Below are 144,179 nucleotides of genomic sequence, written 5' to 3' on the forward strand. Positions count from 1 at the left end.
AGCAACAATCAGTGTCAGGCTTCGTTTGAGCCCACACAGGTGATTGTCACTTGTGACATCAGTCTAAAAGTGACAACAACAAACACTGTCTTCTTCTATGATACAGTGGTAGTGAGACACATCTAAGTAAGGGATAATGTACAGTCAGAAAGCCATTATCACAAAATAAAGCTTGGGGTTGACTCTTTTTTTTCTGCCTACTGTTAACATCCTGTGCATAGTCGAGCATTCCAGCCTTTTTACCTGACCTGCAGAGGATGAAGTTGTGTCAACTTTGTACTCTTATAGTCTATCTCAAATTGTACAAATGCTAGAGTCTGACTAGAAATGGGCATACCGAGGTTATGGGGCTTGTTTTGGAAACCACCAATAATAGTTTGAAATATGTTTTATTTTACACATTGATTCAAAACATTATATACCTTTATGCAACTTTTAAAAAAAGAAACAGAAATATCAGAGGATCAAAAAAAAAATTTTTTCATGCACATAGGCTATTTGTTTTGATGAGGCATTGCACTTTTCTACCAGTGCATCTGCACTCACCATTTGAAATTGAAATGCCTGCAATAATTCTTGTGTCACACCTTTTTCTATAACATTGTTGTGTGCAACATACCAAAGCTTCGAATCATTGTCCCAGAAGAAATCCTTGAAGCTGCCTATCCATATTTCTTTTACGTTGCATTCACACAGGGCGTCAGCGCTAACGCTTCTCATTTACTTTGAATGGGTTGCGTTGCTGAACTGAATTGTGGGTTCCGTAGCGTTGCTTCACTCGCGTTGCTTCACTCGCGTTGCTTGCAGCAGAAGTTGAAGATTTCTCAACTCTTCGAGTGCCAACGCAGGCGTCAGCCAATCAGATCACAGACGCTAGCCAATTGCGTTCATGCAACACCGGAGAGTAATGTGATGTTGTACTATGACGGTCACGTCAGTGCAAGCTTCAGACACGCCCTCCGTCAAGCGTTGACGCCGACGCCCCGTGTGAATGCAGCGTTACCTCCTTTCATATCTTTTTTTTTTATGATTCCATCTCCACATTACACCTGTTGTTTTTTCTTCTTCAGCTAGTTCTCAAAAACAATGCCCTAACAACTGTAAATTGTTGCCACCTAGTGGACCCACCAGGGGTGTATACCAGAAAGGAGGTTCAACAAACTCTGAGTTAAAATTTGAACTCTGAGTTGACTTACCCTAAGATGGGAAATTCTGAGATTTCCATTTCAGAACAGCTAAATTGAGTTAGTTTAATCAACTCTGAATAGGTTGAGTTAAGCGCGTGCACCACGACTATGAAAAGCTATGATCAATGCAGCTCCGATATTACGATTCACCATGGCAACAGCACCCAACAAAAAGACGAAAAAAAAAAACATTAACAGGATGCAATAATAACATAGAGTGTAAATGATTAAATGTATTAAAATTATTATAAAATTTTTATAATATTATAATAATGATAATAATTTTATCATTATTAAACACTCGTTAGGCACTTCCACTTTTAGAACATTTTCTTAATTTTTACTGAAAATAAATGTTTTTCTGATGTGACATGTGATGAGAAAAGAGAGAAGAGCGAGCTCAGCAAAGGACTCAGACCCAGATCAATCGCGTCACAAGTTAGTTCTACGCACCTTATGCGTATCTTTTTTAACCTTGTGTTTTAACTTTTGATGTAAAAAGCATACTAACATTATAAGTGCCCAGGAAACATTATAAAACAATAAAACAATGCAGTTCATGACCCCTTTACGAATAAGGCAGCTCACTGGACTTTGGAAAAGAGTCCAGTTGTGAAGTAGTTTATCTCCTGTGCTCCCCACTCCTATTAGCTACCTTTTGGTTCTGTTACTGTAATCCATGTAAGCATTTACTGGGGTTGCCAAGAGATTGTTTTAGAACTGAAGACACTGGATAGAGGTGAGGGGGAGAGGTCAGAAACATTATAGTACGAGAAAAAGATAGAAAGAGAGATTTAGAAGGAGGCCAGGACTCGAGGCCCCTGTGAAGGACAGCTAATCCTGTGCAGGTGTGCTTGAGTGTATGTTACTGCAAGAAGAAAGAGCAAGCATGCACGTGTGTGTATGTGTTCATGTTTGTGTCTGAATGTGAGCGTGTGCTGAACACATCTGTTTATTATTCCAGTGTGTGCTCTGTATGTAAAGAACACCTCTTGCTAAGCGCTGTCAGTCAGCTCTCTCAACTCCCCTGAAGACAGCAGGAGAATCAACATGTCAGTCACTCTCTAACTCTCTAACCATCACACTTCTGGGGATATACCACACTTAAACACAGATTTACATGCATTTTTTGTTTGTTTGTTTGTTTGTTTGTTTAATAGAGGACTGCAGCAAAGATATAAAGTTTTTATATAGCCATTCCTGATACAGCTAGTATGTCCCAAACAAAGAAAAAAAAAATTAACAGCCAATACATGACATACAATAGAATATAAACTAGTATAAAAATCATAATTCAGTTTTCTCCTGGGTCAGACTCAAAAGTCAGGGTATAAAAATGAGACTTTAGAGTTAATTTAAAAGCATTCAGGGCAGGGGCAGATTGAATACTCAGTGGTAAATTATTCCATAACCTGGGTTCGACTACTGAAAAATGGCGGTCACCTCTTTGCTGGGTGGTGTAAGATAAGCAGGTCTGATAAATAGGGGCACAGTTAAAGCTTTAAAAATTAATAAGACCTTAAAATGAATCATATAACTGACTGGTAGTCAATGAAGGGAGGCCAGAATGGAAGTAAATCTATCCTTCTTTTTGGTGCCAAATTGAAACTACAACCTCTGCTCGAAAACTCATCAATGAGGTCTATCAAATGTGGAAAGCATTTTATACCTGAACACACAGCTACTATTCAGAGAAATGTTTTGGTTAGCTTTTTCTTAGTTAGTTCTGCAATGTTTTAGGTCAGTGGATAGATACATGGATCATCGTAAGCTACTGATGTTAGTGAGCTTTTGTATTGATTATGAAAAAAATCTGGAATCTAATCCACTCTAGTACAAGTTTTAATAAAGCTAAATTGTAGTTGAATGTCAGTGTATGTATTTCAGGAGTGGTTCACCTGATTTCACTGAACAGTGTGGCTGTTTTCCATGACCAGCTAGTAATAACTACTCTGTAATGAAATGAAAACTGCTCAAGAACTGAAGATGCTCCATTTGTACTATATACATTCTTACCACAATTTCAAGTTACTGCCCAACACTGAATGTGATATGAAAGGGTTAGTTCACCCAAAACTAACTAAAACAGCAGCTCAGTATTGGCCGGCTCCTGCGTCAGCATCACACGCATGCGTCATGCTGCTCACGTGAACAGCCTCGGCCAATACTGAGCCGGCATTCTGACGTAAACACGGAAGCGCTGAATTGTGTTTACTCCGTCAACTGCATAGAGACTGACAGGGTAGAGAAGAATTTGTTGAATAAAGTTATTTTTGTTTTGTTTTTGCACACAAAAAGTATTCTTGTCGCTTAATAACATTAAGGTTGAACCACTGCAGTCATGCTGACTATTTTAACAATGTCTTTAGTACTTTCCCGGACCTTATAACGGTAACGGTAATTACGTTGCTTTCTATTGGTGATTAAAAAAAAAAAAAAAACTCTTGTAAACTTGCACATATATAATAAAATTATTTTGTTCAAGTCATTTTGTTCACATAAGGTAAAATGGTAACACTTTGGAATACTGATCCTTCATTAATGAATAACTACACAGGAACAAATGAGTAATGCATTATTAACACTCTAGTAACTACTATTAACTATCAAGAAACTCTGATAATACTCTCTAGTAACTACTGAAGTCTTTGTAAACTTGGTTTTTGTAAAGTATTGGATAGTAATAACTCAAGAGTTACTACATAATTCTAAAGGAACTACTACTTATTTGGATCACTTTAGAAAAAGTGAAGATCATTGTAACCCACTAGTAATTATTTAAGTGTTACCAAATACATCAGAAGGAATTACTGTACAAAACTGTACAAAAACCTCAAAAGTTTACAATGACTTCAGTAGTTACTAGAGAGTTATCATGTTTTTCACTTTAGAATACTGATCCAAATTTGGTAATACTTCAGTCATTACTAGTGGGTTACCATGACCTTTTCTTTAGAATTAATTATACATTATGCATTATTCATGTTAATTATGAGCCTGTATATAGTAGATCTTAGTAGTTATCTGGGAGGTATGAAAAAACAATAGTTACTGATTAGCTAATAGTGAACTACCACATTCAACTGAGCACTATTACTTACTAATTCATTAATCAGAGTTTCTTGTTAGTTAATAGTAGTTACTAGAGTGTTAATAATGCATTACTCATTTGGTCCTGTGTAGTTATTCATTAATGAAGGATCGGTATTCTAAAGTGTTACCGGTAAAATATTATATTTTCAGTGGCTAAGTTCTCCAAACAATATATCCATTTATGCAATATTTGCTCATGTTCCAAATTAGGAATTTGCATAGGAATAATTGCGAGATATAAACTTGCGATTGGAAGAAAAAAAATCAGAATTATGAGATATAAACTCTCAATTCTGTGAAAAAAAATGTCAGAATTGATATATAAACTTGCAATTATGAGATTTTTTTAATTTTTGGACTGACTTTTTTTTCTTGCAATTTGAAGTCAGAATTGTATAAACTTGCAATTATGAGACTTTTTACTTTTTTGACTGACTTTTTTTCTTGCAATTTGAAAAAAGTCAGAAATGTGAGAAAAAAGTCAAAATGAACTTTATTTTTTTTAATAATTCCATGGTGGAAATATAAAGTCTTCTACTCAGAGTTTGAAAATGTTTAACAAATTACTCTTTTCATCACTGCTGCCCTGGGACTCACTGTGCATTGCATCCTGTTTTAGAATATTTTTTAGTGTGACACGATTTCTAATCTAGTGGGGGGCAGATGGGGGAGCCAAGCTTGCTTAGTATGGATTGTATGCACATTGGGATGGAACCATTCAGTGAAGACAAGAGAACATCGGTTAAATTGGATAGAGGATTTCAGTGTAACTTTCAGTGAAACTTTCAGGTTTAAAATAGAACACAGAACATGTTCTCAACATTTACTCAACTTCCTTTCAAGGTTCCATTCGCACAGATGAACATTATAATTTGGCTCTAACTAGTTCTCTTTTCATCCTCATGCTTTCATCTGCTGGTCTAAAGGAAAACAGTCCGTTGTGTGGGCCCTGCGGGAGAGAAGAGTTTTAGACTGAAATCCCAGCGCTCCTCAGGCAGAGTAATGAGATGCTGGTCAAAAAAAGTCTTTCAGCTTATGCCCCCTGTGGGCTCCTTTGAGATCCTCAGGGGTGCCGGTGCTCCGCGACCCAAGTTTTAATGAATCAATCACACTTGTTGATTGGACACTGGAACTGATCACCTGATCTAGAGTTGTCAATCAAGAGTTGTTTCAAAGACCCCCTGGCAACTTGTTGACCCCCTGGGTTGTGTACACTTTCCATTTACTTCACTTTCTTTCCATCTACAACCTCCATATACCATCTTTCTTTTCTTTTCTTCTCCCACTCACTTTCTCTTGGTCTCAGTGTGAATAATGATTCAAAGCGGTAAAGTCGTCAGATACAAAACATCTCTCATCTGGCTGTCAGATCATAATTAAGTCTTCAAAGGCAGAGATAGCTTTGAAAACGATTACCTTACACTGATATAAGATATATTCAAACATTATCTCCACCTCTTCCTTAATCCCATTCTTTTCATCCTATGATTGTATCACAATATGACTGTGTTTGTTTTATCATAATCATTTTACTTGACTCTGCTGCTGAGAACATTCTGATCAGAGCATGTAAATGGGGCGAAAGAGTGGAAGTCTAAAACACTTTTTTTGATTCAAGATTCAAAGAACTTTATCCCACATTGCCAAATCATTCATAACATGATGGCTCTAATCCAAAACTGACTGTACTGCCAATGTGGGCATTACATATTAGGTTCACTCTTCTGAAATGTGTAGAATACCTTGTTTTGTCTCATTTCAGGAAAGCATCACATATATCATAGAGAAAGCAATCCCATAATCCATTATGACAAACTCAGCAAAAAAAAATAAAAATAAATAAAGCATTCATTCAATGACAACAAACATAAATTAAAATGTGTAAAAAAAATTTAAATGTCTATTTTACCCAATATTTGTGTGTTGAATATGAATTGTGCTTATCAAAGATTTGCATCAGCTTAGCAATATGCTAATGAAATACAATTGTGTGTCCAGTTTTTTGTCTACAGGACTCCAAAACAGTCATTTATGATGTTGGTTCAGGTTTTTATAATTATCTATGTATTTTGATGTGTGACCCTGAGCATTCTCCAATTCAACCAGTTTGAAGATGTGTAGTGTTAGGGGGCCTCCAGGAACAGGGTTGGGAAACACTGGACCAGAGAATTTTGTTTTTTTAAAGTCTGAGAGTCTTTTAGGTGCTTCTTTCTTTCCTTCTTTCTTTCTTTCTTTCTTTCTTTCCTTCTTTTTTGAAAATGGTTACACTTTATTTTAAGGTGACGTAGTTACATTGTAATTACTCAAATAAGTACTGAGTAACATTAATTAACTACATGTACTTACTATATAGAGTTACTATACAGTTAGGGTTAGGGTTTGATTTAGGGTTAGTTACTTGTAATTATGTATAATTTACTGTTATTACTATAGTAAGTACATGTAGTAACGTGTAACTACATCACCTTAAAAAAAGTGTTACCTTGAAAATTCCAAGTGACCTTCATGTGTCTTCACCGAGGAGAGGCTTCTGTCTGGCCATTCTGCCATAAAGCCCAGATCAGTGGATTCTTGCAGTGATGGTTTTCCTTCTCTAAGTTTTTCCCATCTCCACATATAATCTCTGGAGCTTATCCAGAGTGACCTTTGGGTTCTTGGTCACCTCTCTTACCAAGATCCTTCTTCCCTAATTGGCTTGGCAGCCAGCTCTAGGAAGAGTCTTTATTGATCCAGACTTCTTCTATTAACAATTATGGAGCCCACTATGCTCTTGTGTACATTCAATGCAGCATAAACATTTTTGTAGCCTTCCCCAGATCTGTGCCTTGACACAATTCTGTCTCTGCTCTACAGGCAGTTCTTTTGACCTCATGGCATGGATTCAGTTGGTAGACCTTATATAGACAAAGGTAGACCTTTCCAAATCACATCCAGTCAATTGATTTTCTCACAGATTTAATCCAATCAAAGTGAATTACATATATTTTACATATATATTACACATATATGTGTAAATTTTCACTCTTTGTTGCTCTCTTTCTTGGAGTTTTACTAAAATAGGGGAGGCAAATAGAAAAGGTTTGTTGGTGAATAGCTGCACTGTGCTGGGCAGCTCATTTCATGTGGAGGAGCCATGCTGAGCATGCAGCTTTCTCCTGAGGCTGAGCCAGTCAAACTCACACCACTCCCTCTCTAAAGACCTCTGGGGGTGTGGGAGGCAGCGCTGTAACCCAGAAACCCCTTCACTCTCCATTTGTTCCATGGGAACTTGCAATGTGCAATCTAATCCCACTTCAGTGGGAGAGCAGCTATTGAAAACAGCTTTTACATACTCCACTCCACAAGTGGCTTCTGGCTGCTTCAGTGACTTTGAGTCTGGTCTACTGAACACTCACTGACTCCTGCGTGTGGTAATCAACATGGGAGAATGGAAGTAGTGTCTGAATGTACACAAAACTACAGGGGCTGTCATGTTGTTTGAGCTTCTATGTTAGTGTTCTTATGCAGCCAGACTTTTGAATATAAGAAAAAGTCTAGCCCACACTGCAGCTTATTCTTGCCTAGAACAGCCTAGAACAAAAATGAAGATTTCAGTCATTCTTTGCATAATGCCCACCTGTCGTCTTCATTGACTGCCCACGAACAATGTCTACCTTGACCCGTCCTCAAACACTGTAGTTGTAGCTGAGGCCTGGAAGAGGCCTTTGATTTGTGTTGTTGACATGTTGAGAAGAGGCTGTCACAGCCACAGATGCCATACCAACCTGCCCTGTCCCAGCCACAGACTCCATCTCAGGATCCATCCCTGTCTGCCCAGAGGTCATCCTAAAGTCTGCTCCAGAGCCACCCACCTTGCCTGCCAGCCTTGTTATGCCACCAGAATCCACCTTTACCAGCCGCATGATTTTCTTTCCCAAACCAGTTCAGCGCAAATCCAGCCAAATTTCTTTGGTTAAGGATAGGATGTAAGGTAGGGTTAGGGGTTAGTATTTGTTGTAGTACTGAGTAAGAAGTCAGCACTGTGATTGACATGACCAATAAAATCTTCAGAATCGGTTGCAGGGAATTGATATGGTAAAACTAACACCATTGTTACTGTTCGTATCACTGTGTATCAAGTGCTGAGGAAGATCCAGACCTGAAATTCAGATCTGGTAATGGTTGTTTCATTTCAGATACGTTCTGTAAGTGGTAGACCAATCACATCAGACTGGGCCATCTGACCAATCAGAGCAGAGTAGACCAATCACAACAGAATGGGCCACCTGTCCAAACAGAGAAAAGGAGACTCCCGGAAACGAGGGGTTTAGAGAGACTGAATCCTTGTTCAAACTGTTTCTGACATTGTCTGACACTGTGATGCTGCAGTGTATATGAGAAAGATTTTATTTTTATTTTTTACCTTGGATGCATGTAAGCCTATTGAAGGAGACCACCAAAACAAAACTAGGAACCTTTAAAGTAGCATTATAGGGGCACATTAAAGACACCAGGATCACACATATGATGCCTTGACATTCTTGCTAGTTAGCTCATTAGGATGAAGAACAGAGATTGTCTACAACAAAACTCTGAAGCACTCATTGTAGAAGCTAGGGAACATTGTCTGGTGTAAACTGGGAAGTTACTGATTTTCTAGACCAAAACCAGTGTACTCAACTCTTGGAAATCATTTTGGAACTTGCTGTTTGCTGCAGAAAGCTTGTGCTATTTTTGTGTTTAATATACATCTGATGGTTGGTGAATGATGTACCATCTAAAGTTGAGACCATTAACAAGTGTAATAAAGAAGCTAACCAGAACAAAAGCTTCAGAAAGTAGTGAGAGACTATATCCTGCCTCCATTTCTCCTCTTTTTTTGCTGGGGCCCATCACAAGACATGAGAAAGTGTCATCTCTTTCTGGAAACAGCAAAGTGCCTGTCAAGACATCAGCTCATTAGACACAACAGCAGACAGAAGCTCATGATGTGTGGCACAATGTTGACCAGCATCCAAACTGTGTGTTTGCATTCAAAGCTGGACTGTTTTCGTCCTGTTTGGTGGGAGAGTGAGGGTGGTCCTTGACTGAAGACCCCACACTCTGATTGCATACTCTGTTTGACCCCTGAAACACACACAGCACTGCTCACACACTGTGAGCCTTCCAGTGGGCTTGTCACTTAAAACCCACAACTGAAACAAAGAGAAAAAAGATGCCTGTGAAAGATGCAAACTCCAGACAATCACAAACAGAAGCTTCTCTCTCACCTCTCTTTCTCACAATCACTCTCCCTTTTACAGCTCCACATCCATCTACCTTCAATTTGAATTGAGCTAGCAAACAAAATGTAGAATTATAATTCAAATATGAATTTCAGGAAGTACAATGAAGACTGAAACTGAAATTTTCATATGACTACTGTAAGCGTATTTTAATAATACATTTAATTTTTATAGCACAAACTGCCTTTTAACCTGTCATCATACAAATAGACAGAAACAGTTATAGAAGTTACAGAAACATTATATATTAGATATTAAATAATTAGACACTAGAGGGGGGTTGGGTAATTAACATAAAATTATTTCTTTTTTCTTCATTTTTATTAAACAGTGGTTAATTGAACCAATTTTTGTCTTTCTCTTTAAATAAATGTAATTATAATGAACATTTTCTTAAGTGTTCTCTTAAAGGTTACAATAAACTTACATAGCCCAAACTATTACATTCAGTTGCTATTTATTTTTAGATATGATAATCAACACTCAAATAAATAAATAAATAAACATGTAAATTGCACATAAGGAAGGTTTTGCATAAACTTAACTTTGCATTTTATAATTAAATCTAATTACAAAATCATTTTTCAATTATTTTTCTACTGTAATTCATCTTTTAATTATAATCATTTACACAGTTACTGTGATAACCTGACATGACAAATTTATTTAAACATAATTAAGACATTACTAACAGGTAAAGTAAATATAATGTAATAATAATGTAATGTAAATAGAAGCTAATACAGCACAAATATTTAGTGAAATGCTCCCCTCTAGAGTTAATTTCTCTAGTGAACTAACATGCTGTGGACACTAAATGACTTGCCTGAGGTAACTGTAATGCTACATGAGATATTATTCTCAAGCTGTTTTATTGATGTCTTTCTGCAGTTGAAACACTGGTTGAGAGATTACATGTAAACAGATCTATGCATTGATCATCTGTTCATCTTCTTCTGTGTTTTTTCCTGATGTGGAAACAATGTTTCATTAATGCACGCGCCCCCTTCTGGATTGAAGTGTGGAGTGAGCCTGTGACTGACTGTACTCATCGTCTGACTGCATGAACCGAAATGTGACGTCCGTACAGTTGACGGTTCAGAATGAATACATGTACCGTTACACCCCTAGTATATTGACGAACACTTCATTTACTTCTCTAATTTAAGCCAACTGACTGCGAAATACATATCAGTCCATGGACCCCATCTTCTGTCCTCGTAGCTTTTGCATTATGAAGTCATATTGGACTATTGATGGTCTATAGCAGTGGTTTACAATCCTGGTCCTGGCGAACACTGCTCTGCACATTTTTTATGTCTCTCTTATTTGACACTTTCGATGCAGTTCATGAAGCTCTCTCCTAACGAGCTGATGATCTGAATCAGGTGTGTTTAATAAAAGAGGCAAAATATGATCCCCAGGACCAGGATTGAAAACCACTGGTCTAAGGTCAGGGTTCAAAATAAACTTTACCTTACCTAGTGTTTAATTTGAGCCGGATCCTGTTCTGGAAATGGTCAGATTTTGGATTTTTTTTTTTTTTGCGTTGCGGCATTTGTTTTTAAATGAACCAGCATTAACAAGTACATTATGCTACCTTCACGTGCTCTCTGAAATTTGATAATTCCCACTTCTGAAGTCGTGGTTACGAGCTCATTGCATTCAAGTTTAAAAATGGGAGGGCATTCATGTGCAATATTTACCTAGGAAACTCATAATTATGATCATTCCGAGAGCATGTGAAGGCAGCATTAGCCTGCATGGTGACAGTGCGTGCGCACATGTGAGAGAGACAGAGGGAGTGCAGGTTTAGGCAGATGAATTTTTGTAGATCTTTGTTGTCCTTTAGTGGTATTATTTATCTGTTTGACTTTATACTGTTCATAGCAAATATAAAAGGAATTTTTATATGCATTTGCAGTTCTTTAAAACTAATCCTACAAAAAATGTGAAGACAGAATTATTGAGAAAAATTTGCGACGATTCTAACAAAAGTCCATCTAAAAGCTGTTAGAAGATGTGTAGTAGTCACATAGCTTGACCTTGGCCACTCTGCGGCAACTCAACTTTTCTTGAGTAGAGGGTTTGAATGTCTTTTATTTTAACAGTGTGTGTGGCTTACATCAGCGAGAGTCTGACTTTTGTTTTAATAATTCAATTTAAAGCACTTGCATACTTGATACCCCTGTGATAATATTTGATCCAAAATGCATGCGCAATGTCATCATTTGTGGGCGGGGCCCCTCTCATGGTTTATAGGGCCTCCAAGATTTGCAATATGCCACTGATTTAAACCATGTTGCAGTTGCAGTAACCGGCCGATATTTCAGTTTTATGTACTCGCCACAAACGATTTGTATTTGAATTTGGTGTTTGGACCTTGTCCTTGGGTGTGCCATCTAAGGCTGACACTAAGGATGAATCTTTAACACTGTTAAAAAAGCTTTATGTTGTCCGTTCAAACTATGTGTGATGAAAACTACTTTTTAGAAAACAGTTAATTTAGAACGGACAACATAAAGCTTTTAACACTAGAAAAACATAGCTTTATACATGCTGCACGTTTTCATTTCCATCTGGAAAACATGAGGAAAGAGAGTTAGAGAGAACATGACCTCATCGGCTAGCAGCTCCTTTTCATATTCATCCTTGCTGTGCACATCAAAGACTTTCAAAGGCAACCAAGAAAAATATTCCTTCACAGCGCACCTGATCTGAGCAGGAAAGATTTGGATTATGATATGCAAATGGGGCTTTGTTATCTGAGCTGACATTCATTATGAAAGCAAGCTTTCTCTCGCGCTGACTTTGTCTCTCTCTCTTTGCACGTCGGCCACCCCTGTGCTCTTATTTAAGATCAAAAGGTTACAAACAACAAAGCGAGGCCTTGTTGAAAAACCTTGAGCTCTGAAGCGTTCGGCCCTGTGTGTGTGAGTGTTGAGCGGTCAGCTGACAGCCTGCCATAAAGGAAACATCAAGTTGGTAGAGCTTTATGGTATAGTTTCACAAAACGCAAAATCAAAAGTATTTAATTTTAAAGTATTTAAGTAATATTTTTCTTATTACGACCACTGCCATTGTTTGCAACAATAACACATTTACATACACACATTTACCTACCAATTCTTATTATACCATAAAATAAAAGTTTTTTTTTTTTGTCTACATTATTTACATTTATATATATATATATATATATATATATATATATGTGTGTGTGTGTGTGTGTGTATAAGTAATTTTATTCTTATAAGTACTTAGACTATAGACTTTATGTGCCAGAGAAACAAGCAGTGCTGTAATTAGTGCAGCGCATTACAAGTAACTTAAATTACATAAACAGATTACTTTTTCAAGTAACTACTAAAATGAAGCAATGCGTTACTTTTTCAATTTACAACAAAATATCTAAGTTATTTTTTCAAATAAGTTTCAATATCTAGTGATGGCCGATTTCAAAACACTGCTTCAAAGCTTTACAAATCTTTTGTTTCGAATCAGTGGTTCGGAGCGCATATCAAACTGCCAAAGTCACGTGAACTATTGAAATTCTGAAACAATTATGATGTAATGAAGCCTCGTTTACTGAAATCACGTGACTTTGATACACACTTCGAACCACTGATTCAAAACAAAAGATTCATAAAGCTTTATAGCAGTGTTTGGAAATCGTCCATCACTAGATATTATGGAATTTTTTTTTTTTTTTTGGCGCACAAAAAGTATTCTTGTCGCTTTATAATATTAAAGTTGAACAACTGTACTCACATGAAATGTTTTAAATATGTCTTTAGTAGCTTTCTGGGCAAGTGTTAATTATCTTGCTGGCAATAGAGGCCTCACTGAGCCATCGGATTTCATCAAAAATATCTTAATTTGTGTTCCGAAGATGAAAGAAAGTCTTACGGGTGAAGAACGACATTCTTGGGTGAACTAACCCTTTAATCCAGAATTGCAGCACAGCTGAAAGGTTTGTTTGAGCTGTCTCCTCTACTGTACAGGCGTAAATATGCCTTCATATTAGAAATATTTCCTTCAGCCTGAGGCTTATTCGTTTCACTTTTGGTGTGAAAGGGCCTTAACATTTGCCAAAAAATAGACCTTGTTGTTGTTATAAAACAAACAGGCAAGCCCAGCCCAGGTGAGAAAAAGTAAATCAAAAGTAATGTAACACATTTCATAAAAAGTAACTATGTAATGCTAAGTAATTAGTTACTTTTTTGGGAGTAATGCAATATTGTAATGCATTACTTTTAAAAGTAACTTTCCCCAACACTGGAAACAAGTGCACAGCCATCTTTAGAATTTTGTGTTTGAACTACCATATTTGCGGTTTATAAATTTTCTCTGTGTTGTCAAAGAGTAATTAGCTGGTGAAGTGGATTTACTTATTGTAGAGTTAACGAAAGTTATCATAAGCATTGAAATGTTTGAAGCGGATGTCACAACAAATGTTAGTAAACCGGGAAAATTTTAAAAATGAACGGTTCATTCATAAATCCGTAAGATCTTACCTTCATCCTGAGGAATTACAAACCGGAAGACAGAAGACAACGAGCGCAGCACTGAAAAGAGTGGGGGGCTACATAAGGTCCATGTGTCAATGTATTATTTGTTGTATAGCTACCTATAATGCTGATTTTAATTGAAAAATCATTGTCACAGTATTTTTTTCATTATTGTAATTTAGAGAAGAAAAATGTGTGTAATATACCATGACCCTTAAGAGAATCTTTTGGTAATCTGGAATGTGAAATATGAAAATTCTGTTTATATTTGTTCATCATAAAGATATTTTGAAGAATGTTGGTTACCAAACCGTTTTACCTTTCATTATAGCCTATGAAGAAAGAGAGAAAAAACTTTGCTCATTTTTCAAAAGATCTTCTTTCATGTTCCACAGAAAAAAAGCCATAAAAATGTAATGAAAATGCTGTCATACTATGCAAAATAAATAAATAAATAATAATAAATCTTAATGGTCCTAAGAAAGGCTTTCTTTTCTCATTTAAAATATATTTTCTTTATTTTTATTGTTATTGTCTCATATGACTGAACATTTCTTCGTAAGATTCCTCATGATATCTGCCATGAAAACAGAGCTTTTATGCGTCCTCCATACACACAAAAAGACAGTTGAGTTGAAAGCAGGTAAATAGAGGTGGCTCTCTTCTTTTGAGTTATTAGTTCACAGAGCAGTTTGTGCTCAGCAGTGTGACTGAGGTGTGCAGTTTATTAACTTCATAAAAGGGCTGCTATTAGGGCGAGAGGAAGGCGATCAGTAGTTCCTCCTTTCAGCCTAGCAGCAGGAGTCTTTGCGGCTTTGATCTCGATCACGGCTAAATGTCTTCTGTGAGACAGAGAGCTGCTGGGAACAGGACTGCATCAATTATTAACTCCCTCTCTCTCCTGTATGCGAGCAAATGACAGCAGGTTTGTTTGCTCTCTCAGTTCTTTCTTAATGAACACTCCTAAAATGGCATCTATAGCAGAGTACGCAAGTCACATGATTTGATTTCATCACCTGTGTTGGGGAAAGTTACTTTTAAAAGTAATGCATTACAATATTGCGTTATTCCCTAAAAAAGTAACTAATTGCATTACTTTTTATGGAAAGTAACGCTTTACATTACTTTTGCGTTACTTTTTCTCACCGGGGCTGTGCTTGCTTGTTTGTTTCTTAATAACAACAAAAAAGTTCTATTTTTGGCAAATGTAAAGGCACTTGCACACCAAAAGTGAAATAAATAAGCTTCAGGCTGATCACAAATGTGATGTTTATCTAAACATTTTTGCTTATTAGTATGGTTGAATTGGCTCATCGAAGGTCAGCAGCAAAGACATTGGTTAATAAAGTGAGATTAATACATGAAGTATATTTGTTTAATTTAATATATTTAATTTTTGCAGGTTTGTGCAATATTCTGAGATTGCATTTCACTGTTTTTATTCATTTTGAGGAATACTGACTCTGTTTTTGTGCAAGTAAGATGAGTAAATGCTCATATTTAGTCTAGAACAATAACCATCATGATCTCACAGCGCACAAAACACCTTTGCACTTACTCACGACTTCTCTCAACATGGGGACAGGAGAGATGTCAGTCAATACATGGGAGAACAATGTAACTTGCGTTACTTATTTGAAAAAGTAACTCAGATATTTTGTTGTAAATTTAAAAGTAATGCGTTACTTTACTAGTTACTTGAAAAAAGTAATCTGATTACGTAACTCAATTTACTTGTAATGCGTAACCCCCAACACATATTTCATCACAGTGAAATATGAAATACTATCTAATATATATATATATATATATATATATATATATATATATATATGGTAACTTGAAAATATATCAAATTAGTATTTTGACAAACAATTGTAATTATTAAATAATAATACAAAACATGATGTGAAATGCTCCATTTGAGTCTGTATTTGAGATTAGTGAAATAAACATCTGAATTAAATGCAGGAGGTTCTCTGTAAAATATCCTACATCCATTGACTGGAGAATGAATCAAAAGCATTGCTTCACAAATAATATTAACTCCTTTTATCGTTAGTTTAGTTGTAATTCATTTCAGCTTTACTGAAGAAATTCTGTATCATCAGTGACCACTAGATGGAGCTGCTTCATTTCAAACTGCAGTCATGAGTCTTGAGAACGTTTGATCAAATCAGCTGGTCTTTACCTCCTTGAAATAAGCAAACTGCTGGATACATGAATTACTCGTCTCATCTTAATCTTATCATTTTAAACGTTGATGTGATAGATATATAGCATCTGTTGTGATGCGTTCAGTATGTTTTAATAAAACATAAACTCAACAATCTCAGCTCTCCAAAGATTGCATGTCATAAGTATTCAGTCCCTGTGTTGAAGTTTTAAATGCTAGGAAATGTGGATGTCAAGTGGGCACCGTTGGTTCAATAAGAGATAAAGCTACAACAAACCATCCCAACACTGATAAGAAAGTTTAACATTTTCCTGCTCACATAAAGAGACGTGTGAAATAATTAAAAGAGGATGATGAGAGAGTTTAAAGGCAAGATTGTAAACTGGACTGGAATTAGAGAGCTTGTGCTCTATTTGTGCATGATTTGAATGCATTTAAACCACTGCATGGACAAGGAATTAACATTCATAGACAATGAGCATAGTCTATAATATAATATAATATAATAAATATAATATAATATAATATAATAAATACATCCAGCAGGGGGCGCCTCTGCCCTACAGATTCGTCCAGCTCATAAAAACAAACACACGCCCTTCCAGCAGACATTTTAATCCAGCACAGAGCGTGTGAACGTAGACGTGTATCTCCATTTCCCGCGGATTATCGTTTGATTGCTGTCGTCTGGGGGTCTGTATGGTTTATTTTCGCTCCGCTTCCCTGATGTGTTGCTGTCACTGGATTATAAACACAGACATGATCGCATCTACGGGCGGGATCGATTGTGGACGCACATGCGAATATATAACGTGTTGGATGAGATTGTGTGTGTAGTTTCGGCAGGATAATGAAGAAGTGTAATGGTAAGATCGCTCACACGCCCATCATCATCTGTGTGTCGTTGCTATAAGCCGCATCCTTGTCTCGAGACAGACGAGTATCATAGCAACCGCAAATCTTTTCATCATCTGTTGATGCTTAATAATCTGTTGTGAAACCTGATGGCGTCGCGTGCGATTGATATGCTGCGGAAAGTGACAGACAGCTGTTAGATGAGTTACAAAGAGTACAGTGACGGTATCAGCAGGTAATACCGTGGTATGGGGTGATTACCGTGTTCATAAACTGTAATATTTATATCATACTTCAAAGAACAGAAGGTACTTGTCCTACTACTTTGCCATTACCATGTTACATGTGCAGAAACGTGGTATTAGCATGTTAGATGTCCAGAATATTTTATCATCATGGTACCATGTACAAAGCAATGACAGTATGGTACTTTAATAGTAATTTCATAATAATACCATTTGGCAAAGTAAATCATACTCAGGATTTCAGATTATTGACTGACCCGTACGTTAGCCAAATAGAAACCACAGTGATTGTTACAGTAAAATTGTGGTAACTCACTCTCAGCCATCCATTATCATCAAAAACAGCATTGACAAAGAAAGATTTTCAAGTTTCTTCCATAATATCTGACTATCTAAAACAATAAGCAGAGTAACAAACAAAAGGCCAGAGAGATTTTCTGTGTTCACGCTTAGTTGTGTTGGATAAATCATCCAAAATTGTAATTCTCACTGCTCTAAAAATAGAAAAATATCTATTTTGCATTGCAAACACAGATTTAAGGCCAGGATGATTGGCTAATAACCTGTTTCAACTGATGATTATGTATGCTTTTTACATTTGTTGATAAGTAATTTTTATTTCTATATCACCTTTCTAGAGCAAAGTGCTTTACATCCAAATATAAAAAGGAAATCAAAATAAGAGTGACAGACATCAGATAAAAACAGAGTAATAAAGAACAATTTACACAAAAGTAAGTTTAAACAAGTGGGTTTTTAGCTACTTTTTAAAAGTGTCCACAGATCTCAAATCCAAAGGGAGAACATTCCACAATTTGGGGGCAACACCCTCAAGGGCACAGTCACAGATTTAGTCTTCAGTCTAGAGCGAGGGACGGCTAACAAGACCTGTTGAGAGGATCTCAGATTCCTGCTGGAATTAGAAGGTTGCAACAACTCTTATATAAACAGGAGCTTGGCCATGCAATGCTTTAAACACAATCACAAGAATTTTAAACTGAATTCTACATTTAACTAGGAGCCAATTTAAAGAAATTAAAATTGGTGTTACATGTGATCTCTCAGATGATGTAGATGACTGTAAAAAGAGAATTACAATAATCAAGTTGAGTGGAAATGAAAGCAATAAAGATGCTCTTAGTCAAGTTTTAGATTATTTTATTGAGTCAGGGGTACTTTCTGTCCTTTACATATATGATTCATTCAAATACAAAGTTCAGTCATGAAACTCTAGATGGTGCAGGCTAATAGGTCCTCAACTCAATCTTTTTGTAATCACATCATTCTCTATAGGGCACAGCTAATTGGTTCCGGCTGTATCAGTAGCCAATGAGCTTGCTGCTCAACCTTCAAATACTTTAGCTTTTGCTGTAGCAATTTACAGCTTGTTTCAGAAACCCCTTCCCCAGCTCCACCTGTATAGATCTGCTGGGGGATAATACCTGCTATTTTGTACAGCAGCAGCATATCTTACTTGCTCACAGCAGCGTGTCGTGTATTGGCAGTAGCAAGTCCCATACTACAGCAATAATAGCAGCAGCAGCAATAACAACAGCAGCAGCAATAATAGCAGCAACAATAATAGCAGCAACAATAATAGCAGCAGCAATAATAACAGCAGAATAACAGCAAGAACAGCAGCAATAAAAGCAGCAGCAGCAATAACGGCAGCATCAGCAGCAGCGTCACAGATCTATTCCGTCAATGCCAAATATATCAACATTGTCATACCCATTACCATGCCAAACACTCCGAGACTTGTCATAACAGATTATATATTTATTCTTAAAAGAAGCTCAGTGTTTAGGGATAGCCTTCATCATTATTACTTTACTACTATCATTACTGACATGTGCCATCCATGTTTCAATCTTGAATTAGAAAGAGCTTTTTTAGCTCTTGTAATATAATGTACCACACCACTGATATACAATAAGTAGTTGTAAATTCATATTCCCAGGTTTTGTTTTTTGTTTTGTTTTTTGTAGCTGAGCTACATACAAAAATGTGAAGGAAAAAAGTAAAGAAAACATTTTTCTTTACTGAAGCAATATAATTTAAAGGGACAATTTGCCCAAAAATTAGAATTTTGTCATCATTTACACACCCTCAGGTCGTTCCAAACACAAAAGACTTTGGCTAATCTCTGAAACACAAATTAAGGTATTTTAATGAAACCTGAGCAGTTTCTGTCCCTCAATTGAAAGGTCAGGTAACCAAAACTTAAAAGATCCAAAAAGGTTATAAAGGCTATTGTATAGCAATATGATGAACATATTTATTTTAGGCTTTTATTTACATCTACAATGATCAAAACACATACATAGACTAAGAGCACATCACATTTGGTAAACACTGAAGCTGTGCTTTTGTGTTTACCACGTTTAATTAAAAATATCTTAATTTGTGTTTCAAAAATTGTCCAAAGTCTTATGGGTTTGGAACAACATGAGGGTGAGTGTATGATGAAAGAATTTTCAAATTTTGGGTGAATTATCCCTTTAAGAGTCCATATATTATATTGTCCTGTTTACGATAACACAGATACACAGAGAGGATGTATTGCTAAATTCACAGTTCACAATACTTGTTGCTTTTAAAATCAGTTACTGTCAGCGTCGATACCCTCGTGGGCAATGTGCCGACATATAAGCGCTGTTGCGCTTCGGGAAACCCGAGTTCGAGCTCGTGGACCTTTCCCATACCCCCGTCCCCCTCTCACTTACTTTCTCTCTCTCTCTCTCTCTCTCTCTCTCACTTCGCTTACTGTCCTATTGTAATAAAGGCAAAAACTCAGTTACTAGTAAAGAAAATGAAACAGATGTTCACATTACTATATCATGTGTGTCATGACTACATTGATCAACCAGAATCCTGGACCAGAACTATTACGAAACCTCTCTTACCTCTCTATCTTTCCCATTCAGTTCAGGTTCAATTCAAAATAGATTAAAATGGAACAATAGTGTTGATAAAGCTAAGAATGCATTTCAACATAGAACAACCAGCAGCTCATTTCTTTGAACATGTGAATACTGACGTCTGCTGTGTGGGATAAAGACTTATGGATAAAGACTATGCTGTCTCACACACATTCAGAAGTGCACCTTTATTTGCTGTGTGCAAAAGTGTGTCTCACACACGCACAGAGCTCATTAAAGTTGCATGAGTGTTGTCAGTATGTTTGTTTGTGTTGAGTGACAGGACTAAAGCAGAGCTCTCTGCAGCCAGTGCACACGTTAACCTGCTTTGTGTAACACGTCAGAACAAACAGCCCGAGCTGCACTGAGTAGTGTGCATCTGAACAGACTGAAGGACGCCTTGAACACTGAGCGCTTGTTGACCGTCTTCCTGCTGCTCACAGCTCGCTCTTTTATTGCTCAGGATACTTCTTAGTCATTGAGGCAATTTAATTTTTGACATACAGAGAGTAATACAGTGGGTCAGATCATTTGTTCTTGGGAGAATTTGATAAGACATGTTTGAGTTTGTATTGAGATGTCTGACTTTTGATTGCAGACAAATCTGAGCACAGTTCTGAACCTCTAGAGGAGACACCTGAGATCACTGCAGTCTTTTTCTAACAGTGCAAAAGGAAAACCTGTAGACTTAATAGGACAGTTCAACCTCCCACAAATGAAAATTCTGTCATCATTTACTCACCGGTGTGTCGTTCCAATCCTGTATGACGTTCTTTCCTCTGCAAAAAAGAGAAGATGATATTCACACAGTGAAGAGTGTTTCAGCTGGTTTTGTCCCTATTATAAAAGTCAAAGGGATTCAACGCTTTTAAGCTCCAAAAAGGACATAAATGTATGAAATTAATCCATATCACTCGACTCATGTAGTCCAAATCTTCTGAAGCAACACATTTTCTGATGAGCAGTTCGATATTTTATGCCTTCATTTACTCTCAAATCAATGCATTAATCAATGCATGCATACCCAAACTACATCACATATAGTGACACAAACCTCAAATGCCATGATTTGGTCACATGACATGCAAGAACCAATGTGGTTTGCTGTTAGATGATGTTAGACATTGTGAGCTTCAACTTTCATAATGTGAACTTCTTTTATGTTTCGCAGAAAAGTGATGACAGAGTAAGTGATGACAGAATTTACATTTTTGGGTGAACTATTTAACTCCATTGCTGTCTAAGAGAAACAATTGAGATGTTAAACTGCCCCTATTATGTATTTTAAGGATTTCTAATGTCTCCTACAATATAGGTGATTGGTCTACTCTGCTCTGATTGATCAGATGGCCCAGTCTGTTTTGATTGGTCTACCACTTACAGCGCGTGTCTGAAATGAAACGACCATTACCAGATCTGAATTTCAGGACTGGATCTTCCTTAGCACTTGCTACACAGTAATATGAGCAGTAACAATGGCGTCAGTTTTACCATATCATTTCTAGCGCGAGTCCTCATTTTTTTGAAGCAAATGTAAAGTGGATTCACAGTGCAGAAAACGGCGTCCTCTCGACATGTCAACAACATGAACCAAACTCTTCCAGTCTCAGCTACAACTACAGTGTTTGAAGGTCAAAGTAGACATTGTTCACAGGCATCCAATGAAGACCATTGGCTGGCTTTATGCATAATTGTAACATTGTTACGTAGGAATCATTCTTTTTGGAGACAATAACTACCTTTATCTGCACTTTGATCTTTGAAACTTTGCAAACCTTTTACATTCACAAACAGCCTTATTACAAACTACATGAAAGGTAACATTCGAAAAAGTGTAATAGGGCACTTCAAAGAGAATTCATTTGTTGTTGTTTTTTTTTTTTGTTGTTTTTTTTTTTGGTGTGTGTGTGATTTTTCTGTTGCGATGTCGTATTTATAATGGAGTATGAACAAGCATTTACCATGTTCTGAACCATGGCAATTGGCAATTGTAAAGTGTGTCTGTTTGGTGATGCACTGAATTGTCTGTGATTATCAGTAACGATGATATAAATATGAAACAGTAATGTAGTGTTGTGTGTCTGTGCCATCCGCAGGCTATTGAAGTGTGATCCATGACACCATATTCTGACACAGTTGCAGGTGGAGACTGAATGTGGCCGAGGTCTCGACGTAAGTGCTAAAACTGTGATTGTGAACTTGTATTGATTTCAGGCACCTTTTAGGGAACTGATCCACTGACCGGCTCCTGTCTTTACACTCATGACGCTCTGCTCTGATGCATTTTCACACCATATGTGTGTGCACAGGGGATAGTGTCAGAGAGGGCCAGGCACTTACAGAGCTCACTGCATCTGTGAAACTAGTGTCATAAAAAACTCAGTAGTTCTATCCTCCTCCAGAGTTTCTTGTTTGTTTTTTCACACTTTTCTACGCAGTTGAAAGCAGCAGGGTTAACAGAGTAGTTCATACTCTTCTTTCATACAGTATGCTTTGAGGTTGAATGTGGATGCACAAAAACCTGTAATTTCTAGGAATGATCTAAGCGATCAACCACTGATTGGAACTAGCTGAAAATCACCTGCTTTGATTTGATACGTGGTCTCTCAACTTGCTTTTGACATAAACAGATCAAATTTTGTTGACACAAAACATGCGAGAGTGCTCACACGTGAAAGGTATGGTGAACATGAAAAGCTCAGCGGTGGCAGCAGTGTCTCAGTCTCCACCAGGCTAGAGTAAAATAAACTGTAGGTTCTGTATCACTCCCTTTTGACTAATGTGGTGGGTACAGTCACAAAAGTCGGTACTTGTGGTGTTTTTACACCATGTCAGAATTACCATAATTACGAGTTTCCTTGTAAAAACGGTTCAACTCGTAATTACAACTCGTAATTTTATGAGAGCTTCGACATGTACCATGTGACTGCATAATTACGGCATGGCGTGAATGCAGCAATATGTTGTTTTCATCAAGCCAAACTACTTTCAAAATGACATTTAGCTCTGCCCAACAGGATGTTGGCTGTTTTGGATTTAATGTGAAATTTTGGAAAATTGCAGGATCTGAATTTTTAAATAGTCCTCCAAGTGGATTCATGTGACATAATGCAAAGACATTGGAGATTTTTGATTTCTTGAATGGTGTTGCCGTGGCTAAGGATTAAATTAATGGTAAAAAAAAAAAAAGGCTACAGGAAGAGTATCATATTGTGCATTGTCAGATTTAGAATAGATTTGATTGGTCCTGTATGTTTGGTCATGGCAGCTGATCACATGGATGTGGCTATTGTGGGTCACAGTCATAGCACCAACAGCTGGCTTTACTGTGTGCATGTTTGAGGTCATTGCATGTTGAAACGGAAGCTCATGAAATGCATCAGTAGTGTTCCTCTTTCTGTTCGTTTTCGTTTGTCTTCATCTCGTTGGAGTGACAGAGGGGTTTTATTACTAAATAGATATAATGGAGCAACCCTTTAGTGAGGACATGATCTGATACAGGATAGGAAGCTCTTTAGTCAACTGTAATATAACGCATATCAATGTCTAAATTATCTCTATGTGTGTGTGTGAGAGAGAGTGAGCAATGTGTCTGTCTGACTCAGCAGTTACTGTGTATTAAAGGGATAGTTCACCCAAAAATGAAAATAATGTCATTTATTACTCACCCTCATGTCATTCCACACCCGTAAGACCTTCATTCATCTTCGGATGAATGAGAGAGGATCTTGAGAGAGGAAATGTCATTACTTTGAATGCAGGCCTCACTGAGCCATCGGATTTAATCAAAAATATCTTAATTTGTGCTCCGAAGATGAATGAAGGCCTTACGGGTGTAGAACGACATGAGGGTGAGTAATTAATGACATTATTTTCATTTTTGGGTGAACTAACCCTTTAATGTGCTTACAGTTAAAGGAAAATTCCTGGTTTTTAACTTAATGTCTAGTGTGGTGTAACAGATGGCATTCTGTCAGTTACGATAACATCAGCTTGTTCCTCAGTTTATGGAAAACGTGTTCAAAGCAATGCACTTACTATGGGGCATTTTTTGCCGTGTTCAATTGGAACAATTTTAGTTATACAAACGCCTTTTGGGGGACTAAATTACTCCTACTTCAGAGTAGGGTCTAACCTAGCACAATAGGAACTTCTGTTGATGCAGGTGTATGTTGTTTGGCCGAACACATGCCATACGAAACACAGGCACCTGCTATTTTAAAAAAGCTCTGTAAACACACAGTTTATGTATACTTACTCCTTGAACTAACTCCATGAACATGGAAAACAGCGAGATGGACCGACGCAAAGTCCAGGCACTTCTTAACTGATCACGGCGTCCTCCATTTTGCAGTTGTTGATGTTGTTGAATGTTGATGTTGCCACACTTAAATGGTGCTGCAGTTGGCCGGTTTACATCTATTCAAAGTATCTACTGGCAGTTTGAATGCAACCAGGAAAATGGCCCTAGGGGAAAATTTAGTTCTTGGGGGACCATCCTGGTGGCTAGTTTCTGTAGCTGAGTTCCTATAACTATCTGGTGTGAAAGCCCATATTGTTTATCACTGAAAATTGTATTGTATTTTGTCTACTCTTTAAACAGCATTATGGTAAAAACAGAACACTAATACTATGGCAACAGCTTTCTTACCTGTACCTGATTGCATTTTCCTTTGGGCGGAACTGAAAGAATAGCTGTTTCTTGCAGTTTTTCCCCTTCCGTTTTAGCTTTTCTCAGATTTTCCGTCACGGAATTCTCTCCATATTTATGATTCTTTGTGGCCTTTATCCACTGCCTACAACACGCTGGATCCTACCCTGGAAACTGAAAGTAACTCACTCCCGTGTTTACTCCTTGAATTCTTGCACCTGGGAACAATACAAGTCGACACCATGACTAAAATTTTGCTAAGAAGTATTTCCTACTAAATCAAGGTGGTATTTGACTCTGGTAACCATATCCATAGCAGACTCGTGGGAGTGGCCTTGGATAGCAACATGCCTAGTGCATTATGGGTGTTGAAGTTTTACTACCTATTTGACAAAAGGGCCTTTTCCTCTGGTTTCTCTAGTCAGGTCGCACCAATTTAAAAAAACAAAAAACAAAAAGAACTAGTGTTAAAGGTGGATGAGCTTCTTTTCTCTGTTTGTTCTATATAAACAGTGCTTCATGGATACTGTAGTAGTTATGTCATGTTTCTTTCTGGTTAAACTTGCAGGATACCAGAGCATGAGTCGGCAAACTAACCAGCGTTACTTTTTTGGCTTGTCATTTTTTTAAGTTAAAAGCATGGATATAACTTTAGACAAAGAGGGTTGGTATGTGATTTTATCACATTAATCTCATGATAAAATGTGAAATGTTTAAGTGTTATTATAGTTGTGCTTTTGACAGTGTTATAGTTGCATATTTGTTTGTTTGCCATGATTGCCTGATAGGCGTCCATTGTAAGTGTTTTCACCATAAACATGTTTCCCTGTTCACTGTTAAGGAGTGTTTAAACAATTTTTACAGCAGGTTAGCATGGGATCACTCTGTGGTTAATTCCCCTGAACTCATGGACTCATGAGGTTCGTCAGGTCTCTAGACATTTACACTCAATGAGCTCATTATATAGAGCTCACTCTTCTCTGTATCCATAGTTACTGCTGCTCTTTCCCATCCTCAATTCATAATTAACAAATATTCTTAGTAAATCAGGTCACATTCTCAGAGCTGCTTTTAGTTTTGCAGTATATTTGCAGTATTAAGTTCTTGTATAGTCAAGACAAGAATGAAGCTGAACAGTATTATCATACATGATTATAGAATATAGCACAAAATATCTATTGTCAATTACCAAAAAATTAGAAAATAAATGTGTTAAATTCATGGATTTAATAAAAAAAAATGGCACAATGTGACACTGGATTAACATCTAATCAGTACGGACACTATTTTCTTTCTGAATAAATATCCCTGTTCTTATTGTGTATGTTATTCTAGAGAAAACAAAATCTTTTTGTCATCTAATTTTTCCACCTCCACATTCTCCGCCTCTGAAACAACTTCTGGAATTATAGACACACAGTTAGCCAATTATGAGCTGTTGCTTACAGGCACAATGGCACTGTGTTTATTGAGGTCAGATGTATTTTCCAAACAACATCTCATGACCTTTGTACTCCATAACAAATGCAGTGAATTATAACATACTCTGGAAAACATACCCAGGCCATTTCACCCTAAAATCCAAAGATAAAAATAATGTGTGTGTTAACTGTAAACATATTTTAGGAGCATTTTTTTCCCTTTTAACATTATTTTCATGACAACTAACTACATTTGTCTGTAAACTTCTTAGTACTATAATAACTCAACTCACTTTTATTATCACTACAGCATTTACAAGCAAATGATGTGTGAAAAGCTTAGGTTCCTGGCCCAGATATTGCAGCTGTACATTTATACAATAAAGTTTAAATTAGGGCTGCATGCATGCTTTGTATTTGTCCTATTGTTTGTAATTTGCCTCTTTGTTCTTATTTTTAATAACAAAGATAAAGTAATATAACAAAAATAACTAATCATCCACCCCTGGTTTCAGAAGTTTCTGTTGGCCTGGATGTTCTTGGTGTTAAGTTTTCAGGTTGATATAACTATATTACTATATTATTATTAAAATTTATCATATATATTTAACATTGATGTTAAAATGACATTGCCACATTTGTGACCTTACTTTTTATGTAATGCTAAATCACTGCTGTTCACTTTCAGAAGTTGTAGTGATGTTTTCTTTTCCCAGAAAGAAAATATATAAATATTGGTTACATTGTAAAAAATTATTAAAAAACATTTTTTCTTTTGTCAAATCAACTTAGCTAATTAATGTGGTTCAGATAACATAATATTTTGAGTTTCTGTTGATTAAACCAATCGCCTTCATTGTATTAACTCAAATTTTCAATTTCTGTGAACTCAAAATTTTAAGGCAACCAGGTAACTTACTTTTTTAAGATAAACCAACAATTCTTTTTTACAGTGTATATCATTTTCAGTTTTTAAATACATTTAAATATAATTTAAATTTATTTTACACACCTAAAGCAATATTGTATCGCATTCGCATATTGAATATCACATTAACAAGTTATCGCATATTACATTTTTCTTCAATATCTTGCAGTCCTAGTTTAAATACACTTAATGCAGTACAATATACAGAGGAACAATGTATAATAACTATACAATATATACAAACAGTAAAAAGAGTATACAAAATATATAATATATCACAATAAACATTACATAAAGAGATTGACAATATCACAGTACAGCATAGTATAGATAGTGTGCAGTATTGTGTGACATGTACTGTCATGTGTGTGAGTGGTGTGGCCTGTGTTAGATCACTGTATTGTGGGGTATCAGTTGCAGTTCAGCAGTCTTATAACCTGAGGGAAGAAGTTGTACATAATATGTCTGGACGTTTTACTTTTGAGTTATTTTGTATTCTAATTATTTTAATACATTTATTTTTTTGTGTGAAATTTATTTAAATTAGCATACATTAAAGGCAGTACAACAAATACTGCAATGATGTATACATATGGTTTAAATAATATATCATTGTTTTGTCACATTATAATAATCACAGTGGGGGGTGCTTATTTGTCATAAAAAATAATATCACAATGCATTAATCTGTCTTAAAATACGCTTCATTGTCATTATTTAAAATATAATTTCCAGACAACATAAATGAAAGTCTCTAACTTTCCTGTCTTGACAGTGGAAGAGCTGTGAGGGTTTGGTTTTATAGACTGTGAGCTCATTTGCCTTTGTACAGGTACGTTAAGCCAAGCGGTCCATTTGGGTCTGCAGATTTGACTATATTTTGTAGTGAGGCCGCAGAGCATGTGGTGTTCTTAAGCATGCAAATGCAGATGGTTTTGTCTAACATACTGTTTTGTTTTTTCAGTTTTTTGGTACATATGAAGGGGTGTATTTGTGTACAGCATATGTATACATATGAAGGGTGTATATGTGTACAGTATGTTTTACTGCATAGTATGTGGTGTATATATTTCTGGCACTGTGCAGCAGAGCAGGTGCGTTTTATTGCATAATAAAAACATGTCATGTCAGAGCTAAAGTGGGCCGAGACCTAAGCGCTGATTGCACCTGGACACTCGCTCTGTATCTTTTTATCTCAGTTTCTGTTCTGCTCAGATTAGTCATCTGATTATGTTCACTCTTCAAATCCACTTATAGGTCTTTAGATCCCTGCATTGTGTGTTTGTCTGATTTAGTCATATTTTGTGTGATTTCATAGCAGTGATGTGTTCTAGTTCTGATAGCAGAGCAGTTATCCTGAGGGTGTTGATATCCTTTACGGTCACATCTACCGGCCCTCACTCTCAGAAACCTCTGACCACAGAATAGGGAGGAAGCTCTACTGATAAAAACCCTTTTTCTAAGCAGTGACTTCCTTCTATGAGAGTTCCATATTGATTTCAGATTGTTATTAGCTCCAGGATAATTTATATTCAATGCAGTTACTTTTTGAAGACAAAATAAATAAGAAATGAAAGGTAGAAGCTAAACTTAACATAACTTTTGGATTAAAAACCATGGGCAAGCACCTTTAGTGTCACTATTAAGAGGCTAAAGGTACCCATAGACATCGCTATATTTATGAACTAGGAGATTTATTGCTTTTTAATAAACCTTTGCAGTCGATACACAGACGTGAAGGGCATGGGAATTTTATCATCATTAAATTATATATTGAGGTATTATTTTGTCATTATGCTATATTTTTTAAAGTATGGTTCTCAATTTAAACGGCTACAATAATTTTATTTACGTTACATAATTTAGACATTTCTGAGCACCTAATGCAACTCCTAATTTGTCAATATAAAACAATATAGGATGTAACAGACATTATTCAGAAATTACAAATATCCCAAGTGTTCCAAAACCATACGATTGCTTTGTGTGGGAACAGACCCAAAGGTGAAAAGACCCACCATCCCCATCCACCGTAATGCTTAAATTGGTGTTAAAGGGTTAGTTCACCCAAAAATGAAAATAATGTCATTTATTACTCACCCTCATGCCGTTCCACACCCGTAAGACCTTTGTCAATCTTCAGAACGCAAATTAAGATATTTTTGTTGAAATCCGATGGCTCAGTGAGGCCTGCATAGCCAGCAATGACATTTCCTCTCTCAAGATCCATAAAGGTACTAAAAACATATTTAAATCAGTTCATGTGAGTACATTGGTTCAATATTAATATTTTAAAGCAACGAGAATATTTTTGGTGCACCAAAAAAACAAAATAACAACTTATATAGTGATGGCCGATTTCAAAACACTGCTTCAGAGCATTATGAATCAGCGTGCCGAATCAGCCATTTCAGTACCATGATTTTGCCATGCCTCAGAGACAACACTTTTCTGTCAGGTCGCTAACATGGCATAATCGGATACAGCTTTATTTGTAGTAACAGTAATACAGCATTTCTCCACCATACAATATATTCTAAAAATGAATAGCATGCCATTTAGTCATTCAGCTTTTATTAATATAATATCCTCCTAATATTGATCTAGCTTACTGCATTTAAAAGAAAAAAATTACTATATAGGATTTACTATTATGATTTTCACTGTTTTAGCTTTTGAGAGGTTTTTTTTATTTCTTACCAGTTTTCATAATATAGAGACTGTGTTAATTTATATGATAATATTATAAACGAGGGAACTAGATGAGTAGATAAAAAAAGAGAGTGTCTGTCTTGATTTGTGCAATAATTGTGATGACATGTAAAAAAAAAAAAATCTCAAATGACTCAAATGGCAGCAATCATGATCAAGATTACAAAATGAAGGAGCGTTACATCAGCTTTGATTGTGAAATGCTATTGGCTCTCGTGTGGTCTTGTGACCAATTGCATTATCGTTCCTCACATAATGACACTGTATGGCTTCAGAAGACTTTGAAAGCAACATGAGTTTGTAATACTTTTATTCTCTTTTTTTTAATTCACTTTTTGCAGTTAATACCTTTGACTACCTGTTACATGTTTTATATTTTTGAGAAGTGGTTAAGTTTAGGGTAGGGGTGGGGTTAGGTGCTTAAAAATATCTATGAAAGTAAAAATATAATAATAATTTCTACTTTTACAAATGCAAGAAATGACTCTTACAAACAATTGAAATCAATGGAGTTCCTAGTTCAACAATAATGCCTGTTGGTGTCTTGACCATGCTTCAGTTTTAGACGCATTGGGAATAAGAATGGGTTGAAAAATGTCATAGTGTTTGTTTGTTCCTTGTCATTTGTGTTTACAATAACATCTTGGCAACACAAGCATTTTGACCAGGAAGTGCATGTGACTCTTTTGAGTGCTTTTCACAGAGCATTCTCAGATTTACTACAGACCTTCTGTGTGTCTGGCAAGATGGCATTTTGTTTGGGCTCAATCTGCGGTTGCTAGGCTGTGGGTTGTCTGACATGGTACTTAGCATCTCCTCGCTAATCTGAGTCTAGCTGTTGCATGATACATCAGTGCTGGCTGTAAATCTTCAGCTTTTACTCGGAGCATCAGATGAGATTAATGGAAGGTGAGCAGGTGGAACTCATTCAGTTTCTGCTGTTCTCTCTCTTTTACTGAAGGTCTTGGATCTGAATCGTGAGTACTGAACATATCTACAGCTCATAGTCATAGATCTGTTGTGTTTCTTTAACCATTATAAGATACATTTTTCTGTAAGTAGAATAAAATATAAAGTTACTTATCAAACATTGATGGAGATGTATCTGATTAGGCTAAAGGAAAAAAATCAGTGTATATCTGCAGTCACACATTTGGTCTATGTTGACAAGTTGGTCATTTGTAATTTTAAATAATTGTTTATCCATCTTGATTATAATACTACTGAATTTTTTTTTTTTTTTGGGCTAAAATAGTGAAGTACTCCTTTTCTCTGTTTCAAGTGAGAATGCTATATCAACAGTTCATTTATGGCACACCTTTAAGCTATGTTTTTGTCACTGTATGGCCAACTGAGATGTCGGTATAGAGATATCAGTCCTTCTATATTTACAGTACTTAATTTCATACACATCCCTCATTCTTGTACTTGCTTTCATTTAGCTTTCAGTATCTCTTCTCTTATCTAGGGCCAGATTCACAAAAATCTTCTTAAGAAATGAGTAAAGAAATTTCTTAAGATATATTGTTAGAAGAATGTTTCTTAGAGCAGTTAAAAAATTCTTAGGAAGTTCTAAAATATTTTGGTAAGAACATCTGATTGTTTGGCGGTTCTTGTGAAAGACTCGCTGATCAACTGAATGAAAAACTCATGGCTGTCCTTTTGCACTGCCTGTAGATTGCCTAATAATTGTTCGTCACGACACATCTTTCTCGTGTGTGTGTGTGTGTGTGTGTGTGTGTGTGTGTGTATTTGCACTGCTAGAGTGAACATGTCCAGTGTATAGGTGCTCTCATATGTGCTGAATGCTGCCAAAAAAGATGTCATAATTGTACAGATAAAGGTTTGAATATTTTTTTTTTTTTTTTTTTTTTAAAGAGTTTTACCAAATTTCAAAATCAAAAAGTCATGTCACGCATAATCATAACCGCTTATTGTTTACATGACCTATTTTTGGTAATAATAGTGAAACATATTATATGTAGGATACATACATATTACTATTACTAGGGATGTGCGTAATGTAACCAATGTTATGTTGTAATGCTTAATATTTGAAACATCCTAATAAATTCATTAAACATTTTACCTTTAGGGATTTAAGACAAGTTGGAGGACATCCTAACTTGTTAGAGGTTATTTGCTATGATTTTTAAGAACATTCTTTTTAGGAATTAAAATTATTTTGATGTTTTTCTTTTTAAGTCTTTAAAGGGGACCTATAATGCCCCTTTTACAAGATGTAATATAAGTCTCTGGTGTCCCCAGAATGTGTTTGTGAAGTTTCAGCTCAAAATACCACACAGATCATTTATTATAGCTTGTCAAATTTGCCCCTATTTGGGCGTGAGCAAAAACACTATTTGTGTGTCCCTTTAAATTCAAATGAGCTGCAGCTCATTTTTAGAAGTGGCGGAGCTTTATCAGCTTGCGCTTCAGTTGCTCAACAACAACAAAGCTGGAGAATCTCACGCAGCCAAAATGGTGATTGTCAGTAATGGTGTTCAGCCTTACAATGTTCAAACCGGAGTCGGACACTAATGGAGAGACTCAGGAAGAAGGTACAACCTTTAGAATACATCTGGACATTTCTGAATGGTTAGAGGATAAATTTATGTAGTTGCTGTGGAGTTGATTCAACTCTTCGACTAGCATGTTAATCTTTTGTGCAAATCCAGCATTGAATTGACCCTCGTTTGTGAAGCAGTCCGGAGTAAAGTGACGGCATGGCAACAACACTCTACTACAACAACTCTTCCTCTTCTCTAAAGCAGCCCAACATGGCCTCACCCCCTTTGTTGCGTGTTCTCGGGGGCAGGGTTTATGTAAATTTTAAGTTTAGTGATGTCACTAACCCGGGAAGAAGCTCGATGTAGTCCCTACAAGCCGTTTGTTGTAGTCCTTAAAAAGTGATTTCTGTAAAAGAAAATATGTCCCTTTGCATTGAACTGCAGATGTTGTTTATGCTCTAACAGCAACATTACACACTAACTAAAGTTAAAAAAGTGAAATCATAATCAACCACCCCTTTAAAACAATCTTAAGAAAAAAGATAAGAACATTCTTGAGAAATGTTTACGGGAATACAAAGTATTCTTAACTTCAACATCAAATAACAAAACAACAGTTAAGAAGAATGTTATTGTTAAAAATGTTTTGTGAATCCTGCCTCTGTTCTCTCCTTCAGCAGTCAGATGTGGGATTTGCTGATTGATTGAGCTCTAGTCTTCTCCATTATAAAGATTGCTTTCCTAATCCCTCACTCTTTCATCCTGGGACACACCAACAGAAAGGTCTGTGAGTTCATGGTTAAAATCAGAATGTTCCCTCAGTCTGACAAATAAGACCACAGTCTATTTCTAGCATGATAGTGATATGATAACATGATGATGCTGTCACGAGATCGCAGATCTAGGGAAGATGGCATTATATGCTTTCTGAACAGCTAGGAGGATCTTGGAGGATCAGCTCTTCATCTAGTTCTGGTTGAATAGCACTATAGCACTAAGTCAGATTTGGTGGTTAAGTCCATCCATCCATCCATGCATTCTTCAAAGGGCTTGTCGTAGGATCATGAGGATGTTGGAGCCAATCCCATTGTCTTGGGCCAAAAGCAGGTGGTTAGGTCATTTTCCTCATATTTGAGTATCAGGTTAGTTTTAGTTCAGTGTGCATAAAGGCCTGTTCACACCAAGGACAATAACTATAGTGGTAACAAGAAAGAAATAGTTCTAAAAATCATTCTAAATGTAAAAGAACAGCAGAGTTCACACCACAGCTATAACGATAACGACACAAATTCATTGAAATTACTTTCAGAATGATTTTTTCCAGCTAATGAATGATAAAAAAAAAAAACATTGACAGCCAATCAGAAGCCATCCTGCTTAAAAGAGCTTGAGCATTTAAAGTGACAGATGACAAAACTGCAGTGTGTGCTTAAAATAAACAGAATGATATTGTGCATTGGTGTGGATGCTAATAAAGTTATCATTATAGTTATCTTTATAGTTATTGTTCTTGGTGTGAACGGGCCTTAACTGTGTGTCCTTTTTCACATTTCCGAAGAGACCATTTCAGCTGCTAAAACTGCCATGTTCCTATTATGTTTGGATAACTGTTTACCCCTCTTCACTCTCAGTTTGCCACACATCGTTTCATTCCATTTCATCCCTGGGTTTCTTCCTGTCAGTGTTGGCATATGTTGGCATGACAACTGATCGGATGGCAAATGCGTGTCAGCAGCTGAATCCTTTGGTTCTGGAGAAATGATGCACTCTTTATTACCTGTGATTGCTCTGTCTGTGGTCAATCTCTGTGCATGTCTGACAGAGGTGGTGTTGTTCTCATTTCCTGGGCAGGTGGCTTTGCGTGGGCTCACAGGAAATGAATGAGTGATAAGCAGGAAACATTGAAATCAGTATTAGTGAAGCACCTGAGTAAGATGATGACAGCTGAATGAGCTTATTTCATTTGTTTTTTATTATTATTATTTATTGATATTATATTTAACAATTTATTGTACTATTGGAATGTTGTATATTGAATGATTAAATATGGGTTATAAATATCCATATTTATAACTTTATAAACTATAATCACTGGTTTCCGCTAACGGCCATACTAGAGTCTAGTTCTGGTGGAAGAGTGACCTCTGACCTGAATGAATGATGTATCTCATCTTCTCTTATACCGACAAAAGAGAGATTCTCGTTTTAGACTTGTAATTCATGATCTGCATTTTGTTTTGCTCTGTCCTCTGTGCTTCCGCAATTCGTCAATTTTCACCTGAGCTTACGCTACGCCTACGTCATACGTCACCCTTCCACTGAAACTCGACTCTGTCATGAACGTGCAGACAGACGTTACTGGAAGCCAATGATTATAGTTTATAAAGTTATAAATATGGATATTTTTCTTAGAAAAATACATCGCTTCACTTCAGAAGGCCTCTATTAACCCACTGGAGCCGTATGGATTACTTTTATGATGGATGCACTTTTTGGATTATAAAGCTTGTAAGAGCCGGAATATAATTTAATATAACTCCAATTGTGACTGAAAGAAGAAAGTCATATATACCTAGGATGGCTTGATAATGAGTAAATTATGGGATAATTTTCATTTTTGGGTGAATTATTCCTTTAAGGCCTTAAAACCAGCTATTATGCACGTTTACATGCCCACCAATACACCAATAACTCACAAAAATCAGCTTATTGAAATAACCGGTTGTCCCAGATTACATGCAAACCAATAACCCAGAAGTGCAAGTAAACCACGTTTACAAGACTGTATTAATAAATCAGTTTATTTCCCAGTAGTGATGTCAAAAAGTAATCATACGTATGTAATCATATCTGACTCTCAAGAGATGAGAACTCTTTTTTTTTTTTTTATTTTTTTGGGTCAAGAAACAGTCGGACTTTGATATATTTCTTCCTCCCCCATATCAAAACACTCGCTCTGTCTGGATGCGTTTAAATCCACACCACAATAAAGGTGCTTTCCTGTCACATATCACGCATGTGCACTTCAATAAGCCGGCAGAACACAGGTTCATGCATTTACATGCCGGGAGAAAGGGGCAAAAATTTAGCTGTGTCGATCGGTTTATGCTTAAGCCATTTATGACTTTACTCTGATAAAGAAAAACGGGTTTATGTTTGCTTATTAAGCATAATCGGGGTAAGAACATGCATGTAAATGCACTCATTATTGATATTGCAGTTAGTAAGTGCACATTCTTTCTTTCTTTCTCATATTGAATCTAAGAAATGCTTCTTTCTTATCTCTAGAGCTTTACTTCTTTAACCGGTCTCTTCTGTTCTGTGGCATCTTGCCCATTGTGTATTCCATTCACATCTTGTATGAACAGCATGTGTTCTGTATCCTTTGTATTAATATGTATCTATTTTTGATCTGCTCTGTCTGGAGATTGAACACTCCCTGCAGAACTCAGATATTTTCAGTCCTTTCACAAGCGCATCCTGTGTCCCGTGGGCCGAATAAGGCCATCACCCACTGTCCTGCATCCTGTTCTTCACTCCACAGTGTGCAGACTACATTAGTGCTTCCTGACTGCTCAATTAGACAGTCTCAGGAACTCCCTCACACACATACGGTAGGCGTGGGAAGCTCTACCGGCAGCCTCCCATGAGACCCCTCATGCACTACACGCCCCACTAATTTCATTTATTACAACATCATGTCCTGAACAGTGTGTACTTACAGTTACTTAAATTTAATGGCAAAAAATTTATAAAGATTACAACAATAACAGCAAATATTGATATATAAGAAATGAAATGTTACCATTTATGATGCTTGGAAAAGCTCTGGAATAGGAAACTGACCTCAGCCTAGCTTCACGTTCTGGTCAGAAATTCTCACAAGTGGTTGCTGGCAGTGTTTTAGGAGGGGAGTAGTGATCCAGAATGCACTGCAAACTCACATTCAGCTCTGACTCCATTCTGATATGTAGTGGCCACTCAAATCACCATCCAATCAAATCCTGATAAATATAATCATGTTCAGCCCTACATTATTTTCTTGCTGGATATCTTGTTTCACTTAGAAATACATCATGGTATATCTATTATATCACGGAGGTGAAATGGATTGAGAATCCTATATCATGTTGACTTTAAGAGCATAAATCAGTGTGATGGGTTTGTGGGCTGAATTTCAGATGTCTTGGATGGAGGTTTACAATGCTGAGCTTTAGAGACGGGATCCAATTAAGAGCCATTCTCTTTTCTTTTGGAATAGAAATTTCTCTTATCTTTCATTCCCTTTAGTCACAGTCATGCTCACACATAGAATTTTCTCCTTATTCTGCTCTTCCTTCTGTCCTTTAACTTTTTTGCCTTCTGTTTTATTGCTCTGTTAGATGTCATTTAATCGGTGATAGGTCATTATTAAGTGATATCACACCGCTCATCTGATATTATGCCAAATTTAGATAATGTCTTTAACTATAGAAGGGTTGAAAGTTCATTCAAAATAGCAAAATTCTCTGGTCCAACACTCAGCTGACTGTAGTGTGTAAGAAACTATTCATATCGGTTATGCAAGATCTCCTCACCATCTGTGTTTGTTATTTAATTGACTATGAATCATGTACTTGTTTTGGTAATAATAACAGTCTCTTTATGAAAATTACTTGGCCATATGTATCTGATTTATTCAGCAATGGATATATTGCATGTTCACTAATTATGATCACTGGTGGCTTATGTATAAGATGACCATCAATTAGAAGATTGCATTTAAAATCAGCTGATGTTTAGATAGATGTTGTTTTCGGTCACTTATGTACTTTAGATATTTGCTAAGACAAGGTGTTTTACAGAATATACAAAATTGAAGTTTTACCACATTAGCATCTGTCTTTATGAGTGAGTTGGGATGCAGCACTTCTATGAGAGAATGAGCGTTTTCTTTCTCCAGTCTAGAATCTTAAGGCTTACACTAAGTGTTCAAGCCTTTGATCCAGTACAGTCCAGACTTGTGTGTGTTCCTGTGCTCTGGTAAATGTACGAACAAACAACACACAACAACACCAGGCATTTTTAAAAATGAAATAAACACAATAATGTCTCAATCAGAGACGTTCTTCTCCATCATGTCAGTGTTTATAACGGTGAGCCTGGTGTTTGGCTGCACTGTTCTGATGTCTCCTGAGATCGGCACATTAATTAAATGTGAGTGCTGAACCTATGCCAGTACTGCAAATCAGCACTGTACTGCTGAGGTAGACCCCCCCCCCCCCACACTCTGTGTGTGTGTGTGTGTGTCACTCTATCCTGTTTCACATCATTCTTTCATTCATGTCAAACACTGTGAATAATGCAACTTATGTCATTAAGTTTGACATAAGTCAAAAAAAAAAAAAAAAAAAAAAACTAAAATGTTGCTTTCGTGAGAAACATAAAGATGTAACATAAAAATAGGTTTCAAAGCCCAAAAGTTGTAGGGATGACCAGTAGCATGGAGTTAATTTGAAATCATGAAAATTACGGAGCTGCCTCTGGCTGTGTGCAGTTGAGCACTCCATCTCTGAGTTGAGGAAATACATTTGATGTGATGTCTCATTTCTTTGCTGCCGTTGTTTTAGTGCTTCACCCTTGACTGCTTTGATCAGCTTTAAATTCAGTGTTCTCTTTTGCTCCCTTTCTTTTCCTTGTTGTCAGAAAACTTCAAACGGCTCCATTCCCAGTGCAGCATTCACTCTCTTCAAAGACTGCCTTTAATATATAGGCTATTCTTAAGACAGTTTTAGTCAGCTCAGAGAGATCATTAGATATATGTAGGAAAATAACTTAAATTGCCAAGTGTAATTAGTGGAAATATGGGATGATTAATTACTATGGTTCTTAGATGTTGGGAGAAGCATTTCTTGGGTGTGGCCAACCATGACAGCAGGACATTGAGATGTGATTATGTAGGAGTGTTTTATTTTAGAAGCTGCATTGGCTTTCTTTTAGTAATCATTAAGCTCTCCTCCCTGTGGACCAGAGACCAGCTGTCCTTCGGGAAAACTGTTAACAGCAGTTTGTCTGCCTCTGTTGACTTAACAAATACATTTATTGTCTTCACCAGATGACTTGAATAGTTCTATTTGGAAAGAATTAATCACTCTTGGATGATTGGGGTGATTTTGTAGGTGAGTGAATACGCATAGAAAATAATGAACAAATTACAAGCATAGATAAATATAATAGAACAAAGATAAAAAAAAAATAAAATAGTGCTTTATATTTTACAGGTAAGTCTAACAGTATTCAGGTACAGGAATTGAATAATTAAATGTAAATTAGCACTGCATAGTCTCACTGTATAAATTAAACATAATATAATTAATCTGTGTTAAAACTACAAAAGTCTCTTTGTCTTTTGTTGTTTGATTAATATTTATGACACAGAAAGCAGCAGGGGCTTCTGTTACTTTAAGACCAAATGCGTGGTGTTGATCCAAAATACTGTTACACATCCGGTTTTCTTTCTCAATTGTTTCGTTCACCTAAGCCATAATCATTTGTGTTTACGAAGATAGTCAATCTTTTACGTGGATTTTTTTTTTTTTACTTTTTTGTTTTGCATGTATGTGTCTGTTTTTAGGTTTAAAATCTCTTGAATGTTTAAACTGACAGGACCTAAAACATGTTCAAATGATAAACTTTCATTACATGATGGTCAAACTTTGCAATTAATCAGAGAATCACGTGCGTTTTGAACTGTGGTGGCTGGTCCGTAGTCCATACGGATTAACGATCCCTAAACTAGGCATCGCACATCCTGCGATGTGACTATCGTGGATGCACACATCGCGATAGCGATGCTAAAACGATATATCGTGCAGCCCTATTCTGTACAATTACAGTGAAGGTTTGACATCTGTGATGCTGAAAACCAATTGTCATATGTGTCCCTGTAACAACCCTGTATATCTGTAGTAGGGCTGGGCGATAAAATGATAACGATAATTATCGCAATATCATTTCCCTCAATTATAACAAAAGTTTGCTATGTGTTTGATACAGTGTTTTTGCACCAAAAACGGAATGAATCAGTGCTCTAGGTGGGCATTCGTAAAAGGGTGTGATGTCACATGAAAACTGCACTGTCAGAAAAAAAAGTACGGTGCTTGTCACTGGGGCAGTACCCTAAGGCAATGGTTCTCAAACTTTTTAGAGTGGAGTACCCCCTGAGGGGATTACCATTCTTCTGCATACCCCCTCTCTTCCACTTAGACTGCAGTCACACCTTTTCCATTAGACAATATTGGACAATATTTGCCCCCTAAATTGATTTTCCAGTGCGTATTTTTACCTTTATGAATAACTTTATAAAACAAATAATGTTTTAAATAAAAAATGTTCAATAGAGAAATATGTAATAATGGTAAAACGAAGTGATACTTTTAAATATTAAACTAAAACCGCCAGTAGGTGGCAGCAAGTCACTGTTTTTATGAGTGAGTCATCGAGTCATTAATTTAGTAACGAAGCAAGTAACTGTGAATGAATCATTGAATCATTGACTTTCACGATTCGTTCAAAGCCGCAGCCACATTTGTGTGTTGTAGTTCTGCTGTGGTTTTCGTTAGAAATATTTTTTCAATGCAAAATAGAGTAAATACTGATAGTACTGTGTTTAAAATGTACGTTTTGTTTTTTGACCTGTTGTATAATAATGTCACGTTTGCAGTCGTGGATATTTGGGAACAATTGCATTATTGCTCGTTACAATGGTTAAGGGTATTTCACTTGACTAGTATTTTAATACTTAATTATTTTTGGATTTTACATTTGATTAATCGATTCATCCAAGAAATTAATCGATTATCAAACGGATGAATCGATTATCAAAATAATCATTAGTTGCAGCCCTACTTGGGTTGAGCCTCATAAGATGGTGTCAAAAATGTCAACACCGTATTTTGTTCCTGAATGAATCAGCATTTTTGAATGAATTGGCTAAATAAATGGTCTACTGACTCGATCATAAAGATAGTACTGACAGTATGACTACTGGCATAACAATGTAATCTGCACTGAAATCACTGTAAAATCCCCACCAATAATGCTGCCTTCACGTGCTATTGAAAATTTGATAATTCCTACTTCTTTTACGAACTCATTGCAATCAAGTTGAAATGGGAAGGCGTTCATGTGCAATTTTTTTACCTAGGAAACTCGTATTTACAATAATTCTGAGAGCACGTGAAGGCAGCATAATACACAGACAGACAGCCTGTCTAGAACTTCCCACAACAAGAATCCCAGGTGAAAATTGTTGTTAGAACATCAGTATTCTTGGAAGACCTCTCATCCAATCAGATTTGAGGACCAGAAGTCCGGCTCTAACTCTTGTATGCTGAAAATAAAATCTCTAACAAGATCAAATGAAAGTGTGTTTTGATCTCTTTAAAGAGTGGTGGAAGCAACAGTGATGACTGTAGATAATCTCACCTCATGTTGAGGACAGCAATAGCTAGTAAAACTGTTGACCTGCCATTTAGAAACATTAGACCTAAAATTATGACATACATTTTTAAATTAAATAAATCCAATTAAAAGAAATAAATACAAGTACTTACTGTTCCAGAGAGCAATACTCTTTTTGATCACGTTCTGTATATAATTAAATCACAATTTTAATAGCAGTTTTTCATGATACTAAATGGAACAATGTGCATATGACTGTGAACTCAGTGCTGATGCATAAACAGAAATAAACAGATAAAGAGATGGAATGCTGACTACATCATTTATGACAGTATGCACAGATAATGCCCTTTCACATCTAAAGAACTTCACAACATTTGTAAAACTTGGACTAACTTGGAAGTTTTGAGATCTGAAACTTGCAGTATGCTTTTATAGCACAATGACCTCTTATATGTCAAAAGAACAAGGAAAGTTTTATTTCTCAATTCATGACTCCTTTAACTGGTTTTAGATGAGCAATGCTAATATGTTGTCATGTTTGTTCTTGTTTTGATTCATGTCTTTTATTATGTCACGTCTTTTAATTTGAAGTTTTTTCCTGTTCATAGACCAGTCTTGTTCATTGTTTCCTGTCCCTCATCTTCCCCATTCCTGTCTTGATTGTGTTCAGGTGTTCCTTGTTTGCATCATTAGTTCTGTTGCGTATTCATAGCCCACATGTTTCCTTTGACTGGTGTGTATCTTTGGCTTTATTTAACCCTCTTCTTTGGTGAGTCTCTTGTTTTAGGATTCGTCAAGTTTAATTTATGTCAAGTCTATGCTTTGGTCTGTTGATTATTGCTTTTGTATATTTAAAAAAAATAATAATAAAATAAAATTTGAGTTTTCAACTTTGACTCACCTGAAAGTGATAATGTTACATATGTTTCTGAAACTGGTTAAGCTGGTATTGTTGCAGGTAAACTAGTATGACCTGTAAGGCATGATGGGTGACCAGCCAAAGCCAGCATGAATGTGTGTCAAACCCTTACATTACACTGACAACCAACAATAGTTTTAATTGGTCTATTGTAGGAATATAGTTCACCCAAAACTGTAAATTCTCTCATTGACTTTACAGATTTATATGATGTTCTTCAGATGAACACAAACAAAAAGTTTTAGAAAAATAATAAATCACTGCAAGTCCATAAGTGAATGGGTTCCCAAATTTTCATTTTAGCTTGATTTGACTGGTAATTGCCAAAGCAAATGTGGCAAACACAATGATTTTATGTCATTATGAGAAGTGTAAAAATATTCTGTGAGAAACTAATAAATTAATAGGAAACACTTAGCTGAACCAGCTTGGCTGGTTAAGGCTGTTTTTTTTTTTGTTTTTTTTTGTTTGTTTGTTTGTTTTGAGTATGGATGATGAACCAATTTGAAAAGTGTATTATATATCTATGAGTCCACAAGTGAATGAGTTCCCAAATGCAGACACTCCAAAAAGCACACATCCTTTGTGATGTGATCTATATGACCCCAGTGGATTAATAGATGTCTTCTCTTCTGAAGCGGAATGAGAATTTTGGTTTTTGGGTGAACTATCCCATTAAATTTGGTGTCAGTAGTTTCCCGTGGGATTTTGTGATTATGGTTGGTGGACCTCAGACCCTCCAAGGGGAAGAATTTGTATTTTTTTTTTTTTTTTAAATTAAATGCATAAATCTGGTGCACTTCGAGAGTAAAATTTAAGAGCTCCAACATCTTTAGTGTCCAAATTGAATAGAGTAAAAGGGGGGGAAAAAAAAAATGCATTTACTTGACTGGACTTTAAAGTGGACTCAAACCTCTTTTAAGATAGTATCTCAGTCCACATTACATTCACACTGTTTATTTTTAGGAAGACAAACGAGACAGAAATATATTACTATTGTAATACAACTGCACTGTAAAAAAATAATAATAATTTTACTTTACACAACAGTAGTAAAATTACAATTCTTACATCTCATGTATAGCATTAAATCCTCAAGTCAAGTACAATATACAATACATTGTTTTAAAGCAGCTTCCCAGTAATAGGAAAATAAGTGTTTATGTAAAAAATTTGATTCAGTTTATTTCATTAACAATATCAATGTTGCAAAGCTCAATTTAACTATAAAGCAGCTCTACAGAAGAAAAGAGTGTCGTTATTCAGCTCAATTCAGTCAGTTTAAGTTTTGTTCTCATCTGATAGTGACAAAACAATAGTATGATATTATTACTGAATATTAATTGTCTTTTATATCTCAAGCTTTTATTTTGGTAGAAAACTGCCAGGCAAGCCTTTATGTTTTTGTGGTAACAGGTTTATACATTTAGTAAAATGCTGAAAACTGTGAATAATGAATAGTGAATAATGTGAAAATAAAATTAACCTGGTCCATGTTGCATTCCCAGATGGAGTTTGCCACGTTTACTATGAACCCAGACACTGAAAACACCAGATCATGAGCTGCATATGCATAAATGAACACAGTGCTGCACTTTACTCTGAAACATGCAGGGCAACAAACTGTATAGTTTTGAAATAAAACCGCAGCAATTTTATTTTTGCACTGAGCCATATCACAATTTCAATTTTAGTTCGATTGACAGGTAATTGGCAAAGCAAATGCGCCAAACAATGTTAGAGATCTTTTATGTTATTATGAGAAGTGTAACAATACTCTGCCACAATCTAGGAAATTAATGGGAAGCACTGAGCTGAACAATCTTGGTTTTTTTTCAGTATGGATGATGAACTGATATGAAAAATGTATTACATGTAATCTTTCTCTTCTCTGTATCCACAGGCTGTGAGCTCTTTTGAGTGGTGCCATGACCAGTCAGGGTGGTGACCATGCAGACACACTAAGCCCCCCAACTTCCTCCTCTTCCTCTTCTCGGCCCGCAGCAGCCCGTAAGGTGCAGGTGCAGCGCTCGCTCTCCCGAGATACTATTACCATACACTTTTCTGCCAAAGGAAATGAGGAAGAGGAGGAGGAAGAGGAGCTCTACAGGCTAGCTGATTCACCTTCTGGCCTTGAAACTGAAGATCAGGGCGTAGTCACAGCTCAGGAGGCCAGTGAGGACCTTCTCTCTGAAGGGCTGGGAGTGGACATGGTTACAGGACCGTCATCCCAGACCCACAGTTCAGCCTTGGCTATCCAGCACCCCTCCATTAGCCTGGCTTGCACGTCCATTTCTAGTCTCGTTAGCTCCTCATGGCCCTCTGAACAAAAGTCGACTGCCCCGGTACCTTCCACCTATTCAGCTTCCTCCAACTCATCCCCAGCCAAGTCCTCTGCCCTACCCTCAAAGCCTTTCTTCAGCCTAGTCAAGTCCCTTTCCACAGATGTGGAATCTCGTGAGGCTCCCACTGTTGCTCCCCAGTCGATAAGGCACCGGCATTTGATGAAGACCCTGGTTAAGTCTTTGTCCACAGACACTGCTCGACCCGAACAGGAGGCTTCGTTGACTCATCGCCCCCCAGATTCCCGGCTCAATCTGCACCTTTTCAAGCCTTTCACCCAAACTCGTGTTCCTGCTGTCAGTGGAGACTCCAAAACTGCTCCCTCATCCCCCCTCACCTCACCAGATAGCCGCTCCTTCTTCAAAGTTCAGGAGGTGGAGGCACGTATTGAAGACACAAAGCGCCGTCTGTCGGAGGTAATGTATGAGCCCCTTCAGCTGCTCAGCAAAATAATTGGCGAGGAAACTGGTAGTGTCAGCACTTCCACATCCACAACTGCAGGAGTCTCCTACCGGTCCAGAAACCTTTCTTCCAGCGCCTCTGAACTCTCCAACCTGTCTGCCCTCAATGGCCACTCAGAAAGCAACAATAACTACTGCATCAAGGAAGAGGAAGACCTGGAGGGTGAAAGTCCTCTTGAGGCAACTGTTGAGTTGCCTCTGCACAGGTCACCCTCGCTGGGCTTGGACAGATGTTTTATGTCAACACTTGCTCGTCAGGAAGATGAAGAGTTCTGTGAGCTCTACCCCGAAGACTTTGAGCTCTGCAATGACACAGAGTTAGATGGAGAGGGACCTCATTCAGCTCAAGTCCGACGAGGGAGTACAGGGGGATGCAGTGAGGAACCAACTGAAGGAGGGGAGGAGGAGGAGGAAGAAGATGAGCCTCCAGGAGTACCCCACAACAGACTGATTCTTCTTATAGCTATAGTTTATGGTTGCTTTGTGTTGCCACTGCCTACCTATGTGTGTTGGGTGTTGACGGGAGTGGTGGCAGGTTTCATGCTGGCAATTCTGATGGTGTGGTTGTCAGCAAGAAGCAGACCTTCATGGGGCCGTCACAGCAGCTGGAGCAGAAGAGAGCAATGGAACAGGGTTCCTCTGGATATCCAAGAACCTGTCATCTACAAGGTGGGTCCCATCCTGCTGCCAAAGATGATTCTGTTGCAGTGGTTAAGGCTACAGTTTGAAGAGCTGGAAGTTTACCTGTCAGGTTGCAAATAATTTTCATTAATTCACTATGCATTTCACATGGTCTTATTGAGGTATTTGTTCATACCAGTGATATAAGTGCCTGGCATCTACAAATGCTAATTTAACCAAAAAATGCAGAATAATAGCAATAAAAACAAAAAGAATATTAAGTCTAGCAGTCTATCATCCATAGTAGTCCCTAGTACTCAGGTGGGGCGATATGAGTAATTTTATTTCACGATGACGATATATATCAAGATATAGTAATTTTTGCTTTTAAATAAGGTTTTTATAATAACAAAATTTGATACCATAGACATTTCATAATTCTTGTCACCAATGTCAATATCACAAAAAACTAATACTTACTGAAGACATAAACAGTCAGTGATAAAATAAGAACAAATAAACTAATTACAAGCAATAGGACAAAACAACTACAATAGAACAAAGACACAACTAAAATAGACCTATCTGAAAAACTTTAAGCGCTAACTAAGAAATCCTACATAAATTGTATAAAGGAATCAAATGTGTGTGTGTGTGTGTGTGTATATATATATATATATATATATATATATATATATATATATATATATATGAGTATATATACACATTATATTAAATATATATATATATATAAAAAAAATAAAATAAAAAAAAACACTGTGTGGTCTTCACTGTGTAATTTAAATTTACATTTGTTCTTATTAAAGTTGCAAAAAGTGATTTAGTCAAGAGCAGTGAGTGATTTTCTCTCTTTTGTTGTTTGATTAACATGAAAATTAGGCTGCTGTCACTTTAAGAGCTGCCCGGATCCAATATACTGTTACACATGCTTTTCCTTTCTTAACTGTTTGTTCACTTGAAGCATAAATATCTGAATTTACTAGAATACTTGCAAAGACTGCTCACTGAGCAGCGGCTTTATGTGTGTGCGTCTTTTTTTTTTTGTGTATCTTTAGGTTCGGTCTTAAAAATTACAGTGTGAACGCTAAGCAAACCAGGACTAAATATATAATTTTCTTTATTGATCTGGAACAAAAGAACCAAGAGAACTGAAGGACAAGTGTGAACACACCCTAAGAGAATAGCGGAGAGTACACAACAATTATAACGATAATGGCACAGAGGAATGATGTCATGGAATCACTTTCAGGCAGAGGTGGAAAGAGTATTGACAAGTAGAAGTACTAAAACTAAAATGACTCAAGTAAGTGTAAATAAGTAGTTTGCTGAATAACTATCCAAATATCTACATTACAAATTACTTCAGTTAAACTAAAAACAAGAAGACTATGAAGAAACTTTCATTAAAAAGTGTTATTAAACAAAGAACTGAACTACCAAATGTTTAAAATAACAGTATTTAGATTGAAAAGGCATTAACTCAGTATTTATATTGACATTATATACTGACACTTTTTAAAGGACACCAGATTTTCAACCAGCTTTGTATTGTTTGTAATATAAACAGAATGTGTCATCCAGTGGACTTTAGACAGCCATAAAAAGTTTTGTATCATGCGTCATCCAGTGGACTTTAGACAGTTGTAAAGACTTTTGTATCAACTGGCAGACTTTTGCATAAATACACTGGGACACCTGGATAGAAGTATCATGGGGAAAGAGTAGACACTGTTCATTTACTCGTACTACCTACATCGTAACAATACAAAACTGGTTGCAAATTGGCAAAATTACCCCTTAACCCCTATTTAGCCCTTTCCTTACAATCTTGTCACAGACTTACATTTATAGCATTTTTCTCAGTTAAGCTAATGATTTACATGGAAACATTACACTCATTTCAAATGTAGCCTACTTGTTTGATTCTAATGATAACAGTGGAGGATAGGCACTTGTTTAAACTAAGCTGGCTGTAGTTTATTAAGGTGCCTTTTCATGATAATGTCAACCTTTCCAAAACAAATTGAGTACTTTTAGACTGATGCAATTAGGGGCTAAAAGCTATACATGTTTAACCACATGCCCTGTCCCATTTTGTACTACACCTGCTAAGTGGAGCTAGGCGAGCATCGCATGTCATTTTTATTCAATTAATTAATTAAATAGCAGGGTTTGATATTTGCACCAGGTTGTGTTAAAGGGTTAGTTCACCCAAAAATGAAAATTCTCAGGCATTAATTACTCATCCATGTGCCGTTTTACACCCGTAAGACCTTCGTTGATCTTCGGAACACAAATTAAGATATTTTTGTTTAAATCCAATGGCTCCGTGAGGCCTACATAGGGAGCAATGACATTTCATCTCTCAAGATCCATAAAGGTACTAAAAACATATTTAAGTCCGTTCATGTGAGTACAGTGGTTTAATATTAATATTATAAAGCGACGAGAATATTTTTGGTGCACCAAAAAAAACAAAATAACGACTTTAGTGATGGCCGATTTCAAAACACTGCTTCAGGAAGCTTCGGAGCATAATGAATCAGCGTGTCGAATCATGATTCGGATCGCGTGTCAAACCGCCAAACTGCTGAAATCACGTGACTTTGGCACATTTTTGTGGCGCACCAAAAATATTCTCGTCGCTTTATAATATTAATATTGAACCACTGTACTAACATGAACTGATTTAAATATGTTTTTAGTACCTTTATGGATCTTGAGAGAGGAAATGTCATTGCTCCCTATGTAGGCCTCACGGAGCCATCGGATTTAAACAAAAATATCTCAATTTGCGTTCCGAAGATTAACGAAGGTCTTACGGGTCTGGAACGGCATGAGCGTGAGTAATAAATGACAGAATTTTCATTTTTGGGTGAACTAACCCTTTAAATGTTGCTGTTGTCATGTTTCAATGGAGGACAACCCCTGACAGAGCGTTTATGAGCAATCAACATGTACAAATTGATGAAATTAGTTTCATATTTTAAGCACTATTCATTGATAGCACAGCTTTTAAAAACTCACAGCGTACACTGCTATCTCCGGCTCATGGTGCCCCAGACCCCAATAATTTAAAGACTCAGAATCACTGTCTTAACAACTGAGATTTTGGTATGGAGATAGGATTTGGATTATGATTAGGTAAAGGAAAGGTTAGGATCATGATTATTCAGTAGTACTACAGCACATGCTGTATATTAGCACAGTTTAGAATTTAGCTTTTAGACTCTGAAGGAGTGCTTGGATCAGGAAATGGTTGACACATAATGTCAGAATTGACTGCCGGATAGTGCCATAAGATGCTGCCAGGAATGTTCATAATTATGCTCACTGTCATCATCATCACCAATCTGTTGTTCTCTGCTGACAGCCATTTCCTGAACTGAACTAAAGAAACTTGTCATTTTGCAAAGCTACACCTTATCATTGCCTAGCTTCTTGTCTGATTCATGAAAAGAAAAATCATAGACAAATTACAGTTTCATACTGCATAGATATAGAATATTCAAGGTGATTTTATGTTAAGATAAATTCTCTTAACCCAGTTTATTGTTCATTGACTACTATTATTATCAGTGTTGTGGAAGGTTACTTTTAAAAGTAATGCATTACAATATTGTGTTCCTTCCTAAAAAAAAAAAAAAAAAAACTAAGTAACTAATTGCATTACTTAGTTACTTTTTATGGAAAGTAATGGGTTAAATTACTTTTGCATTACTTTTTTTCACCGGGGCTGGGCTTGCTGGGCTTTTTATTTAAAAAAAAGTTATATTTTTGGCAAATGTAAAGGTCCTTCCACACCAAAAGTGAAATGAATAAGCCTCAGGCTGAAGGAAATGCAAATTCACGTCTGTACGGTAGAGGGCATAGCTCAAACAAACCTTTCAGCTGTGCTGACATTCTAGATTGCAGAAGAATAGGACGCAGGAGAAGAAAGTTAAACACACACATCAGCAATAAAAATAAACAAACAAACAAAAAAGAAACACAAATATTATGTTATCTTAAGTCTTTTATTTCTTAGTATGGTTGAATTGGATCATCGAAAGTCAGCAGCAAAGACGTTGCTTAATAAAGTGAGATTAAACTCAAAGTATATTTGTGTTAACATATTTTTGCAGGTTTGCATAATGTTCTGAGTTTGCATTTCACTGTTTTTATTCATTTTGATGAATACTGAATGTTTCTGTGCAAGTGAGATGAGTGTTACCATCTCAGTTCTTATTTAAAAAGTAACGTTATTTTGTTGGAAATTTAAAAGCAGTGTGTTACTTTACTATTTACTTGAAAAAGTAATCTGATTGCATAACTCTCATTACTTGTAATGCATTACCCACAACACTGATTAGTATGCCATTCATGGGTTTATCTCGCCCAACAGTGCAAACATTGAGCCCCCCAGGCACAATCAAAACATTGTGAGTGGTCCATTCAGATCCATCTCTTTCCAGCTCAACCTGTAGTGAGAGTTTGGGGTGTGGCTACTGTAGCAGGCTGAGCCAGAGGGTGTTTAGCCGCTGTGGGACCATGACTGACACGTTACATGGGGAAAAGACATTCAGTTACAGAAGTGCAAGACAAAATTCACGTGTCCAGCGTAGAAAGCCTCGAACAGTTGTGACGCATCATGTCAAAAAATGTGCAGATACGTTGTATGGGTTTATTATAAGCGAGACGCTCACATTCTCTTTAAACAGTGTTAGCTTACTTAATTGCTTACTCATGATACATAGCAACACAGCTAAAAGTATTTATATATGTTAGTCCTTTTATTGAAAGTAGATTTACCTGTTGAGACATGCAAGCAGGATGATATTTGAGTTGGGGGTGGCACAACGCGTGAAAGTGGCGTTTGCAAAATATGCTGTATTTCTGTAATTTTGGTAGGTGCCACTAGTGTCACAGAAACTACATAATTCACCCTTAAGTAAAAGTACTACAATTTAAATATACTCAAAGTAGAAAGTTTTCTTTTCTTTTTTTTTTTTTTTTTTTTTTTTTTAATATACTCAAGTACTGTCGGTTTTTAATTTGTTACTTTCCACCTCTGCTTTTAGAGTTAATTTTTTTCCAGCTGTTAAATGATAAAAGGATCAAAATCCATCCAACTTTAAAGCATGTGCTGCAGTTATATTGACAAACATGAATGTACATCTGACTGCCTATCCTTCAGTCAACAAAGCCAGCACAGTCCTCTCTCATATTTATTTATTTAACAGCGCTGTGATTAATTTTGTTCTTTTGGGTCTTATATTGTTTTTAATCACTGGTCCTGGTCAAGCAATGCTTTTCAGGGGTATTTTTCTCCATTTTGCTTTTTAGGGGCCAAGCACTGAATGTTTTTCCAGTTTTCACGAAATTATGGTCAGGTGGTAACATAAGAGTTATCAAATGATAATCCTTTATTTAGATTTTTCAGTTAAAGTGTTTGATTCAAACATGTCCAAAAAAGAACACTATAATTTTCTCGGAGGAAAAATGAATCACTTACTTGCCATTTATATTGAGAAAAAACTAACAACAGAAACATTTATATGGATTGTTCATAACTTTCAGTTTTTCCGCAATGTTTTAGTGTGTTGATTCTCCACTTGACTTATGTTTAATTTCTCAGAAGTGGAAGCTTCTTGGTCCCTTAATTACTACTACTTATTATTTTATTGTTCGAGTTGCCTATTTGTTTTGTTGTAAATGTTCTGTGCTTTTGTACTCAGGGTTGGATGAATGAGATCTACAGCTATGACCCTGAGACATATCACGCCACACTCACTCATTCAGTGTATGTGCGTCTGGAGGGCTCTGTCCTGCGACTGTCCAAACCTAACCGCAATATTCCCCGCCGGGCAACCTTCAGCGAGCTCAAACCTGATATCACCTACATTAGCCAGAAAATCTATGATCTCACTAACAGTAAGGTGGGTGTGCTTGACACTGTCCCTCTGTGCACAACCTGTTTTTTTGTTCTTATCCTAAAGTTATCAATGTCTGCAGTGAATTCAGCCCAGAGCACTTAATGTACGTCCCTTTTTAAACTTGGTTTTGTAGAGAATTTTTTTTTTTTTGCAAATGTAAATTTAAGTTTGAAAATCCAACTCTTATTGATGGAATGTTCAGTATTCTAAATGTTACTGGCAATAAGGATGCCATAGTAATATTTGCATAATGGGTGAAACCTTTTTTCCTTGCATCTAAGTGTCTCTGATGCAGCATTTCACATTTGCACTTACCTAAAAACATTGTTCTTTTAGACAAACTTTTGAAAAACAAAGCTCCTTAAACCCTTTAGTTTGAATACATACTATTTAAAAAAAAAAAAAAAAAAAAAAAAAGGTTAACTTTGAGTTATTGTATTACAGATCTACCTGGTGCCTCAGAGCCTGGCAAGGAAAAGGGTGTGGAATAAGAAGTATCCCATCTGCATTGAGCTGGCCAAGCAGGATGACTTCATGGCCAAAGCTCAGGAAGATAAGACCGAGGTGGTGGAGGAGAAGACCTCTGCACTAGGAGACAGGACTGAGACAGTAGGCACTAGTGAGGAACCTAAGAGAGCACACACACAACCTGTGCTCTACCTGTTTGGGAGGACAGGAAGAGACAAAGAGGAATGGTTCAGAAGGATGCTGTTTGCATCCAAACTGAAATTTGAAGCCAAGAAGCCCTCAGGCCTGCCTACAAGTAAGAGTGAAGTTCATATTTACAAGTGGCGCTTGATTCAAATCATCAGTTCTTTCATTAAAGGGGCTATAGGTAGAATTAAGAAACTTTTGTTATTAGCGACACCAGTGGCCGTTAAGTGAACTGCAGCCAGTAACTTACTGCTCGCACTCAACATACAAGAGACTGACCATGATTCACGGCCCAGATATACTCACGGTGAAGTTCTTTTTATTTTTCGTTCTTTGCTTAGAAATAAAAAGAAGTTAGAAATACCTTTGCAGTGATATACTGTTAACAAACATCCAGACGCTATCCACGCTGCTGAGAGCGACGTTTAAATGAATATGTAAATATGTGCTGCACGGTTTCCTCTCAATAACAAAATAAACACAACAAAAATGATAGTGGTGCAAAAGCAGCAGTTCAGAAAGCATTCGATCATGTGGATATGTTTGCACCAGCTCTGCAGTACACTGGCATCATGTTAAATGATGAAGTCATTAAAATTACACTAATGATAGTTTGATTATAAAGTATATTTGAGACTATAGACTATATAGATCTGGCTATGTGAGACTATAGTTTGAATTAATCCCTTTTCTTTGCATGACACATTGACATTACACTACAGGATGGCACTTTTGGCTTTATCCTGAACATTGTATAAGCATTCGTTTCATGTGTCATTGAATGGAAGAGAGGCTCTCGAGAGCGTAATCGTCACATCTTTTTGATTTTCCTGGCAGAAACGTCCTGAGTCCTACAGGCTTTCTTAGACAACCTAGGACAGGGGTGGCAAACTCCGGTCCTGGAGAGCCACAGTCCTGCAGAGTTCAGCTCCAACCCTGATTAAAAACTCACCTGCCTGTAGCTTCCTAGTAACCCTTCAAACCTTGATTAGCTTGTTCAGGTTTGTTTAATTAGGGTGGAAGCAGAACTCTGTGGCTCTCCAGGGCCGATGTTTGCCACCCCTGACCTAGGAAGTCAGGGAAGGTCTTGTTTTTGTAAGTTTTGTTACAAGCTGTTCACACATTGTCAATAAAAAAGTGATTAATACATGAAAATTAGTACATATAGCCTCTTTAAGAAAAAGTACTGTATATTTCTCATGAGTTTTTGGTCATGTTCAAATGAATGATTGCTTCTACTCTGATCAGGGTTTTCAGGTTATAGTAATGAAATGAATACTCTACAGATGAAGTATCTGTTGATGTTTACAGCTGTTCGTATTTTTAAAGAATAAGTAGCATTATTTCCATGATCTCTCTCAGCAGGTTGTCTGGCTCAGAGCCGCAGCAGCAGCCGTGGCAGTCTGGATGAAGTGCTCCAGTCTCATCCCAGACAAAAAGACCTTGGTGCCAGTGTCAAACAGAAAGTTCTGGAATACAATGTCTACATGGCCAAATATGTCAGCCAGTCCACTGGCAGCCCCGCCACAAGCCCTGTTCAGAGTGCTGGAAGCAGTCCGGGAACCGTTAAAAAGGTCCACAACATTTCACAATGTCCATTTTTCAGAAATCAGAAAACATCTTACATTTAAAAACCAAACATCAACTAAACCAACTCAACCTGTCAAATACTGAAACTTGTATGCCCATTCACTCTTTCATAAATAAGATTAGATGGTATAAATATTCCTAATCTTAATGGTGTACCATTGGATGAGCCATGTTTGAAACTATTCTAAGACCTGTAATCATACAAATGAATTCCATAGTATTTCAAAACTGTATTCTATGTAACATGCCTGTTGTTTGTTACATTTACTAGAAACTGGAAGCAGTGCTTAATCATGCTAACATCCTGTAACACCTAGCCTCTTGTGGTATACTTTGGTGAAACAGTAGGGGATCTTTTAGAAATATTATCAACACTTATAGTACAAAGCTTCCTCACTGCCAGAAAACAATGAAATTTAGTCTGTGATGATTCTTTAGTGTCTTCCAATGAAGAACTGTTTACTGTTCTGTTTGTCTCAGTTTCCAGAGAGTCGAGGACAGGAGGCAGAGTCTGAGGCCTGGGTCAATGCTCTTTTGGGTCGCATTTTCTGGGACTTTCTGGGAGAGAAATACTGGGCAGACGTGGTGTCCAAAAAGATCCAGAAAAAGCTGAGTAAGATCAGGGTGAGTACTGATAGGTATACATCTCAGAGCAGACTACCTGACTGTGTGTTTCATTTCAAACAGTAACTTAGTGTAATGATTATTACAGCTACCGTACTTCATGAATGAGCTGACCCTCACTGAGCTGGACATGGGAATATCCATTCCCAAGATCCTCAGCTCCTCCAAACCATCTGTAGATCACAGAGGTAAGGCCTGGTCTGTACTCCTGAATAAAATATAGTTAGTTATGGAAATTATATAATTAATTAGTTATGGAAAAAAATAACAAGTTAAAATATTTAACGCACCCGTCCCTGACCTACATAGTTCATCTTACATTTGATTGGTGATGAACATGAAGCAGGGCAACAACTCTGCGTGATGGAGCCTATAAAATGCAGTTATGCCCCGAAATTCAAGAAATTGCGGCAAAAATGCCATGTCTCATATTTATATCATATGATATAGTTAAGCAATATCATGAGCGCAATATCACACGAGTGCTGTTTTTGTCCTGAATAGCACAAGTGTAAATGTAATATTGATTTTATACAAAAGTTCAATAAAGTTAATGTTATTTCAGACACGTTATTGACTGTTTTTGCTCAATTTTGCCAGTGAAAATATTACCTATAAAGCCAGAGCAGAACTGTTGAGTGTCTCCAAGCAACACACAGCGGTGCTTTGTTTCTGAATGAATCCATGTTTTGAACAAATCAATTGGGAATCTGATCGATTTGGGAGATTCTTGACAGAATTGGTCTCAGACGTCAGACCAACACTCGTCCAGCAAAAGTTTACTGAGGACGTCTATAGACCATAGTAGGATATTACTCTCTTGGCCATAGGTACTGTAATAATATCCTAATACTGATCCAATGCCTTATAAGAGCATGTAGCAGTAATCAGCATGCACTGCACTTTTTTAGTCCATGATTTTGTCTTTTCTTCAACCATCAGAACACTTGTTTACATTTATGCATTTGGGCAGATGCTTTTATCCAAAGTGACTTAACATTGTATTAAAGGTATACATTTCATCAATTCATGCATTCCCTGGAAATCAAGCCCATGACCGTGGTGTTGCTAGTGCTGTGCTCTGCTGTTTGAGCTACAGGAAGGCTGTAATGCTAAAAACAGTTAGAAGTGTCTTGTGATCTTGTTCATTTCTTAACAAAAAAAAATGGCTATCCATATATTCAAATCATTTACCGAAACCATTAGATGTGCCTCACTGATGCAGTCAAGTTATATCCCTGCTGTAATGCACTGTAGCGATGGAGCAGCACCCCTGCAGTTACTGCTCCGGTGGATGTGTATGATTTGGTAAATGGCCAGACCCCTGCCAGCTTGTTAAACTTCTCGTTCGTCATCTAGGAAGCAGCCCGCTGAGCTCAGAGGATCAGTGTGTGTCTGAGCCAATCAGAGTGAAGCAAACTCAAGCACTGACCTTTCACTCGCTCAGGAGGAAGTGTGCGTCGTGACAGAATGGCTTTTAAGATTTCCAGGGGTTCACTAGTGACTCCTGCATCAGTTTAATCAGTGTATCCTCACGCTGGGTGTAGAGTCCAGCCAGATTCATTTGGGGGATGATGTTCAAATCAGGCAAATGTGAAGCAAAGCTTGTTGTTCAGCGGACAATGTGTGCATCTGAATTTATACAGACAACTGGTGGCTCATTGTGTCAGAATAGTAGAGAACCAAAGTAATCGTGTTTTGTGAGCTAGTGAAACTTAATGATAAATTGATGATGAAAAAGTATCAATAATATATCCTATAATTTAGAGCATATTGATTTCAAACATTGCAGTTGGATAATCACAATCCAGGAGACAGGACAGAATAAGGGATTATTCTCTGTGGAGAGTTTTGTTTTGTTTTGTTGTTTAATGCAGTGACATTCAGACATTAATTTTAAAGTGTGACCAAATATGTTTCGGCAATCTCCTTTTGTAGGCCTTTGGTTTGACTTGGAGATCTCGTACAACGGTTCCTTTCTTATGACTCTTGAAACCAAGATGAACCTGACCAGACTGGGAAAAGAGGGAGAAGGCTTAGGAGAACAGGGAAAAGAAGGGTAAGAAAATGGATGACATTTCTGTTGTCAGATTTTCCTCGTCACTGGTTCCAAATTTCTAGGCTGCTTTTTTTTTTTCTTTTTTCTTTTTTTTTTTTTGTGAGATGCAATGTTCTTTTGATGGGTTATTTTTCTGTTGGATGTATTTATCATTTACTCTTTTTGCTGTTTCCGCTGGACTCATTTCTTTGTGGATGTGATCCCTTATTGGTGAGTTGAATCAGGGCTTTTCTGAAATCTCTCATTATGTTCTACATGCTAAATGTTTTTGCTGCTTCTCAGATTTTCACTTCATTCCACATCCGCTATGGTCTGCATGCGCTTACAGAAGTTCTGTTCCAAGCTCTATAGCATCAGTGGGATTGCAATAAGTGATGCATGTGATTCTGCCTTTGTCTGAAACACACCGTACAATGCATTTTGGTTGATCGAATCACAAGTGGACGACACTAAATACAGGTGTAAAGAGGGTGTAAAACGTTTTGAGCAATTTCGACCACTTCCAGAGGTAGTCGAAAACGCATTCGACCGGATTGCTTTTGTAGTGTAGACGCTCATGTGGTCAAATGTGTTCAGACAGCCACAAAAGACCTCCTACTCTCTGCCTACTGACCTAATGAGTAAACATTATGGGAAGTGCGATAGCCTGACGGGATTTAAACTTTGTCGGCTGAAGACCCAAGTTTGGTTTAAAGACAAAAAACATACCAAGCACAATGTTCTCTCACCATTCCTGATTTCTAAAACACTCACCGTGTTTGGCCGGTCTTGCAGCTATCAGAGCAGAAATGAAAGCTGCTGCTCTCCATATGTTTTTCTGTCGTCTCCAGTCACGTTCATATGTAAATTGTGCAAGCTTATTTTGTCCATTAGATCGAAAGATTCAAAAAAAATATATATATATATTACTTTTACTCGCCCATAAACCCTCCCCTCAAAGAAATCAGTACAGAAGTGGTCGAAAGTGGACAAAAGAGATGGATTAAAACACCAGGCGTAAACGGGAATGTGTCTTCCTCGTCCACCTGTGATCTGATCAACCAAAATGCATCTTAATACCAGGTGGAAAAAGAGCCTAAAAGTGTTACAGCTCACTAGGGTTCGGAACAGTGCTTTAATCTTTATGAAGAATTTTTTTTTTTTTTTTTTTTTTTACTGTGTATCGCCATGTCAACTTAAGCACAGGTGTTTTTGCAAGAGCTTTGCACATTCCTTTGCTTTCAGAAAGCCAGTTATCATAGAAATATGCTGCATATGCTTTTGTCTGTTTGTGTGCATGCACTAGACCCAGACCACGCACTTACTTCTTGGCCGACAGTGATGAAGAATCATCGAGTGCAGGATCTTCTGATGAGGAAGATACTGCCGAAGTGCCTGAAATTACAGGAGTGGAAGGGTGAGATTGAGAAACTTTCCATTTACTTCTGTGTTTAAATCTGGATATGTTTAAGAGTCCAACACAGAGCTCTGAGACAGAATCTGTCTGTGTGTCAAAGATGGGCGAAATGTTTAAGAGTCAACCCTGAATCCAGTTTTATCTAAAGCAAACTTTTTAAATCTTATATAGGTATTAAAATTGCTCTTTTATAGTATTTCAACTTACCATGAAAATAGCCAAGGAAGCTGGCATGGCATGAAAACAACAACCAACTAATCAAAGATGGCCACACACCTGTAAAATATACTGCATGAATAACTCTTTTCTTCACAGTTATGTTGGGGGACACCGACCCAGCAAAATCATGCGCTTTGTGGACAAGATTGCCAAGTCCAAGTATTTCCAGAAAGCCACAGAGACTGAGTTCATTAAGAAGAAGATGGAGGAGGTGTCCAACACCCCACTGGTCCTGACGGTTGAGGTTCAGGAGTGTCAAGGAACACTAGCTGTCAACATTCCACCACCTCCAACAGACAGGATATGGTATAGTAGATTCTTTAATATCCTGTTCAAATGGCAACTGCACGGAATTATAGTCTATAGTGGCTGTGTCCAAAAGCTTAAAAATGCTGCCTTTCGAAGGATGCATTCCAGGGTAGGAAGACATCAAGGCACATCAGAATTCAATGTTAGCTTCACTTCCTGTCTCCTGAGATATCTTCGTCTGATCGATTTTTAAAGGCAGCATAGATGTTTCCTTCGCTTTGATATCCCACAATCCTGTGCGTTCCATTCTGTGACAGTTGAGCTAAAAAATAAAATAAAAAAAGTCTGAAAGTTGTGGTTGGTGGTCAGTTTGTGTGTAAATATACGTTTTTGACCAAAGTTTTCCACTTTTGGTGTAATTTCTAGCGAGAATTTACTATTGTACTTATTAAATATCAGGGTTTTTGCGGGTCTTAAAAAGTCTTAATTTGACCTTCCACAATTTAATGCCTTAAAAATGTCTTAAAATGGAGCAGAAAGTCTTAAAATTCAGTATTATGTTAGGGCCCTATGATTTCCGCAATGCGGAAAACGTGGACGGAATCCATTCATAAAAATGGAAATTTACTGTATAATGTGGAATGTCACGGAATATTTCAAATTTTGGATGAATAAATCAAAAGTAGGTCAGTGCACTTTAAAGGGTTAGTTCACCCAAAAATGAAAATTCTATCATCATTTATTTACCCTCATGTCATTCCAAGTCTCTTCAGAAAAAGTGTACTAAACCGCTTGATTCATATGGATTAGTTTTACGACCTCTTTATGAACTTTTGAAGCAAAAAAGTGGTAGTTGCATAGACTGTCAATGGAGGGACAGAAATCTCTAATATTTCATTGAAAATATCATAATTTGTGTTCTGAAGATGAACGAAAGTCTTACAGGTTTGGAACAACATTAGGGTGAGTAGTTAATGATAGAATTTTCATTTTTGGGTGAACTAACCCTTTAAATATGAATTCTGTGTACATGAATGGTGCAGACACGCGGTTTTGTCTTCTACACACATACCCTGCTCTGAGAGTTACTTCATGAGCATTTTTCATTTAAAAAAAAACTATCGTCATATATAAACACAGAAACTTAAAGGTCTTCATGACAACCTATCAAAATAAAATTTTAACTTGAAGAAATTGTGACAGGAATATATGACTATTGTACATTAGAATATACGTCTTAATGTAATAACACAATAGCACTTTACAATAAGGTTCCATTAGTTAAGGTTAGTTAATGCATTAACTAATATTAACTAACAGTGAGCAATACATTAATTACAGTACTTATTAATCTTTTAATTTCTTAACATTAATTAATAAAAATACAACAGTTCATTGTATTTCAGGTTAGTTCAGGTTCATTAAACTAATGTTAACAGATACAACTTTTGATTTTAATAATGTATTAATAAATGTTGAGATTAACTGAGATTTAATAAATGCTTTAGAAATATTTTTCATACGTTAACTGATGTAGTTAACTAATGAAACCTTATTGTAAAGTGTTATTAACAACACTAATAATAATAATAATAATAATAATAGTAATACAATTATTATTATTATTAAATCTATATTTTTAAAACGTATTTCATATGCATTTCATATTTCACATGTATTTTTGTATTTTAATATAGATGCTTTTTGATTAATACAATTTAATTTAAAAATTAAAACAGAATAAACTAATAAATAAATAAAATGGATTTCATAGGGCCCTTAGTTAAATTGTAAAATTAAATTGCATGCACTGCAAAAAATGAATATCTTCCTCAGGATTTTTGTTTTCCAGTACAAATATCTAAACATCCTTAAATCATGATTCATTTACTTGAGATGCAAAATGAAGAAATTAAGTCTTGTTATCTAAGACATTGAACAAAATTAAGTGAGTTTATGCTTAAAACAAGAACAAATATGTCAGTGGGTATGAAAATTACTTTTTCATCTGAATTAAGTTGATTTTTCTGAACCCGTTGGCAGATACTTGTTTTTGTTTTAATCATATCACTTACAAGACCAGATTTCTTATCTAATGTCATTTATGTAAAGTAAATGTATCTTGATTTAAGAATCTTTTAGATATTTGCACTGGAAAACAAGATAAAACTTCTGAAAAAGAAATAGAAATCAAAAAAGAAATAGAAAAAGAAATCACTTTTTGCAGTGTGATCAGAAGGTACAGTAAAAGCTATTTCCATATTCTAGTGTTTGGGAGCAGAGCTATTCAAAGATCTGTTGTACATTTTATTTTCAGACTTTGAAGTGTTGCTAATACAACTTGTGTGCTTCCTAGACATTTTCATTTAGAGAACTTATTGATGTGTAATGTTCCCTTCAAATTATTCCTTTAATTTTCTTTAATTGGTCTTAAAAAGCTCTTAAAAATGTCTTAAATTTACCTTTATAAAACCTGCAGAAATCCTGAAATATTAGCTTAGTTTTCACCAAAGCTTTCTCTATTTTGCTGTAGATCATCAAACCATTACACTACCTCAGAAGAAGTTATGCTACCTCAATTCTTTAAGATACCTTCATGCGCAAACGCTGCGTGCAAAGTCACTTCCTGATAGGGCATTGAGGCAACAAGTCAGCTGCCTAAGTTTTCGGACACAGCCAGTATCTTTGGGTATCCTAAATGTTGCTATCATGCCATCTGCTGGTCATAATTCAGTACATGTGTCAAGACATTTCATGCCTCTGTTCAACGATTGTATTTAAAATTAATTTAAAAGATTTCATTGTATGGATGAAGCTCACGAAACTTGTCAAAAACGGTCAAAATTTTAGCCAAAAATCTAAAGAAATAAGGAATTATATTTTACTCAAATACCAAGTGTCTTGAAGGACCATTAAGATTTATTTTAGACAGTTGAAGGGATAGTTCACCCAAAAATGAAAATTCTGTCATCATTTACTCACCCTCTTGTCGTTCCAAACCTGTAAGACTTGCGTTCATCTTGGGAACACAAATGATTTCTGTCCCTCCATTGAGAATCTATGCAACTACCACTTTGACGCTTAAAAAAAATTCATAAAGAGATCGTAAAACTAATCAATATGGATTCAAATTTGGATTAGTCCAAATTTTCTGAACAGACTCAATTACTTTATATGATGAATTGAATTTGTTTTTATTGGCTTTTTTTTAAATGCAAGGAATGGTGAAATTATGTTTTCAGAGTGAAGACATGCGGACATGTGCTTATGTGGATGTTTCTGTTTATTTCAGGTATGGTTTCAGAAAACCTCCTCGTCTTGAACTGAAAGCTCGGCCTAAACTGGGCGAGAGAGAGGTTACTTTTGCTCATGTGACAGACTGGATAGAAAAAAAACTAGATCAGGAGTTTCAGGTAAATTGATTGGTCTTCTCAAAGGTGTTATAGGATAAGGAGTGCCATTCGTTAGTGCAGGGGTTCTCAAATCTGGCCCTCGAGGTCCACTGCAGGCGAGTTTGACCAAGCTTGAAGCTAAACTCTACCGGACAGTGGACCTCGAGAGCCAGTGTTAGAAACCTCAACATTAGTGTTTTTCCCTCTGTAATTAAGAGCTGCAAACCCATCATTACCAGTTTGGAGTCAAATACATGCAAGTACCTTCGAATACACTATTTTAAGGTGTACTTGTTACAGTGTAAATACACAAATACTGTACTGTAAGTACTGAGTAATATTAATTATCAACACGTGTTTACTATAATTTACTGTTATTACTATAGTAAGTAGATGGAACGTGTAACAAGGACACTGTAAAAGTGTTACCGCACCTTCAAATTTGTGGTCAGAGATTTTGCAAATTTCTCAGATCAAAATTAATATATTAGTACATTGTATATGCACCAAACTATCCTTGCCCTATATTAGTTTGCTGATATTAGACAAGGCCTTTATGTTTGTATTGTCATTACTTTCTGTTCTTGCCCCCCTGACGCTTCCATTACCTTACACAGAAAATATTTGTAATGCCAAACATGGATGACGTCTGGCTGCCTATCATGCACTCTGCCATGGACACGCGTTCCAATGCCAATGCCTTGAAGGACGAAGAAACCTTGGACCATGAGGAATCCCTTGATGACATGTGAAGATATGTTGCTGTATAAATCAGAAGATTAATACTAAAGTCCCATGAGGGCAAGACTATACCTGACTTGAAAATTACAGGTGCCATATTGCCCATTGAATAGAGCTGTGAAAAATCTGAACACATCCATAACTAAAAGAAAGGACAATACTGCTTGCTTGCTTGCTTGCTTTTGATTTGATTGGGACAGTCCGAATGCACATGCTGTTGGCCCTCAAACAGGATCAAGAGATTGTGGTGATGCACTAAAATCCATAAAGGTGATGGATGTTAAACAATTAGTGAAGAGGCAGTAGAACAAGGAAAGTCTATATGTGATTAGGTAAAGTGTACACTACCTCTGTTTGATGCACGCTGACTTACCAAAAGTCCTGGGGTCGCATGGCACAACCTAAACTCTTTCCTGCAATAGCCTAAGGCCTGATCAGCAGATATGATTTACAATATGAGGGCTCTCACTGGACTTTTAGTATGACAGGGTGCCTGCAAACTACCTTGGAGGGTTCGATATTTGAAGGCCATGAATCCTTGAGTCACATGTTACAAACACCAGTAATGGATGCATCTGGTGATTTTAACAGAAAATATAAGCCAAAAGGGGGCAGATTTGCACACATTTATGATTTCCTCATGATTGTCATATGCTTCTAAGCAACAAATAATTTCTTAGACACAACAGACCTACTAGTACACCATTATCCTCTCCATTCACCGCTGCCTGAGCCCTCTGTGTGGCATCCGATTATGCAATTAGATCAATTTCACTGTGCTCAAGAGGGACACCAGCCAATAACCCTTAATTCCTAGGCGATCCCTACTAAAACAGCCTATTCTAGTGGATAGGGTTCAGGAGCTTTCTATGTGAGATATATCCAGTCAACCATTGCCCCTCTGGGTGTAGATCAGTGGTTCTCAAATGGTGGGTCGCAGGTCTGTTCTCATAGTACAGCAGGGGGAAAAACATGCTAACAATGCTAATGTGCATAGTTAGGATAGCTAAATAAACAGGCTAATCAACTTCATAAACACTTCCCCATATCTTTGTATAGTTTTAGTTCATCATCTGATCAAACCTAGTGTATTTTGGTGAAAATTCATGTCACAGAACCCAAAAAGATGTCAATTTGTAGGTTAACCTGGAAGGCTAATTGATCATGGCTTCCCTACTGGCTTTTAGAATAGTTTTTTTGGATTGTACGAGTAAAACGAGGTGTGGTAAACATTACTTAAAGAGGCTTTCACATTTTTACATAAATTATACATCAAATGTGAATTTGAAACTGCTGTTGTTCATAAATGTTAAGTTGCTAGATAAAGAGTACAACCTATAAACGAACATCCTTGTTGTATTTGTATATTCCTTTAGAACCACTATTCCTAAACCCCACGGGAAAGTCCCATGGATTGAAAAAGTAAATCTTACGAGGTTTTTGAATTGAAGCCTGAATGGCTCTATTTGGCAGATGCTGATTGGTTGTGTGATACGCCCTTACCTTCAAACCTCCCCACTTCATTATATATGGTTATTATTCACTTGAAATGATAATTTTGCGCTGACCACAGTGTTTTATGTGGTTAATTATTGGATTCTTGGGCTAAAAACAAGTGCTATTCTATTAACAACACCGATGAACTCGTATGTTGTGTACATGTGGAGAAGATTGTTGAATGTACAAAGCATTTTTGTTCACCTTGTTTGGCATATTTGATATTTTGTCAAGTGTTGATATCTGTGTTGTTCATTGTCAGGTAGACTTTTTTTTTTTTTCTTTTGTTTTACTGCGCTTGCAGGTCATGTGGTGTATTAAATCAGGTAGGAAGTTTCTGTTGGATTACAGTGGCAAGTGAACTTTGCCATCTAAAATATCATGAATGAATTTTGACATTCGTCCATTATCAGATACTCTACAGGTATTGACAGGTCTGAGAAAGTGTTTTATATCCAGCAAACATGACAAGGTCTGTATCTTAGCTGGTGCTAAGGTGTCAATGAACGTAAATTGTGGCTATTTCCACATACATTTTGGACTTAGGTCCAAATAATCAATACTAATTGTACTTTGATTTCAATGTGTTTACGTTGAATGACAGTTTGTGCTACAATATTGCCATTCACAATTGATCTTTTGTGCGTGCTCTGCCAACTGCTTATTCCTTTGCACAATATTTTGTTTATATTGTGTTCGGCCATATTGACAACATGATTGTGTGTGGAAATTGATAAACGGCTTTTGCAAAAATAATTCCAGTTTCCAGTATTTTTTCAAATGCACTTCAAACTTGTATAACTAACTCAAAATTTTGTGGATTGCTTTTAAAAGAGCAACTTGGGGGGAAACGCCAAGAGGCTCCAGTTATAACAAGCCTTTACTGTTGCACCATTGCTTGACCCGAGTGAGCCATGAAGGGGCTCCACAGGTTCAGTTACAGTGCCCTCTATAACACAGCAACAAATAACAGACACAGACAGGCAAAGACATCCATTTTGTTTTATTATGCACAGAAACTCAAACATACAGAATTTTGCTTAACCACAAAATGTATTTTTACCCTATAAAAATTATACATCTACCAAAATCACATGGCAAATAACTCAGATTTGTCTAGAATTAAACACATTGTCATTACAGATAACAGAGCACGGTGTGGAACATACAAACCTCAGCCTCTTCCAATTCATCTTCTCCACCTGTGTCAAAAGTAAAACCTCCATTAACATTAATTCCAGCTTTAATATCAAAGAGACATGTAGTCAAAATCCGGTCAGTGATTTGATTTTAGTTAACATCAGTGCTAATCAGCAGTCTAACGCGTTAAAGACATCATTCCAGACCATACAAACTGAATATGTTTCATCCAACCTTACCGAAAAATCACTGCCTCCAGAGTCCACTGCCATTGCAAATAATCCTAAATGGGGACAAATACAAATAATCTGTGTTAATGGTATAATCATATGAAAACAAGACTAAAGCTTGATTAAATAAACGCGAATGTAATTTCACTGTAAATGCGATCGGCCTTGCTGCAAACACGTGCTCAGGGGCCAGTTGCATTAACATCGCCATTATGCAACCGACTAGTATTCCCAACTAGCAGTTAGTTTAGTTATGGGTAATCAATCTTACTTTTCAGTATCAAATTAGACCAAAAGAGAAAAAATAAAATAAAATAAAAAATGCCTCATTAAGAAGACTAGCCAGATTTCTCTAAAAAAAAATAAAACACTAAGTTGTTCCAATTATTTTAAATGAATACACACTAAAGTCAACTTTATTGTTACTTTACCAGCAGATACACTCACCTTAATTTGTCGACACAAGAGCTCATTTGTTCCTCAGAATAAATGATAAACGAGGGGTTTTTTTTCTCAGTTTTATCACTGTTGAGTTTACCTTTCTCTCAAATTCCCTAAACTATGAAAGTAGAATAAAGACAACAAACGACCTACAATCTAAACATCTGCTCTACATATCAGCTCCACTCTCTCCGGCCTACAAATTACAATAAGGTTCTGATTCCTCTCCTTTCCCACTGTGTATGGCGGATCATAGAACTCGCAGCCAACGTGGTCGGATAACGTCTGAGTCTGAGAGATGTTCTTTTAATGGGGAGATACCAACCTCCGCGGCTCCCACATTGGACAAAGCGTAACTGTAAACGCATCACGTGTTCCTTGATAACCAATCACATTATAGCAAATGGCTTGTTGGCGCTTAGCAGACCGATCGCCGTATGACATCAAAGTACCGCGAGAAAAGCTTCATCACACTGTGTAGTATAATATGTTTACATTGGTATAATGAATGACGAATACACACTGGCTTGTTTCCAATTAAAAAACAAAAACACCACTGTTTGAGGACACTATAGAAATTTATGAGACGTACAATAAACCGATTCCTTCCCTAAATTAATAATAGTAGTTAATAGTCTGTTATTGGCCTGTTTAGCTGAGCCATCCATATAGCAAACAAAACAAGCCATGCAAATTGATAAAAGAACACATTTTATGCAGACACTTAATAATTAATGGTATTAGATGGTTAGTTAATTGCATTTGATAGATTATACTTTCAGTAAAACATTTGCAATGGGTTTGTAAAAGCTGTTTTTATGCATGTTTGACCTGAGTTTTTGCTGCATTTACATGTTTTGACCAGCAGGGGTCACCAGCGTGTGTGGCGTTCGAAACAGTGAATCATTTTTCGAAGCAAATGGTTCAATTGATTAATTAACTTAACTCAAAGTTAAAGTCAGGTTTGTTGTCATTGCTAACACAGTCAAGGGCAATGGAGAAAAACAAAACGTGGTTCCAAATACTACAGCAATTAGAGACAACAATAAAAAAAAGACAGACAAAAGGAACGTAAATATAGTGGAGCAAAAATGGAATAATGCCTATACAAAAAAAAAAAAAAAAAAAATGTTGCACCATTGAGGTCGGCCTAACGTGTATAACAGCTGTTATGATGTGCAATAGCTGTGTAGAGTAGGTTGTGCTGTATAGAGGACCATAGTGGGGACTCTTCATCTCAGATTTCTGGTTGTCCCCATTCCACCCCCTACTGGTCTGAATGATCCAATTGATTGCTTGAGGAATTGTCGTTATTTTAAATGACCAGTATCTGTCTTTTTTCAGTGCGGAAGTAAGCTATTTCCTGTGAATTTGTGAGACTTCTGATTCAGTAGCGTCTATAGCCTAGATAAATAACTTGAAGAACAACAAAGTAGTAAATGGTAAAACAAGCTATGCTACAAACCAGTGTGCTTATGATTACAATAATACATCAAAATAATATGATAACAAATACCAGTTGTCAACATCAAGGAACTTAACACACGGTTTTTCTACAGCTAAAATAACTGGACATTCAAGCTAAAAATGTCTGCCCAGTCCCTGCTCTTACCTTAAAAATAAGGTGGATACTGAGATGACTAATTTTTAAAAAATATGCAACTGGGGAGATGTTTTTTGACATTTGTATTTATGAATAAATTATTCGAACAATTAAATTATTTTAACATTATAAAGTATTTGTTTACTTATTTAAATTTATATTGAACAGCATGACGAAAAGACCAGTCGAGGAAAAAAGATAATAAATAATAAAAAGATTAATAATAATAATAATAATAAAAAGAATATATAATAAAAAGATTCAAAAAGAGGTATTCTTTGCAAAAAGAACTATTACAGTTCCTATTTTTTATTACCCACCTTTATCATTATTATTATTACTATTATTATTATTATTATTATTATTATTACTTGTTTAATTTACTCTTATGTAATTTGTATTTTATACGTTGACAACAAAAAATAAAAAATATGACTCCTCGTTTCCGGTCCAAGGTGAAGTGACGTCGTTTCACAGCTCCGCCTCCAGGGTGTTGTGCGCATGCGCAAGAGCAGTAAGAGGAAGTGAGTTGATAAACGCATTGAACCCGTCTGTTCAGTAGTAATCAGTACAATGACACCGTAAACTATCGTAAAACAAACCTATATCTGCCGTATACTCAGCAAGTCTGTGTGTTTATATGTGTGTATGATGGCGTGGGGAGTGTGTAGCAGGGCTCTGGTGTGGATTATAACTGCGATCATATGGTGGAGTCACAGCAGCCTGATGGTGAGTGTAAACATTATTGATCGATTACTCGCTCCTGAACTCGCTGATCACTGTAACACATGTCTTTAATAGTGTACTGCATTCATTACTGGAGTCAGACGAGTCATGATGAGTCTAAACACTGCTGATCGACTACAGTCCTCCTCCTTTGACCTGTGGCCCTGTATCAGCTTTTAGTTTATTAGTCTACTCATTGAATAGTTATAAGGCTGATCTTTGTTTGCCTGCTATTTGATCTGATTGTATGGACAATGAAGATATTTCAGTTATGTACATGCAAAAGTATATGCACGCTCTGATCTGAGCAGAAACATCAGTACACTAGCTTTATATGATAGAGTAGATACTGTATGTCTCTTAAAGTTTGTTAGTAAAATAATGTGGACGCTCACTAGTGTCAGAGAGAGGTATCTTGAGTTTTGTCAGGATTGGCCTGCAGGACATGAGTTTGTCCTATCCATGCTGTCCTGCCTTATCATGGTATGTCTGTGCAGTTCCTTCCTATCCTTTGCAGTAATTTTCTGGACTATAGTCTCCTTTTTTATTAATTGATTAGAGTGTTTGTCTTCAGTGTCAAGAACAGCATTAGATCTGAGACAGTATAAGTCTTTCCAGAACACACTTTACTTCCTAAATATCACACTAAAATTACAGTGGTTTAGTCACAGACTGGCAGTGGTGTTGCTTCACCTGGATCTGATGACTGATGCTGAGATGTGCAGACATCAGTGGGCTGCTCTGGAGTGACAGATAAAGATCTAGGCTGCCAAATGAAAGGTTTGCGGGGTTAATTCGCGAAATTTCACTATTTTTGCCTAATATGATCAAGATAATCCAGGAACATTGAATATCAATTCATTGCATTTTATATATACGCATTATGTACAACTGTAAGTTAAATGCCATATCTGCTCACTAGGAATGTAACGGTACATGTATTCGTCCCGAACCGTCACGGTAGGGATAGCACGTTTCGGTACATACAGTCAGATAATGAATACAGTCAGTCACAAGCTCACTCCACACTCTAATCCAGAAGGGGGTGCATGCGGTAAAGCAATGCTGCTTGCTAACTGCCACAACAGGAAAAAGAGCAGAAGAAGAGACGATCTATGCACCAACCCAAAACAAGAGTTCAGATGGCACGCAAGAGCTTGCTAGTAGCCTATATGCTGAGTTTCGATTAATTTTTTGTGATGCGCTCCACAAACTTCATGAAAGGAAACCGGGACAGCAGAAAATGGCATCCTGTTTGTTTTCTTTATTTTACAAAAGCACAATGTTTTGTTTTTATTGTGAGTGTACACAAATAAAAACAGACTCTTTTCAAATGTTGTCTTAATCTTAACTGTATGACAAAAATGACAAGGTATTTCAAGTTGTTTCTGCTGTTATAATGACACAAAATCATTTGGCATTGTGCCGATTTGTGTCGTGGAAGTCTCATTACAGTTTAGTGATGAAATATGCGTGTCCTGGAAATGGGAAGCCTCAGGTTTCGTTTCACTCTGTCTCCTTGTGGAAACATGAAGTAGTAGTAGTCGTCCTTCTCGCTCATCTTTCCGTGATTTCTTGAAAAAGCATAATATTGAACTTTGTGCAATATATCAATGAACTTTCACTAGCAAGAATATGACATTGTAGACCATACACAACATGTTACTTAAACCAATAAGTTTGAAAACACCCGTTGCATTTTGCTGCGCAGCATTGGTCAATTTAAAGGAGGCTGTACTGTACCAACTACCTCAGGGCGGACTAAATGCCGCTAGGTGGAACAAACTGTAATTTGCACTTTTCAAAATAAATGAAAAGAAACTTAGCATTGGGGATTTTCTGCTTTTTCCTGTTGTACCGAACTCGTACAGAACCGTGACCCCAAAAACCGAGGTACGTACTGAATCGTGACTTCTATGTACTGTTACACCCCTACTGTTCACATATCCCGTTATTAAGAAACCATATTGGTTCATAATTTTATAATTTTTTAGCACACTTTCCTCCGCATAGACCTTCCTCAGGGTTGCGCCATATTTGATTTTTTTTTTTTTTTTTTTTTTTTTTTTTTTTTACAGGAATGAAAACAAGACTCCATTAAACAAATTTGAAAGTTGTGAAAGCATGTGTGATTTTGGACCTTTATTTCAGAGGTCTTCAACCCTGCTCTTGGCAATTTATATCCAGCCTACTTCAGCTTATTTTCTGAGCGATCCTGAAGAGCTCGATTATCTGGTTCAGGTGTGTTTGGAGCTGAACTCTGCAGGAGCAAGGCTGAATACCTCTACTTTGTACATTACATGCCATTTTACAGACTGTAAGTCTATCTCATTTTCATCCATGTTAATTTCAACACAACGTCTACCCTGACTAAGGTCTATTGATTTTTTTTAACGTCTGGACTTGTAGCACACAGGAAATGAGTGACTCATGATTGCAGTAGGCCTGTGCAGAGAGCACATGGCCGCTGACAGATAGAGGTCTGTGTTCATCTCTTATCACAGTCTTGTGTGGCGAGAGCAGAACTGACATGTGATAGCCATAGTAGGCCATAGCGGAGGCCCAGCTCTTGTGTTTCTGACATAGCTGCGTCTCATTTCGGAGGCTGCATCTTCTGGAGGTCGCATTTGTCGGCCACATACATCTTCGAGCTGGTCTCATTTAAGAAAAGTAACTGTCATATTGCACAAATTCATTATTAAAGGTGCAGTATGTAATATTGATAGCTAGTGGTTGAAATGGGTACTGCAGTCCAAATTCAAAATTTGGAGATAGTTGTTTCTCCCGCCCTCCTACTCAGACTCGATGCTCACGTCGGGTTGCCGGATTGAGGACACGCAACAAGAGCAAAAACAATTTACAATGGAAGGCAACAAGCCTTACAGATGAGTTGATTTATCCGCGTTTTAATGTGATCCCATTCATAGAGCTTTTTAGATGGATGCTGAGGTTTTTTAGGTCGGGTAGAATCTGAGATCTCTGAACCCAGTTCGTTTGCTGGCTTCCATGGCTGCAATACGCTGTATTCTGCCGACTGGCAACCTGGGGTGTTGAAATACTATTGGGTAAGTTGGCAGTGGGCGGGATCACACAGCCCAAAACAGAAACAGACATTCAGACACAGAACTCACATTTCAAAGTAGAAAAACGTAGCATTGTTTTTTGGAGAATGTGAACTTAGCATGTTTCCTAAATTTCTGCAAACATATTATGGTGTTTTTATGCTTTAGTACAGTCAAAAAATGTACATAAACAAATTTACATTTACTAATTGTGCAGACACTTTGGTAACACTTTATTTTAGGGTCTTTTAACTAGTTGCTTATTAGCATGCATATTACTAGAATATTGGCTGTTTATTAGTAATTATTAAGCATATATTAATGCCTTATTCTGCATGACCATATTCTACATTCTTAATCCTACCCAATACCTAAACTTAACAACTAACTTAGTACCTATTAATAAGCAGTAAATTAAGAGTTTATTGAGTGAAAAGTTGTAGTTAACAGTGAATACATGTTCCCTATACTAAAGTGTTACTGACACTTTTATCCAATTGACTTGCAAATTACTTAAATGTGCTGTTCAGTACTAAAATGTTTTGAAGGTGCATTTATATTATAGAGATTTGTTTTCCTTTTTTTAGATGACTTAGCTTGAGATTCTTAGCTTTTAGGAACAGAAAGTCTTGAAATGGACTTTGCTATTGGCACTTTGGGTTTGTAATTTGCGTTAGCTGAATTTTTATGGATGTGGATTTTACAGCTCTTCATTTATTCTTCTGTACCTTAATGAGAGTGTTCATCTCATTACCATCTATGGCTTAAATAAACATCTGCTCTCATATCTATTGGTTCCCTGATATTTTGCTGGAAGACATTTTGGAGAAGAGTACATGAAGTTGGATAAAGTTTATAATGGATAACTTTCTTGTTGAGTACAGAAAGCAGTAGGCATTAAAAATATACAAATGTGCTATATTGTCACATATTGTGCTATATAGTCACAGCTAAATGGTGTGAAATGCAGCAGAAAGAAAATAGTTTTTAGGTTTTTAGAAAATAGTTACAACATATTACACAAATTAAGTAAATGAAGTTAAGTAAATAAATTAAATAAAGTTTAAATTGCAGCATACCAGCTATGATTAGCAGTATGTGTCAGTAGTCTTTAATGAATGCACATGTAGCAAGTGTCTATTAAAATAGTTTCTCATATTTCCCTTTTCTGCTGTGCAGTAGGCGAATGAGGATGTGGAAGGTTGGACCTGCGAATCACATGATTTATAAAGCCTCGCTCCAGCATCAGGCGCTGCTGTGTACAGCTGTGGACACACTGCTTGCGTAGAGTTCAAATTAATGTTTTGCACTGCACTAGCTAGGGTATTATTATGCAACGGGGTGATGCAATGTCTGCCTCGTTTTATTAAGCTTCATAGCAACTGCTTGTTTTTAAGCATTTTAATGTTCATTAAATTAATGAGTGCCCGCAGTTCAGTTATAATTTTAGATTAGGCAGAGTTTGACTTTTGGTGTTTTCGCTCTTGATTCCTCTTTAAAAGAACTCGGTAGACCAAAAATATAACAAGTGTAAAACAGCCCTTTCACTTTACACTCTATGGCCTTAAAATTATGCTCACATCCAATTTTAGTTCATTTCAGTTGTGACCAGGTCTAGAGACCATATGGGTGTTTGCAAACAGGTATGATGTGTTTTTTTTTTGTGGGAGGAGCCTACCCTGGTGGCAGAAAATTAAGGCCCCGATATATTTCACGCAAAATTGAAGAATGAACTGGTGTGATATCATTTTGAACAAAATCGGGCCAAAATGAAGTTCGTTTGGAGTTTGTTTCAGGAGTTTGTTTCGGGAGTTCGAAACAGCTTGCCAAAAATAACTTTCCACAAATGTTTGCCCTGGATGGTAAAAACCTTCGAACTACCATTGGTCAATGGCGATGATGTCTGATGTCTGCTCACTATATATGCACTTTCCATTAATGTTGTGGAAATGGAAAAAAAGAACTTTCCTCAGAATTAGGAGCATAAAAAAAATTGTCACATACACATAGATTGTGACAATATTTTTATATGGACCAATCTGCATTTTTCTGCATATTGGTTGCGGCACATGAATTTGTACAATTAGGTGGACAAAGTTTTTCAAATGAAGCAGTTTTGTTAAAATTGTTTTGTTTTGTTTTTCTAAGAAATGTGACCCTGTACCACAAAACCAGTCATAAGTCGCACGGGTATATTTGTAGCAATAGCCAACAATACATTGTATTTATTAATTTTTCTTTTATGCCAAAAATCATTAGGATAATCAGTAAAGATCATGTTCCATGAAGATATTTTGTAAATTTCCTACTGTAAATATATAAAAAATTAATTTTTGTTAGTGGATATTTATTGCTAAGGACTTCATTTGGACAACTTTAAAAGTGATTTTCTCAATATTTTGATTTTTGATTTTTTTTTTTTTTTTTTTGCACCCTAAGATTCCAGATTTCCAAATCTCGGCCAAATATTGTCCTATCATAACAAACCATACATCAATAGAAAGCTTATTTATGGATGTATATGTCTCACTTTCAAAAACTGACCCTTATGAAAATAAAAAATATAAAAAATTCCGTCATTGACCCATATACTTCCCATATTTTTATGTCCATAAAACTACAATAAGTGGTAAATCTGTGGTGTCGTTGTGAACCTCTAATGCCCAACAATATTTGGCATCACACAAATGTAGTCATAAAGTACATTATAAGTGGACAAGATGACACTGCGGATTGTAGCAGCCTCCCAAGATCTCTGGTCTCTGTTTGTTTTCATGTCGTCCTGAAGTAATCTCTCAGACCTCTGAAGGAGTGTTTGCAGTGTGATGACTGTGGTATCAGAGTTCAGAGAGGGCTGCGGCTACGGCTGTGGCTGTGGCTCCAGCAGATGTGCTGGATGTTTTCTGTTCTCTCCTGAAACCAAGAGCACGCTGCTGCTGTGTTTCGATGGTGATCGGGTCCATGTGAGGTCGTGAGAGATTGCACAGGTGTGTAATGTTTGCACTGACTCAGTTACGCTAACCATCAGATTCAAGCCACTAAATCTGCAAAAAACAAAACTGATTATCACTTCAGCACATCATCAGTAGAATGTGTAGTGTGTGTGTGTAAGTATATATGTATATTATATATCAAAAGTTTTAGATCAGTAAGATTTTTTTAATGTTTTTAAAAGAAGTCTCTTCTGCTCACCAAGGCTGCATTTATTTGATCTAAAAAAGAAAACAGCAAAAACAGTAATATTGTGAAATATTTTTACAATTTAAAATAACTGTTTTCTATTTGAATATATTCTAAACTGTAATTTATTCCTGGGTCATTCTGTGTCAAATCAACCAGAGGTCCCCGGCTTAAATTTTTGATTTTGTTAATATTTTTTCTGTAGAAAGACAAACATAAATAGTGATGAAAGCCAAAATATTAAATGTCACAGATGTAAATTTACTGAGTAATCTGCTATTTTGTAGAGGGAGGTCAAAATGACAATTTTTACCTGAGATTTGGAGCCAAATTAGAGGGGTGTAAAAATGACTTTAGAAAGATTATATTTTTGCACAGAGATTGGTAGTTCTATTAGTAAAATCTCTGGACTTTAGCAATCATTGTTTCATTATATGCCATCATATATAAATAATATAATAAAGTCTCATTGTTTATTGAACCTGCAGCCAAACTAGTTTCTCTAGGTGAGCAGGGTCGGGTTTATTTTGAGAAATGCGCTGTGAATTAATGTGGCTGAACAACAGTCTGTCTAGAGGTCAGGTTTAGCTTTCAGGCCTAGTCTGGTGACTTACACTGTGCATTTCTTTCCTTGTCTGAACTTTTTTTTTTTTTTTTTTTTTTTAATCAACAAAAACTGGGTGTTGTTGTTTGAAGCAACTTTTGGATTCAAGTAACACTTTTAAAAAGAAAAAGAGAATGCGATGATTCTTGGTATTGCCAAGATCGTTGATTTGATTCCCAGGGAATGCTTGAACTGATGAAATGTTTACCTTTCATCACAATTTCAGAGCAATGCATGTTGCTTTTGGGTAGAAGTTTCTGCTGTAAACGTTAAATAGCACATTAGCGGTAGGTTACATACTATTCAACATTGAGAAAAGTTAGCAACAGTCTCATGCGCACTTGCGCAGCATAGGTTTTGTTTTGTGTGAAAACATGACAGGAGGCCAAGTACTGAGAGAAATTTTATGAAAGAATATATGAATGAATGAATTATATGAATCTATCATATAATGTGAGAGCCACAGTGAACTGTATAATCATGACTTATTTAGTTTACTTATGGAGATGGAGAAATGATTTGCGTTCATCCACAGATCCACCAGAGCTAGTGCTTGAACTAATGATTATTTTTTTCAATGGATTACTTTCCGATTAATCGAGTAGGTTTAACTAACCATAGCTACAGTTTCTAACATGGCGTTGTCCATAAAACCATGAAGTTTACCACAATTGACCGTGTTATTGAATAAATGAGTCCAATCGAGGCGTGAGTTTATCCATTAGATATTATAAATAGCCAACAAAAGCATTAAATGCTTTGTAACTGGTTGCAGAGAGTACGTTTGAGCCGTGCGCCTCGAAGACACAGCAGCTCGTGTAAAACAGAATGCTGTATGAACGCAGCTGTATTAAGCACTAAATATGGGACTGACAACTCTATTCTAATGCTGTGTAAAAAAATTCACATTAATAGTCCAAATACTTATGTTGCCGTCTGGTTGTTTTGAGGTAAGTGAGCCCCAGGATGTTTTCTTCAGATGCAAGTTTTGCTGCTGTGGTAAGCCTATGGCATTTCAGTTTTACAGCGCGTGCAGAGCACGCTCTGTTTTAAAAATTCCCATACTTTAGATTGGACTCTATATTTTTGTAATAACAGCTGATTTTCAGCATGCCCTGGAGGCATAGCCACCATCTTTGGGGAACATAAACAGTGCAACGAATTGACGCATTCCACGCAAATCGGCTAATTTACGTTGTCGACGTAATCGATTACGTCTGCGTGTCGTTCCAGCCCTAGTTCGCATCAAGACAAAATTTCAGCATTGACTGCAGACTAGTGCATGAAAAACAGTGGATGGGCAGAATGAAAATGCAAATTCAATCTCTGACATAAACATAGATGGAGTTTATGGAAAAGCAGAAACACCCCGATACATAAAACTTTCCATTTCTGACACGTTTGTTACAGAAAAGAAAGGAAGTCAAACAGAATGTTTTCAAACTGTTGTTATATGATTTTTGTATTTGTTATGGTGTTTATATACAGTCAAACCAAAAATTATTCGGACACTAGATATAATTTTTTATATTTTTTTTTTTTACTAGTGGGTGCAGGACACTATAGTTAATTTATGTAAGTGAGGATAGTAAAATAAAGTAAACTGTGACATATTATACCCAAAAATTCTTCATGCAGTGGACTACCAGTAAAACTGATAAAAATTTGGGACCAAAAATTATTCAAACACTTTGACCTGACCATGTTTTGCTTAAGTGTTATCTAACATAATTAAGATTAATTTTTTCTGACACAGTTTAACTCTGAGATCTTGTCATATTTTATTACCATTTTTTTTTAAACTATAGTGAATAAACTGTAATAATGAATGAAATGTTCAAGGTGTCTGAATAAATTTTGGTTTGACAGTATGTATAAATGTATAAAAAAAAAAAAAAAACACTGTAACAGCAGTGGCTCTAGACATGACCAAAAGCACAATTTTTATTGGTTGACCAGTTTTCTTTGCAGTGTGAAAAACAGCTCTTTGTAAAATAAAAAAAAAAAAATGTGTTGTGAATGCGATAATGGCTTACGAATGTTCACCTTGGCCTGAACAGACACATTAACAGCCTTTCATTCAAGTTAAAATGTTTATTGCACCAAATCTTTGCACCAAGCATTTGTTGTGGTGTGGACAAGCCTTGAGACAGGTATTTAGTTTTAATGTTTTCAGCTCTGGATTGGTCCACTCTCCACCCTGTGCCTGTTGCTCATTTCTGCTTGTTCTCTTTTCAAATCCACTAACTGAACTAGTTCCTAGTCCTACTAGACGCCTTCATATTCAGAGTAGCACTCTGTTGTTTGCTGTACGGGGTCCAAACCAGCCCACACAAAAGAACTTTAAGTTATTGACTTCCACATGCAACCCAGATCTGCTCTGCCTGCATTGCACATGGGATGTTTATATCTGCAATATCAACTGCATCCTCATTTTACAATACACGTGCTGTAGCTGTAATCTTTAGTATACTTTTTTGGTTCTAATGCATGTTAATGGCTCTAATTATATATGATTAAAGTGACCAAAATGATCATGGTTAACAATGTTATCATGGTCTTGTTAAAATGTGCTGGAAAAGTGGAAATGTTCAAAAAGTACTGATACACCCACTGTAATCATTTCAGTTTTGTATTAAACAAATTAATGTCAAACATGTTGAAAATTAGCAGACAGGCTGTCGATTCATTAAGTGATCAGCTATTTCCTCACAAAAGCAGTTTATTCAGTGTACTGAAGCCTCTTCTCCATTGATATCTATTCAAAAAATGAATGTAAAATCTCACTTCCTTTTGGCACGGTTTCACACAAAACAAAACCTGAATGCTGAGACTGTTGCTAACTTTGTTTAATATTGGACAGTATTTACCATCAGTTTTTTTCAAATCGCGGTAATCAAATATGGTTTTAACGATGAAAATAAAATATAAAAATGGTGGCATTAAATGTAAGGAGTTTTATAGTAGTTTATGGTCAAACCGGTAACGATTTTTAATACCTAGATCTAATTAGACAGATTTTATGTTCCTTCGGTTTTCTCCATTACCCTCAATGCAAGTGGTATATTAAGGGTTTCACGATAAAGACTGCAGAGTTTTTAGTGCTTTCTTCCATTGGGCATCCAGAAATATAATATGTTTTCAACCAAATAATGGTAAAATACAGATGGTTAAATACACAGAAGTAGTGGTCAACCGATATATCACCAAGGCATATATTTTCAATTATCGGCTGATAATTGTTTTAATGCCTCAAATCTGGCAAAGTTCAGCAAATCCAGCTGTTATATCTTCTTGTTTGTATAGCCTGTATAAAATGCATGTAGTCCGTGCATGACGGTCCTTCCATGTGAATTTGAATGTGCAGAGGAGATTTCAGCTGCGAGCAACTTTAAATCCTTGGTTTCAAACTATGCTGTGCTTTTTCCAGTTTACAGCCATGTCGTATTCACTTTGTACTGTAATTATAAATGTTGTTGTCTGGTCTTTGAGAAAATATGATTCCCAGTCCACACAGACTTACCAGATAACTGGGTTGGAGTGTTTACTTCTCTTTTATTCATTTTTTTTTTTTAATAATTTTCTCTATTTGTGAAAAAAATTATAATAGTATTATTACACAATCAAGAAGCTTCTATTTAAAGTATGAATTTATTTATTTTACGGATTTATTTTTATCAAGTTCAAATTATTACTTTTAAAAAGATTTATTATTTTGAATTGTTTTAGTAAATATTGTCAAATAAATATAAATTTTAAAAAATCAAATATAATTTGACAACATGTTTTATTCACGTCAATCACATGTGTAGGTCATGATAAAGTTTACTCTATTCTTATTCCCATTGTCCGTCACTCACTTTCATGTCATTAGGGATGAATTTATGAATTAATGAATTTACATGTTGTGAATCTGACAGGCTCTGACGTAGAACTGTTTAAAACACAAAATACATTTACTTAAACATATTTGAGAGTCGGAATATCAAGTATTTCACAATATACAGTGGCCATGGTGTCCAGAGGTAGAGATATTTGTTTTTAATGACCCTACAAATTCGATTAAATCATCAAAATATAAGGAAAATATTTTATCATTTTTAAATATTTTAAATATGAAGGAATAACAAAACACTTGTTAAGGTATTTTTCTGACAAAATTATTTGGCCAAAAAGGCAAACTACAGCTACAGGTTTTATTTTACTATGCAAAAAAAATGCAGGAAAAAGCATTAATTAAGTACAACATTTTGAGTTATTAATATTCCATTATTCCATAATTTCTTTGTATGACAGCCTGGCCAAAAATGATGTTGGCACAATTTGGCATGTTTCATTGTGTTATTATCACAAATAAATCTATTGACTTCACTGCGCAATATAAAATCTTTAACAAATGATTAATAATAATATTTGAATTAACGGTGAAGATGTCAATTTTCTTAGGCCGGACATCACTTTTGGCCACTACTGTTTTTAACAAAATTGTGAATAATAAGACAAACCAAAGAAAACGGATGCAGTGATGCTGTGTGTTTGCAGGGCTTCTGCAGCAGCAGTACGGTGTCTGTACCAGAGAGTCTGCTCTTTGTGTCCACGCTGGACGGGAACCTTCATGCCGTCAGCAAGAGATCTGGAACAATCAAATGGACCTTGAAAGAAGGTACGCATACTCTTTCATTGGAAGACCTGTTAGTTTTAATAGCAGGTGGATCATGAGTTCAGATCACACATAGCACAGTGTAACCTGCAGTGAAAGCAGTGAACGCCCAGTGAGCGTGTGAAAGTGAACACCAGCACTGTTGTTTGCAGGAGTGTAAAATTATTATCAGTGTTCTCAACCTTTTTGACCTAAAGGCCTTCTATTATCCTGCACAATATTCAAAGGCCCCCCATACAGGTGAAGATGTTTCTTCTGGTAAAGAAACAACTGTAATTATGGCAAAGCTGCTTGTGTTTGCAAACTTTTTATATTAACAGAAACTGGGAGTGTTGATATATCAAATTAATTAACTATCCTCTCTTCCACCATCGGGCCGAACGGTTCTAAGAACAGTTATGAAATGTTCCAAATATATTTCCCACTTGAGCCTGGTTCGGCATGGTACGATTACACACTGTTCTCAGCCCGGAATTCTTAGCACGGTTGGCTAACGCTAATGCGTGTAGTGATGTCACCACTAGGGTTGAAAAATTTTGGGAATTTTCAATTTACAAAGTTCTCCACCTTAACTTCCTATGGAAAGTTTCCAGAAATTTACTGGAATTTTTCCGCCCCTTTACAACCCTAGTCACCACTCAGGATTGGTCACTTGTCTGTTGCCTTGCTAACAGTTTTTCTGTAGCTGGCCAAGTGCACTATTTGAGTGGCGTAAACACAAAATAATAATAACATTTAAAGAAATATCTGATCATCCTGCATAATGCGGTCGCTATTTACATTTCATATCATCTGTAAACTCTTACGTTACCAAGGCAATGACTGACGCATTTGTATTACATTCCAAAGAGTGGCCGTTATCAGCCCCACAGTGGAAAGTAAAACCATATCCGGCTGGACCGGACTGGCACGGAATGGAGTGGTTAAGCAATGAGAATGGTTTGGCCCGATGGTGGAAAAGCTGCTTATGATTCATTTTGTGGTTCCAGAAGTTTCAAGAATTGTATATTTTTCAAAAAAACAAGAGTTATTGTATAGTTCCTCAGTGTATTGTGTATTTACCTTAACCCGATAACCAGCACCCCTACAAGCCAAAAAATGACATAATGGCTGCAGCTCTAGAATTCTTTGGTCTACAGCATAATTATTTATTATTATTGTTATTATTACAGCAAAATACACACTAAAAATAAAAACATTCTAAATGTGTGAAAACATCAGTGAAACAGTTACTCTGTCAGAGTCTATGCTCGTGTCTGTGTTTGGAATGTCTGATCCCCATATGTACAAAAAATACTACTAACCCTCGCAAACTCCTCCAAAGCACAATTTTTTGGCCAGCACTCATTATAAAGCACTCACCAGACAATTTGACAACTTCGCAAGTATTATGAAATGTGTTTGTGGCTAAATACAATGTTAGCGATGTTACAATGTAACGTGATGTAAGAGGGCTCACGATGCATAGAAACAATCACAGAATATGATCGTGTTTTACAGCTAAACACACACAAGTTTATACATAATAACTTAATACATAATACTAAAAGTATTATGAAAGGTCTAATCAAATGTTTTCAGCTTTCAAGCACATCGGCGATACACTGTGGATGCAGGATTAGTTCACGCTAAAGTGAAAATCCTGTCATCATTTAGTCTTCTTCATGTGTTCCAAACCCATAAGACTTTTGTTCATCTTCGAAACACAGATGAAGATTTTTTCTTAATTGAATCCTGAGAGATTTCTGACTCTCTATTGAAAGTCTCATACAACCAAAGCTTTCACGTATCAAAAAGACATTGTAAAAGTAATCCATATGAATGGAGCAGTTTAATCCAAGAGATACAATTACTTTATATGATGAACAGATTTAATTTATATATATATATATATATATATAATGTGCATTGATTGACTCGCACACATAGAGCTCATCAAATATGTGCTTGAAGGGTTTTTATACCAATTAGGTTTGTTCTCATGTGTGTCACACAAACACATTTGAGCTTCCACAAAAAACAGTTAGGGTTTGGTTTTGCAAGTCAAGCATGCATGGTTGAGCTTTTGTGTTTTACCACATTTAATGAGATGGGGGAAAAAGGAAAATTCTGTTGTCATTTGCTCACCCTGATGTTCTTCTAAATCTGCATGAAGTTCTTTCATCTTTCGAACATAGAAGATATTTTGAAGAATGTTGGTAACCAAACAGTTGCAGGACGTATAGAAAAAAATACTATGGAAGTCAAAGGAAACCAGTTTAGTTGCCGACATTTTTCAAAATATCTTTTTTGGTCACCCTATAGTTTGGGGAACACATATTCACTATTAACTATAATTTTTGCCTCAGTAAACTCCTAATTGCTGCTTAATAATAGTTAGTAATGTAGTTGTTAAGTTTAGTTATTGGGTAGGATTAAGGGATGTATAATATGGTCATGCAAAATAAGGCATTAATGTGTGCTTTATGAGTACTAATAAACAGCCTATATCCTAGTAATATGCATGCTAATAAGCAGCGAGTTTATAGTGAACTTAAAGAAAGTGTTACCTCTTCCTTTGTGTTCAACATAAGAAATAAATTAATATGGTTTGGAACAACTTGAGGGTGAGTAAATGATGACAGAATTTTCAATTTTGGGTGAACTAACCCAATCAGTTTTCATTTTGACTTGTCATTCATCATAAATCTGTCAAATATGTTGTGGAAAGTATATGAATCATTTTTTTTTAAAGCAGTTATTTTTACTGCATTTGTTTCAAAAGGTGGTAATCTTGTCCAGCATGCAGCTGGTATGACAGCAGGTTGCTGCTGCACTGATGTGTGTTTCCTTACACACTGTCTCAATAATATTTAAAAAAAAAAATGTCAACCAACTGCGCACAAACTGTGTGTCATCAAGGCCAGGCCGGTCTGTTCACTTCATTTCCTCTTGAGCTTTCTCTCAAAACAACACATGAATGAGGGATGGTTCTGTTTAATGCATGTTAATGCTCCCTATTTCTGCTGTATTTAACATGCATTGACTGGAATCTTCCATCATCGGCACAATAGCCACCCACTGGCCCTATTTTTCAATATTCAAACGGCCTTAGCACCTGCAGTTTCCCAGAAACCTGCTGTACAGGCTGAGCCAGTCATACACGCCGGAGCTGCAGGACGTTAGAGGCCGTTGCACTACACACCCACCTGATAGTCTGTATTTAAGTGTGTTGTCATTGTGGTCAGGCTCTCACACAATTGCCATGCAGTATAAGACACAAAATTAATTTGTAGCTTTTATATAGCCAATATACATTCAGGACTTTGCTTTTTTAACTGAAGGTTATTATATTGTGTATTTGAGTGCAGCATTTGAAATCTGCACTGACCAATCAGCATCCAGGAGTTTTATTTTTTATTGTTTTATCTGTTTCATAAATTGTATTTTAATATTTAATAGTTTTTACTCTAAAATGTGATTTGATTAACCATATTTGAAGTCTGTAACTATGTTTCCATCCAAAGTTGCGATTTTAACTTGTGTGCAAAATTGGAATATCGCACAAAACATTTGCGAAATAAATCGGTGTTTCCATCCAGTGTGTTCAAGAGAACAAAATTGCTGCTTCCTGGGAAACTGGCGCAAAATATCTGTATTAAAAATGGAAGTTGCTGCAATCTGGGAAGAAACCGTGGCTCTTTTTCCTCCATCATAAGTGACTGCAGACGAAATTCAAACGCTGTCATGTTCTCTTGCATTCCAGTGCTCTGGTTTGGGAACACAATCGTGTGAGACACTTCTGGGAGGGAATTAAACCAAATCATTCTGATGACAGACTTTGGCTCAGACGTTTCAGAACAACCAAACCAACATTTGAGATGCTGCGATGCGATTGGTCCGCTGGTTTGTCCAGTTATCCAGTCAAAGCCTCTGTTGAGGCAAAGTCACCTGGGTTTTTTGATGCGCATCAAGGAATTTATTCTGTAAATGTTTCCATCGTAGTTTATGTGCATGTCTTCTTATCGGATAAAACATTTATCTGCCTCAAATGAGCACATACGTTTTTTTAATCACCATTTTTAAAATGTATGCGCATCTTGGCGGATATTTCCATCCAGCATTTTTTTATGCAATATCCCAAAATTCGTATAAAAATAGGTGGGTGGAAACATAGCTACTGTAAAATAGTTAATATACACCCACCTGAACATCGCTTTGGTACAAATCATTGATATAGAACTAATCATTTGTTCATAGAAACATATTTGTTCATACATTATAACTAGTGGTCAACAGATACAGGGTTTTTTTTTTGTTTTTTTGTTTTTTTGTCTTTTGACAGAGTGGCCATTGGCTGACATAAATCCTAGCTATATGACATCACACATTTTGATTTAAACCAATGAGGTTTGATGTTGCAAAGTTGGTTGAGAGTTTCACTAGACTGTGCAGATCTGGAATCTAGAGTACTAAAACAGAATTGTTGCTTATATGAAGGGAGCAGAAAGTACTACTGGATTAATTTATGTGAATGGATTAATATCTGTTAAGTGTCCTTCACAAGTTTGGCGCCCAGCACTTTGTTTGCTTTATGTCTTCATGTTTGCTCATCCCTTCATTTGCCTGTGATAAAGTTTATAACTCCTAACTGAACCTTTTCTCATTCCCAATGCAGATCCTGTTTTGCAAGTCCCAACGCACGTGTCGGAGTAAGCATTCTTTCATTTATACTTGAGCGGTTGTGCATTTGGAAAGTCAAACAACAGGAACTGTGCAAGATGCTGAGCCTGCACAATTCTTCCTATTCATGATATCATCTTACTGCTGCTGAAAAAAAAAAAAAAAAACACTCAAACCCTGCTGGGGTTTTTTCCTTTTCTGTAGAACACAAAAAAGTATTACTGAATCTTCACACATCTCTTGTCCATACAATGACCATTTGTAGTCACCACATCTGTCACTAAAATTAGCTGTCCTTTTGTGTTCTGTGAAAAAAAAAAAAAAGAAAGAAAAAAAAAAAAGACCAGAATATAGGTGATGGAATGACAGCCGTCAAACAACACAACATGCAAAGTGTCTGACTCTCTTGTTCTTGTTTCGCAGGCCTGCATTTCTCCCAGACCCCAACGATGGCAGTCTGTACTCTCTTGGAGGAAAGAATAATGAGGGGCTGACGGTGAGAACTTATTTTCGTTGTTCATGACAGACTTCCTCATTCTCTGGAAAGCTAATGGTGATGTTTTCAGTAATGATAGTTTTAGAAATGAGCAATATCATTTTGAAGTGAAACATTTGAGGTCAGTAGCAGTGGTACTAAATGATTAGACTGCTTTTAACTATTGGTACTGTTGCAGAAACTGCCATTCACCATTCCTGAGCTGGTCCAGGCGTCACCCTGTCGCAGTTCTGATGGCATCTTATACATGGGTGAGAGACTCTTTCTGTAACTCTTATTCTGACCCTCATAATCAAGTTCTGTTCAACCTAATTTCAGTTTGCTGAGTCAAGCATCACTATTAATAGCTTGTAGTTAGGGATAGAGATTTGAACAAACCCATAACCCTAGATATTTTCAACATGATCAGACTGCCAGCAGGGATGGCACACGTTTGAGGAACTGGCCATTTCCTAACGGCCTCCCTGTGGGTGGGTGGGCACTGTGGGATTGTTTCATAATCTCACCGCAAACACCACACTAAGATGTCTGTACGTACCACCCTTTCTTAACCACCAAGGGTGCGTAATCACAAGGCACAGAAACATCTATAATGACACCCACCCAGCCCAAAAGGAGCAGGCCAAACAGTGATTAAATCAGAGTGCCAGACCTGAAAGATAAATCATGTCTTAATCCTGTTACTTGTTAATCTCTTTAAATGAGACTTATTAAAGGGTTAGTTCACCCAAAAATGAAAATTCTGTCATTAATTACTCACCCTCATGGCTTTCCACACCCGTAAGTCCTTCGTTAATCTTCGGAACGCAAATTAAGATATTTTTGTTGAAATCCAATGGCTCAGTGAGGCCTCCATAGCCAGCAATGACATTTCCTCTCTCAAGATCCATTAATGTACTAAAAACATATTTAAATCAGTTCATGTGAGTACAGTGGTTCAATATTAATATTATAAAGCGACGTGAATATTTTTGGTGCGCCAAAAAAAAACAAAATAACGACTTATATAGTGATGGTCTTAACAAAGGTCTTACAGGGTGTGGAACGGCATGAGGGTGAGTAATAAATGACATTATTTTCATTTTTGGGTGAACTAACCCTTTAATGGTTTAAACATTAGCGTTTAAGTTCCTCTCATATGTAGAATATCATGGTGTAACCCACAGGAAATAGCCTTGTTTGACTCAAAGCCACACTTCTTTCCAAGCATAAACATGTGGTGTGTTTGAATTGACGTGTTGATGTCTGTTTACACATCCTGAAGAGAACATTTATGCATGCTGCATCAGTTGTGTTTGGACTTTTGATCTTTAAGATGATAAAGGGCTAAATGAAATGGGAAAACAACAAGCACATGAGAAAACCCTGCACTGAATATGTAAATGGCCACTTTTTTCCATTTTAATCAGTACTTCTGGTTTATTTGTTTTTTTGTTTTTTTGTTTTTGTTTTTGTTTGTTTTTTGTTTTTTTGCCATTGTTATACACAATTCATTGCTATTCCAAAAAAAAAATTAGGCCATCTTTCAACTAATCAGCTCCATTCTTTTGAGGAATGTTCCAGGATCAGTATAGCATCTGTAACATGCTGTTGATTGCCACACAAGATAATCAAGATGTGCACCAGAATAAATGTTAAAATATACACTATTTCAAATGAATTGTACATGTTAACATAAGAATAGTGTGATAGAAAGACAGTATGTAAAGTAGTATAAATGCTAAAACGCATTACCTTTCTGATACAGCAACTTGTGGACGAGCCTGTATAATTCACTGTTCCTCTTATTCTTCTGAATCAGTTTCTGGTTCAAACATATATTGCTGAATTAAACCAGTATTTCCACCTGCCATTGTGTAGCGTTTACTACAGTTGACTAAGTGGATCTCCGAGCTGCTGTGATTGAGTAGTGTCGGGGACTAATTTACATAATCATGGTTTTGTGTATACTAAATGAAGCAATGAAGAAATTAAAATTAAGGCATGAAGAAATTATTTACGCAGGAAAAAAATTGATTTATTATGTCATTTTGATTATCAAAGATGAGTTTTAAGGGATAAAATTATTGACTGCAGGGGGACTTTAAACTTTCCAGAATGTCTTGCCCCATACACTTCCATTTTAAGTTCAGGACCATACACACAATTTTTGTTTTTTGCAAATAGAATGAGTGTGAATTATTGTCTGTGGTTGAATCACAGGGTGCTGCACATAGAGCTGATCTTGAATTGAACTTGGAATGTTCATAACTGTATGCAGCCCTGTGCTTGAGTAAATGAAGCTTTGACAAGATCAGTTTATGTTTGTTTGTAGGTAAGAAACAGGACGTGTGGTATGTGGTGGATCTGCTGACTGGTGAGAAACAACAAACGCTGACCTCCTCCTATGCTGAGATGTTATGTCCATCTTCATCTCTGCTCTACCTCGGCCGCACAGGTAAGACGAGACCTGTACATAGTTCAGTTCAGATCATCTCTGTTTGTGTGTCTATATGAGCAGGAAGAAAAAAAAACACTTTTGGAGTAATAATAAATTATTATCATATAAATAATAATTTATACACAGAATAAAGGGGCGGGGCCTGGTTGAGATAGTAGTGTGTTAAAACTGGCGGTTATGGTAAGGGACGGGGCATTTCCCAAACATGCTCAAAGCAGCTGACCAATCACAACACACTGGTCCAGCCAACCAATCAGAGCCTTTTGTGCTTTTCAAAAGGAGGGGCTTCATAGAGACAAGAACTAAACAGAGCGTTACTGACAGACTGGGAAGAGTGAGGCTGCAAAATTTTTAAATATGTGAAAAATAATATTTTTTTGAACATTCAAGCATAAAAACCTATTCTAGTAGAGCCCAAAAAACAAAACCAAGACTTTGAATAAGGGCATAATAGGTCCCCTTTAATTTAGCGTGTGCATGTGTTTCCTCAGATTTGCACAAGTGTAATCTGAGACTGCCTCTGTAACACATGGCTATTATTATTATTCATTGATTATTAAAGGGTTGTTAGTTCACCCAAAAATGTTCTACACCCGTAAGACCGTCGTTCATCTTCGGAATACAAATTAAGATATTTTTAATGTTGATGTTATGAAGTGAAGAGAATACTTTTTGTGTGCCAAAAAAACAAAATAACGACTTTATTCAACAATATCTAGTGATGGGCGATTTCAAAACACTGCTTCATGAAGCTTCGAATCAGTTTTGAATCAGTGGTTCGGAGTGTGTATCAAACTGCCAAAGTCACGTCCCCCAGTGGTGAGCCATTGAAATTTCAAAACGCTCATGACGTAACGAAGCCTCGTTTACTGAAATCACGTGACCACTGATTTGGATTTTATTAAAAATACCTTAATTTGTGTTCCGAAGATAAACGAAAGTTTTACGGGTGTGGAACGACATGAGGGTGAGTAATTAATGACAGAATTTTCATTTTTGGGTGAACTAACCCTTTAAATTACGTAATGCACTTTCATTAACGGATGAAATTTTCACCGCTGTAAAACAAAATGGAGAAAAAAAAAAACCTTGGGAGAAACCAGGCTCAGTCTTCTCTGGCCAACAAACGAACACTGTAAGATTATGATTCAGGCAGTGTCACAAGTCAGATCAGGAGCCAATCTTGGAGCATTCAAAACTGGACCGTGATAAACAGCCCATAAGCAAGGGTTGCGTTAGCTTTCTGAATCTTGACCTGTTGATGGAAATTAGCTGCTGTAAATTCAGAGAGCTAATATGTTATCTAGAATTATAACCGGTTCATGGTAGCAATATTGTGCATATTAATTACAGTGATAAACCGTATTACAGAATACCAACATGCGTGTGCTGGAGTTTGAAATGCAACGACATTCTAGGTCAAAATGAGACAAATGTGATGTGAATATCAAAGATATTCATTATTTATCAGTCTTGTGCTTTGCTGATCTACTGATTGTGTTGTTCCTCAGAATACACCATCACTATGTATGACACCAAGAGCAGAGAGCTGCGCTGGAACGCCACATACTCTGACTACGCCTTCACCCTTCCAGACGATGACACCAAATACAGTAAGGCATCGGTGTAAATTTGGAAACCCTTTCAGATGTCTTCCATAGCATGGCATAACATTATTTCCTGTGTTTGACAGATATGGCCCACTTTGTGTCCAACGGTGACGGCCTAGTGGTGACAGTGGACAGTGAGTCTGGAGACGTGCAGTGGGTTCAGAACTACAACTCCCCTGTGGTGGCCATCTACATCTGGCAGCGCGAGGGCCTGCGCAAAGTCCCACACACCAATGTTGCCGTGGAAACTTTGCGTTATCTCACTTTCATGTCGGGAGAGGTGGGCCGCATCACACAGTGGAAGTATCCGTTTCCTCAGGAGAAGAAAACCAAAGATAAGCTGATGTAAGCAGCCTTTCTAACAAGACCAAGTACTAATAATGCTTGTTTTCTATGTTTTTATAACTGTTCTTTTTCTGTATGCCTAAACAGGGTTATTTTATTTTATTTTTTTATTTCTTGTCAGTTTGCTTTAATTCCACAAAAATATTTTTAACCTTATCAACCGTGTTGGTCATCATGTCACTCCCAGCATCACATGCTGAAATGTCTCCTCTTGATTTCCTTTTGATATTTACTTGCCAAAACCACATTTTACTCTCATTTAGCACTTGCTGAGTTGACATGATTTGACTTGCATGTTGCATCTCCAATATCTAAGCCACATCCTCTCTGTTTTTTGAGAAGTGTGGGGAAGAACAGATTCTAGAAATTGTAGTAATCGTAGTATGTAGTAGTAACTCACAAATCACAAATGTATTGTTCATAAGATTTTAAGAATGCTTTAGCTCTCATGTAACACAAATAGTGATTTGTAATTGTAGCAGTAAGAGGTCTACACTTATATTCACTTTTTAAAAAATAAAAAAAATATTGTTGGATTTAAGATTTGCACTGGAATTATTGTTAATTGTAATGCTGTAGCCTAGTTAACAATATAATTCCTGGGCTATATATATATATATATATATATTTGTTTGTTCTTTTCCCTTTATTTATAATGAAGCAGTGTGTAGCTGGCAAGCTAATGAGGTATAGTTAATCTAAACTGATCAAAAAAAAGACAGTACAGGTATTGGATTGGCATCAATATCAGCAGATACTCAAGCTTGCAGTATCAGTATTAGTATCGGACATGAAAAAGTGCTATCAGTCCATCCCTAGCTTTGAGCAGAACCCCTCACTGTTTAGAACAGATCACTATATATACACTATATGGACCAAAGTATTGGGACACCTGTCCATTACACCAACAGGGACTTTAATGATATTTCATTATAAATACATAGACATTAATATGGAGTTTGTCACCTCTTTGCAGCTATAACAGCTTCCACTCTTCTGGAAATACTTTCCACAAGATTTTGGAATGTTTTTGTGGGGTTTTTGCCCATTCATCTAGAAGAGCATTTGTGAAGTCAGGCACTGTTGTTGGACCAGAAGGCCTTGCTTGCAATCTCTGTTCTAGTTTATCCCAAAGGTTTTGGATGGGGTTGAGGACAGGGCTCTGTCAAGTTCTTCCACACCAAACTGTACCCAGCCATGTCTTTATGGACCTTGCTTTGTGCACCGGTGCACAGTCATACTGGAATAGAAAAGGGCTTCCCCAAACTAATCCCACAAAGTTGGAAGCCTACCATTGTCCCAAATGTCTTGGTATGCTGAAGCATTAAGGCCCCGAAATACTTGAAGCAAAATCGGAGAACAAACTAATGTGATGTCATTTCGAACAAAATCAGGAGTTCAAAGTTAGTTTTGTGAGTTTGGGAACTTTTCAGGAAAAGTTCGCTCTGGCTGGTAAACACCTTTGTACTACCATTGGTCAATGGTGATGTAATAGGAAGGTGTGGCTCTGAGGCTCCACCTTCTTTGACATAGAACTCTTCTCTGATCATTTCTTCTGTTCAGAAAAAAATGCTTTCTGTTTTCTCATTTTGTTGTGTCATTATTTTGTCATTGAGAGAAAGTGCAGCATGTATTTACACATTCAAGTAAATGTGTTCACAGTATATCGCTGCTCACGTATTTCAAACTTTTTACTCGTAAGCGAAGAATGAAAAAGAACTTTGCCATGAAAATATCGGGCCTTCAAGATTTCCCTTCACTGGAAGTAAGGGGCCTATAGCACAACTTCTGAAAAACAGCCCCATACCATAATCGCTCCTCCACCAAACTTTACAGTTGCAGTCAGGCAGGTAATGTTCTCCATCAGCCCGTCAAACAGTGAAGTGTGTTCTGTGATTTGTCACTCCCCAGAACATGTTTCCACTGCCCCAGAGTCTAGTGGCAGTGTGCTTTACACCACTCCATCCAAGGTCTGGCGTTGTAATTAGTGATGTGAGGCTCGCATGCAGCTGCTCAGCCATGGAAACCCATTCCATGAAGCTCCCGCCACACAGGTTTTGTGCTAATATTAATGCCAGTGCTGCTTCATGACTGAGTTGCTGCTGTTCTTGAATGCTTAAATTTTCCAATAATACCATTTACAGTTGACCGTGGAGTATCTAGCAGGGATGAAATTTCACGAACTGACTTACTGCAAAGGTGTTATCCTCTCACAGTACCAGGCTTGAATTCACTGAGCTCTTCAGAGCGACCTACTTTTTTCATAAATGTTTGTAAATGCAGACTGCATGGCTAGGTGCTTGATTTCATACACCTTTGGCAATGGGTCTAATTGAAACACCCGAATTCAATAATTAAGAGGTGTGTCCTAACACTTTTGACCATATAGTGTATATTATAGTAACTGGAGTAAGATCTTTTTGTGGGAATGTTGTTGTTATCATCTAAAAGACTTTCAGTATGCAGTATTATTGCCTGGATAAATAAACTTTAGCCATTCTATAAAACCTAGCAGTTCCTTAGCATGCTATTTACAGGCAAAGTATTGGATAACAAACTATGAATAATTTGCTGTTTTTGGCTGGTTTTCTGACAGGTCCACACTGTATGTAGGGAAACACTCCACTGGTCTGTACGCGTCTCCCTCCCTGGTGCATGACGGAGTTACTGTTGTGGTGAGTGGCATTAAAAACTTCAAAATATGTTTCCTCATACTTTTATGGGACTACATGGTTAGGTTGATTTTGAAAGGTTCATGTCACATTTGTACTGTAGTCTTGTATAGCCAGACTTTAGACTGTCAGCATAAATCTTACTCTAGCCACTTAGACAAGGAAGATGTACACTGTTAACCCTATAAAATCACAAATAATAATCACAAAAAAAAACCTACTTAAAACTAAGCCTTTAAATATCATCTTCCTAAGGCATATTGCTGTCTATCGTTGAACACCTGCAGAACATTGTGACTCTTATTTCGGTCTATTATTTATTAAATCCATTAAAACGCAATTCTAAAATGCGATTTCAATGATTGTTTTTTTTTTTTTTCGTGATGAATATGTTTTTTTTTGTATATTTGTGTGCTTTTTTCAGCCTCGTGGCAGGACGTTTCCCATGCTGGAGGGCCCCAGTAACCAGGAGTCAAGCGTGGAAAATGAGCAGGAGTGTGTGATCACTCCCAGCACCACAGTGAAGTTCAGTGCAGCACTGAAAGAGAGGAACCGCATGAACGTCATGAGGAACTCTCTGCTGCTGATAGGTAGCACTACTGCACACTCCAGCAGACCTGCTCTGAGAGCCGTGCCGATCAGGCCCTCTAGTGGAGACTTTGCGCTTTTGTTAAACAAACTTTAGAGTAACAAAGTCACAATGCGTCTTAATGTTTTGAGAAAAGTCCTGAAGCGTGAGTGCAAAACTGATCTGTTTGCTGAAAACATACAATTTGTGATCTTAAATTCTGCATAATTGTCATAGTTGTTGTTAATCCACTTTTCTTGTGCTCTACTATGTTGCCCCACTTTGAATAAGGTGTGAACATTTTGCTTAATGGCAATGTTTCTCTTCCGCAGGTCACCACGAGACGCCACCTGACGCTCATAATAAAATCCTGGAGAAGTTTCCAGAGAGCATCCCCCGCCAGCATGTCAACATCATTCCCCCTGCTACAGAGAAGACCATTGAAGAGGTACAGTAAGAACAACATCCAGTAGTTTTGACAAGCCACGTGTGTAAAACAATGGAGAGAATGTCTGAAGTCTGATCACCAGATAAGTGACTTTCACAATGTAGTTTAAGAAGATGGAGCCCTTTAGATCAGCCCTTTAGGTTATTTGGTTTAGGATTCTCTAAACCCAAAATTGTATGCATCCACTCCTATCTTCGGCAGTCCTTGCATCATGACCCGGAACTGTTCATGGGTATTCTTGGATAGTAAAATAAATTTCATCCCTCATCAAAGCATAACAGATACTTAAAAGCATCCAGTGCTTTTAATTGCTACTATAAAAGTAGTAGTAAAAATGAAATGTTCTTTTGTCGCTAAAGAGACTGCTGGTCCACCCCTGACTAGAGTATGCAATAATAAAGAAAAATCTACACAATCCAGCTTATAAACCAATATCTTCTACTAAATACTGAGCAAAGGGTCTGAATACTTAGGACCATGTGATATTTCAGTTTTTCTTTTTTAATAAATCTGCAAAAATGTCAACAATTCTGTGTTTTTCTGTCAATATGGGGTGCTGTGTGTACATTAATGAGGAAAAAAAATGAACTTAAATGATTTTAGCAAATGGCTGCAATATAACAAAGAGTGAAAAATTTAAGGGGGTCTGAATACTTTCCGTACCCACTGTACGTTCCAAAACTGACTGTGTTTACCTGAATACTCGGCAAGACGGGCATTTTGACATAATTTTGTGTGTATTTGACCATTTAATCATGATAAGCCACGGAAGTCATCATCATCATCACAGTACAAGCACTATTCAACCAGAGCAAATGAGACGAGTGAGTGACAGGAGGCGAGTGTGTGTCACTTTGCCGTCGGAGAGAAGAGAGAGCAAGAAAGCTTAGCTGGTATCAGTGTATCGATACTGCAGAAAAGGAGTATTGTAACTGTTTCAGATATTTCAGTATCGATACATATCGAAATATCAACAACACTAGCATCTACCCTTTCAAATCTAGACTGCCCCAGACTGATCCATGGATTTTTATTGAAAGGCAAAGAACCACCAAAATATCTCAATTGTAGCACTCCTTGACTGTAAAACATAAAAAATGTAAGACAGCCCAGAAAAACTTTTACAATTTAGTACAGCAAAAGATTTTTTTAACAGTTGTCATGTTGTACAAATTTGTCTGCATTTATTGAATGCTTGATTATTATCTGTATATCTGTAGCCTTTGAAACTGATATGGCAATAAACCAAAATACAAACAAACAAAAGTGTTTTCTGCTGTGTTTCAGAAAGTGAATGAGAGTGGAATGGAAGACAACAGTCCACTGCCTCCACCCGTGTCGTCCCTGCAGGAGAAACCCGGCCGTCTCCCACGCGTAGAGACTCCAGTGGACTCCATGCTGAAGGACATGGCCACCATCATCTTCTGCACTTTCCTTCTGGCTGGCTGGGTGGCCTTCATCATCACCTACCCCAAGGTAAGCACACTCTGAAGAAGATCTGACCATTAGAGAGTAATTCATTTGGTCAGTGAGGTGAGTTTTACTCTTGCCTACTTGACAACACTCCATCGATACTGTGTCATGATGATGATGATGTAATATTGGATGTTGCACAGAATCAATTTATTAATTTGAGAGCCGGCCGACCATTGGCTTGGTGTGTCATGGCCCTAACATGTCCTTTTACAGGGTTAGTTCACCCAAAAATTAAAATTCTGTCATTAATTACTCACCCTCATGTCATTCTAAACCTGTAAGACCTTCGTTCATCTTCAGAACACAAATTAAGATATTTTTGATGAAATCCGAGAGCTTTCTGATCCCCATAGACTGCAACATAATTGCCAAATATTTATTGCATTTATGAAGAAAAGGCTTTATCACCTATTACCTCAATGGTGTACAGTGTCTTTGGGTGGATTGCCAGCAGCAGCCAGTTAAGGATTGTTTGTGATTTGGTCTTAGGGACTTAGGAGTCCTTTTGACTACTCCTAACTTTTCACAGATTTAGGAGCTGGGTTTAGTGCTAAATTAAGATAGTTTTGATTTTTTTTATTTATTTATTTTTTTTTTATAACAAGACTGACAGGGAGAGATGATTTTGTTGAATGAAGTAATTATTTTTGTTATGTTTTGTTTTTGGACACAAAAAGTATTCTCGTCGCTTCATAACATTAAGGTTGAACCACTGTAGTCTCGCTGACTACTCTAACATTGTTTTTACTACTTTTCTGGACCTTGAATGTGGTAATTTTGTTGCTTCCTATTGAAAATTTAAAAATAAACCTCTTGGATTTCATCAAAAATATCGGCCAGCAACTAACCCTTTACTGTTCTGTAAATAGTCAAAAAGTAAAGTTACAAACAAAAGGAATAATGCTCAACTTATAAGTCTTTGCATGAGTAATTTTAGCAAAATAATCATGGTTTTTGGTAGAGAAGCTTCTGTTTGCTCAGCTCTGAGAGTATCGTGGTTTGTCTTTTTCTGATCAGAGTGTCCATAAGCAGCAGCAGTTGCAGCACCAGCAGTTTCAGCAGCAGATGGAGGAGAAGCTGCAGCTCCTGCAGCGTCAACAGCTCATTTTCCAGCCGCCCACAGATCTGCCTCCTGACACTGACTTCCTGGAGGCAGCCCGGACCCGCTCGGAGAGCTCCGGCCACAGCAGTCCCAACGTAACCCCGCGAGCGTCCAACCATTCCAACATGTCCCAGTCTGAGATGGGACATTCAGCTAATGAGCATGAGGACACAGGTTAGGGCTGTCAACGAAACAATAATTCAAATAAATATATCACCATTTATTCTCGTTTACCTAGTTTTACAAGTGTTGATGTGTGTCCATCAGTGCCTATTGTTTGACTTCTGTTTTTTTACTCTGTTCTTGGCTTTTTAATTTCAGAGGACGAATCCAACATTGTCCGAATTGGAAACATCACGTTCAGCCCCAGAGATGTGCTTGGACATGGTGCTGAGGGAACCATCGTGTACAGGCAAGAATGACCTTTGTAGTCTTTGTATTTGCTTTCATTCTTTCAGATTCAGAGTCTATAAGCTTCTCTCTGTATAATTTCAGGGGTCAGTTTGATAACCGTCCAGTGGCTGTAAAGAGGATTCTCCCAGAATGCTTCAGCTTTGCCGACCGCGAGGTTCAGCTGCTACGGGAGTCAGATGAGCATCCAAACGTGATTCGTTACTTCTGCACTGAGCGAGACCGTCAATTTCAGTACATCGCCATAGAGCTGTGCAGCAGCACACTGCAAGAGGTATGACAGACACACAAACTGAAGCTTCATTGCTGTTTCAGGTCAGAGAACCCAAATTGAATATTACAATAAAAATGGATTCAAATCTGCACTTTACGTATCACAGATTTTATTTTAAAAAATTTCTTGAATTTATGAACTTTATGAACTTTATGAACTTCTCTTATCACTGACCATTTTTAATGTCTAACACATATGAAGGATTTATTAATGTTACCCAAATAATTTACTTGAATTGACTTGGAAGAGCTTAATGATCACGTTATCACGGTAGTTTCCTCCGGCTAGTAAACACCTTCAAACTACCGTTGGTCAGTATCATTGATGTAATAGGTGGGTGTGGCTTATGAGGCTTATGCCTTTGACATGAAAATCTTCTCCGGTTAATTTTTTCCATTCAGTCCCTCCAGCTTAGACATCCGCAAGCAAAAACATGAACACTGGAGTCGCTTTATAGTAGAAAATGAGCCTTAAATCTTGCCTAAAATGCTCCGTTTAATTTCTGGCGTGGATGAAAAACAGATTTTCAACTTTTTAGTTCATGCAATGCTGTATTGTATAATACAAAATATAATGTAGTTTATTTTTTAATAATGTCTTATTTATTTATTTATTTATTTATTTTTTGTTTTATTTACTTTTAGTATGTGGAACGAAAGGACTTTGACCGCCACGGTTTGGAGCCAGTGACGCTGCTGGAGCAAACCATGTCTGGACTGTCTCATTTACATTCTCTTAATATAGGTAACCATTATCAGTAACATCAGTAAGACATTTTTAATGCTTTTTATCTGCTTTTTTAGGCTAAATAATCAGTATTCATGAAATACTGTAGTTTATTTTTTTTTTCTTTTCATAAATCTGTTTGATACAAGTGTTGGTAACACTCAGTCTCTCATGGGTTGATAGTCCACAGAGATCTGAAGCCACACAACATCCTTGTGTCGATGCCAAACACGCACGGGCGCGTGAAGGCCATGATCTCAGACTTCGGCCTGTGTAAGAAGCTGGCGGTGGGCAGACACAGCTTCAGCAGGAAGTCAGGCGTCCCAGGCACGGAGGGCTGGATCGCTCCGGAAGTGCTCAGTGAGGATGCTAAACATAACCCGGTAAGAGCTCAAAAACTTACTGTGTGTCTGTTTTGACTTGGTTTAAACATCTAAAAGAATGAAAAATATTCTCAGGTTTTTTAAATCGCATGAATATTAATATGAATACCAAATATTTATCAGTAGTAAAGTGATATTTTTTCATCACAATATTGTTAATTATGTATTTACTAATTATAAATGTTGATTTAAAGAGTTCAGTTCAATATTTTGCATTGTGCTTCATTTATAACAGAATGTTTTTCTTCTAAAGTGCTATGAACAGTTCATTAGTATCAGAGATATTTTTGTGTTTGAGTCTGATCACCATTTTGAAAACCCATTTCCATTAATCTGTGAACGACTGCATAAAGTCCATGTTTCTGTAGTAATGGTAAGAGGAACAACATGTAAGGAATTAAATAACTGATGAAGGACTGCTGCAAAGTGGTAATATCTTGTGTGTGCATCAAGTTATTAGTAACACTTTACAAAAAGGGTTAATTTGATAACATTATTTTTTAGAAATGATGGATGAATAACAAATTGTTATTGATATTAATCTATATTAATGTTCATTTATGAATATACTATTGTTTATTGTTTGTTTGTGTTCGTTCATAATACAATGTTTGTCTTTTAAAGATTTATTATTGGCATTTTTGCCTTTATTGAGAGTATAGATGAAGTATAGATAATCAGAGGAAGTGAAGTGGGAGAGAGGGGTTGGGATCAGGAAAGCAGGACTCAAACTCGCGCAAACCTCAACCGCCCTACATGTCGGAGCGCTGCCCTCGAGGCTATCGGCTCTGACCATACTACAGTGTTAATTTATACAAGCTGAAATGTATTGTATGTAGAAATTATCATGAATTTAGATTAGTAAGTGCTGTAAAATTGTTATTTATTCTTAGTTTATGATACGTAATTAACTAATGGTAATGAATTTATCTCATGCTAAAATGTTACCAATATTTACATTTTACCAAGTTTTCAACAATTCAGCAGTCGATATTCTGTTTACAGCAGTTACCACAGTCCTTGCTGTGGCTGTGGCATAGGCATAAAGCGCATTCCAGAGAGCCAAGCACTAATAGATTTGTCAGTGACTAGACATTTACAGCTTCTCCTCTTTCTGATGTTTCAGACCTGCATGGTAGACATCTTCTCTGCAGGCTGTGTGTTTTATTATGTGGTATCTGAAGGCCAACACCCCTTCGGGAAGTCCTTGCAGCGGCAGGCAAACATTCTGCTGGGTGCCTATTCACTGGACCACTTACAGCCGAACAGACACGGTACGACCACCGCACACGTCCTCTCGCACTCAGAAACACCAGCTCATTTTGGGGCAAAATGTATATCACAGTTTTTTTGATCATGTGATTGTTTATGCTGTTTCGTGCAGAGGATATTGTGGCCCGAAATCTCATTGAGCAGATGTTAAGCATGGAGCCAGAGAAGAGACCCTCGGCTGACAGAGTGTTGAAACATCCCTTCTTCTGGAGTCTGGAAAAACAGCTGCAGTTCTTCCAGGTTTGTTAGTCAGGTGTCCTGGTTTAACCAAGTAAAACGCATCTTTTGCAAACAATGCCCTCGCCAAGCAAAAGGCACTATAACAACATACCATAAAACAGCAAATCAGTCAGCAAAGATAATTTCAGTTCTTTTCCTTTTACAGGTCAGTACATTATTGTTTGATGGACACTAGTCATGAATTGAGAAATCAAATTTCCTTGAGCTTTTGACATACAAGAGATCATTGTACTATAAAAAACATACTGTATGTTTTAGAGCTCAAAATTTCCTTGTTAATCCAAACACAGCTTTTATTGAAATGAAGCTACCATAAGGGCTTGTTTACTACTTCCTGGTTTTATTTACATAATGGAAATGAATACATCAGCACAAGCCTGCTTGCACAGACACAGATCAATGACTCTTGTCTCTTTGGCTCCACCCACTGGTGTGTGTTAGTGAAGGGAGAGATACGACAACAGGATTTACACACTTGGAATAAAAATAGATTTAGATGCCTCCTAAATTCTCCAAATGTGCAGTTCTTAGTTGTGAAAGAAAATTGTCTCTGCATGCCTTCTGAAGGGAATTGGCTGTTTATTTTCAGCGAAGTGCCTGAACGTGTCAGTAGGGCATAATGTTTTGCAAACACACTTTAGGGCTTTTCACACTGTGCTTAACCTCGGTTTATCGACGTCCTAATCACCGCTTTCAACCCTGGGTAAAGGAACCCCGCATTGCGGCGCCAACATTGCACAGTGTGAAACAATGTGGTGTTAGAATGTTACAACTAGATGCTTAGTAATCAACAGACAATCACATGCCTTATATTCACGCACTTTGGGCAGTCATGGAAACACTATATACAGTATCTCACAAAAGTGAGTACACCCCTCACATTTCAGCAACCATTTTAGTATATCTTCTCAAGCGACAATACTATAGAAATGAAAATTGTATATACTTTAGAGTAGTCAATGTGCTGCTTGTATAGTAGTACAGATTTACTGTCCTCTAAAAATAACTCAACACACAGCCATTATTGTCTAAATAACTGGCAAACAAAGTGAGTACACCCTAAGTGAACATTTCAAAACTGTGTCCAAAGTGTCAATATTTTGTGTGAGCACCACTGTTACCTAGCACTGCCTTAATACTTTTGGGCATGGAATTCACCAGAGCTGCACAGATTGTTGCTGGGATCCTCTTCCACTCCTCCATAATGACATCACAGAGCTGCTGGATGTTAGACACATGGCGCTTCTCCACCTTCCGCTTGAGGATGCCCCACAGATGCTCATATAAGGTTTAGGTGTGGAGACATACTTGGCCACTCCATCACCTTCAGCTTCCTCAGCAAGGCAGTTGTCATCTTGGCGGTGTGTTTGGGGTCATTATCATGCCATTCATCCCAGTTTCTGAAGGGATGGCATCATGTTCTGCTTCAGAATGTCACAGTACATGTTGGAATCCATGTTTCCCTCAATGAAGCACAGTTCCCCAGTCCCAGCAGCAATCATGCAGCCCCAGTCTATGATGATACCACCACCATGCTTGACTGTAGGCAAGACACAGTTTTCTTGGTACTCCTCACCAGAGCGTCGCCACACATGTTGGACACCATCTGAGTCAAACAAGTTCATCTTAGTCTCATCAGACCACAGGACATGGTTTCAGTAATTCATGCTCTTGGACAGGTTGTCTTCAGCAAACTGTTTACGGGCTTTCTTGTGAGCCAGCTTCAGAAGAGGCTTCGTTCTAGGATGACAGCCATGCAAACCGACTTGTTGCAGTGTGTGGCATTTGGTCTGAGCACTGACAAGCTGACCTTCCGCTTCTGCAACCTCTAAAGCAATGCTGGCAGCACTCATGCGTCTGTTTTTTGAAGCCAGCTTCTGCACCTGACGCACAGCATGAGGACTCAACTACTTTGATTGACCCTTGCGAGGCCTGTTCTGAGTGGAACCCGTCTTGGAAAACCTCTGTATGACCCTGACCACTGTACTGTAACTCAGTTTCATGGTGTCATCGATCTTCTTATAGCCTAGGCCATCTTTGTGGAGAGCAACAGTTCTAATTCTCAAATCCTCAGAGAGTTCTTTGCCATGAGGTGCCATGTTGAACATCCAGTGATCAGTATGAGAGGATTGTACTCAAAGCACCAAATTTTAACTGCTCTATTACAAGATACGCAAATTTGTATGGTCCTACCAAGCAGACAAAAACATGAACATGATGAATAGGACATGTGGCTTTGCATGGTTAAAAGACGTAGAGCTGTTATCACTTAGGGTGTACTCACTTTTGTTGCCAGCTATTTAGACAATAATGGCTGTATGTTGAGTTATTTTCAGAGGACAGTAAATCTATACTGCTATACAAGCAGCACATTGACTACTCTAAAATAAATGCAAGTTTCATTTCTCTAGTATTGTCCCTTGAGAAGATATACTAAAATAGTTGCTGAAATGTAAGGGGTGTACTCACTTTTGTGAGATACTGTATGTATATAATGTATATAAGCAGACGTTTCTGTGTATAATAAGAAATCTTTTTTAACTTTATAGTTCGAGAAGTTCATTCAGAAAAAAACTTGATATTACAGCAATGCAATGCAGCAATGAGGACACGCAATGCTAGAGCATTTATGTAAACAGGTCACGTGCTGCGTTTGTCTAGTCAGAAACACTGACACCACAAATATCCTGAGAGAAACCTTTAAACAATAAGATCCGTTGTGGCCCATGGCTCTTGTAGTAGCAGCTGCAACCAAGAAGATGTCAGAAAAATCTTACAAGAACAGCTAAGATTTATTTGGAGTTAATCAGTCACTTCAGGTGAAGACAGGTGTGCACTATTTTGATTGATTGGTTAGTTAATTCTGAACACAATCACATACCCACTTAGAAAAGGGTGCACTTATGCAGTTAGGTTATTTTTATTTTTATCTTTTTTTCTCTGAAACATTTCACTTTGGTTTTCGGTGGCATTGCATAGGTTGTCATTTTTGCATTAAATGTGCAAATGTTCTGATATGATTTCTTAAAAAAAAAAAAAAAAAAAATACATCACAAAAACCAGCTGTTTTAATAGGGGTGTGTAAAAATTTTTATATCCACTGTAAGGACTGATTTCAAGCCATTGGCTGAACGGTCAACTTCCCATTGTTACTTTTAGTAGCATGAAAAACAACTTCAAACTGTGATTATAAAAGGAGTGATCGTTTTCTGTATATAATTTAATCTCTGAAATGGTCAATCACTTTTGTTCAGCGCAAGTTGTCTCGCCAAAACTCCCATTATAATCATTGAAGCAGTATACACTGCTTCATGAATCTCTTACTTGCGTTGTGTTTGCATCGTGTTTTGGTAGAAGTGGCCATTTATTTCTTAATTATTAAAACATTTTGATATCCTGCCAACATTATAAGTGGACCACAGGGAGCATTATAAGATCCTTTTAAAATAGTTTTTCAGAGAAACTCAGCCAAAGCTAAAAGAAAAATAACAGCAGATTTTTCTAAAATGGCCATTAAATGGCAGAATTTTTTTTCCCGTTGTCTCACAGGATGTGAGCGATAGAATTGAGAAGGAGCCGTTAGATGGACCGATTGTGAGGCAGCTGGAGAGAGGAGGACGGGTGGTGGTCAAAGGTGATTGGAGGGATCATATCACAGTGCCTCTACAGACCGGTGAGCGCTACTGCGATTTAATTCTAAGACTTTGTAAATACATTAACCACATGCAATTCTGCCATGATTTTCTAGTTTTATTTCGTTTTTCAATCTTAAATGTGAAAATTTTGCTCTTCAAACCACTAACTTACAAAGTGTTCTTTTTACAGATCTACGCAGATTTCGTTCATACAAAGGCGGATCGGTCAGAGATCTTTTACGTGCCATGAGAAATAAGGTACATTTGCTAAACGATATGAGTTTACTGATACCACAGTGGTTATAGCAACACAGTTTACCGTGGCGTGAAATTATTTTGATAATTTTTGTACTGGATGAGCTTCAATAATTGACTTCAAAATTTTATTTTTATGATGTGAATGGATTGTGTCATAAAAGAGAATTTTATGACACAATCCAATTTTCTATATATATATATATATATATATATATATATATATATAATCACATATTTTAAATTTTTGAAGTTAAGTCAGGGTGCAATTCGTACTCTGATAATAAAACACCAAAAAGATGCTAATAAATAATCAGTTACAATAATTACAAAATAATTAATTAATTTGTATTTTTGAATACTAGGAGTGTAGTGGTACACAGAAATCATGGTTCGGTACATACCTTGGTTTTTGGGTCACGGTTCTATACGGGTTCAGTACAACAGTGGAAAAACCAACAAATCCCTAATGCTAGGTTTCTTTTCATTTACGTTGAACAGACAGTAGTGCAAATCACAGTTTGTTCCACCTAGCAGCATTTAGTCCCCTAGTTGGTACAGTACTGCCTCATTTAGTGTATTAAGCACTAAGCAGTAAACAGAATTTTTTGTAGGGCTGATAAAAAACAAAAGTTATTTGGTCACAATCAGATACAAAACTGAAAAGCATCTCTTGTGTTATAAAAGTACAAAATAAATAGAATAATGAAAAATAAAACTTGGTCAGGAATTAGTTTTTGAACTCATCATTTTTGATCATACAGAAAAGAATAAGACATTATTCGACACTGTCATGGGTCTGTTTTTATTTGTGTACACTCAAAAATTGTGCTTTTATAAAATAAAGAAAACAAACAGGATGCTTTCTGCCGTCCTGGTTTTCTTTCCGCGAAGTTTGTGGAGCGCGTCACAAAAATGAATTGAAACAGCTTATAGGCTACTAGCAAGCTCTTGCTTACCATCTGAAGTAACACTTGGTTTGGGTTGGTGCATAGATCGTCTCTTCTTCTTCTGCATTTTTTCCTGTTGTGCCTTACATGCTCAAACAGTGTTGCGTTACCACACGCGCTCCCTTCTGGATTGGAGTGTGGATCGCCTGTGACTACTGTATTCGTTGTCTGACTGTATGCACCAAACCGTGATGTTTAGTGACGGTTCAGGACAAATACATGTTCCGTTACACCTCTATTGAATACACAACTAAACTTACAATTTACGTCTATGTTGGAAACAAAACATTTCACATGAACAACAACTTTCTCTCTTCAGCACATTCATCAGACTATTTCATCTTTGTCTCCTGTAGAAACACCATTACCGAGAGTTACCTGATGAAGTCCAGGAGACGCTGGGGTCCATTCCAGATGAATTTGTGTCCTACTTTACCTCCCGCTTCCCTCTTCTTCTCCAGCACACACATCTGGCCATGCGTTTCTGTGCTGTGGAGCGACCTTTCCTGCCTTACTACCACGCTTCTGAACTGCTCACACACCACACAGATGCACATTGTGCAACACAGACTCCGCCCACACAGCATTCCAGTCCATCAGTGCCCTCAGGCCTGTCATCTTCCAGTCAGATATCAGCAGTCATACCTGAGCTCACCACAGAGATGCACACACAGACAGGCCCAGTGCCGCCCGCACTGTGCGCACAGGAGACTGGAGCTCCATAGTGCCACGTGACTGATGGACTCTTTCCAGACACATTCCAGGGATGAGCGGTCTGTCTGTGCGGATGCAGTCTGGGCCTGCAGTGTCCGGGCTGTGTCACCGCAGAGGACGCCATCCCATCTTTAGTGCCTTACATGCTCATTTTAGACAACTGCTCTCGTCTGAGTGACTTACAGCTTCCTGGCCAAGATCATTTGGAGGATGCTGGAAAAGATGGTGTGCTCACAAAACCTTGAAGTCATTCCTTCCTTTTTTAAGATTGGAAGGTGTGGGATTTTTGTTGAACACTTGAAGTGAACGCAAGAAATTCTACTGTGCAATGTTGAGAGAGAACGTGTTATTGAATATATATTTTTTTGTACATATTTTGATCATTGATAATTGGTTGAAGTGGCCATTGATTGTGCCTTTTTAAATGACACTGTGCCGTGTGTCTTGGTCCTGAAGAGAGTCTGATGTTTGTAGTTTTCGCTTTATGCCTTTGCTGCTGAGAGCTGTTAAAGGAATAGTTTAGGCAAAAATGAAAAGTGGCATCATTTAGACATGTCCCATACATACATACATGTACGACTTTTTCTTTCCAGATCAAACAGCGGATTGCTCACCATGCATCTTTTCCATAGAGTGACCAGATGCTACGAAGCCCCAAAATGACCAAAAAGAATCATAAAAGTAGTCAATAGGACTTCTGAAGATCGCATCCAAATTGAAGTCATTATTCACTGATGATCTCCCCCTGCACCGCATTTTTTAATTCTCATTCAAAGTGTGAAGACGTCACACTCGTTTTGACATCAATGAAGCCAAAAAGCATTGCATATCATGTGAACAGTCACATCATCGCATGTCAAGAATATATGGAAGCGCGAATCATGTTTGTGAACGAACTAAATAATCGGTGAATACTGTCTACTGTACTAAATTTGGGTCTGTTTCTCAGACAGTGCTATCATATGGCTTCAGAAAACTGATTTTCATACTGCTCACAAAACATATGGACTACTACTATGATACTACTGGTTTGAAACAACAATGATGACAGTTTAATTTTTGGATGAACTATTCCTTCAATGTCTCTAACATAAAACCATCTGTATGACATTACAGGTATTACACTTTCAAAAGTTCAAAAGGATATACAGTATACTTTCATGACAAACTTGGTTATTATCCTGTATTGTGCTCATAACTTCAGTCATCCACTTTTATATGTTGGTATTTTTTAACAAAACATGGTAAACTATGAATTTATTCCCTTGGATTCTGGATAGTGTGGTTAAGTTTTAGCTTTCAGGTGATTCTCTTAAATGGTTATTATATTGGAAAATAATTAAACTATTTTTCTTGGTTTTAATGTATGCCTGATTGAAAAACTGTGGACTTTTGTTAGTAAATGCCAGGAAGGTGTTTTGTTTTAAAGTACTCAAGATGTCTCTCTTGCAGATGTTCAGTGCATATACGGCATTGGAACATAAAACGCATGCAGTTTTGAACTGAAATATTCCAGATGGAGCTTTTATAATGTTACATGTTTTTTAATGTTCAGTATATATTTTTAAATAGCACATTTTGAGGGAAAAATTATTAAAATTCAATTATGCTTTTTTTTACATGTAGTGTTAATAAAAGCTGCTATTGTGTAATGCCAAGCAAGTTTTTACCAACCTCAGGAATTGATATGAGCACAAATAGCCAACCTTATTGGCAAAGGCTATTTTCACGCCACCTACCATTGCTCAGATATTTGACCTTTAGGATAAATAACATGTTAGTTCTATTTACACTTTGTGTATAATATAATTGTGGAGAACCAGTAACCATTACCTCATTGCAATTCACTAGTAAAGTAAAACAGAATGTGCAGGTGGAATGATGATTAGCACAAAACATTGATCCTGAAAATAGACTTGGTGCTTTTTAAACTGGTTAGATACAGTGAGTTTACACAAAACATGTTTTTAACTCTTAACTGTGTGTTTGCAATTCGGAGGTTATTAAAGTTTCTCAATACCATTATTTAGGTGTACTTTATCATCCAACAGCAAAACAATGCTGGTCAGGTAGGACAAAACATTTAATCGTAATGTAGAGATGGATTTCCGTTGTATGCAGGCACAAATTCTAGCATCTAAGTAATAGATTAAAATGATTTCCGTGACTCTGGGGATTCTTCTTTCTATTCTGAGCAGTTCTGGACTTTGTCCAATGGGAAGGTAAAAGCAGGGAAGTAAAGTTAACTCAGTAATTTCACTATAGTATTGTCATGGTAAATGGTATAGTAAGTAAAATGTCAGAAAATGACTTAATTCACTGACATAAAGCAGAAACCATTTAATGTTTGCTAGATATGGCATATTGTCATCTATTGTTAGCTTAAATCACTGACGATGATCAATGTATATTCGGATACATAGAGTTGCAGTGCATCATATTGTGGTGTGGTGAAATGCAATACCATCAACTCGCTTAATGTTAATTTTACTTGGCGAAAAAAAAAATTGCTGTTTTATTTCTTTAAAAAAGATAGCCAAATATTTCTCTTTGATATCCCTATAGAAATTAACCGGTAACTATGGATTAATTTTTTATGAATTTAGTAATTGTATGATTTGTAATTTTGCGTATGGGCACCATCCCTTGAGATGGACATGTACATTGACCTACTGTGCCTGTAAGATGGGTTCATAAACATTCTATAATAAGTTTGGATCTGTGGCACAGAGGGCAGTGTGTTGCTCCATACATCAAGCGCTGTTGTGCTTGTAGCAGGATCTGGGTTTGAGTCCAGCCTAGAAACCACCAGTCCTGTTCCCCTTCTCTCTCTCCAAGTACTTTTCCACTGTCATATGAAATAAAGGCATTAATGCCAGTAACCACATTCAATATGGCCAATAATAAAGCATTTTCCTATCAATTAGCCACAATAATGTAATGTTGTTTGAGTTATCTTCATTTGGGGATCCTTCTCAAGCAAATGTTAGGCTAATATATGTGATTATTTGTGATTTGATTAATCTGTGTAGCCTATTATGCAATTACGTTTTTGAATTGATTACCAGCCCTAAAAATGACACTTTTTTGGTGAAATTACTGGTGTTCGTATTAAGGAAATATACAGGTATGATGATCATGGCATCAGATTACATGAAAATGAGCAACACAATCCTGAGGTTGTCCTCATAAATACAAATACTGCTTTAGCAGGGTTTGTTTGTTTATTTATTTAATTTTAGCAACATTTCTGCACATTCACCATTAGAACAGTGTGGGAATACATATTTAAGATCAGGTTCTGTAATTTCCCACTACATCACATGAGAAGCTAAAGTGTACACTGTATAGGATGGTATCAGTTTAATGATTAGGTTAAACAGTGGCTTGTCTCTGTTCTTACTAGAGTCAAAATGTGTTTTTCCATATGGTGATCATATCATGTAGCCTATATGGACTAGGACTGCACACATTTGAAAGCTGAGAAATTGATTGTGATGAAAACTTGGGTCATACTTTATATATATATATATATATATATATATACACACACACACACACACACACACAGTGTCCTTGTTACACGTTACATGCACTTAATATTGTAATATCAGTAAATTATACATAGCCTAATTACAACTAGCCTAATCCTAACCCTATAGTAGGGGCTGCATGTTGTTAATTAATATTACACCGTAAAATAAAGTATAACCAAAACTTGTAAATCGACAAAAAGGCAAAGAATACTTTATGGTTGGGTGCTTTTTTTTTTTTTTAACAGTTTGTGTTCAATGTTCTGTTGAGTTACTAATATTTATATTATTATCTTTATTATTTTAAATTGTTGTTTAGCCTATAGACTAGAGGAAACGTTTCCTTTCATTTTCAGGAAATCAAAAGTTAAGTCCTTTCGTACCGGAAATTCGCTTTACCACAGACACGGCGCTGCCGTCTCGCACACTGTCACGCTCTTCGATTGGGTAAACCTTGTGATATGCAAATAATATAACAATTTTGTATTATACGTTCGATTTACACTGGTATTTACACATTGATTTACACTGTTCAAAGGTCTGTCCCTTTGGAAGAAGATTCACCTAATGGATGGATGGACTGACTGGTTTCTGGTCAGTGCAGGAGAGACTCGACAACAGTGAGTTTGTTTGTTTGTTTGTTTAATCCCAAAATATCCTAAAATACAGTTTACCAAGCTTCGTATTTTGTAACCGCAGAACAGGGGGCGTTCGGGAGGGAAGCATCATGGGGGTATTTACGATAAATGGGGGGGACGGAGTCCGGGGAGTGAATTTTGACGCCTGTTTCACACATACTCGTTTGCAGCGTATGCAATCTAATCCTGTTTACATGAAATATGCCTAATCTCAAGCCGGTATAGGCTTACGGACCTGTTGCTATGATAGCAAGTCCAGGCTGAGCATCGAAGAACCGAATGAATGTGAAGATATTAACAAAAATTAAACAATTTCACAAATAAATAGAATGAGATTTACAAATACACGCTGTAAAAAAAAAATCAAATTTTAAAATAAGTTAAAAAAAAAAAAAAAAAGTACAATTTATTTTATTTTAAATTGTACTGTGAAATTACAAACAATATCTGTAAATTAACAACTCGGCTGTAATTTGAAGTTTTATGCCATTAATGACAAATTACAGTTATTCTCATTTTTTAAAAACAGAAAAATTACTGTATTTATTTATACAGTATTTTTTCTGTTTTCTTAAATTACATACAAATTAATGTAAAATACCAAAAATGATTGCCATAATTCGCGAAATCACCACCAGATGGCGCAAAAGGACAGTTGGCACCATTGCTCACACTGTATAAACATTTTACTTTTATTTTACGTTTTTTGTTTGGCAGTCATTTGAAGGGTTTGTGTGTGTGTGTGTGTGTGTGTGTGTGTGTGTGTGTGTTTTACAGTGTATGTTAGGAATTTCACAAAAATGAATTAAATTCACAAATAAATATGTTTTTATGTCACAAACACAACTCTGACTGGCATTCAATTGTGAATCTGCGCAGTTGTGGATTTTAAAACATTTCTAACATCAAGACACACAAATCCACAAAAAAATGGACTCCACCTACCGTCTACTCAAGTTAATCACTGCGCTGACCAATCGTAGCACGTTCTTTCTACAACCAATCACATTTTGCTTTACAATCAGGGTGGTCTCGCCCTGAAATGAGTGAGTCATTTAATCATTCATTCAAACAGATTTTTTAAAAATAATTCATAAAAATGTATTAATTTTTTGTTTAAATAGATTGCAGTCATTAACATTTTGTCAGAAGTTCAGAACCACTAGTAAATTACATGTTATTTTGTTTAGTTGTCTATTCAGAATTGTGGGAGAATCGTGATCTCTATTTTAAACAAAACAATTGTGATTCTGAATTTATCCAGAATCATGCAGGAGGGGGTGATGTGGAGGGGGAGATCAACTTTTTAATACTCTTTAAATTCTTCAAAAAAAAAAAAACAAATAAAAAAAAAATCTGAATCAGCAGTGGAAATTATTTCATAAAATTCTTATATTAGAACAAAATTACATGTTTAGGTACCAAAAAAAAAAAAAAAAAGCTTCATGTCTATGGTAACATCCTCAAAACAAAAAGTTTTATAAAATGATAAACATCACATTTCAGCCTTTTTAACCATTGTTTAAGAAAATAGATGAGTCAATATTATTATATATTCTAAATACCTTGTTATTCAAATATTTGATTTTTAGAATGGAATGCACATTAGCTTCCCTTTCCCTTAAAACAGGATTCACCTTTAAATGTATTTAATAGTTGTTGATTTTCAAAGCACAAAACTGAGAGGTCGCCATCCAAAACATTCAACCGTTTTCTTGAGGTTTCTTTAAGGTTTTTAAGAGGTTTGCATGACCTGTTAAATTCTGCATACACCACATATGCAGATTCTTACATGATGTACCTTTAATTTGACCAAAATTACACAGGCAATTATCTCCAAGCAGAAATTCTGTTGAATGTAGAATTTGTGCCACACAGTTCATAAATGTTGTTCATTGACCTTTTATGTGCCTGTCTTGGAAACATGAAATATGTTTAATGTTATTATAGATTATAGAAAATGTTATATTTAAATCAATTTAAAATGCCACTGAAAGTAAAATAATAATAATAATCATAATAATTTTTCAAAAATAAATAAATAAATAACCCTCCCAACTAGAGTCCCCCCAGTGAATCAGCCGTTTCCACCACTGGGTATTTACACTTGGTCAAATTGAATATACCAGGTGTAAAACACGCCATGAAGTGTTAATGTTGATAACCACAAAAATGAATTTCCACTCATCCCTCCTTTTCTGCTGGGTTACAGTGAAGCACTTACAATGGAAGTGAATTAAACTTTAAAATACTCCTTATAAAACAGTACATTTCCTTTCTAAATGAGCAAATACATGGCAGTTCGCATCTTTTTAAAGATACCATTCTGTCCGTGTCCCACTGGATGCGGGCGATTCCTCTCTCCCTCTGACGGGCACGATCGCTTTGTTCAGTGTCTGGGCCGTGCTCATGCTGAAGCAGCATTTGTGGGTGGTTCATGCTCTCACTGCGAGAGCATGTATATCGGAACATTGCGGTTATGGCTCTCGTATCTCTTCAAGAGACTGAGAGTCTCCTCAGCTGCTAATTGTTCTGGTCCTTCTACCTCCTGGTATGAGGCTTCGGCGATAAGCACTAAGGGTGATCTGGGGGCTTCAATGGCAGCGCTTTTGCTGGGTGAATACCTGTGGACTTCCCATTCCCCAGCACGTTCCTGGATGAGTTTTCAGCCCTTGGTCAGACCTTGCTTTTCTACGGGCAGGGGTTCCCTTAGAACAAGTGTCCAGGCATGTTGTTGTCACGACAGATGCATCCAAATCAGCCTGGGGTGCCATGTGCAACGGGCATGCAGTCTTGGTTTCCTGGACAGAGGCCCGCCTGCATTGGCACATCAACTGCCTGGAGTTGTTGGCTGTGCTCCGAGGAGCCCCGAGGAGGCTGCAGCCGTTGATTCAAGGCAAGCACGTGTTGGTCCAGATGGACAACACAGCGACAGTGGCGTATAAAAATCACCAAGGCAGGATCTGCTCTCGTCACATCACAACTCGCCTGCCATCTCAGCAACTTAAGTTACTCACGCAGCTAACGCGTTCTCGCAACAAGTCTCTCTCCGTGGAGAATGTAGACTCCATCCCCAGGTGGTCCAGCTCTTATGGAGTCAATTCGGCAAGGCACAGGTGGACCTGTTCGCCTCCCAGGAATACTCCCATTGCTCTCGTCCGGGGCCTAAGCAAATATGCCTTTTTCCCAGTAAGCCTTATCGCACTGACTCTGTGCAAAGTCAGGGAAGATGAAGAACAAGTTCTAATGATTGCGCCCTACTGACCCAATCAGACTCGTCGGGTCTGTGCTCTCCTTCCTACAGCAGGGCATTGAGAGGCACCTGTCTACTTCCACTCTTAAGGTGTATGTTGCTGCAATAGCAGTGAACCACAACGCTGTGGATGGCAGGTATTTGGGGAAGCCGGACCTGATACTTAGGTTCCTGAGAGGTGCTCGGAGGTTGAATCCTCTGAGACTTCGTCTTATCCCCTCTTGAGATTTTTCTCTTATCTTACAGGCCATGCAGAAAGATCCATTTGAGCCCTTGCAATCAGTAGAGCTTGGTGCTCTCTCAATGAAGACAGCCCTCCTCATTTCGCTCACACTTCTCAAGAGGGTGGGGGACCTACAAGTACTCTCAGTTAGTGAATCGTGCCTGGAATTCGGGCAAGCCTACTCTCACCAGCCAGATATGTGCTCAAGGTTCCCACTACTCTTTCAGGGACCAAGTGGTGAACTTGCAAGCATTCTCTTCTGATGAGGGAAACCCAGCCTTGTCCCTGTTTTGTCCAGTGCGAGCCCTGCACATTTACCTTGTCTGAAACCCTGTGTTCAGTCCATCTAAACAGCTCTTTGTCTGCTTTGGAGGTCAACAGAAGGGAAAGGCTGTCTCCAAACAAAGAATGTCCCACTGAATTGTGGACAGTATTCTCCGGGCATATCAGGCCCAAAACGTACTGGCCGGGTGTAGTGTTTGCACTAGCGCCTTTCCCCTCTCCGAGGTGACAACGTGATAGCTCCATCACCGGTCATGTCTCCCCCCTTGGTGAAGCCCACCATAGAGACTTTTTCCCTAGGAAGTTCTCCCCGTTGGTGAGTCCTTAGGATGTATTTCCGCATGTACAGTGGGTACGGAAAGTATTCAGACCCCCTTAAATTTTTCACTCTTTGTTATATTGCAGCCATTTGCTAAAATCATTTAAGTTCATTTTTTTTCCTCATTAATGTACACACAGCACCCCATATTGACAGAAAAACACAGAATTGTTGACATTTTTGCAGATTTATTAAAAAAGAAAAACTAAAATATCACATGGTCCTAAGTATTCAGACCCTTTGCTCAGTATTTAGTAGAAGCACACTTTTGATCTAATACAGACATGAGTCTTTTTGGGAAAGATGCAAGTTTTTCACACCTGGATTTGGGGATCCTCTGCCATTCCTCCTTGCAGATCCTCTCCAGTTCTGTCAGGTTGGATGGTAAACGTTGGTGGACAGCCATTTTTAGGTCTCTCCAGAGATGCTCAATTGGGTTTAAGTCAGGGCTCTGGCTGGGCCATTCAAGAACAGTCACGGAGTTGTTGTGAAGCCACTCCTTCGTTATTTTAGCTGTGTGCTTAGGGTCATTGTCTTGTTGGAAGGTAAACCTTCGGCCCAGTCTGAGGTCCTGAGCACTCTGGAGAAGGTTTTCGTCCAGGATATCCCTGTACTTGGCCGCATTCATCTTTCCCTCGATTGAAACCAGTCGTCCTGTCCCTGCAGCTGAAAAACACCCCCACAGCATGATGCTGCCACCACCATGCTTCACTGTTGGGACTGTATTGGACAGGTGATGAGCAGTGCCTGGTTTTCTCCACACATACCGCTTAGAATTAAGGCCAAAAAGTTCTATCTTGGTCTCATCAGACCAGAGAATCTTATTTCTCACCATCTTGGAGTCCTCCATGCGGGCTTTCATATGTCTTGCACTGAGGAGAGGCTTCCATCGGGCCACTCTGCCATAAAGCCCTGACTGGTGGAGGGCTGCAGTGATGGTTGACTTTCTACAACTTTCTCCCATCTCCCGACTGCATCTCTGGAGCTCAGCCACAGTGATCTTTGGGTTCTTCTTTACCTCTCTCACCAAGGCTCTTCTCCCCCGATAGCTCAGTTTGGCCGGATGGCCAGCTCTAGGAAGGGTTCTGGTCGTCCCAAACGTCTTCCATTTAAGGATTATGGAGGCCACTGTGCTCTGAGGAACCTTAAGTGCAGCAGAATTTTTTTTGTAACCTTGGCCAGATCTGTGCCTTGCCACAATTCTGTCTCTGAGCTCTTCAGGCAGTTCCTTTGACCTCATGATTCTCATTTGCTCTGACATGCACTGTGAGCTGTAAGGTCTTATATAGACAGGTGTGTGGCTTTCCTAATCAAGTCCAATCAGTATAATCAAACACAGCTGGACTCAAATGAATGTGTAGAACCATCTCAAGGATGATCAGAAGAAATGGACAGCACCTGAGTTAAATATATGAGTGTCACAGCAAAGGGTCTGAATACTTAGGACCATGTGATATTTCAGTTTTTCTTTTTTAATAAATCTGCAAAAATGTCAACAATTCTGTGTTTTTCTGTCAATATGGGGTGCTGTGTGTACATTAATGAGGGAAAAAAATGAACTTAAATGATTTTAGCAAATGGCTGCAATATAACAAAGAGTGAAAAATTTAAGGGGGTCTGAATACTTTCCGTACCCACTGTATACCTCCCCTTAGGGTAGGATGTGGTCTCCGTAGTGTTCCTTTCTCTTTGAGAAAGAGAACGCTTTCCAACGTTAACAACCAGGTGTATGCAGCTGTATATTTTACTAAATTACTTCAAATTCAGAAGAGGCCCTACAGCTGCAGTGACCTCTTTGATTAGGTCCCTTGGATGGGAGACTTGAGGTCATCTACCCTGGGCGTTTGAAGGTTACGAGTGAGCGTTGTTGCACTTGTCGTTGGCATGGGGAGGCTTGCCCACATTTCCACCACCTTTTCTCATGACAGCACAGAAGATGTGACGTTTAATATCGGGACCCCTTAGTGTCGGTGTGACGTGTATGTATGATAACCCTCGTTCCCTGATGGAGGGAACAGAGACGTGGTGTCCCTCCTGCCACAAATTTTTTTAGCTGACCGCTGAAACACCTGAGTCACTACCTCGGATCCTCAGCGCAAACCTGAAGTGTGTATTGCACTGCCAGTGAATTTGCATGCCAAGCTCTGTTAGACTGCTGAGGCAGAGCAGCCTAAAAATTTAATCAGCCTAAAAATGTAACTTTTTAAAAAAATGTGTCATCCTAACAACTAAAAGCTATACTCATTCTACACTAAAATTATAAGATAAGACAAATAAAACTAGAAATTAAAGCTGCAAGCAGCGATGAAAGGCCCCTCGCACCCAGGGCCATCGCCACCCAGTGGCCTTAGGAAAACAGTGAACAGTGAGCAACATGCGTGTAAGTGAGTAAATACAGGAGAAATATGGCAAAGTCATTTCGACGTGCCACACTTCCTGCTGCCAACAGGTGGCGCTTTGACTATTACTGAATATTGCCATGTAGATGTCTTCAGGCCAGGACTCTTATCAAACATGTGAAGTTTGGGGCAGATCGGACATTGTATGCCCAAGTTACAACAACTTCCTGTTTCATGGCGAAACATCAAATTTTGTCAGGCCGCCACAGACACGCCTTTTTTTTTTTTTTTTATTCATAGCTCAGACAAAATCATTGGATCTGGTCTGGAGGGCAGTAACCCCTCAAATTCCACGTATGTTTATGATTTCTGTTTATGGTTATGCCTAATTATGAATCTATAGCATGCACATTGTTCAGCACAACTTTCTGTGTTTACTCCCCTTGTTGTGCATTTATTTAATGATGAAATTAATCTGAAATGCATCAAAATACAGATGAATGTATTGTTGACTGCTTCAAAATGTCTCTGCTTTAACAATGTCATTTTTGTTCTTCAGGTCTACAATTTGATGGTGTCTGCATTTGTGCTGTGAATGATCATTATAGAATCCATTAAACATGGGCAAGTATACTGCTGTTTTACAGCACTTACCAGTCATTGATTTAAAGTAAAATATTTCACCTTGAGCCTTTTTTTTTTGGTTTGCAGAAAAGCCAGAGGATCTTCCACTGGAGACATGGACTGAGTCTATGGTGAGCAACTGGTTAAGATCAATAGGAATTAAAGAAACATACATCGAAAAACTTCATGAAGAGGAAGTAGATGGTCGGATACTTTGTGAACTATCAGAAGAATATCTGAAAAAAGAGACTGGAATGAAATCTGGGCCTGCGCTTTTGATAATAAAAAAAAGAGATGAGTTAGTAATTAATTCACAAAAAGCCAAAGGCCAGCATGATCTTTTACAAAAACGGTCTTCTGGAAAAAATGACCTTGGAGCAAGTGCAATTAAAAGCACTGACACAAGAGCCGATATCAATGAAGAGAATAACAAGGAAGAAGATTCTGTACTTGTGATACCAACAAAGAGAGATTCAAAACTTCGACCTTTTGATATGAAAGGTGTTGATTTTACATATGTTAAGAACAGTGTACTCTTACCAGAATCAGGGGTTAATGATTTAATTACTCCATGTCATGAGTATAAGTCATTTGCCGTTGCTGCAACACTGGACCGCCAAAGACTACAAGCCAAGTTTGCAAAGGAAGTGCTGAAATTTGCTACAGGCTGTATAAATGTTCGTACAAACGGCACAATACATTTTGGTGTCATGGACAGTAGAGGTGACACTGGTTATGTACATGGTGAAATCATTGGTGTTCCTGTTAAGGAAAAAGATGTATACTATGATTCATTCGATTACATTGAGAGGAGTTTCTCTAGCTCTGATAGCGAAATTGTACGGCTTTGTATTGGTGAACCTCAGTTTGTTAAAGTAGTTTGTTCAAACAGCAACGTGGAACACTATGTTGTGGAGGTTGATATTAAGCCAGCAGTGAGCATAGTGAAGAATAATGTGTTCTCTGTTAGCCTGCCAAATTTCAATGAGAAGGCAAACAAAGTTCAGTTTGAGAAGAAAACCGCTTATCGCAGAGTGGGTTCTAAAACAGAACCAGTGGCTGACCTGAATGAGTTCTATCAACACATGAGTTTTAGGAATGCTCAGAGAGAAGAGGCAGAGAAAACATATAATTTCACAGCACCACAACTGTGCCAGAACCTGTGAAAAAAGCTCAAAATGCTCATAACAGGTGGAAAGAAAATAATGGACAAGGAAAAATGGCACATACTTGTTACCAACCGATTTCAGGAGAAGGATCTGCAACATATTGATTTTTTGCTGAACATGAACATCTTCTGTGTGCTTGACTTTGATCCAGATTCCAACGTGTCTGGGTTATGCCATGAATACAATAAGCATCATGCAGTGAACCGCCATTTCATGCAGAACTACAAAATTCCCAGTGGCTTGAGCATCCGAGATTTTGAGAGTCATCTGCGTTTGTTTGATCAAACCAGCTGGATATTTTGCAATGGCCGGAGTGATTTCAAAGGCAACGAACCTCCCTGTGATGAGAAGACCTGGGTTAAAACAAAAAGGACCCTTCTAAAAGATTGTGTGTCATTGATCTGCAAAGATATCTTGCCCAAAGGAACCTTTCAAGTGATCTTCCTTCTTACTTCCCCCGTTGACACACCATTCCTAAACACGTTCTATGAGTTCTTTACTGACATGGAAGGACATGAAGACATTATCTGCCTTGCAGAATCGGAGGAGAATTTTAAGGACTGGCAGAGCTTTGCTCTAGGATCCTGTGACATGGAAACAGTAAACAGTTCAAGTGTAGTTGGGATGACAATAAGTCAGGTAAATGCAACCCTCCAACAGGTCCAGCCTACCACTACACGGGCCACCAAACGATTACCGATCCATGTCAAAGGGGAGTGTTTCCTTGATACTCGAGAGGAGGAAACAAGATGTTCATTGGAGATTCTGAGTCTAAACCACTGTGAAGAAACTAGTCCTGATGTCGTGGAATCTGAAAAGGAGAATATTGAGCAGCAGTTTTACCATGGAGGAAAAATAACTTGGATGAATCTCTGGCTTGCAGACAAAAAAATCGTTGGGGAGGTTATTCAAAGAGATGCTTACAATGAAGTCAACAGTCTGGTGAAAGACTGTCTTTGTTGGAGTTTAGATCGGGCACCCCTCAGCTGTATCAACATATACCATCATCCTGGCAGTGGTGGCAGTACAGTGGCAAGGCAAGTACTGTGGAATAATCGAAGGGATCTAAGGTGTGCCGTTGTAAAACCTTCATACTCAGCATCGGTTGTTTCAGAAGATGCCATTTGGCTTCGGGAATACGAAGAAAAAGATCCCCAAAAATGCCTCCCTGTTCTCCTGCTGTTTGAAGACTGTGATCAAGAGTATTTAGAAGATGTAAAGTATGAATTGGAAGTGGCTGTCAATACCAAGAAAATAGCACGTGGAACTCTCTGCTTCATTCTGCTAAGTTGTAGGCGATCGCACAATCCAGAGAAGATGTGCAAGGAATCACCTCAACAGAATGTTTCTATTACTCATAAACTATCAGAGACCGAAAAAAAACAGTTTTCCAAAAAACGACAAAGACTTGAAGAGCAGTTTAAGCCAGAATTCATTCTAACATTTGTCCTGATGAGTGAAGAATTTGAGAGCAACAAAATTGCTGAATATGTGAAGAAGTTTGTCAAGCATTTACTGCAAGACATTGACCACAAGTCTGTGGTTACAAAGCTTGTTCTGTATGTGGCATTGCTCAACACTTATGTGCAGAACTCATTCATCTCTCAGTCACATTGCGAAGCTCTCCTGGCTCTGTCCATCCATGTGGATAGGTTTCGACGACATGCCTTTGAGACTTCTCTAAGTGAGCAAGCCAAATTGGTCTTAATACACTTGAGGGACGAAAACACCTACATTAACTCCATCAGAATCATTCATCCACTGGTTGCAAAGGAAATCCTCCACCAATTTCTGGGTGACAAACAACAACAAAGTAATTTTGCTTTGGACCTTCTCAACAACGATGTGCTCTTTGAGCACAGGTTTGGTAAAGATCAATACATGAAGTTCTTGAGAGATCTGTTCATGACACGCCACAGGATCAGCAAAGGTGATAAATTTGACAGCTTTTTCTCTCCCCTAATTGAGCATGTGAGAGAGAAAGAGTGCCCAGATAAAGCCATTGAGCTTCTAAAAGCGGCTTACAAGCGCTTTAACGAAGATGCATTTTTTGCTCAACAGTTGGCTCGACTCAATTACAAACATGACAGATTTGAAGAAGCAGAAAAGTGGGCAAAAACTGCAGTAGCAAAAAGGCCAAACAATTCCTACATTCTTGATACCAGAGGTCAGGTGTACAGGCAGTGGTTCGCAGCAAAAGTCAAAGCCATGGAGCAGGATGAACAAACACCTGAAAACACAGCAGATGCTTTGAAAACAGCACTAAAAGCCATTGAATGTTTTCAGGAATGCAAGAAAGCAGCAGTTGAGGACAATGAGAACATGAACAATGCTGGCTTTTTTGGAGTAGTAGAGGTAGGATGTGCATTGCTGAAGCTAATGCGTACTCTTCATGTGTTCTCAAGAAGAAAGTCTTCAGAATTAATTAGATACCTCCTAACAGATTATATTCCTGTTGAGATAGAAAAACCATGGGAACATTTTCATTGTAAGCTGAAGAACCTCCAAAAAATAATGCTGGAAGCACTAGAATGGATTTCGGAAGACCTGAGTTACTTCCAGACTGACCTGAACACCGATGAGGAGAAGACATCTGACACTGTTGAGAGGACCATAAAGCATCCCATGCACTGGCTGGTAAATAAGTCTTCTACTTATGGCAAATACTTCAGTGATGCTTTTCTTGTTACAGATCAAAACCAAGGGAGGTTAAATCCTCTCATGAAGCGCATGATGATTTATTATTATGGTGGGGGAAACATCACAACAATTTTTTCCCTTCTAACAAACCAGAAAGATGGTAATCCTGTGAGTGTTCTGGAGCACATTATTTCACTTTACCCAAGCAATCCTATGAGGGCACAAATGCCACAGTCGGACCTTGTCAACTACATAGCATCGCACTTTGCTTTAAGTTGCCTCTCAACTCAGTCTTCTAAGCTGGCTGCATTTCAGGATCTACAAAGACTGAGTCACCAATTTCCCAAAGAGAAACAGAGATGCTTGCCAAGTGCTCTTTTCTTACTCGTCTTACTTTTCTGGCCAGAAGAGCAGGACACAGAAGAGGAGAAAGAACACAAGTATGAAACTGTTCTCTCTGCTGTTGAATATCTCCAGAGAAACTACGACAAGAAACTGAAGGACATCCCTCCAAGGAAAAAGAGGATCTACACTCATTTCTTCCTGAGCAATGGGACTGGATTTGAAAAATTTGTCCACAAGAGCAAGTTTGAAACAATCACAAAACAGTTCTCTGTTTCAGAAAAACGCCTGAAATGGTTTAGTGGAGAAGTATGGAAAATGCCAGAAATGTCTAAATTGCTGAGATGTGTCACAGGCTGGACGGAGGATGAGAAGGTATTTCTAGAGGGTCCCAAAGGAATGAAATTTCATATCCCAGCTCTTAAGTCATCCTCAATACCCCATAACAATGAGAATGTCACCTTTTACCTGGGCTTCACTCTGAAAGGACCGGTTGCATACAACATTACTGTACAAACAAACATAGACAAACCTGTGCAAGTTTAGGATAGACAAGGCAGATTGCCCAATATCTATATTTAGGTGCAAATTACATTTAAGATGGATGAAATGTCCTATATGGCTGAAAAGTTAATGTCCCTGGAAAATTAACATCAGCACTGTACATTCATAGTGAGAAATAGTTTGTTACTTTATTCAGTGTGATTGGTAAACTGCTATATTTTGTGTATAATATACTGTATTTCCCTCACAGAGATCATAAATACATAGATATGGCACATTTACATAGGAGACTTGTTTACTTGTGTTAATTAATAGGCATTGTCCTCTTTTAAAAAGAAATAAATAAATATCTACTGAGATTTGTATTTCAAAGTAAAACTTTGAATGGGAGATGTTGTCTGTAGACACTGCATAAGATTTCTTGTGCATATATATATAATATATATTGTAAAGAACTGATTCTAGGGAAATTAAAAATCTACTAATAAGGATGGAGGGCAGTTGATTTTACAATTTGTTTTTGTCTTTGTTTACACATTTTTAATAGTGTTTTTTAAACTTTTTATTTTTATTTCAGCTCATAGTGTATTGCATGAATGGAGATGCTTTGTATTAGAATAAAGGCATTTATATTTAAAAATCCAGGAAGTGATTATTTACATGCCTTAAATGTAAAGAAATCAATTCACCCAAAAATGAAAATTCTGTTATAATTTTCTCAAAACTTGTATGAATTTCTTTCTTCTGTCTCAACACAGATATTTTTCAGAATATCTTCTTTTGTGTTCCACAAAAGAAAGAAATGCATACAAGTTTTGGAATGGTAATGGTGTTTTACATTTTTTTTTTTTTAGTGAACTACGCTTTTTAAGATCTCAGAGTTAGTATGTTCCCTAGCAAAGATCCAAAGTATCTGACCCAGCAAAAACTTTTTTTTCCTGAATGTGTTTTTATATCTACTTGCAGCTCTTGCTTGAGGTTGAGGGACCTTTTTGTGCATGGAGCGGTTTGCTCTGGGTGATGATGTGAAGCCAGCAGCAAACTACCAGGAAGTTACTTTCAATTTAAGAGTCCTGCTTGATCTGAAGAAACGATTTGTGTGTGTGTGTGTGTGTGTGTGTGTGTGTGTGTGTGTGCGTGTGTGTGTGTGTGTGTGCGTGTTTTTGTGACATATGAAGACACAAATTTGTATAATGACATGGGTATGACATAGGTATTACAAGGAGAGGGTGACTTATGAGGACATTACCCCATGTCCCCATTTTTCAAAAGGCTTATAAATCATACACAAGTTTTTTTTTTTTTTTTTTTTTTTTTTTTTGAGAAAGTAAAAAAAGGTTTCCTGTGATGGGTAGGTTTAGAAAATATGGTTTGCACAGTATAGAAACCATTACGCCTATGGAATGTCCCCACAATTCACAAAAACAAACGTGTGTGTGTGTGTGTGTGTACTTGTTTTGGCTATACTTGTGAGGACCAAATGTCCTCACTTATATTATGAAATACTTTAACAACCTACTAGTGAGAACATTTGACTGGTCCTCACTAGATAAAAAGGCTTGTAAATCAGCCAAATGGTGTTTTTTTTTTTTTTTTGTTTTTTTTAATCTAATAATGTGCACATGTTTCTGTGATGGGTAGCTTTGGGAATAGGAGTGGGGTTAGGTGATAGAAAATATCATTGACCTATCATTCTATGCAATGTCCTCACTAAGAAAGCAAAACAAAACGCGCGCGCAAGGTCGCTTTACAAAGATACGAGAATAGAACCAAATAAACATCAACATCAAAGCACAACACACATACCAAGGGCAAAAAATAAAATACAGAAGTCACTTACAAAGATAGGTTAAAGATACAAACAAAGAGGGGTTCAAACAAATAACATATCCATAACAGGTTAAAAGGTTTTTGAAGGAGAGAAGGGTGGATGCTTGACAGATGTCTTGAGGAAGAGCATTCCACAACCTGGGAGCCACAACACTAAAAGACCTGGTTCCCAGAGTCACCAGACTAAACTTTAGGGTGACTAACAATCCTGCACTAGAAGAGCGCAAGGAACGAACAGGAGCATAAGGCTGAAGTAAGTCAGATAAGTATGTAGGACCAAGGTTATGGAGAGCTTTGTAAGTGAGAATTAGTACTTTGAAGTTAAGGGTAGGGTTAGGGGAGAGAACAGTTTGTACAATATAAAAATCAGTATTTCTATATAAAGTCCCCCATAGAACATAGAAACCCAATGTGTGCCTGTGTAGATTTGCACAAACTAGATTTTAGCCTACTGTTCTATCATTAGAAACGTTTGTGTTTGTTTAAATGGACAGAGAAAACAATGCAGTCTTTAAAAAATCATATTGAAGGGAGTTATTCCAGCTAAAAAAAAACCTTTAAAAAAAATCTGTTTTGCTGACCCGATTGAACTGTGCTTTTTTTTTTTTTAACTAACTAACACTGATTGTAATTCTATTTGTCACATTACAGTGGCAGTGACACTCAATCATCTGTACATAAATGACAGTGCAATTGGCACAGGAAAATGTTCTCAGTATTTAATTTGTAATTTATTGTAGGCTATAAATGTATGAAAACAAAATGTAAATGTATCAAAACATCAAAAACTCAAAAAATCATTAATTAAGGATGCACATTTCCACCTAATGTAAAATATTACCATCTAACAAAGAGTTCACCACTATGTATTTTAATAAAAAATACGGGTTTTGGTACGTTGAGATATTACTTATAAAAGCATCCGTGTATCATAAATGATGAATTATTTAAAAACAAAAATGTATCATTTTAATGGTTAAAATTGTATTCAAGACTGCTCCTTTAAATGAGCGGTGTCGTAGATCCTTCATGAATGAAGCCACGTGATCAAACATCATATGACGTCTGATGATTTCAGTACAAGAGAAAGAGAATCCGAGCAATAATAACACATTTACACATCTGATTTCACTCAAACACACTTTGGGTTCTTTGCTCACTCTACACGCGCATAGAGAAAGACATCTGTTGTACTGGTGAGTCAACTCGATTATTGTTTCATGAAATGTGTGAGAATGTTGTTGTGCTGAGTGTGCATGCACGCCTCCACTTACTCTCATAACATAACTATATATCATATACCTGAAGTATCTCTATAAACGCACGTGCATTTATGATGTTTCACAACTGCAAACGAGCTGCTTTGTGTCGTAAACATATTTAATATGCGTGAGTGGAATCAGAGGCGCGCAGCCTATGGGGATTCCCTGTGTTGCTGTGAATTAGAGGTATTATAGTGACAGCTAGGGGGATGTGCAGAAATGTGTGGATAGGCGCGCGCGAGCACACACACACATCAGCACAAAGCTGCTGTTTCATCATAAGGGCGCTGTGCGTTTCAGCACCAGGTAGGGCGCGTGTGTTTGTCAATATGCGATGAAGCTGTATTCATAATATACATATATTCATATCTGATTGGGGGAATTGGTTCTTTTACTATCCAATTTTTCAGGTTGAGGTAAATATCGGAGTGAAAGAAGATTTAATATATTCGACAGATATTCAGATGGCTTTCCAGTAGGCATCATAAAGTGTATCGCTTTGTTGGTTCGAATTGGAGCGTAGATGCTGATTCATCATAATGCTGCTCGGTTCATGAATGTTTCTAGCTCAGGATCTACATTCCAAATTTGTCAGCGTGATGGTCATGTGCCATATAGTATGACATTTAAAAAGCAGATGATTTTTAGTGGGTCTCGTTTGCGAGAAACGATGTCTATTATTAGACGTTGCTGTGCGTTTATAGAGACCTTTAAAACCTGTTTGAATGCTTTTGTGTTTGTCAGAGTTTTAATTCTGTCAAATGTGATTTCCATTTTAAATGATAAAAATTTGATCATTGTATTGAGAATCATCTAAGGCTGCTTGTTTTTTTAATTTGCTTGCTGTTATAATATGATAACGCATAAAACATTTCACCGGAGCTGGTTTTTGTTGAGCATCTCCAGCACTCCCGACTGCCACAAGAATCTCTATTGAGCTGATGGTTAGAGACTGTAAAAAAAAAAGTGCCTAAAAGCTTTTTGAATATTGCTTATTACACAAGACTCTATACTCTGCATGTATTTTAGGATATATGCATGTACCTTATTTGATTTATGGATTTTTTTTTTACATTATAGGGGTTAGGCTAAATATTTAGACACAGCTCTAATCTGGCATATATGTATATATGTATTGGCTCCAAAAAAAAAAAAAAAAAAAACTGTTGCATTATTGCCCTGGAAAAAAATATTTCATTAAACACATTGACAACATGCCCAATAGTGTGGCATCTGTTGTCACACTGAGGTAAGCTGCCACAATGGAGCCTGTCATTAAACTGTCTAAAGGTTTTTTAGCAATACAATTATGACAATCATAATTCAAAATTATACATCATAATATAATTATAATGTGAAAAGTCAAATTGATGTAAAATATAAACTGTAATATCAGAAATATCAATCCATTTTTAGTCAACAAATGTTGTCATTTAAAACATTTTACAGTTTAAGTTGCCCTGACCTGCTAATTAAATGAAAAATGGCTTTGTCTTGAACACAGTTCAACCTTTTAGTCAACTGCCATTGTGGTTTTATTGCGCTCACTTGTTTACCCAACAGCTATTACAAAAATATGATGATATTATAATATTAGCTGGAGGACAGAACAAAAATAACAAGAATTATCCCAGGTTCAGAGGATTTTGAATGAGGTGCTTTTGCTTTTTGTGTAATACACATTCATGTGTTTGGACAAATTTGTGTAATATGACTTTAGACCTAATCAGCAATGACTTTGGGCAAGCCTAAATGTGCCTGGCATTTATAAGGATGCCCTTTTGTGTCATGAACCCCATCTAGCCGTATGTAATTGCACCTGCCGGAGCAGGTAGCAAGAACAGATGAGTGCCTTCATCAAGCAGCAGGGGTTTAGATGGTGGTTTTCATTTGAAAGATGTACCAGTTTAAATCATGCCTAGTTGAAATCCAGCTTTCCCTTTGTCTGTTATACAGGCTTTGACTGGTATTTCTGTTCAAAATGATCTACTATTCATTGGCTGAAGGTTTGCTAAGACAGGAGTTGATGCAACCTAAAGAAAGAGTTTAATGAGTGGAGGAGGTGCTCCTCAAATCTTACGTTTCTAATGCCATCTCTGCAGAAATTACAGTCCCCTAGTCCTTCGGTACAGCATTATCTGTTCTGGATGCAGCACTCAGGACTCCAGAAAAGATCAATGGGGTTTTTGGGGGGTGTTGGGAGGGGTGTCGATGATGAAACCCAGTGTAAGTGAGGGCGTTTTTTTTTTTTTTTATTATTTTCACCGCAGTTGTCTTTTCCTGCTGTTGCTATGCATTTTTTTTTTCTTTCTTTGAGACGTAACACTGTGCAAGAATGTTTTTTTTGTTTTTTTAAGTTTTATTCAAAGATGTTAATGTAGAGTACAATTAATGCAGCATAAGCCTGCATCAAAGAGCTCAAATTTAACAAACAATTAGGCTTGAAGACAAATAACTCTCACGGAAGTTTTATTATTTATGCCATTTCATATTGTATTCTAATTTTAACTAGTCTGGAATAAGACTGGAAATCATAAGTAATTTAACCATTTTGGTTTCTATATTCTAATTTTGGTTCCTTAATTTCAGTTCCTTAACTTTTCTCTTTCTTTCTGCCATGTACCATGTACTTTTACCATGTAGTATAAAGTAAATGAGTATATATACAGTCAAACCAAAAATTATTCAGACATTTTTTTTATATTTTTGATATATATATATATATATTTGATATATTTTATATTTTTACCAGTGGGTGCAGGGTATAGTTCATGTATCTAAGTGAGGATAGCAAAATAAAGTAAACTGTGACATATTATACCCAAAAATTATTCAAACACTTTGACCTGACCATGTTTTGCTTAAGTGTTATCTGACATAATTAAGATATATTTATTTATTTATTTATTTTTTGACACAGTTTAACTCTGAGATCATATTGTCATATTTTATTACCATTTTTTTTAAACTATAGTGAATAAACTGTATTAATGAATGAAATTAAATGTTCAAGGTGTCTGAATAAATTTTGGTTTGACTGTGTATATATATATATAATATATTACAGGTGCATCTCAATAAATTAGAATGTAGTGGAAAAGTTAATTTATTTCAGTAATTCAACTCAAATTGTGGAGCTTGTGTATTAAATAAATTCAATGCACACAGACTGAAGTACTTTAAGTCTTTGGTTCTTTTAATTGTGATGATTTTGGCTCACATTTAACAAAAACCCACCAATTCACTATCTTGATAAATTGGAATACTTCATAAGATCAATAAAAATTTTAAACAGAATGTCAGGCTTCTGAAAAGTATGTTCATTTCTATGTACTCAATACTTGGTTGGGCCTCCTTTTGCATGAATTACTGCATCAATGCGGCGTGGCATGGAGGCAATCAGCCTGTGGCACTGCTCAGGTGTAATGGAAGCCCAGGTTGCTTTGATAGCGGCCTTCAGGTCATCTGCATTGTTGGGTCTGGTGTCTGGTCATCTTCCTCTTGACAATACCCCATAGATTCTCTATGGGGTTCAGGTCAGGCGATTTTGATGGCCAGTCAAGCACAGTAACACTATGGTCATTGAACCAGCTTTTGGTACATTTGGCAGTGTGGGCAGGTGCCAGATCCTGCTGGAAAATGAAATCAACATCTCCATAAAACTTTGTCAGCAGAAGAAAGCATGACGTGCTCTAAAATTTCCTGGTAGATGGCTGCGTTGACTGTGGACTTCAGAAAACACAGTGGACCAACACCAGCAGATGACATGGCAGCCCAAATCATCACTCACTGTGGAAATTTCACACTGGACTTCAAGCAACATGGTTTCTGTGCATCTCCACTCTTCCTCCAGACTCTGGGACCTTGATTTCCAAATGAAATACAAAATTTACTTTCATCTGAAAAGAGGACTTTGGACCACTGAGCAACAGTCCAGTTCTTTTTCTCCTTAGCCCAGGTAAGACACTTCTGACGTTGTCTTTGGTTCAAGTGGCTTGGTACGTGGAATGTGACAGTTGTAGCCCATTTCCTGAAGACCTCTGTGTGGTGGCTCTTGATGCACTGACTCCAGCTTCAGTCCACTCCTTTTGAAGCTCTCCTAAGTTCTTAAATCGGCTTCGCCTGACAGTCTTCTCAAGAGTGCGACCATTCCTTTCATTTGTACACCTTTTCCTACCACACTTTTTCCTTCCAGTCAACTTTCCATGAATATGCTTTGGCACAGCACTCTGCGAACAGCCAGCTCTTTCAGCAATGACCCTCTGTGGCTTACCCTCATTGTAGAGGGTCTTGATGATCGTCTTCTGGACAACTGTCAAGTCAGCAGACTTCCCCATGACTGCTGTTGGAATTACTGACCTAAACCCAGTATTTATACCCTGAGAATGGTAATTTAATAGAACTTGAAATTAAATATTCTAATAATTTGAGATACTGATTTTTTTGAGCAGCAAGCTGTAATCATCAAAATGAAAACAAAAAAGTCTGGATATATTTTACTTTATGTCTTTTAAATCTAGAATATATTTAAGTTTTACTTTTTGAATGAAATTACAGAAGAAAAAAAAATAACTTTTTCATGATATTCTAATTTATTGAGATGCACCTGTATGTATGTATGTATGTGTGTGTGTGTGTGTGTGTGTGTGTGTGTATATATATATATATATATATATATATAATCAAAAGGGGTAAAGTAATAAAGGCCATTTCACATTTCACTTCACCTAATAGGCCTGTAGGTGGAGCATGGATTTCTATGATTTTGATGGCTTCATCAAACGGAAAATCAATAGAAAAACAGTGGCTCCTAATATTAATTCCAATAATTTCAAATATTAGCTTTTTACTTTCTGTTGTAGCACAGAGGTTGCATAAGTGCATTTGATCTCAAACAATAGCCTATGGTAGAGATTCATATTTGTATTTATTACAGTTTGTCACAGAGAACGTTCATTTGCAGATTTATTTGCTGCAAATTGAAGATGCACCCTCGTGAGGGAACACAGACTGGCTGTATTTCACAATATAGACATCACTAAACTTCAACATACATGTTTGTTGGTGATGAGATGTTTGTTGTTTGTTGGTGATTTGTTGCGCGTGAGTGTAGTTGTCAGATTGAGAAGATACAAGTAAAACTCTGGACAGAAAACGTATCCTTTTAAGAGAAAAGCTCTGTTCGGGGGATTCTCCTGACATCTGGCAACAAAGCAGGAAAAATAGTGGAGGTTTGTTACCAATGCAAGAAAGATAACAGAAATGTCAAATTGTCAAAGCCTTTTCGGGACAAATAACCAGTGGGCCAATATCACAACATTCAGAAAGGACTTACCTTTTTATTATTTCACCAAAGTCAGATTTTTTCCCTATAAGATGACCTCTTTAGCTGGGCAACAGGTCATTCAAACTTGTTTAATAAAGGCGGTGTTTTAGCTTGATTTGTCTGTTTGCCTAAAATCAGGTGTTTTCCCTTTAAGTCCTGTTCTCCTTGTGTCCTTCTGTCTTGTGTCCTTCTGTGCTCTTTTTTTCTAACAGTGTTCTAGTACATTTGATTTGTTTGATAACTCAGGTTTTTGGCCCTGCCATTTAATATTTACCACTTTGCTCAAGTCCAAACTTGTGCCCTGTATTTAACTCTGGAAAGAAATGTTTGCTTATAGTTTATAAAAGCTTTTTTGCATTCCAAACCTTACCCATGTGTACCCTGCAAAATCAATACAGCATTAGAAAGAGACTCTAATCTTTTTTACAATGTTTGAGGGTGACTCCAAATGTCAATAATGAATCTACCTTTCATTGAGCTCACAAATTTAATCTCTTCACAAAAGTTGGGCTCCATTGTGTTTAAAGCTGACTGACTTTGAGAGAATACTTCTCATGATTGTCTTGGCTACCCCCACTTCTCTATCACTGTCTATCTATCAACAGTGCTACCATTGGGTTATTGACTGTTAATGGTGCATCGTCGCTTCTTCACTGCTGAAACTTCAGAATAATTTGCATCTCCTTTTCACGCTCTGAATAGCCGCTAGTTTATGGCTTCCCTGCCCTCTGCACATAAATTGATGCCCATCTCGAAGAAACACAACCCCAGCCATCAGCCGAGTCTGATTTTTAATTTGCAGTTAAATGGTGCTCGACACACAGAGCTTGTTTGATAATTGACTTGACTCTGTTGAAGGGAGAGATGATTAGGTCTGCATAAAACTACTCGTTTCCTCTTCTTCTTTTTTTCTTTTCTGGTTGTACTTGATGAAGAAGATCAGAAAGAGGTGCTGATCATGCATGAAATTAAATGCAGGGTTTCTAAAGGCAGTGGCAGTCTTCATTAAGGAGCATCAGGGCTTCCGAGAGGTCAGCAGGTTAGAAAATGACTTGCATGTACATTAGTAGCTTTCCCTAAAATTTACGAGACTGTCTATTTCCATAATGATCATTCACTGTACTTCTTGCCAGCTGTATTCTGTATCATGGGCAGCACTAGGGGTGGGCTAATGGGGCTTAAAGGCATTTGTTACCCAAAAAATTCTGTCATCATTAACTCACCCTCATGTCATTCCAAAACTGTATGATTTCCTTTCTTCTTTGTAAAAAGGAAGATATTTTGAGGGGGGAAAACAATTGTCCGTAGTCCAAACAATGGAATTCAATGTTCACCAAAACGTTTTGGTTACCAACATTGTTCAAAATACCTTCTTTTGTGTCTTCAGAAGAAAGAAATGCATACTGCTTTGAAACAACGATGAGTGTGAGTAAATTATGACAGAATTTTGATTTTGAGTGAACCACCCCTTTTAAGCCATGAATGTTTTAGTAAAGCCCAGAATATCTGTTACATATCTGTTACAAAGTTTTCATTTCAGGTAATTTTTGTTACAAGTAAAATCATTCAGAGCTGAAATTGGTTTGTAATGTTGCACATAAAAAAACACTCATTTAAGTGGTTTCAAAAAAATGATTTCTTTGTCTTGAAAACATTTAATACTTTTATCTTTTTGTATGACTTAATGAATAAGGAAATCCCTAGAACTAGTACATGTAAGATATAAAATAACTTAAAACATGACTTGGCAAAAGACTAAATCTTGAGACTTTAGGCTTGACCTTGAAAGACTTGACGTGGAATTGCAGATGTTTCATATTTCAGTATGTCGTTCTCTCTGTACTTTGCAAACACTAGTGTCTGGCTTGGATCTGCCATTGTTTGGACAATCACTGGTAGTCCCATCCTGAAGTGCTGACATTGACTGAGCCAGAAATGTACATGCCAGATCACTCAAACGAACTGAGCAATATTTTGAAAGTGGCACAGTGTTTACACCCTTCAGAAAGTCACCCTACAAATGGCTTTCATAGTAAGGGCCTCATGGAATCTGTGCATGCAGAACTCCGCTGGAAGCACAGCAGATTTACACCAAGTTCTTAACGCGCCCCATCTTGGTGTGTTAGTTTATTAAATATTTTGGTTTATTTGAATGTTCTTTCATTTACTTTAAAAAGCAGGGAAGTGATTTTTCCATATTAATATGGATTTCCGTATTTTCTGATCTGGAAAGTATGACCCACGTGAATTGCGTAAATCTGAGAAAAGAATGTTTGGGGGTGGGGATGTATGGGCTGGTTACTGTATGATGATTGAAATCACGAAATGGCCTTAAAGGGATAGTTCACCCCAAAAATGAAAATTATCCCATGAATTACTCACCCTCAAGCCATCCTAGGTGTATATAGCTATCTTCTTTCAGACGAACACAATCAGAGATATATTTAAAAATATCCTTAGTCCTCCAAGGTTTATAATGGTTGTGAATGAAGGGGGGGCCGTGTTTTGAAGTCAAAAATAATGCATCCATCCATAAAAAAAAAAATTAATCCATATGATTCCAGGGGGTTAATAAAGGTCTTCTGAAGCGATGCATTTTTGTAAGAAAAATATCCACATTTAAAACTTTATAAATTCAAATAACTAGCTTCCGGAGGACGACTATTCATCGAGGATTGTGTTCATCTGAAAGAAGATAGTTATATACACCTAGGATGGCTTGAGGGTGAGTAAATCATGGGATAATTTTCATTTTTGGGTGAACTATCCCTTTAAACAATTACTAAATGTGTAAACTGCAAAATGTTACATATTCTAATGCATTCATGCATGGATTCTTATCCCTGATCTAGTCATGGATAAAGCCTAAGTCAAATGAGAGTAAAAATTAGCGTTGAAATAGTGTTACTTGCCAGTTGCCCGGTAACTTTTTAATGAATATTGGCAATACATTGATGCCAGAATGTGATATGGTTTAGTGCAATCATGAAATTGCAGCAGATGTGATGTATTTATATAAATATATAGTCTGACACGCTGCATGTTTCAGAGTAAAGCACAGCACTTTGTTCATTTTCAGTTTCTATTCACACTAAATGCAAATGCTGCATGTTTGAGTCGCTTTTGCATTTGGGAGCGCAACCAACCATCTTCCCAAATTTATGTGAATCGTTTATAAATCTGTTGTTATCAACAAAGAGAGGCGTTAAGGTCTTCCTGCATTTTTTTCCGCCAAAATAAAAGCTTAATGGTTTAATTTTCGAAAACAATGAAATTAGGGCCATACTAACCATAAATGTTAGTATTGTAATTTTACAGTTGTTCTGTAAAATAAAATAAAATAATAATAATAGTTATTATTTTATTATTATTATTATTATAACAATTCTATTAATACTTTATATAATAGTATAAATACTACTATAATACTTTAATTCTATTAATATAAAAAACATGTATTATAATATATTATTATTATATTATGATTGTTTTTTTAATTTTACAGTATAGTATGTATTATTGCAATAGTAAGATATTTCTTTATCAATTTAATAAAATAAATATTTTTAATAATAATAATTTTGTGCTGTCAGGTTTTCTTTTTCCTTTTCTTTTTTTTTTCTTTAGCTGATCGCATGCATGAAAACACATGTAGTATAAGCTATGTTTGAATAACCTGTTTAAAAACCTGTTTAAATACATTTCACAGACTTTCTCTGAAAATCAGCACAGGAAATTCAGAAAGTCTGCATATTCTTTTTGGACCTGCTTATTGTTGACTCTAGACATTAACCTGAGATAGAAGAAAGTATTTTAATAAAAACAAGCATTTTAAGTATCACTTTTAAAAGTTTACACCTTTAAATGGAAACAACTTTGTTGGAGCCATGGTTTGAGTATGGTTTATATTAACATTACATATTATACATCAGCATGAAAAATTTATCAAAAGACTTGTCTTGAAGAATTCTTTCTAGTTTAAACCAGACATTCTAACTGAAATCTACTCAAACAGCTTCTGCATGCACACAGTGTTATATATTTCAAATGTAACATGAAAATCCTAATCAAATTCAAATTGTGTTAAAACTACGAAGAAAATATAATGGCTAAGTAATGACTTATTATTCATTAATGTGCTTATTATGTGGCAATTTACAAAATTACACTTATTTCAACTCATATTTATGTTTCATGATCCTTGATTTATTATGTGAGGAGCAATCATGGAGTGAGAGACACACACCAGAACACTTATGTAGGAAAATGGGATAGTGGTCAATTTAGTGGTTTTATGCTCATTATAAAGAAATACTTAAAAAAAAAAAAAAAAACGTATTCCAGAGAGCTGTGTAGTATCTTCAGGAGCAGTGAAATTAGCTTGTTTTATTTTATTGGTAGGTCACATTGTGCTTTAGAGGACAGGTAAATGGGGCAGGTCGGTGTTTCTTTAGCATAGCCCGGCCTAATGGCATCCATCTGTGGACTAGTCCCTGAGGCCTCGGTAAAGGAAGGCAATCAGTAACACATGACACAGGGACACAAGGCCACAGCGCTTTTGTTGGCTCAGCATTTATCATATGTATGTATACTGTAATTTATGTATCATTGCATCATTGCACCCTCTAAATTTATGAATGCTGCCAGGCTTTGAAGGTTGGAAATGATTGCTCTAGTCATTTAAGTTCAGCTACACAACTTCCTAATTGGTGCCTTGGTTGGGGTCCTTGCTGAGATCAGGGGTTTTTACCCTTCGTTTTGCAAGCTAGCCCAAATGTGCTGAGGATGCATTTTTTCACAAGGCTGCCAACCCCCATGTTCCCTTGCTCTATTTCTTCTTTGTTTCTCCTTCTCTCTGTCTCTCTCCATTTCTTCACCTGCCCTCTTTTAATGCCTTCACTCAGCATTTTCTGTTTTCCTATGGATCTGATCAGCTCTGATTTGTTCTTTTCAGTGGTTCAACGGTCTACTGTCCGCTTTCTTAAGTCTGACATCATGCATCAGCATTTTCAGGTTCAAGCGTTCTTTCAGATTCCCAAAGCAAACAACAAACGGTCTAATATACACTGTACTATAATACTACAGAGAAAAAAATCCTAATCCTAACCTTTATCTTGGTGTTGCGGGTGCCGTGAGCCTGCATGGAGACTGTAGTGTACACCTTGAGAGTAATCAACACAACTACTAAATGAATACAGTCTGGTGCTGCTGTCCTGAAACTGCTGTCACATGCAGCGTTGCAGTTCTGCAGTTAGATATATCTCACAGCAGCAGGAATATCAAGTTGTTGTCACTTTAAGACTAATGCACGGACCCAATATACTGATACTGTACACGTGTTGTCTTTCTTTACTTTTTATGTTCACTTAAGCAATAACCGACTGTTTATGAGGATACTCGCCAAGATGGGCATTTTGACATAGTTCTGTGTGGATATGTCCATTCAAGCGCAAGAAGACGTGAAAGAGAACTCAATTTAGTATTCGCACCAGTCTTAATTTCGTTGACAAATAATTTTCGTCAACAACATTTTTTCACGAATGAAAACGAGACGACTGAATAAAAATGCGTTTTGAATGACTAAAACTATGACTAAAATCTACTCTAATTTTCATCAACAAATAAAAACAAGATGAAAATGATAGAGAGGGATGATTTGGGAAGATATCCAGTCAGGACTGCTGTCCTGTGTGGAAGATGCGCACATTTGAAGTGTAACGTGCTGATCTAACGGGGGGAAAGCGGCGCTGTTACATGCTCTACAGGCTCGCGCAGCAGCACTTCAGACTACTTCGCAATTAATGAATAGCGCACATTTATGCCAAGTGATTGCTTATAAGGTAATGTTGATGAATTATGACGTTTACTACATTATGTTTATATGGTAATATGTTTTAGACGTTTGTAAGCATGCATATTTTATCTCCCTCATCTGAGCTTAAATGAGCAGCCTGCTACAATGCAGACTGCAGACCTTACAGAATAAGAGTCACAGTATATTTCGGGATGGTTTATAATTAATATTTTTTCCTGGTCATTATTAGGTCATTTGTTTACACAAAATAACAATGTGTAAAAATACACAATAAAACAGCTTATAAAACTTCACATAAAAGCACACAAAACTTCTCACACAGCGCACCAGTGCTGAATTCAGTTCTCTTTCACATCTTCTTGTGCTTGAATATTTAAATTGGCAAGGCATAAAAACACGTGCAACTGATAAACTTTAGTGACCATGCATTGTTGGCCCAATCATGACAGTTTCTTCGACTGTCAGGAACGTCTTTCACGTGGAAAGGCGCACCTGCATCCGTCATGTTAAGCACTGAATGAATAACAGTGACCCTATTGTAACATGGCGCAAGGGGAATAAGAGGATGACACCTAGTGGAGAATAAGATTCATGTTATTTAGATATTATGTTCAATGATTGCTGAAATAAATACAGAAAAAAGATAGATTCATGGATTTTGAGAAGCAATATCGAATAAACCACATTTAAAAAAAAAAAAGATTAAAGGTGCAATATGGAAGATTTTTGCAGTAAAATATCTAAAAAACCACTTGGCCAGTGTTATATATTTTGTTCACTTGAGTACTTACAATATCCCAAATGTTTCCAACTATTTGTAAATCGTGAGAAAATTGCAATTTTAACCAAGGCTCCAGGACGTGTGAGGAGTCGCCTCTGTCAATTACGTCATACCCACGTTACCCTCGGTTTCTGGTTTTATTTTGTAAAAACCATGGAAACACCAAAGACGCTTTAATATTTACATGTTTTGATAGACAAGGGAACAACTGTTTGGTTACATTTATAGACAGAAAACTAATTATTGTTATATAGCTCAACACGTTTAGTCTTATTGTTTAAATCTAATTTTCTTGATTTTTTTTTTTTTTTTTTTTTTTTTTTTTTTTTTTGCGAGTACCATGCTTTACCATGCCTCAGAGAAAAACACTATTTTGTCAAGTAGCTAACGTAGCATAATGAGATGCAGCTTTATTTTTAGTAATAGTGATACAGAATTTTCTCCGTCATACAATACGTTTTAAAATTAATTGCATGCCATTTATCAACACAAGCCATCCAGCATTTAATATGATATTCTAAAATCGATCTATCTTACTGCAGTGTGTCTCAAACAAGTGTCCCACAGCCGCCGAGCGAACGCACAGAGTAACATTATAACATTATTTTCAACATTCTCAAATGTATCTAATATGATAAACAGAGCTGCGTTACCTCATACTCATGACCGGAAAAGCAGAAGCGGCGCCGGCGACTGTGGCATAATAAAAGTTCCGCTGCTCGTGAGGCGTGTGTTGCGCAATCGCTCCAGCGGCCTCGTTCAGCTCCCACAACACTCGGTCCTGCTCTGCTTCATACTACAGTAACGTTAATAATCACATCAATGAACATAATTTCTTCCTGAGACCTATCCCGATTGTTTCCACCGGCTGTGATGTGAAGACCACATGTCCCAAGATTCCGCGCTCAAACTTGCCATCATCAAGCTACGCCTTTGTTTTGAATAGGCCTCTAGCAACCTCTAGCGGACAGAAATATTACATATTGCACCTTTAATCAAATTATTTTTTTTTTTTTTTTGCCCAGCCCTAATAATCAGGTGTGGGTAATCTACTAACAACACAGATGCAGCAAATTAAAAATAAAGTGGTTTGGCAAATGTGTCAGAATAATGACTTCTCTCCCTTCTTTCACACACTCTCTGTTGTTCTCAACTTATAGTAAATTTGGCATTAAGTTGGGTATGGCTATAAACTGTTGTTTCTCTGAAACTAATAAAAGAATCTTATTATGCATTAAACAAAAATGATTATTTGTTTTTAACTGGCAACAGCTATGTAACATTAATGTAAATTAGTCATATAACACACAGCATGGCCCACCCTTCTTTCACCTGTGGAAATCATTTAATCAAAAGCACACGGTTAGAACAGTGTTTTTAAAGTTTTACCAATACATTGCTCACTTCCCAAACCATCATCAGAATAACTTTAAGCAATGTCGAATACAGAGTTCAAACATGATGGAAAAAGATTGAACTATCATGCATGCATTCACTTGTACATTAACAGCTGAATGTTGTATTACAAATACAGTGGGTACGGAAAGTATTCAGACCCCCTTAAATTTTTCACTCTTTGTTATATTGCAGCCATTTGCTAAAATCATTTAAGTTAATTTTTTTCCTCATTAATGTACACACAGCACCCCATATTGACAGAAAAACACAGAATTGTTGACATTTTTGCAGATTTATTAAAAAAGAAAAACTGAAATATCACATGGTCATAAGTATACAGACCCTTTGCTGTGACACTCATATATTTAACTCAGGTGCTGTCCATTTCTTCTGATCATCCTTGAGATGGTTCTACACCTTCATTTGAGTCCAGCTGTGTTTGATTATACTGATTGGACTTGATTAGGTAAGCCATACACCTGTCTATATAAGACCTTACAGCTCACAGTGCATGTCAGAGCAAATGAGAATCATGAGGTCAAAGGAACTGCCTGAAGAGCTCAGAGACAGAATTGTGGCAAGGCACAGATCTGGCCAAGGTTACAAAAAAATTTCTGCTGCACTTAAGGTTCCTAAGAGCACAGTGGCCTCCATAATCCTTAAATGGAAGACGTTTGGGACGACCAGAACCCTTCCTAGAGCTGGCCGTCCGGCCAAACTGAGCTATCGGGGGAGAAGAGCCTTGGTGAGAGAGGTAAAGAAGAACCCAAAGATCACTGTGGCTGAGCTCCAGAGATGCAGTCGGGAGATGGGAGAAAGTTGTAGAAAGTCAACCATCACTGCAGCCCTCCACCAGTCGGGGCTTTATGGCAGAGTGGCCCGACGGAAGCCTCTCCTCAGTGCAAGACACATGAAAGCCCGCATGGAAGGACTCCAAGATGGTGAGAAATAAGATTCTCTGGTCTGATGAGACCAAGATAGAACTTTTTGGCCTTAATTCTAAGCGGTATGTGTGGAGAAAACCAGGCACTGCTCATCACCTGTCCAATACAGTCCCAACAGTGAAGCATGGTGGTGGCAGCATCATGCTGTGGGGGTGTTTTTCAGCTGCAGGGACAGGACGACTGGTTGCAATCGAGGGAAAGATGAATGCGGCCAAGTACAGGGATATCCTGGACGAAAACCTTCTCCAGAGTGCTCAGGACCTCAGACTGGGCCGAAGGTTTACCTTCCAACAAGACAATGACCCTAAGCACACAGCTAAAATAACGAAGGAGTGGCTTCACAACAACTCTGTGACTGTTCTTGAATGGCCCAGCCAGAGCCCTGACTTAAACCCAATTGAGCATCTCTGGAGAGACCTAAAAATGGCTGTCCACCAACGTTTACCATCCAACCTGACAGAACTGGAGAGAATCTGCAAGGAGGAATGGCAGAGGATCCCCAAATCCAGGTGTGAAAAACTTGTTGCATCTTTCCCAAAAAGACTCATGGCTGTATTAGATCAAAAGGGTGCTTCTACTAAATACTGAGCAAAGGGTCTGAATACTTAGGACCATGTGATATTTCAGTTTTTCTTTTTTAATAAATCTGCAAAAATGTCAACAATTCTGTGTTTTTCTGTCAATATGGGGTGCTGTGTGTACATTAATGAGGAAAAAAAAAATGAACTTAAATGATTTTAGCAAATGGCTGCAATATAACAAAGAGTGAAAAATTTAAGGGGGTCTGAATACTTTCCGTACCCACTGTAGCTGTCACTGAGAATACTCTCTGGAAGTATGAAATGGATGTGTTGTAGTTTCTATCAGTTATAAGTTTTCCAAACAAGGTTATGAATGGATTTGGATGGATTCTTGTGGCCTCTGTTTGTTTCAGCTAACACTTATGCATCCAAAAGGTCCTAAGGAATTTGTATGGTGGTCCGGGCCTAAACCTTAGGAATTAGTCTCAAGATGGGTGAAGGGCAGAAACTGCCTGTGGACCAATGAGAAGTCCTGTCTTTCCCAGGCTTGATACTTGGGGTCTTCTCCTTACCCTCTAAGAGATGTCTGTCACTTGTCCTAGCATCCTTATTTGATGGCGTAGGACATTTGTTTGTGCTAGTCCATCAAGACCCAATAAGATGACACAAACCTTTCTCCACTGGTGCAGTCAGAGAGGAGCCCCATCATAAAGCTGGGCCCTGGAATGTGCCATAAGCCACTGAACCAGCAGAAGGTGTGTATGTGTGTGTAGAGAAAAGTATGTCTGATCGATGCTGCTGTCTCTGCCTGTGTGACAACAACCCCACTGTGACACATCTGCTTCAATTTCATCCCCACATGCTTCTCTCAGGAATGTTTAAAAATTAATTCACAATGGGTAAATTCTTGGTACTTCAGTTTTCTGTGTATTGTTGCTTTCAATTGTTATCATCCCAGATGGCAGCAGTTTGGTGCTTCTGAGACACTTCTGGTTGTTTGCAGTAACGACTTTTTATTGCTGTGCCTTGTCGGTTACAACCCTATGGTTTTGTCTCTGTGTTTTGGTTGTTTAGTTGTTTTGGGAGTGTCTGTATGTGTGTGTCCAGAAATGACGTCTCATTGGCTCCTGCAGGCTCCTGATGCTGCATCCTTATTGGTGCAGCAGCGTTCAGCCATACTTAAAAAAAAAAAAAAAAAAAAAAAAAAAAATTCATATGCTCCAGTTTTATGTGTTCTGGCCAGAAAGTTAGCAAGGAGTGTTTGATTATGTAGTGCAAAGTTTGTGTAAAGAGACTGTTTAGAGAGATAGTGTGTTTATAGAGATTGAATTGAGATTGTGTTTTTTACGCCCCAACTTTTGAATACAATTATGACCTTGATGATCAACTCCTGTGTGTCTACCCTCCAGACTGAGAAACATTTGTCTGACCATCGTGAACTCTCTGTTGTATTGACAGACCTGTCGAGCAGGGCAGAGGAGAGCGGCTCTCGTGGTATGACTACTACAAACAAGGGAAACAAAGCACTGAAGGTATGTGATGTTTCAAATGAAAGTGTCTCCAAATCTAAATTCAAAGCTTAAGACAGCAATAGAAAAGTATTAAATCACATAATAAATCACATTTTCTTTTGTTAACAGAAATGTAGCTACCATGAACTAACAATGTGCAATATTTTTTATTATATATCTTTGTTAATATTAGTTAATAAAACAATTATTCAGTGTTCATTCATGTTAGTGCATGTTAACAAATTCAAATGCAAATGTTGTTTTAAAAATGTATTAGTAAACATTGAATTTAACATTAATTAAGGTTAACAAACTGTTCATTGTAAGTTCATGTATTGGTGTTATCTTATGGAACCTTATTCTAAAATGTTACCCTTCATCTTCTCTGATAAATACATTTACTGGGCATGTGCTGAATAAGGCACATCACTGTAGCTTGTTTGATGTTTAGAACCATTACAATTGCCCCCAGTCTCCCCTGCCCTCCCTTCCCTCCCTTCCCTTGCTTCCCTCGTGATCTCGTCCCTTGCGGTTGTCTGCAGGTGAAGCGAGAGCCAGGTGAGAATGGCACGAGTCTCACGGATGATGAGCTGGTGTCCATGTCTGTGCGAGAGCTGAACCAGCACTTGCGCGGTCTGACCAAAGAGGAAATCTTGCAGTTGAAACAGCGGCGGCGCACACTCAAAAACCGTGGCTATGCCGCCAGCTGCCGCGTCAAACGTGTCACGCAAAAGGAGGAGCTGGAGAAACAGAAGGCAGAGCTTCAGCAAGAGGTGGAGAAGCTCGCCTCGGAGAACGCCAGCATGAAAGTGGAGCTTGATGTGCTGCGCTCCAAATATGAGGCTCTCCAGAGTTTTGCCAGAACTGTGGCCCGCAGCCCTGTGGCCGGTGCCAGGGGCCCAATCACATCTGTCATAGGGCCCCTCATACCAGGCAAAGTGGCCACTACCAGCGTCATCACTATTGTCAAGACCAAAACAGAAGCACGGTCTTAATGCACAAATGGGGAGCATTTTGTAAGTATATTGGTTGGCGTATCCATCAGGCACAGGTTTACTCATGCTATGATACGAGGTGATAACATTCAGCAAGATCTGCTCTGTGACTATAAAAATATAAACAGACAACTCTAAAATCTCTCAGAAAAAAAATGATAAAGGACATAACATACTCAAAGAGTGCATTTCTTTTTAGAGATTAATCTGTAAATTTCAACCCTTGTGGTTAATGAACAACAATTTTTATCAACATTTCATTAATCAGAATATTACGCAGACTTGAGCTTAACCCAAAAATTATTTTTAAATTTGTCATTTAGTCACCATCATTTGGTACTAAACTCCTATTACTTGGTCCATAGAACACAAAAGGAGAAGTTTTTGTGCTGGGTTTTTTTCCCATACAGAGAAAGCATACATTGACCAGAGAAGGTCAAGCAGAAAATCACACTTCACCATGTAAACAACCTGTGATTGAAGACACAAGAACTGATGCCATTTGTCACTGACATCAAACCTGATGAGGTACGTCTTGGCACACCAAATTCAAATATGTGCAGTGGTCCTATGTCCTACCCGAACCCAACAATCATAAATTCATTTAAATAAAGATAAACCCAACCCAAGCCAGTCCCAATAAAATTAGACCCAAGGCTGACCCGATGGCATTTTTTTCAAACCCGAATGTAACAGAGGCAGAACACCAGTGGCTAGTGGTAACTTTTTCAACCTGGTATGACACAGACCAAAATCAAAGATGACAAAGAAGAAACACATGTAGCTTTTAAAGTATGCCCATCTTCTTATTTGTTGATGAAGTTCATTCTCCAACCCCTCTTTGTAACATTTACGTTAGCTAAATTAAGCCATGTTCCAGATAAAGTGGCCTATACTTCAAAAATTTGCAGAATATGTTTTCGTGGATTTCACACATTGTTTTGTTTGAGGAAAAACAAGAAATTATACAGTTATGGCTTAAATGTTTATGATTAGTTTTGCATCAACTGCATTTAGATGGCTTTTTGCAATACCTGCCAACACTTAATAATTTTTCCGCTTGGGCGAGCAATTCCAATTAGATAAACCGCTTGCAAGCTTTACGTTGCACATAAAATGACAATATTAATGTTAATATTAATAAGCAAATCCCTGCACTCATTCTTTCAAATGCCTCAGGTATTGCAAAGTGCAGTTATATGGATCTGCTGCTGCACACGTTAGGACGGTTTGGTAATTTACACACAAGAAGCACGGACTGACAGAGAACATAGAAGAAGGGGATGGTAACATTCTCGTAGAATTATTTAATATGTATTTCTTTTACATAATAAAATATTGTTAAGCACACAAAACAAATAATAGAAATTTGGCATATTTTAAGTCTTCTCGGGTCTATTCAGCGAAAGCACATTTATTTAAAAAACTAAAATCAGACCCAACCCATGTCCAAGGTACTCGTCAAAGTTTTGGACCCAAACCCGCTTGAATCTCGGGTCGGACCTCGGGTTTTTGAATCAAAGTGAACCCATGAAGACCTTTAATGTGCTTGCAGAAATTCGAGAGCTGCAGCAGAGGGCGAGATTGTCAATGAATAACGATTTGAATTTGGGTGTGTTCCTTATGGAAAACTATCATATGTCTTGAGAAGACTTGGAATGTAATGCAGAAGTCATATCCTTTATATGGTACTTTTTTATGTGAGACATGGTAACTATATGCTCTCATTGTATGGAAAAGAGTCTGGACATTCTGATAAATCTCTTATTTTTGTGTTGACAACCTGTATGACTAACTTTGAATGATGTCACAAGTTTTTGGGTTAACTTTAGCTCCAACTTGAGTCACCTGTGCTTGATATTGTCCACTGACTGATATACTGAGGGGAAAAACTAAATATATTCACTGTTCTATCAGAAATGGTATAAGAAATAAGGATCTTGTAATTCACAAAGCAAGCAAAACTTATTTTCTGTTATCAAATTTCTTTCCTGTTGAGTTCAATTCCATTTAGTGGAATGATGTTTACAAGTTATATTCTGAGGAATATGACCAGGAGAGGCAATAAACTACTGTATTTATGCATGTGAGAGCAGAGGCCCTGTTAAAATGTCTGGCAGGTGATGTTCATCTTTTGCAGACATGAGTTATGGGAGAGCCTATCCTTAAAAACATCGCAAAGAGGAGGCATTTATTTGCATTTAGAAAATATTTGAAGTTGGTAAACCGTGTTGGTAAAAGTGTTGATCATAACTTTGTTCAGAGTCGTAGAGCTGTAGTTTTGTTGTTCTGTGCTTTGTATGGATGGGCTGGTCGCATTTAATTTCCAGAAGCAGCCCAGCACAGGCTTTATTGTTGAATCGTTAGCTAATGATCTCTGATGTCTTACTCCAACTAAAATCTTTGTTGTTTTTCTTGCTGGAAAACAGAAAAAAACTGTTATTTATATGAACAAAAAATAGTTTGATATCAATTTTGCAATTGTACCAAAAGTGGCTTATTATTGAAGTCTGATTGCTTTTCTAGTAAATAGACACGTGCAACGGGGTAGCGCGTGGCGTACTGTGTATGTGGTCAGGTGACAGTGTTGTTCACTGTGTAAGTGTCCTGCTGTATTCTTTAAATGAATATTATGACGTAATATAGATGATGTACAGAAGCCAGTCATTCATATTGGCTCCTTCCATATCTCTGTAATGAAGATGTGTTGCGCACAGAACATCTGGGTTTTGTTGAATGATAAAACTTCCAGCTTTACTGCAGCTGACTATAACAAACACAGTGTGGCGCTTCATAACAGTGCATAGTCAGTTTGTGGTTCTCTTCCAGCACAGGCAGTTTGGCAAAACACAATTTATCTGTGTTTTGGGACAACATTTGAACAAGAATAGCAAGAACTAAATTTAAATAATCTGCAAAGTGATGAAGTTGTGGATCTGTTCCAAAACCTAGTGAACTGACCAGCATTTTAACACCATGTCTACGCTGGACGCGACAGTTGGTGTTTCGTGCCACACTGCAACAGCTTGATTCTGTATACACCGGATGCGACAAAGCAACTGCAAATCCATTTGTTCTTCATGTCAGAACTTAAGTAGCGCAAACACTTGAAGTACGACAGAAATAGAACGGAACATCAGTTTACTGTCGGAAATTTGTAGTGTCGCACTGCATCCAGTGTAGACAGCATCACTGATTATAATGGGTTCTATCTGCTTTTGTGTCTGTTGTAGACACTGTGTAGAGCGTCATATGTGCTTCCCCAACATGAAGACTGAGACGTGCTATCTGGGTTACTTGGTATCTTTTTGAACAAAGGTGTCTGCTAAAGAGCACTTAATCTGGAAAACATCTGTTGTGTACAAACATCTAATAAACATCTTAGAAAAAGCAGTTTTACATATATTCTAAATCATAAACATCTTTAAGACATTTTCTAAATGTCTATTCAACATCTGACAGGAAACGTCTTGCAGATGAGCAAACACGTGCAACAAAAATGACAACAAATTGCAGATGTAAATGTAGCCATCAAATAAACGTCTCCATGATGTACGTGTGCTATCAGGCAAGGAAGCATTGCATGTGTCCTTCACAAACAGGTAACCAGCTCACTGAAAAATTAAAGAAATCTATCCATCCATTCTCCAAAGCGCTCGTCTTATGTAGGGTTGCAGGGATGCCGGAGCCTTTCCCAGCATCTCGGGTCAGATAGGCAGGGAAACAAAAACACCCTAAATGTCAGTTATAAATAGCCAATACTTGCTGAGGGAAATATGCAGAAGAAAAATACAGTAGAGGGGGACTTTTATCCACTGGGAGTTGATTTGATTGTGGAGGGGCTGAAAATGAAAGAGGAACAGGAAAGTTATTACATTTAGTAACTGTAATCATTGCTAAAATGTGTGTATAGAAATAATCCAAAAGGGATTGTTTACCCAATATTTGTTTGTGGTATGTGTGGTTTTTTTTTTCTTTCTATTGA

At 37.2% G+C, this 144,179-nt stretch overlaps 4 protein-coding genes, 1 long non-coding RNA gene and 1 other non-coding gene across 20 annotated transcripts in view; 4 read left to right on the top strand and 2 right to left on the bottom strand.

Moving 5' to 3' along the window:
- The first annotated feature begins 16,870 nt into the window (after nucleotides 1-16,870).
- On the top strand, nucleotides 16,871-64,376 carry tex2 (testis expressed 2). Of its 11 annotated transcripts, XM_051887062.1 has the most exons (13): nucleotides 16,872-17,097; nucleotides 22,349-22,424; nucleotides 43,742-45,311; nucleotides 51,002-51,202; nucleotides 51,644-51,962; nucleotides 53,216-53,427; nucleotides 53,924-54,067; nucleotides 54,156-54,255; nucleotides 56,006-56,126; nucleotides 57,412-57,522; nucleotides 57,838-58,047; nucleotides 61,283-61,403; nucleotides 62,000-64,376. In XM_051887062.1, exons 3-13 carry the CDS (start codon nucleotides 43,767-43,769, stop codon nucleotides 62,132-62,134), a joined length of 3,219 nt encoding a protein of 1,072 aa, XP_051743022.1. In that variant the 5' UTR covers nucleotides 16,872-17,097; nucleotides 22,349-22,424; nucleotides 43,742-43,766; the 3' UTR covers nucleotides 62,135-64,376. The 11 variants fall into 11 exon arrangements, with proteins under 11 accessions (XP_051743031.1, XP_051743022.1, XP_051743028.1 ...); XM_051887068.1 differs by lacking the exon at nucleotides 22,349-22,424 and having other exon boundaries at nucleotides 53,219-53,427; XM_051887070.1 differs by lacking the exon at nucleotides 22,349-22,424 and having other exon boundaries at nucleotides 53,219-53,427; nucleotides 57,418-57,522.
- Nucleotides 64,377-64,432: 56 nt separating this feature from the next.
- On the bottom strand, nucleotides 64,433-64,566 carry LOC127510332 (small nucleolar RNA SNORA76). Its single transcript, XR_007929571.1, has one exon. It is a non-coding gene; the product is annotated as a small nucleolar RNA SNORA76 (small nucleolar RNA).
- Nucleotides 64,567-64,608: 42 nt separating this feature from the next.
- LOC127508920 (uncharacterized) lies at nucleotides 64,609-65,769 on the bottom strand. Its single transcript, XR_007928969.1, has 3 exons — nucleotides 65,438-65,769; nucleotides 65,000-65,043; nucleotides 64,609-64,822 (listed from the first exon to the last, which is right to left on the bottom strand). It is a non-coding gene; the product is annotated as an uncharacterized LOC127508920 (long non-coding RNA).
- Nucleotides 65,770-67,519: 1,750 nt separating this feature from the next.
- On the top strand, nucleotides 67,520-105,603 carry ern1 (endoplasmic reticulum to nucleus signaling 1). Its single transcript, XM_051887088.1, has 22 exons — nucleotides 67,520-67,763; nucleotides 79,149-79,269; nucleotides 83,924-83,957; nucleotides 84,352-84,424; nucleotides 84,603-84,675; nucleotides 86,739-86,861; nucleotides 88,376-88,477; nucleotides 88,558-88,819; nucleotides 91,416-91,494; nucleotides 91,916-92,081; nucleotides 92,392-92,507; nucleotides 93,795-93,983; nucleotides 95,001-95,259; nucleotides 95,407-95,497; nucleotides 95,581-95,770; nucleotides 96,415-96,514; nucleotides 96,680-96,879; nucleotides 98,006-98,153; nucleotides 98,264-98,391; nucleotides 101,941-102,064; nucleotides 102,217-102,284; nucleotides 103,588-105,603. Exons 1-22 carry the CDS (start codon nucleotides 67,683-67,685, stop codon nucleotides 103,954-103,956), a joined length of 3,096 nt encoding a protein of 1,031 aa, XP_051743048.1. The 5' UTR covers nucleotides 67,520-67,682; the 3' UTR covers nucleotides 103,957-105,603.
- Nucleotides 105,604-107,840: 2,237 nt separating this feature from the next.
- On the top strand, nucleotides 107,841-120,451 carry LOC127508914 (sterile alpha motif domain-containing protein 9-like). The gene is made up of 3 exons (XM_051887416.1): nucleotides 107,841-107,925; nucleotides 108,017-108,098; nucleotides 115,092-120,451. Exon 3 carries the CDS (start codon nucleotides 115,285-115,287, stop codon nucleotides 116,320-116,322), a length of 1,038 nt encoding a protein of 345 aa, XP_051743376.1. The 5' UTR covers nucleotides 107,841-107,925; nucleotides 108,017-108,098; nucleotides 115,092-115,284; the 3' UTR covers nucleotides 116,323-120,451.
- Nucleotides 120,452-122,680: 2,229 nt separating this feature from the next.
- Nucleotides 122,681-144,179, top strand: part of mafga (v-maf avian musculoaponeurotic fibrosarcoma oncogene homolog Ga) — a 24,986-nt gene continuing 3,487 nt past the window's right edge. Inside the window, exons 1-4 of one of the 5 annotated variants that reach the window (XM_051887408.1) lie at nucleotides 122,977-123,209; nucleotides 139,147-139,220; nucleotides 139,742-140,215; nucleotides 140,605-144,179. The exon at nucleotides 140,605-144,179 is cut by the window's right edge and continues 3,487 nt beyond it. In XM_051887408.1, the coding sequence (XP_051743368.1) occupies nucleotides 123,113-123,209; nucleotides 139,147-139,220; nucleotides 139,742-140,194 (624 nt within the window). In that variant the 5' untranslated portion in view covers nucleotides 122,977-123,112 and the 3' untranslated portion in view covers nucleotides 140,195-140,215; nucleotides 140,605-144,179. Of the gene's footprint in view, nucleotides 122,838-122,976; nucleotides 123,210-126,487; nucleotides 126,862-126,899; nucleotides 127,292-139,146; nucleotides 139,221-139,741 lie in introns of those variants that run through there. The other 4 variants (XM_051887409.1, XM_051887407.1, XM_051887410.1 and 1 more) reach the window with 4 other exon arrangements.

Source organism: Ctenopharyngodon idella, chromosome 3 (genome assembly GCF_019924925.1).
Source record: "Ctenopharyngodon idella isolate HZGC_01 chromosome 3, HZGC01, whole genome shotgun sequence".
NCBI classification, from domain to species: Eukaryota; Metazoa; Chordata; class Actinopteri; order Cypriniformes; family Xenocyprididae; genus Ctenopharyngodon; species Ctenopharyngodon idella.

What these genes read in the sequence shown, in the direction of transcription:
- tex2 (XM_051887062.1), top strand. Translation starts at nt 43,767, where the DNA reads ATGACCAGTCAGGGTGGTGACCATGCAGACACACTAAGCCCCCCAACT. An exon ending in GTCCGGGAACCGTTAAAAAG is followed by an intron (nt 53,428 to 53,923) that starts GTCCACAACATT and finishes TGTTTGTCTCAG; the next exon opens with TTTCCAGAGAGTCGAGGACA. An exon ending in CCTCCAACAGACAGGATATG is followed by an intron (nt 58,048 to 61,282) that starts GTATAGTAGATT and finishes TGTTTATTTCAG; the next exon opens with GTATGGTTTCAGAAAACCTC.
- ern1 (XM_051887088.1), top strand. Translation starts at nt 67,683, where the DNA reads ATGATGGCGTGGGGAGTGTGTAGCAGGGCTCTGGTGTGGATTATAACT. An exon ending in GTCCCAACGCACGTGTCGGA is followed by an intron (nt 83,958 to 84,351) that starts GTAAGCATTCTT and finishes CTTGTTTCGCAG; the next exon opens with GCCTGCATTTCTCCCAGACC. An exon ending in GAACTCTCTGCTGCTGATAG is followed by an intron (nt 92,082 to 92,391) that starts GTAGCACTACTG and finishes TCTCTTCCGCAG; the next exon opens with GTCACCACGAGACGCCACCT.
- LOC127508914 (XM_051887416.1), top strand. Translation starts at nt 115,285, where the DNA reads ATGGTGAGCAACTGGTTAAGATCAATAGGAATTAAAGAAACATACATC.